The 116,126-nt window shown below is 46.7% G+C and overlaps 2 protein-coding genes across 5 annotated transcripts; one reads left to right on the top strand and one right to left on the bottom strand.

Moving 5' to 3' along the window:
• Nucleotides 1-6,969: 6,969 nt before the first annotated feature.
• SGCG (sarcoglycan gamma) lies at nt 6,970-36,868 on the top strand. The gene is made up of 8 exons (XM_037129392.2): nt 6,970-7,129; nt 11,396-11,590; nt 13,793-13,894; nt 20,160-20,247; nt 24,036-24,155; nt 26,577-26,649; nt 33,521-33,644; nt 36,096-36,868. The coding sequence occupies exons 2-8, from the start codon at nt 11,396-11,398 to the stop codon at nt 36,267-36,269; spliced, it is 876 nt and encodes a 291-aa protein (XP_036985287.2). The 5' UTR covers nt 6,970-7,129; the 3' UTR covers nt 36,270-36,868.
• A 4,263-nt stretch (nt 36,869-41,131) lies between these two features.
• Nucleotides 41,132-106,902, bottom strand: SACS (sacsin molecular chaperone). Of its 4 annotated transcripts, none has more exons than XM_053665545.1 (11): nt 106,634-106,902; nt 99,638-100,128; nt 79,973-80,123; nt 74,955-75,042; nt 74,028-74,113; nt 70,915-71,026; nt 69,717-69,863; nt 62,444-63,926; nt 61,776-61,867; nt 57,314-57,340; nt 41,132-54,031 (listed from the first exon to the last, which is right to left on the bottom strand). In XM_053665545.1, exons 2-11 carry the CDS (start codon nt 99,655-99,657, stop codon nt 42,471-42,473), a joined length of 13,767 nt encoding a protein of 4,588 aa, XP_053521520.1. In that variant the 5' UTR covers nt 99,658-100,128; nt 106,634-106,902; the 3' UTR covers nt 41,132-42,470. The 4 variants fall into 4 exon arrangements, with proteins under 4 accessions (XP_053521520.1, XP_036985327.2, XP_053521521.1 ...); XM_053665547.1 differs by having other exon boundaries at nt 53,809-54,031; nt 57,314-57,335; XM_037129432.2 differs by lacking the exon at nt 57,314-57,340.
• Nucleotides 106,903-116,126: the final 9,224 nt, after the last annotated feature.

Genomic DNA, 116,126 nt, shown 5'->3' with positions numbered 1-116,126 from the left:
GCAAAAACCAATTAAGTGGGAACCGTATAAGCTTCTGCACAGCAAGAAAAACCGTCAACAAAATAAAAAGGCATCCTGCTGAGTGGGAGAAAATATTTGTAAGTCCTATGTCTAAAAATGGGTCAATGTCCAAAATAGATAAAGAACTCATACAACTCAAGAACAAAAAGCCAAACAATTAAATTAAAAAGCGCACAAAGGATCTGAATAAATATTTGTTCCAAAGAAGACATAAATGCCCAACAGGCACATGAAGAGACACTCCACATCCCTAGTTATCGGAGACATGCAACTCAAAACCACAACGAGATACCACTTCTCACCTGTGGTGCTATGAATAGTATAGAAAAGGCCACAGATAACAAGTGCTGGTGAGGACATGGAGCAAAGAGACCCATTGAGCACTGTCGGCAGACTGTATATTGGTGCAGCCACTGTGGAAAGTAGTGTTGAGGTTCCTCCAAAAAAGATTACAATAGAATTATCAGGTGGCCCAGCAGTTCCACTCCTGATTATGTCTCCGGAGAAAATGAAAACACTAACTCTAAAAAGTGTACGCACCTCCATGTTCATTGCAACATCATTTACAGTAGCCAAGATATGGGAACAGCTGCAATGTCCCTCAACAGATGAATGGACAGAGAAAAGATGACGTATCGATTGAGCGATCTCTGTATGCAGACCACATCTATCTGCATGTAACATCGCATCTATCCCGCCACACACACACACACACACACACACGCACGCGTATCATTCAGCCATAAAAAGAGGGGGAAGTTGCCATTCGCAGCAACAGACATGGATCTTGAGGGCATTACGCTTTGTGAACCAAGTCAGACACAAGCCCCAATTAGGTATTTGGAATTTGGCCAGGACTGACTACATAATTTTGGAGGGTCCTTTATTCAAAACACAACAAAGTGGTCCATCTAAGGTACAAAGATACACAACTTTTTCTTGTCTTGGTGGTTTGTATTTGTCGTTGCATGTAGTGCTCCCTTCGACGCGGAAAAGCTGGCAGGGCACGTGTAGACCCTCACCGCTGCCAGGACCACTGCCCTTGGACTTGAGGTGTGCGCGTGCACATGCGGGTGCTGGTTTCCTTCCACCATCTTGGAAGGAAGCCCTGTGCCCCAGCAGGGTCAGGGAAGCTCATGTTCCCTTCCCAAAGGCTTAGCGCCCCACCCAGGGCAGATGGGTGACTTTCAGGGAATAGCAGCCTGTGAGCTGGGTCACCCTCAATACCTGGTTCGGGGACCGCCGAGAGGCTCGCCCCTGCCGAACTGCCTTGCAAGCAGGCGATGCTGCCGGCCCAGGCCCATCCTCCCTGTGACTGGGACCAGGATCCCTCTGCAGTCAGAGAGGGTCCGTAAAGTGTGAGCCTCCCTCCCTCAGTGGGCCCCCATTGCTACTCCAGGCAAAGAACAGCAATGGCTAGTAGGGGGCTTGAGGAACGGCAGGGCCTCGGGAGGGAAGCCGGCAGCCAAGAACTTGTCCTACACAGGTGGGGGGCCGGCGGGGTGCTCCAAGCATCCGGAGCATGCTCCATACCCCACTGGACTTAGAAAACCCATGTACAAAGATTATTAAACTAGTAAGAATTTCAAGACGACCTCACAGAGCTTTGCACCATTCCCCTGACATGCTGAGTTGGCGCATCGAATCAGCCAAGGGGTTCACGGTCCTTCTTGAACATGCTGTGTTCGCGCACTGGCTCTTAGCAGGGCCTGCAGATCTCTAGATGACTCTGGTTTTTGAAAGGCTTGATTGTTGTTATGATAAGGTGGCATTCAACCAGCAGCGTTTAACAGGAAAAGAACTCGGAGAAGAGACCATTTCCATACGCAGAAAGGCTTACCAAATGATTAATCGTCCTGAGTGTCAGACATCTCAAAAGTCCCGAGATACTTCCCTGTAGCTGAAAATCTGTTTACATTGATCTGAATTTAGATACATTTTATTTGATGTGTAAATACAAAAAATTTTTGCTTGTTAAGATACAGTACATTTTTCAAAAGTGTGACCGGCAAGCCAACTGAGGAAAAAATTATACACTTTTAATAGCTCTTTGGCAAGATTTGTTCAGAAGAGCACAATACATGAGACACTGTTATCAGATAATCATAATCCAGTATCAGCCTGCATTAACCTTGCACTCACAGATCTACTTACTACGTCACCCGACTACTTATATCACAATACGTTTTTTAGAAAGAAAACTTGACTTTCCCTTATTTCTCTTCTAGAACATAGTTGTGTATTAACTGATTTTTAAAAGTCACCGTGTAGGGAGATGATGTAATCTTTGATTTCGACTTAAAATACAAGAGGGCATTACAAAAAATATTTGAATAGTAATGAGGCTTTGGGTTTTTTAAAAACAATATTAGATTATTAAAAATGCTAGCTGGTTTGTTTTTAAGAATTGTTTCATTTCATTATAGGAATGATACCTGGGATCTAATGGGCTTGGAAAGGACTTCCTTACATTCCTCTCGAGTCCTTCACTTCACAATGACTGTCAGCCCCCGGGCTCACCGTCTGTCACCTGTTTTGCTGATCTGCCAACACACGACAGCCGGTTTCACTCCACCATCTCAGCTTTTGTGCCTTACCTCCTAGACAGGGTGTTGACTCATTCATTTATTTTTTTATTCAAGAACATATCTTACGAGTTGCAAGTTTATATGACTGGACAGCGGCTCTAGGGGACAGGGCCATACATCTCAGAGATTGTCCCCACTGAGACGCCACACAGATGTCTCTGGGCAGTGCCTGAATTCAGGAATGGCCACAGCCTCGACTCCCTCATTTGAGTTCGCAGGGCCTTGCTCTTCCCTTGCCCTTCCTCACAGATGCCTTAACCTCCTCCCCCCTCCCCCCATTCACCTGCATCAGAGCTCTCAGGGCCACAGACAGAATTCCAGCAGCTCCAGCCCCAGGACAGAACTGAATTTTCTATACATTCTCGGTTATACATGTATTCTGGACTATTATAATAAACTCATGTTCAAAAAATGCAACCTGACTACATGCAAATAGTGGATGATATTTTAAAAACATTATTATCTATTGTATATTTTATTGTACTGAGAATTAGTGCGTTTTATTTTTTTCACGCAAATACAAGAGTATTGCCACTAGAGAGCGCTGTTGTTCTTTCTGAATCTCTACACACCTGTTTGATTGATTCCTAATTTTAGGGATGATGTTAAATTATAGCAACCATAATTTAAACCGAATTTGGGAATTTCTTTTGTTCTATTTTAGGCCTTCCTCTATTAAAATATGAAAGACTTTAATAGTCTTTAGTAGAAAGACTTTTTCATTTTGTTTTTTAAAATGAGATACGAAAACATTTTAAAAGTATGTTTTTAAACAACATAAGGCAGTTTTAAAACGTTTTGCTTCATGTTAATCTTCTTTCTTTCAATATTAATTGTTTGCCTTCTTAACTGTGTTGTTACACCATCTGTTTCTTGATTCCTATGAAATGTTTGTGCTGATGATCTTTATGTCTGGTTAGTAGGAAAGTATAGGTTCACCTGTTATGAGTCTTGGGAATTGCTGATGTAACTTTGCACACCACTCTAAAATTATGCCATTTCTTTACTGAATAAATATTCATGCCTACCCTCCTCCTTTTCACCATTTTAAAACTCCATGGATAATATTGAAAGCCACTTTCAGCTGTAATGTTTCATGACTTTATACCAACACATCCAGAATGTACCGGCCAGAAAATATTGGTTCAGTGATACAAAACATGAACAATGGCTGCTATGAGCCCAATTTGGCTGTAGAATTTTGTCATAATCTTGTGATTTCATAATCCTGATGATGCTTTTATTATTTTTTATTTTTTAAATTTTTACTTATTATTTTTGGAGAGAGGGGAAGTGAGAAACACCAATCAGTTGCCTCTCATTTGTGTCCCGACTGGAACTGAGACTGAGCTGAAACCCAGGCATGTGCCCTGATTGGGAATTGAACCAGTGACCTTTTGCTTTGTGGGATGACGCCCAACCCACTAAGCCACCCTGGTCAGGGCCTGATGACGCTTTCAGCACGAAGTATGTGGGGAGGGCGGTTCCCATGAAGAGGCACTTCCTTTTTATTGTGTTCAGAAGCCAACATTTGGAACAGTGCAGTTTTGGTCTCCTGGGGGACGGTTTTAATTGCCTCTGTCATGTAACTGCCGGGCTTTCAGGACGTCCCGAGGCGCCATGTTGCCCACACAGATGCACACTAGCCTACACTCTGTGAGGCCGTGTGTGGCGACAGCTACTCAGGAGAACCAAGAGAACCGATCAGAAAGTTCTAAGAGTCGGAGGACTTCCACCAAGATGGAGGCAGAGGTGGAGACGCCGTGCTTTCTCGCACAACCAAGTTTAGAGACAATAAAATATTAGCAACAGAAAACATAGTCAGAACACAGAAAATTGAACTTTTCAGAAGTCTGATAACAACGAATGCTTCAGCCTGACCGGTAAGAGGGGTGAAACCAGCAGCTGGTGGAGCAGGGTTGCACAGGAAAACTCGGTCAGACAGACTCAGGCCGCGGATCCCAGGCGTGGGGTTGCAAAGGGCCGACCTAGTGAGCCACCCAGTGAGCGACCAGCGGATCCGGAGGGTGAAGGGCGGCCGGTTGACTGTGCTGGCGCCTTCCTGCGCAGATAGACCAGCGAGGGAGTGGGCAGTGAGATGGGACTGAGTGGGTCCCAGCGACGGGCAGCAGCAGAGAAGGCTGCCATTTCCCAGCTCTGACCCCACCCCCACATACAGGGTCACAACCCAGTGACCCCGCCCTGGAGGCCCCGCCTCGCCCCTAAGGCTCCGCTCCTCATACTTTACGGGCCTGAACAGACCAAAAATGGCTCAAGAAGATCTCAAAGCCCCAGAGCCCATAAAGCTAAGCGAAGAAGAAATAGCCAAACTTTCAGATGCACAGTTCAAAACACTGGTGATCAGGATGCTCACAGAACTGGTTGATTTTAGTCACAAATTAGAGGAGCAAATGAAGGCTAAACTAATTGAAATGAATGGCAATGCACAGGAAACCAATAGTAATGGAAAGGAAACTAGGACTCAAATCAAAGGAGTGGACCAGAAGGAGGAAAAAAAATGACCAACCAGAAAAGAATGAAAAAATAAGAATTCAAAAAAATGAGGAGAGACTTAGGAACCTCCAGGACATCTTTAAACGCTCCAACATCCAAATTATAGGGGTACCAGAAGGGGGACAGGAACAGCCATCAGTGGGAAACTTATTTGAACAAATAATAAAGGAGAATTTCCCCAATCTGGCAAAGGCAATAGACTTCCAGGAAATCCAGGAAGCTCAGAGAGTCCCAAAGAAGTTGGACCCAAGGAGAAACACACCAAGGCACATCATAATTATATTAGCCAAGATGAAAATAAAGGAGAGAATCCTAGAAGCAGCAAGACATAAGGGGATAGTCACCTACAAAGGAGTTCCCATCAGACTGTCAGCTGATTTCTCAAAAGAGACCTTACAAGGCAAGAAGGGGCTGGAAAGAGGTATTCCAAGTCATGAAATCCAAAGACCTACAACCAAGATTGCTCTATCCAGCAAAACTTTCATTTAGAATGGAAGGACAGATAAAGTGCTTCTCAGATAAGACCAAATTCAAGGAGTTCATCATCACCAAGCCCTTATTATATGAAATGTTTAAGGGACTTACCTAAGAAAAAGAAGATAAAAAATATGAACAGTGAAAGGACAGCAAACGCACAGTTATTAACAACCACATCTAAAACAAAAGCAAGCTAAAAGGACAGCTAGATCAGGAGCAGAACCATAGAAATGAAGATCTCATGGGGGGTTAGCAACAGGGGAGTGGGAAGAGAAGGAGGGAGAAGGTACAGAAAATAAGTAGCATAGACGGTAGGTAGAAAATAGATAGGGGGAGAGCAAGAATAGAAGGGGAAATATAGAATCCAAAGAACTTGAGGCACATGGTCATAAACTAAAGGGGGGAATGGTAGGGGTGGGGGTTCAGGGTGGGGGGAATAGAACAACTGTAATGGCATAATCAATAAAATAAAAAAAATTAAAAAAAATAAAGAAAGTTCTAAGAATCGGAGTCCGGGAACTTCTGTGATGAGATGGCCCTGTCCGAACAGGGTGGGGGGTCAGAAGACAGGATGACTCTGTGAACAGACCGTCCTGATGTGGGTAGTCAGGTGGGCCTCTTCTACCGGGGGACGGAGAGCTTAGAGAAAATTAATTCCTTCAACATCAAACAGGCTTTCCCCTTTATTCACTCAGAGAACTGTTTCCCTCACTCGTGAAAGGCAGACTTGAACCAGATGGAGCCTGAGGTCCATTTGTTCATTGAATTAACTAATTATATATACAATTATAAATAATTATAGTTATAAATTATAATCATATATATAATTTTATATATATGATTTAGTTTACTAGAAAAGAACACATAGTTTTAGCCTACAGGTTGTATATATTGTTTATTATGATCATTATTGAAGGTTTTCTCCTCAAATATTAGAGTTTTACACCTAAAAAGAGGCTTAAAGAAAGCGATTTTTAAAGAGGGCTGACTAGTGCTGCAGAGACCACTTGGACAAGAACAGTGCACGCGAACTCGGTGCTGATAAAGTTGTAAGTTCTAAGAGTTGCATGTTAATCCGAAGTGATTTTTCACGAGATTTTTGTAAACATTCAATTCTACTGGAAAGTATCTTGGAAGCCTTTTTGCTATTCATTTGAAGTTTAGTTTATTTTAGAAAGTTGTATAAGACTATCACGATTCAGGGTTGAGACGTCGATTTTGTAAGAATTTTTTTTTTTTTTTGGCTTACTTAGAGCTGTGTGCCGGAACCGGTGCCCAGACAATTTTAAGCTGGTATGAGCTGTTTATGTCACTGAGTAAAATTAGACACGCGCCTGTTGCTAACAGGAGGGGGTGAAACATGAGACGGCGGAGCGCTGGATGCCTTTTCTGCCCGGCCGGGCTGCTGAAGCCCCGACCGCTCCCTCTGCCCCTCCTGCCGGGGATGGGAACGGGGGAGCCGGCCAGTCGCTGCTAGAGCTTGTGCTGGTTGTAGCCGATTCACCTGCGAACTTTTCACTACGTCTAAGGTAAGCGATCATCTTGTACTCGCATTTTATACAATCACAATGAACACCTTACAGACCAAACAGAGGCAGGATGTCTTCATTTTTTCCTTCGTAGGTGACATGACAGTTAACAAAATAAATTTAGAACATTGAGTAAGTCTATCCCCAAATGATTAAGTATCAACAAAATGTAGTTTACTTCTTATTTCACCTCTTCTAAGTTGTTCCGATTACTAATATGTTATGTATTTTAGTAGAATTATATTCCTAATATTTTAATCTGTACAACACCATGATAGCATTTATATATTATCAAGTATACATTGTGTACTGTGGTAAAACCAGACAAGTTACAACCTTTAAAATCAGCGATTTTCTAATTCTACCCTTACACTTACTTCTTGGTGGAATTCTATTGGCATTACATTTTATCACCAGTTTGCTACAGACCTTAAAAAAACAGACTAGAATCAACGAGGACAAAAATCCCAGCCATCGGATGAATTGGGAATGAGCAACAGCAAAACACCAACTCGGCCCCCAACTACTCTTGCAGTGAAAAAAGGAGGACTGTTTCCCTCCCCAAATCTGGAAAGAAAGAAAGTGTTGTTCATACTGTGGGTATTTTATATATTTGGAAAAGTAAATGTAAATAGAGTAAAAGTAAACACATGCGATGCTGTGGCTCACTGCAGTTGTCTTTCTCTGTGTTTCCTAAGTTAATGTGGGGCGATCCCCAAACAAGTTTTTAAAGGAACACGTACAGAAAGATAACAAGGGAAAATATAACTCAACTGGCTGAAAGGTTTTGCCAGCAGGATGAGTAACTCACCAGTGCAAGATGAAGTACAGAATGTGCTATGTTTATCTTTCGCTTATTTTCTTGGAAACATTTTGTGGGGATGGGTACGAACCGGCACACTTAACGAAGTTTCAAAACGAATGGTTCCAGTAAGTGCTGGTTTTATAAGTTCTAGAGCTTTCTAAGGTTTTTCTTGCAAACGCAAATGAAAAGTAATACTTTAATGTATTTACATATCAAATTCCAAAGACTAACAGTTACAAGTTTCCAAAAGATGTTGGCTAAGCTTGGAGTTGAGATGCTGAAAATAAGATCTTTCCATATTGCCCTGTAAAAACTATACTTTTTAGTCATTAGGTGAAACTGCTATTATACAGGATTATGAAAGTTGTTTAATAATGGCGAGTTTCCCTGGTGGGTGTGGCTCAGTGGATTGAGAGCGGGCCTGCAGATCACAGGGTCACCTGGTTGGATTCCCACTCAGGCAGGGCACAGGCCTGGGTTGCAGGCCAGGTCCCCAGTAGGGGGCGCACCAGAGGCAACCACATATTGTTTCCCTCTCTTCCTCCCTCCCTTCCCCTCAGTCTAAAAATAAAATAAATAGCATTAAAAAAATAATAATGGCAAATTAGGACTGGGTGCCCATGTGGCTTCATCTTACACACTTTGTAGGACCCACGGGTGTCCCCTGCTCCCTCTTCTGCTTGGCTCATCGCAGCCCCTCGCTGCTTCTCAACCACGCCCTCCGATGCTTCGGCTTCCCAGCAGGCAGGAAAAACCTGCCGTCTTGAGTGGGATCCCGCTCTGCTCCTTCAGAGCCCGCCTCTGCGCTCTGAACCTGCTTCTAGGTTTCCGTCCACTCTTCCTTCCTCCCCCTCCTCTCCGCCTAGCCAGCACCTGCACCTGTCAAGCTTTATTATTCTCTCGACCAGCTGCAGGACCAGGTATTTCCATGGTGTTCCCACGGGCGTTGACAAATTCCTCACCCCTGATACTTAAAAACTTCAGACTCCAACTTCATGTTCAATTCCACGTGTTCAGCCAGAGGCAGGGCCAGGGCAGGGACTCAGGTGTGCACTGTAGGGAGGAAGCCCAGTGGTGCCCTGCAGCGTCTGCAGGTAGTTACCTGCTTAAAGCTTCCTGTTTTTAAGGCTCTTTTATTTTTGCATGAATATTTCAGGAAATAATTTTCCTCCCTTCATTGGTTTACTTCTGTAGGTAGGACCAAAATATAATCCCGTGGAACAACATTAAAAACGGTGTTCAATGGAGAATTTGTCTTTGTGCTGTATTCCTGCATTAAGTCAACAAATATTGGTAGTGTTACAGCCACGAGGGCTGGCAGAGAAATAACAAGAAAAAATGTAGAGTTGAGACAAATAATATGGGAACATAAATGCAATGTTTGTTGGATGTTGAATAAGATAGGAAAATGGGAACGGAAGATAAAGTTTTGCATTTTAGATTGATTTGGTTGGGTTCAGAAGTAGGGAAATAAGTTTAAGCTACCAGAAGAACTGCCTGTATAAATTCCACCTTAAAGAGTGGCTAAAATGAACTAAAGAATTTTCCCTTTACTCTTAATATAGGCAAATTAAAGGTCATTACTATTTTGGCAATTACTTTGATTAAATCATATTCTGTTATCAAAACATTTTGAGACAAATATATTTTTAAATGTTTGGTTTTATTCTATAATGGGGAATTGATGGTGAAAATATTTTTAACATAATGGCTCCGTTTAAAATATTTTAATATGTATCTAAATGGAAAATACATAAATAGTATATAGATAATTTATATCATAATTTCAGTAAATTGGTATTTCAGTCTTGATTGATTATACTAATGATATCATAGAGTTCTGATCTGATACAAGTTGTGCCTCTAGTTATAGCTTCTAGAACTTTGTGAGGATGTAGCATCTTCGGAGTCTGTAAATACATATTCTTTGGACTATTAACATGATCTGATTTTTAAGTCGAAAGACTGTGAACTCAGTACTGAATACACTACAGTAGTAAGCAGAGTGCGTACTCTGCGCTAACTATGGCTGTTGTTATTGGAGCTGCGCATTTTCCTTTCACAGCCATGCTGACGAGTGCCAAAGAACCAGATGCCTCCAGATATATATGATATTTAAACATCATATATATGATATTTAAACATCATACATTGGGGATGTACTGGAGCAGTTAATGTGCAGTTACTGGAATGGATTGTGAATGTTAGATGCCCAATGATGATAAAAAGGCTTTGTTGGAAAGCAAGGTAGTGCCCAGAGTTACGAGAACCTTTGTGAAACCCAGTTCTCATGACACAAAATGTATGATTCACCAATAAGACTTATATTGCGCCTGCTGTGAGAAGGCAGCCCACCGGTACAGGACGGAGGTGAACACTCACAACTCTGGGAATCCCAGTCGCATAGCATTATGGGACTTGGAAGAGAACTATTACATCACTGGTGGTATTAGGAAAATGCTCGTAAGTTGTGCTGCCAATAAATAACTCTGTGAGACTTTCCCCTGTTAAAAAAAAAAAAGGTTTCCTGAAGAACTGCATAATTGAACACTATATTGGTGAAATTTTGTTGTTGATACAGCTTTCAGAAAATACGGCTATGTGATCAAATATTCTACACATTGGCAGGTAATTTCTAAGTAATTGGACAGAACACAAAAACAAAAACAAAAAACCTTTAAAAAAGGTAACATAGTGTTTTTTCTAAAAGGCTATATAGTAAATCAATAAATGAACTCTCATTCGCTTTGGACCATCTAAATCAAAGAAGCATATATTTGAACGACAAAGAGATTGGCCAATCAAATATTATGCCTTTCTTCTCCACTTTTGCATGCATAGTTGGGTCTTTCTTGAAGTAGGTCAATACTTGGAAATTTAATTATAGGCAAAAGTTAATGTGCTAGGTATCTTACAAAGAGTCTATTTAATTCTGAGCAATTTGGTAGCTGAAGAAATATAATTTCACATAAAATTGAGTAAGTTGGATTCTATTTTTTTAGAAGACATGTAGAGAATTGGAGTACCAGCTTGATTTCCTCCCGCTGAATCTTTTAAGAACTTCATAACTCAATTATTTTAGGTTGATAATTCAAATACAGGTTTAAACATGCAGAATTTTGAAAGCAAGCTATATACATATATTAATCTATTGATTAATATCTGAAAATAAGGCCATTGGACTTGACACGGGTATGTCATATCTAAGACATTTTGCATGACAAATTAAAAACCATTCTGTGGTTAAAATACAGTGACCTGTTTCAAAGTAATACGTAATTATCTTTACTAAATCAATACTTTTGGAAATTTATTATTGCGATAGAAATATTTTGTTGGACTCAGAGTAAATCCGTGTGGACAAACACATTCTCTGCGTCGTCCCTCCCTCTCTCCCGGTCTCCCGTGCCCCCCTTCCCCTCTCCCCACTCTTCCTGCACGCTGATCCCACCCCGGGGCAGATGGTGCGTGAACAGTACGCAACAGCCACGGAAGGCACCGACGTACAGAGGCCGGAGAATCAGCACGTCTGCAAAGTCGGTATCTACGGCTGGAGAAAGCGTTGCCTCTACCTGTTTGTTCTTCTCTTACTCATCGTATTTCTGGTGAACTTTGCTCTTACCATTTGGATTCTCAGAGTGATGTGGTTTTCCCCAGTAAGTACCTTTTCTTCTCTTTTCTTTTGGTGGGTAAACATGTTCTTGTTTTGTTTGTTTTGCATCAGTTCATCCATGTTGTATCGGTAGAAGCTTCCTTCGGTGTAATTAATGTTTGTTTCAATCAGAAATTTCAGTAGCAAAAATACATATAACATTTAGCTTTTTCAGTTTTTTAAATGATTTCAGTGTGAACTATACTTTGTTGGGTTTTATTATAATTTTTATTAGTAATTATCTTTACATGGGGAAACTGTACTAATTTTGATTTTATTATGGTTGAGTCATGATTGTTTAATCATTATCTAATTTGTTAGTAAAATTTTATAATTCATTTTTAGTAAACATTTACCATTTTGATACTTCCTAATTTTTTAAAAAGCTCCATGCTGATATGCAATAAATTCATGTCCACACTTTAATATTTAGTAAATAAAATATCAGTGGCCCTAAGAAATTCATATTTTAAAAACAATCTCCCATTTCCGAGATGGCCAGGTAGCTTTATACGCTCTGACAATATTTGGGGTACTTTTTGAAGAAGTATTTATTTCACATGGAATGTAAGACACTTACGGTGAGACAAGAGTGGTGTGGACATGGAGCGAGGTGGGGCAACCTGCTCCTCACACTCGTGGTGAAGGTGGAGTGCAGGCACGGCCCCTCCCAGGAGCCACAGTTGTAGTGTTCGGTCTGCAGTGCCTTCCGTCACTCAGGGTCCCTCACTGGCTGTGCCTGTCTTTCTTTCCTGCCATAATTCTACAGTCAGTACATACATTATTTCTTTCATGGACACAATGAATAAATATATTTTCATGTATTCAGAGAGGTAAACTGCCAATCCAATCAAAGTGTAAGTTGAAATGTGTGTTAATAAATGTAATATATATAATATAAATGCATTAAAATATTTAATACCAGTATATAATATATTATAAATTATTATACTAACAAATTACATATAAATGGTACACATAAATGTATTTAAGCTGTGATTTCTTCTTTAAGATTTATGACAACAATATTTTTACAGCTTCAAGTGTTAGACCCACTGGACGGCTTTTCTTTATGAAAGTAACACAACTCGTGTTGTGCATGTTTGTACATCACCCCCTGACGCGTGCACTGGCCTGCAGCGGGTGGATAATCAAGATAAATTCACACGGACTCCCGAGTCCTGTGGAGAAAAAGGGGCAGGCCACTTTCTCTAGGGGAGAACATGCTGACCCTTCCCTAGACAGGCTTTTATTGTTTTTTTGCCCAGGAGTTCAGGTACAACTTATTAATCATTGTCAGGCAGTAAACAGTAGGTAGTATACAAAGAACCATTAGGGCTTCTTCTAAGTCAGGGTCTATCAGCTAAAAGGCGACAAACTTTGGGAAAACAAACTCATTTTCTGCTCAGGCCTTTACCACTTAACTAAGAGCATTCTTAGCAAAGCATGTGTCACAGGATTTTTACATAGAAAGATCTCAGGCCTAATCACCCAGAGACCCGCCCTTTCCTGCACTGGGCTGCACCACCCTCTGCCATTGTTTCGGACTTAAGTCAGGCAGGGGAGAAGTCAGGCAGGGGAGGCAGGTAACCAAGGAATTCTTGGAGACTTCTTGCAGACAGACTGAGGACTCAGGTCTCGTCAAAGCTGGCGAGTGAGGGTCCATCACCCTCTCTTTGCTGCAGCCCCCCAAGTCCTTCCTTGAGGGTCTCCCAAGTGATTGTGTCTGGCTTAGGTTGCCCCCTCTCTGAGGGGTCTTACCCATCATTGACTAACCGACCAAGCGTTGGGGGCCAGAGGTGGATGAAGCAGAAGCAGCGCTCCTGCCAGGGAGATAAGGTCCGAAGGTTGCTCACTCAGCCTTAGCCTGGGGAGTTACAGCTCCTGAAACCAGGCAGGGCGGTTCCCAACAACCTCCATTTTAAGTCTAAATTTAAAATATTTTCATTTAACATTCTTTGGAAACTGAGTCAAGGTTGAACCATCCCAACCACCTAAAGGCTGTTTAAGGCCCAGTTTTATCTGAGTTCAGATCAGTTCTCTCGTCAACCTTTCTCTGATGTCTCTTATTCTCTGATCCTTTGGGAAAAATACAGAAAAGAGCCGATAGGAGATGGATGAAAATACATGTGTCAGTTAAGCTGATGCTAAAAGAAAGGAAAATAAAAGCTGTAACAAAACCTCAACGGTCTCCTCTTTCTCACAGACAGGGATGGGCCACTTGCGTGTGACAGAGAACGGGCTTTACCTGGACGGGGAATCAGAATTCTTATTCCCGTTGTATGCCAAAGAAATACGCTCCAGAGTGGTAAGACAATGATGAAATATTCCAAGCATGAATGTACTGTATGAAAACAAACAATGGTTAAGCTGAAAAATTCAGTGTGGTTCAGAAGAGAGTTCTCCAAATGTCCACATAGACACAGAGGAATGCTACACTGCTTATAAAAGGCTCGGCTCTGAGGCTGTGCAATTTTTTTCTGATATTACATTCTAAAAAGGCTCCCTTTGCCCTGGATGATGTGGCTCAGTGGATCGAGCACTGGCCTGTGAACCAAAGGGTCGCCAGTTCAATTCCCAATCAGCACACATGCCTGGGTTGTGGCCAGGTCCCTGGTTGGGGGCATATGATGTTTCTCTCCCTCTCTTTCTCCTTCCCTTCCCCTCTCTCTACAAACAAATAAATACAGTCATCAAAAAAAAAAAAAAGGCTCCCTTTTCAAGTGCTTCAAATTTGAGTTTGGTAGCCTCAGTAATTTAGATCATAATAAAGTAAAGGTTTGGTCATTAAAACTTTTATCAAAAAGAATAAACTACTTTCCATTAGTGCAAGTAATTTAAATACACTTCTTTCGAGGCAGTTGAGATTATCTGAAAAACTCAGGATGAAATTCATGTCATGGTGGTATGTTCTGTAGTAATTATACTAACCATCCAGGTTGCAGTCCTTTAGGATTCTCCATTAAGAAATTAAATATCATATTAAATAATTGTGTGACTTTAAAAATAAATTGGCCTCAGTATTGTATTCATTTACCTCTATGAAATTTATAACAAGTAGTGCCCAGCACAAAATATACTCCCACAATTTTTGCAATATGTTCTATTTTTCCTTATGTGGTACTCTGGGCTTTGTGGTAGAGAGAAATATTTTGCTAAACCCCTGGTTAGGTGGCATCAGCTAAAGGAAATGATAAACTTTTGTGTGAAGAGTACACTCTTCATTTTCCTCCCACCTTTCTAGAAAGGAAAGGAGAGGTCAGCAAGTCTAACATGCAGAGGCCGTAGCAGCTGTTTCAGGGCCGTTAGGAAGGGAACAGAAGGCTGACCACCGAGGAACACGTGGTCTTGTAAGAGAGAGGAAGCACGCTGCTGCCCTACACGTCACAGCCATCCCCAAACCCCGCCGCCAACCGCAGGTGACGTGGCGTAAAGCTCACAGCGGAAATGCGCTGCCAGGGAGACGTCCTGCAGATCGGAGAAGGGGTTCCCGGGCACAGCTCTCCCGGCTGCCACGGCCCCGCGAGATCGGGGCTGCTGACCGGTGGGCTGATCCTCTGAGCTTATTCAGAGGTTACACTCACATCCGTCCCCGTGGCGTGTGGCTGCGTCAACAACCCTGTCACATGGGGGCATGCAGAATGAGTGCCAGCTTTCATAAAAACAGAGACCAGGTGTGGGCAAAACCTTTGAATATTAGAAGTTAGCCTTTCTTCCCCCGCCCCAGAGTTACGCTGGCTGATCCCCTTATCTTTTTAAAAAGTAAGACTGGTGAACTAGCCCAGGGACTGATATTAAGTGATTAGATTTAATATTTAATATCCTGGAATTTGTAATACTTTTAGTTGTACCTTTTTAGACTCTTTCAACTACAGTATACTTTTTAAAGACCAGGGAGCCAAATTGTGTAAATTATTTGAAGTCGTCACAAACTAAAGTCTCATGATGATGGGTTAACGATGCATGTCGATCAATACATAAAACCACACAAACACTTGGATGCTATTATGTGATAACAGAGCTCAAAGTGTGTTGTATCTACTGTGACTTTCAACAACTGGGTTGGCAGAACTGCATGGTGCCCTGTAATTTTCATGTGCATTGACGTAGTATTCATGTTTCATTTTTGAAGGTGGGTCTAGGGAGCAACTTTTAATGCAATTATGGAAATTAGCTTGTGAACTTGAAAAATCCATTTATTTGCATCGTTGGGCTAACTTTTTTAGTATAAATATAATTCCACAAGGTGCATGTGATGACTCAATTAACCCCGCAAAATTGTTACATGAGGTCTTGTCCAGACTGAGCTTGGAGTTTATGATTTAAACCCATTCGCCTGGCCCAAACACACGGCAAGTATATCTGATCAAACAAAAAGGTCGTATTTAAAAATATATTAGTCCAACATGAAAGGAAACAGAAACACAGAGGTAAAGCTTTACTTGAAACGATTGTCTTTCAAGTTCACAACCCTGGTGGGGTGAGGACAGTCTAAGGGAAAAAGGCTGAAATGGCATCGACAAGATGGGGCTGCCGCCAAGACCTACTGCATGAGACAGCAACTCGTGGTAGAAAGTATCTGCAACTACGGCCCAAGCGTGCATAGAGCTGAGTATCTGTGGGGAGCAACTCACAGAGGTGCCAGGCCAAGTCCTGAATATCGCTAAGGACAGAGCCCTGAGCCACTATGACAAATCCGGGGTCTGGGCAGAAAGCATGCTAAAACGTCAGACAGGCTGGGTAAGTGCAAAACTGAAATTATATCCACGTGGACAGTCTAAGACTGAAACTTCACACCATATATGGTCCACTTCATCTAAAAACAATGATGTCATAAAACATTCCAATAAAGAGAGTTAACTTCCAACTAAGGAAAAGTCATCAATCTGGAAATGGCTAGAAAAGCATGCTTAAGAATCCCAAGGAGATAAAGCTGTTTTTGAGTAGCTTTCATTAAAAGAATAAATTATGAAATTGAAGTAGGTACAATAATACAGGGCGGAAGACAAGAGCCAAGCAAGCGGCACTGTTCCCTCTCGGACCCCTCCCCCATGTACAGCGCCACAGTCCAGTGACGTAGGTTGCGCCACCCTGGTGAACACTTAAGACTCCACCTCTTACAATGTAACAAGCTTGTCAAGACCAAAAAAAAAAAAAAAATGGCCCAAATGAAAGAACAGATCGAAGCCCCCAAAATATAACTAAGCTAAGAAGAGATAGCCAAACTATCCAATTCGGAGTTCAAAACACTGCTCATCAGGACACTCACAGAAATGGTTGAATATGATCACAAAATAGAGAAAAAAAAAGGAATTCTATGCAAAGTAAGTAAAGAAAAATATACAGGGAAGGAAACAAAATTGGGTCTCACATCAATGATTTGGAACAAAAAGAAGAAATAAACATTCAACCAGAACAGAATGAAAAAACAAGAATTCAAAAAAATGAGGAGAGACTTAGAGACCTGCAGCACAACTGTAAATGTTCCAACATCTGAATCATAGGGGTTCTTCTCCAGAAGGAGAAGAGAAAGAGCAAGAAATGGAAAACTTATTGGAACAAATGATAAAGGAGAACCTTCCCCAATCTGGCAAAGGAAATAGACTTCTAGGAAGTCCAGGAAGCTCAGAGAGTCCCAAAGAAGTGTGACCCAAGGAAGCACACACCAAGGCACATTATAATTACATCAGCCAAGATTAAAGATAAGGAGGGAGTCTGAAAAGCAGCAAGAGAAAAGGAGACAGTTACTACAAAGGAGTTCCCATAAGACTGTTAGCTGATATCTCAAAAGAAACCTTACAGGCAAGAAGGGGCTGGAAAGAAGTATTCAAAGTCATGACAGGCAAGGACCTCCATCCAAGATTACTCCATCCAGCAAAGCTCTCATTTAGAATGGAAGGGCAGAGAAAGTGCTTCCCAGATAAGGTCAAGTTAAAGGAGTTCATTATCACCAAGTCCTTATTATATGAAATGTTAAAGGGACTTATCTAAGAAAAGGAAGATGATCAAAAATATCAATAGTAAAATGACAACAAACTCACAACTATCACTAACTGAACCTAGCAAAAACAAACAAAAACAAAAAGGAACTAAGCAAACAACTAGAACAGGAACAGATTCACAGAAATGGACATCACATGGAGGGTTATCAGTGGGCAGGGGAAGGGAGGAGGAAGAGGGGAAAAAGCACAGGGAATAAGAAGCATAATTGGAAGGTACAAAATAGACAGGGGGAGGTTAAGAATAGTATAAGAAATGGAGAAGCCAAAGAACTTATATGTACGACCCGTGGACATGAACTAAGGCGTGGGGGTGCTCATGGCAAGGGGTGCAGGGCAAAGGGGAGTAAAGGGGAGAAAAAAATGGGACAGCTGCCATAGCATAATCAATAAAATATATTTAAAAAAAACAAAAATAATAATACAGGGCAGAAATCACAGAGAACAGGTTTAGCCTCTCTCAATCCCAAAGGAAGCCCGCAAAGGACACAAAGCAGGTGGAATAGGAAGAAAACAAATAGCAAGTTGGTAGATTTGAACTGAGCCACATCCATAATATCACATCAAATATAAGTGGTCTAAACACTCCAGCTGAAAGCCAGATGTTATCGTATTGAATGAAAAAGCAAGACTAACTATATGCCACCTACGAAAGCCCATCTTCCCTATGAAGACACAAAGAGGTTAAGAGTAAAAGAATTTTTAGAAAGATACCCTGTACTAAAACTAATGAAAAGAAAGTTGGAGTGAAAACCTTGGAATATTTTTTAGCAATATTTTTTCCTGCTCTATCTACCTGGGCAAGGGAAGCAAAAGAAAAAGAAAAAATTGGAACTACATCAAATGAAAAAGGTTTTGCACAGCAACAGAAACCGTCAACAAAATGTAAAGACGACCTACTCTGTGGGGGAACACACCTCAGTGTGTGCGATAAGGGGTTAGTACCCAAAGGTTATAAAGAACTCTGACAGATTAACACCAGAAAAACAAACAACCCAATTAAAAAGTGGGCAGAAGACCTGGCTAGACATGTCCCCAGAGAGGACACGCAGAGGCCCCATAGACAGGTGCATGGATGCTGGACATCGCAGATCTTCAGAGCAATGGGCGTTAAACCCACAGTGAGATGTAGCCTCCCCCCGGCAGAATGGAGGGGGAAGGAAAGGGCATGAGAGCACACCTTGGATGGGACAGCCCAGCTGTTCCCAGAAGAGTGGACTTTGTGGGGGCCGGGGGGGGGGACTCTTGCCACTCCAGCCTGAGACCCACCCCCCATCCTCGGGGAGGGCAGGAAAGAGCACAGGGTTGGCATCTAAAGATGGGGTGCCGTCATGGAGCTGTCGCTTGGTGGCCGTGACTTTGAGCGAGCTCTAATTTGATCTCTTGGAACTCAATCTGGTCACCTGCGTGTTAGAAGTAGTGGCACCTGCTTCCAGTGTGGAGGATGAAGTGAGAGGGTGGATGCTGAGACTGTGGGCGAGTTTTTAACTCATTGTCCTGCTAGTCATTTTATAACAGTGCAAAAGCAAGTGGGAAGGTCACATTATTGTATAAAAGGCAAGAGGCTGGTCAATCCGTCTGCTTCCACAAAGCAAGGGGGAGAATTTCTGACCAGCTGGAGCGAGTTGCAAAGCACTCCTAAAACTTCCTTACTTCTGAAAAATCATGTCATTCCCCACAACTTTGGAAGATATTTGGTTTCCTCCCAGTGAACTATAAACCCACTTGGATCCAACAGCCAAATCACCTCACTCCTCTGGGAGAAACTGTTTTTATAAGAGCAAGCAATCTGCGGTTAAACAAAACCTGCCACTTGAAACCAATACTGCAGAAAGTATTAACATGCGTATAAAGCCTCTTTATCTTCCAACAAAAGCTAAAAAAAATGTGTAGGCATCCAACACATTTTAAAAGCTTTTTTGCAATGGTGAGAAGATTTTGCATTTTAAAAGTAACATGGTATTTATTATAGAAGAGCTAAACATTCTCTGATTTATCTTCTTAAAATAAATTATGTTCCTCGCTGGTGTGGCTCAGTGGACTGAGCATGGGCCTGGGAACCAAAGGATGGCCAGTTCGATTCCCAGTCAGGGCACATGCTGGGTTGTAGGCCAGGTCCCCAGTGGGGGACATATGAGAGTCAACCACACATTGATGTTCCTCTCTCTCTCTTTTTTCCTCCCTTCCCACTCTATAAAAATAAATAAATTATATATATATATACACATATCATGTCCTATGTATAAATAATAAGAAATAAAATGTTAATTCTTTGGAAAATTAAAAAAACACATTAAAACTTGATTGGTTTCAACCTTCACTTTGAGAATTGATTTGGCACATTGTAACCAGTATACACAAGCATAAGATTATTATATTTTATGAAAAAAGTGTATAATTTACCCCTTAACATAATTCAAGGTTTCAAAATAATTGTATAAAAGCATTGTTAGGATCACAGGATCAGTGACTATGGAGAAATTCGTTTACATAAATGTTAACCTTCTATACCAACATAAGGACATAATAATTTTAAGTAGTGCATGTTTGGCTAATCTGGTAAATCCTTTCTAGGACTCCCCTCTGCTGCTGCAGTCCACTCACAACGTGACGGTCAATGCCCGCAGCTCTGACACAGAGGTCACAGGCAGGGTCACAGTGGGTGAGTCGGGCTTTGTCATGGTGCCTTGCAGGCGGGCGGTCTGAACAGTGAGCTTGGTGGATGAGTTTGTTGTCTCTTCTGAAGAATTCAAAGTTATTCATGAACAATCAAGGAATGGATTTAAAAAATACTGTGCTGTGCGGACCACAGAGATTGTTTAGCATCCTGGGGGATAGTCTGAAGTGTTTTAATTAAAGTTATTTTGATTCCCAGAAATTGAGGACCATGCAAGGTCCTACATGAAACAATGATTATTAGCAGGATGCAAAAGAATCTCAGGGACCAAAGGAAAGCAACCGAAGAAGTTGGCCTCAAGAGAACAGCCCAGGGGCTGAGATCCAAAAGTTCTCCCTCCCTCCCTCCCTCTGTCCCCCTACTCGTCCCCTCCCCCTCTCTGCCTTGTACCCTTCCTTTCTAGAGTCATGTGCCAGGCCTTTCCCTTGGGTGTCATGGCTGCATCTGTTCCAGCTTTACAGGAGCCCCGGGACCTCTCTGGTTCCCCATCTGACTGGCTGCAGTTCTCAACACCAACTAACTCAGTCTTCAATGTCATGAATTCTAAATTCACAATGAAATATTCTAATTGGTGCAACCAATCTTCAGCCGAACGCCCCTGGGTGAGCTATGTACACCCATCCAATTGGCTAAGACCAGGAAACATCGCAGTGAAGTCACATGAAATTTTCCGCAGTGAGAAAAAGGATTGGAGCAAAGAACAGCCCTGTTTGGGGTGACTCAGTGGGTCAGAATGTTGTGCCCATTTGCCAAGGTTGCAGGTTGGTCCCTGTCAGGGCACGCAGAAGAATCATCCAATGAACGAATGAGTAAGTGGAACACGTCGATGTCTCTCCCCATCTCCTCTCTCCCTCCTTCTGTTCCTCTCTATCTCTAAAATCAATAAAAAAGAAAGAACAAAAGAGCAAACCAGCTGGTGAAAGGAATGTGTGTACATTCTCTACACTATCAACATTCCACAGCTCTGCCAAGTCTGAGAGATTGGATGGCATTTTTGATTATAGGAGAAGAAATGAGAGGTGTGCTGCCAACACAAACTGTAACTTTCAACGTTTGTCATTTATTTATTTTTTTAAAATTTTGTGTGTGAGAGAGAGAGTGGGTCTATTGCAAGAAATGGTAAGAGAAAATGGAGGGGCAGGAGGGAAGAAGGTCCAGACCCAGCGGAGAAGGATTTTCCTCCTGGGCCTACTCTCCATCCGCAGGCCTCGGCGGCCTGGGCAGCTGCCTGGTTCTTTTCCATCAAAAAGTTGATCTTGTGGGTCGTTTCCACGCTGCAGACCCTCCTCCTGCAAGTGCCATAGTTTTCCCTCTGTCGTGGGTGGCCGGGCTCCCCCAGTGTGGGCTTCACTCCAAGTCCTCAGTGAGCCCATCCACGTTGCGGATTCTGTTTAGGGTCCTGACCGCACCTTCCACCTTCTCTTCATGGACCACCACAGCCCTGTCAATGAACTTCAGGTGTTTTCTATGACCTGGCAATTAAGTCTTCACTCTACAGGACCCTGGGTCTTTGGAACACAGTCCTCACAGTGCCTGCTTGCAACTGGAAGCAGAAAAAAATCAGTCTCTCCTTTGTAATGGCTGTTTTTACAGAACAGAATAATGTTACATCGGAAACTACAGCCATACATTAACCTGATGACTCCCTTTTACGAAACTAATGCAAGAACTCCACATTTTATGTTGTCTTAATCTTTCTAACTTATTCTAAATCATTAATTGTATTTCTCTTTTACGTGCAACTTTGCTTGATTACTGAGCCCAATGAAATTCTCAGTGGATCTAGAGAAAACTGGAGTTTATCTAGCACTCATGGTCCTAAAACTTGTCTAAATCGAATCATCTGTTCTTGATTAATTATATAGGACAGTTATTTTTAAAAATTCTTTAAATGACTGTAGCTTTTAAAAGTTTGAGGGATTTTTGCCCTTTTTTGTCATTTATTCAACAAACATTTGTTGCTAGTTTCTCTATGCTGCCAAGTAATTAATAATATATAAAGGGTATGCCATTATTTCTTGGGAAGTTCCAAAAGTAAAAAACTCCTTTTATATTCTTAATGATTTAACAGAAATCCTCAGTAAAACCTCCCAAAATTGTTACATGAAACTCCAATGAGCAAAACTCTTTGAAATCTTACTGGATAAATTACTTCCACTGTCTTCCCTTTTAATTTTAATCTCAGACAACTTTACACTCATCCTGTAATGGAAATCAGTGTTTATATGTAAGGTGTGTCAGTGACCCGGAAGAGGTAAATGAGGGCACTGAGTCCCTGGGTAACTATGTCCATGAGACAGCTCGGAAGAGCAAAAACACAGGCAACTATCAAAGAAAAAAAAGGCAGGCTTCCTTAGGAGAAAGAAGACAGCACTGGCTGGTGTGGCTCAGTGGACTGAGTGCCAGCCCACGAGCCGAAAGGTCGCTGGTTCCATTCCCAATCAGGGCACATGCCTGGGTTGCAGGCCAGGTCCCCAGTAAGAGGCATGTGAGAGGCAACCACACATCGATGTCTCTCTCCTCTCTTTCTCCCTCCCTCCTCCTGTCTAAAAATAAATAAACAAAATCTTTTTAAAAAGAGAGAGAAAGAAGATAAAACAGGAAAAAGTTTCACTTTATAAGTGAGGCACACACACACTTCAATGAAGATCACTGAAGGGCTTTGGGATACAAATTAATAATGTAATGTAAGAATACACTGGAGAGCATGTCCCAAATGGACTCGTGTATGAATTTAAAAAGCTGCTGTTTAGTTTCTGGCAGGGATCCGCCAGCGTTCAGGAGCACCGTGAGGCACCCAGGGAGGGGCTCACACGCACAAACCATAAGGGATCCGTTTTCTCGGTAAACTTTCTTCTCTAGCTGAGACTATAGAGCTGACAAACAGAAAAAGCAGGGAACTCTTGAGGCTCTTTAAGCAAAGGTGGAAATCTGTGCTCTAGAGAGTTAGTCCATGATGCCACCAGAGTTGGAGGGTTGGATGCCAGAGGGAAATGACGAAACATGACATGATGAGTGCAGGGTCCCTTCCACACCAGGAAGGCACTGGCACCCCCCAAGGGCACCAGCGCCCCCCAGGGTACCAGCATCCCCGGCCCACTGCAGCGCCGGTCACACAGCTGCTGGATGCAGTAACTCAAGGGAGGCAGTGGGCCCAACGCACATGGGAAGGAATGAAACTTGCAGGAGAAAGCGATGCTTCTGCCGCTGAAAGAAGAAGAAGGAGGAGTGAAGGAGACGAAAGGCCTTAGCGAGGGCGGGACTGGGGATGCTCTTCCACTGCGAGGCCTGGTTTCTGCGTGGGATTAGAGGGGAAGACCTCTTCTGAGCACAGGGGGGAGGAAGTAACCGTAGTGGGAGCCACTTTCTGGGGTGACGATAGCCATTCAAGCGAGCCTTTCATAAGTCTCGCATTTCACAATACGAAGTCCTCATTTGGTTAGCACTCAAAAGAATGCAGATTTAAGTGATGCCTGCAAGAATTAAAGGATTGTTGGCGAGTTTCAGAAACCTGAAAAAGTGAACTTTTAAATAATTTAGGCATACATATATTTCATATAGATTAGCACAGGTTTAACATAAATTAAGTAACATCATAGATTGAGACTTGGAACTTAAAATTTTAATCATAACATTAAAAAAACTTCTTGGTAGCAAATTCTAAGTATTTCGTAACTTGCTAGTGCGGGATGTCAGGGAACATGTGAAAACAGAGACTGTAACGCTGAGTGTAGTGAACACTTTATAATAACCTGTTTTAATTGATCCTTCAGGTCCCAAAATGGTAGAAGTCCAGAGTCCACAGTTTCACATCAATTCCAAAGAAGGGAAGCCGCTGTTCACTGTGGACGAAAGCCAAGTTCTGGTCGGCACGGACAGACTGCGAGTAACAGGTATGTGGCAGCTCTTTTCATTTCATTGAGATGTGATCAACATCTAACTTTATGTTCATTTAAGCACCATGACCCCACATTTGTACAGCTCATGCCGTGATCACCACAATAAGTCCCAGTTAACAGCCATCAGCACACACACTTACAAGTTTGTTCTTGCAGTAAGAGCTTTTAAAATTCACCGAAAAGCAACTTTCCAATAGATGATAGAGTATCACAACTACAGAACTCTGGTGCAGATAGCACCCTGTGGCTTCTTTAGTTTATAGCTGGAATTTTAGACCTTTTGATTTCCTTCACCCACCCTATCCAGCCTCTGCCCCCTCACCTGCTGAACCACCAAGCTGTCCTCTCAATCTATGACTTTGGTTGTTTTGTTTTGCTTTGTTTATTTTGGCTTTGATTCTGCATATAAAGGAGATCATAATGTATGTGTCTTTCTCTGTCTGACTTATTTCACTCAGCATCATGCTCTCAGGCCTCATCCATGTTGTCACAAATAGAACGATTTTCATCTTTTTTAAGGCTCAGTAATATCCCATATCACATCTTTGTTCCCTCTTGAGGAAAACAACATCCCATGAGTACATCTCTGCAAAAGCAACGGTACTGTTCATGCATTTACTCTGGAATCTCTGGGGCAGATAAGAAAAAGTAGTTTGAATTTGTTGACTTTCTTTTTTCTTTTCTTTCTATCCTCGCCCAAGGTCATGCTTATTGATTTTAGAGAGAGGGGAAGGGAGGGAGAGAAGCATCGATGAGAAAGAGAGACACCCATCTGTTGTCCCCCCTGCACACCCTGACCAGGGACAGAACCACAGCCTAGGCATATGCCCTGACTGGGATTGAACCCACGACTTCTCAGTGCACAGGACAACACTCCAAGCACCTGAGCCATCTGCCAGGGCTCTGACTTGTCTGACAACATTTCTTTGGGGCTCTCCTAGAACAACGGCACCCTCCTCAGATCTTTTCTTCAGCCACATTGTCACCCTTTATGTCCCTCCAACTGCTGTGGCCAAAGGCTCATCGTGAATCCCTCCCCCATCTGGGGAATATTAGAGCATCTGTTTCCCACGTGACGTTTGCAAAAGAACCTTCTTCCAAGTCGCTTTTATTCCCATGGTATCCGGTACTTGGATTCCCTATATTTTTACAGAAAGCATTTCTTTCTTTGAAATAAAGATAAGGCGGGCCTCTGACAGGACTCATTTTTAGGACTGAAAAGAAGAAATTTTATTTTGGAAAATATTCAGAACGTGTTCCAAATTTACTTGCCGAGCTTCTGTAAGATGAGGAGACATGCAGAGGCAAACACTACTTTTATTCACCCCGAGTTTACATGCAACTCTGAGAGTCAGAGGAGCAGCTGGGAGGGGGCCGACTCCCAGGGATTAGAAAGTCAATTTTCAATGTTCAAAACACTTCCTTTTCTTTTTAAACCTTATTTTTATTGTTGACACTATTACAGGTGTCCCCATCCTTCCCCGCTTTGCCCTCCTCCAGCTAGCCCCTACCCTCTGGCCGTCACCACAGTGCTGTCTGTGTCCATGGGTTATGCATGTACGTTCTTTGGCTAATCCGTCCCCTTCTTTCATCCAGTCCCCTTTCCCCCTCCCTCCTGACAGCTGTTGGGCTGTTCCGTGCAACCAGGCCTCTGTTTCTGTGTTGTTCGTCAGTTTATTTTGTTCATTAGATTCCACATACAGGAGAGATCGTAGGGTGTTCGTTTTTCTCTAACTGGCTTATTTCACTTAGCATAATGCTCTCCACGTCCATCCACGCTGTTGCAAAGGGTAAGATTTCCTTCTTTATGGCCAAGTAGCATTCCACAGTGTGAATGTACCACAGCTTTTTCACCCACTCACCTACTGGTGGGCACTTGGGCTGCTTCCTATCTTGGTGATTGGAAATGATGCTGCTGCTATGGACCCATATTTTTTCAATTGGTGTTTTGGGATTGTTAGGATATATTCCCAGAAGTGAAACTTTTTTCATTTTTTTCTATAATTTCATGATGTGGTTTAAGAAACACATCACATGATGCAAATTTTACTTACAAAATCTAGAGAATGAGTCAAATCGCTATTACCTGAAACATACAGACTTACGCAGTTTTCAACTGAAATTACTTCTTTTTTCATTTTGAGGGCTAATAGTGCTTCCTAGATCTAAAATCAACCTGCATATTTTAAACTGCTTTAAAGTCATATTTTTATAGGAACTCACTGAGATCATGGTGTCCCTGGAAAAGCAAGAGAGCGATTGTGCCTACTCTTTGCGCTTCAACTCAAACATTGGCACAGACTCAGCCATGAGGACCAGAACCTACTCGTGCCATAGTATGTGGTCTAAATGTTTTCTGTTTGGTGTCATGTACTTCACTTTTGTAAAATTGGTGCCTCTTTGTTTTTCGTTTAGGGCCTGAAGGGGCTCTTTTCGAACATTCAGCGGAGACACCCCTTGTAACCGCCCACCCGTTTAAGGAGCTAAGGTAAAAATTTTGTTCAAATATAAACATACTCTTATATCACAGATACCTGCATGGTGCTAAAATAATATTTCAGCTGCTGTTACCAGATGGCTTTTTATTCCATTAGTTGCCTTCATTCTCATGACTCTTTTTTTATTCCATTAGTTGCCTCCATTCTCACGACTCTCTGCGTGTAACGTCACAACTTACTCCAATGCAAAGGTGGCAGAAAGTCCCGATTCTCCACTCCCTCTGTCTCTGGGCCCCGGGCCTCCACCCTTCCTGCTGCCTTCTTTAGTTCAGGCCCTGCGCTTGCCTATAGCCTATTGCTGCCTTCAGGTTATTCCTCTCTAATCCACCCATCACACATTTCGTTAGCAGCCACTTACCTGGGGCTCCAGCAGAGGATGGTGGCTCCGGGGAGAGAGCCGAAGGGTCAGCCACCAGGACCCCCGTGCTGCGACCCTCCCCACACTGCAGAGGCCGCCTCTCCCGGGCAGAGCACTCCCCTCCACGCAGCACCAGCCTGGGGGAAGCAGGGGCCCCACCTGCAGGAATCCCTTCGCCTCACCCCGTGGAGTGTAAGCCCAGCTGGGGAGTACAGCTGGAGGCACTTCCACTGATTAGGCCTAACAGAAAGCCTGCAGATGGGCGCTTTGAAACTTTAACAGATCCTTCCCCAGGCCTGGGGCTGGTAAAAGCTGGTCTAGGTGTGTAGCTTGATTCTTTCAGCCCTCACCCAAGGCCCAGCAGGGGGAGCTACAAGCTGTGGGTCATGGATAACTCCAAACAGGTTGTCCTGGGCCACTCACAGGCGGCATCTGACACAGGACTGAACTAGAGTCTTTGCAGACCTACCCAAAACGTGGAAACAAACACAAAGAGGCGGCCACAATGGGGAGATAAAAAAAAAAATTGGCCTCAAATGAAAGAACAAGAGAATTCTCCAGAAGAAGAACTAAGTGAAGTGGAAGCAAGCAATTTATCAGAGAGAGAGTTTAAAGTAATGATTGTCAGTATGCTCAGCAGCATGAAAAAGACAGATAAACCATTAAAAAGGGTCAGAAATGAAGAATGTGCCCTGGCTGATGTGGCTCAGCAGGTGGAGTGCTAACCTGCTAACAGAAAGGTCACTGGTTTGATTCCCAGTCAGGTCACATGCCTGGGTTGTGGGCCAGGTCCCTGGTTGCGGGCATGCAAGAAGCGACCAATCAATGTTTCTTTTACACTTCAATGTTTCTCTCCCTCTCTTTCTCCCTTCTATCTCCTCTCTCTAAAAAAACAAATAAAATATTAAGAAAGAAATAAACAACACAATATCTGAAGTAAATAATACACTGAAAAAAAAGTAGATCTTATGAAGCAGAGGACTGAATCAGCAATTTGGAAGACAAAGTAGGAGAAAAAAATAAGAGCAGCAAAAAGGAAAGAGAATCAAAAAACCCTGGGGAAAGTTTAAGTGGCCTTTGGGATAACATGAAATGTAACAAGTCTGCATAATGAAGGTACCAGAAGAAGAAGAGAGTGAGCAAGGGATCGACAACCTATTTGAAGAAATAATGACCAAGAACTTCCCTCACCTTGTGAAGGAAAAAGACACAGAAGTCCAGAAAGTGCAGAGTACCAAACAAGATGGACCCAAAGAAGCCCACATCAAGACACATCATAGTTAAAATGGCAAAGCTTGAAGACAAGGAGAGAATTTTAAAAGCCACAAGAGAAAAGCAGGTAGTTCCGTACAAGGGCGCACCAATTAGACTGCCATCTGATTACTCAAGAGAACTGTCTCAGGCCAGAAGGGAGTGGCATGAAATACTAGAGGTGATGGGAAGCAAGGACCTACAATCAAGGCTACTTTACCCAGTAAAACTAACATTTAAAATGAAGGGGAAATAAAGAGCTTCTCAGACAAGAAAATGCTATGAGTTTCTTACCACCGAACCAGTATTTCAACAAATGTTAAAGGGTTTGCTTTAAAAAGAGGAAAAAAGAAAAAGGAAAAAACCAGAAGAAAATATTGAAAAAATAAAATGGCAATAAAATTTTAAAAATCTAGCAATAATCACTTTAAATATAAATGGCTTAAGTGCTTCAATTAAAATATATAAATCTCAAAATTAAACAATTCACCCTATATTGTCCCACCAGGACAGAAATTCTGCTAACTTATATAGCAGGTCCTTGCTGAAAAAGATATGGCAAAAGAGTATTCTCTTTTTCTCTAAAAGGTGATACTAAGGGAGGGTTGCAAAACCTCAGCGTTACAACCAGAGTGAGTGAGAAAACAATGAAATTGCAAGGAATTGCTTGAGGACTGCGGTGCGGGTGGAAGGCATGAACTCAAGTGCACTGAATGCGCTCCATCGCCAGGGACCTACTGTGCTGTCATAATTTCCTCTAATCCACGCTTGACCTTAAAAGGGATCGACTTTACCTTCCTTTTATACGAGACAAAGCTGAGCTCCAGACAGTGGCCTGCTCTGAGGCCAGTGATAACCAAGTGGGCAACTTCTAACTTAAACCCAGCTCTGCCTGTGGACCCATGACCACTGCCCCCTCCCCCCCCACCCAGTGGACCCTGGAGACACTTCTTTTACCTACTTCCCGACTCCACTGATTTGTCACGTGGCAGTTACATTTCCTTCCATAGATTCTGACCACAAACTGGCTCCCACTTTTCATTGCCGGGTCTGGTAGCGTTCCTATTCTAGGCCTGAGTAAGGTGAAAATGGTTCTAGAATATCCCAACTGACCTATGAAAACACTGAATGCAGATTTTGTAGGGTTATGACCATGATGCCTTTACGTGTGTACCTCGGAAATATACATGTTTAAATGTCACAATGTCAGTTTTGATATTTGCCCAAACAGTAGTCATAGAAGGATGATGATTAATTATTTTCTTTAAGAAGAGAGACAATTACCTTGTGCTGAAACTAGAATCTATGTGCCAGAATCCATGATGGATGCTAGTTCTACAGGGACAAAAGGCATGGTCCCCGACCATGCAAACATATCACCACAATGCCACTCCTGAATGATGCCAGTACTGTACCCCAAGGGCACAGGACACAGCATAACATCCTCCCCAGGTGACTGACGTGATGTGATGGAGAAGGGAGCGTTTTAAACTGAAGCTTAAGGAATCGGCGGAAGTGACTATGGTAGGGCAAACTGGAAATTCTCTGCAACCCAGTAGGGATGTGATGCCGGTTACATGTCATTATTTGTCCCTGGACAGTGTGGCTCAGCTGGTTGGAGCATCATCCCATAACCAAAAGGGTGCCGGTTTGATTCCCGGTCAGGGCACATGCTGGGTTGTGGGTTCAAGCCCACAGTCTGGGCACATACGAGAGGCAACCAATAGATGTTTCTCACTCACATTGATATTTCTCTCTTCCTCCCTGCTTTATTCTCTTTCTAAAAAAGCAATGACAGAAAATGTCCTCAGGATGAAGATAAAAATAAGAATGATGAGTTATTATGTGTAAATTGCTGGAAACAATGCCTCGCACGTGGTCAGTAGCGTGCGTGTCTGTTCACTGAATAAGTAGAATGAGCAGACATGGAAGCATTTTCTACTTGAAACACTTGTAAACCCAGGTTTACTTACTAAAAGTTGATAAATATTGCTCAAGTAGAAACCAAGCAAAGCTAATTCGCAGGTTCTAGTAATAAAGAGCAAATGTGTGGGCGGAGTGGGAACTAAGCCAAGACACTGGCGGATAAACTGGGGTCCCGTAGAGCAGAGGCGGGGACGGTAGTAGATCGTGGGGGCTGAGGGCCCAGGCTCTGGCCTAGTGTGCATGACATGTGGGACCGAGGGTCCCTGAGGATGCATGACTCAGAAATCCTGCCCCCCACCCTGGAACAGGTATTTCAAACAATTTGCACAATAGCCCAAGGAAGCTGCAAGAAAGATTATTACCCTGGGTCATGGGTTGAAAAACTTAGAAGAAATCACAAATTACAAGCCATCACTGGCCATGGTAGGAGGACTGTCTATACGACTTCATTCTAAAGAAGTTCCACGCTGGAGAATTAACATTAAAAACTGCACCAAGTCTATTATCCTGCAGGACAGTAAAAGGAAAAGGGAACTGCATTAAAGACATTATTCTATTATCTGTGACATAAAAACACCTGTGGAAAAGTTTTTGCTGAAGATGAGCTTATCAAAGGAAGAAGAAAAGATAAAAGGATAAAGAATCAAACTGCCAGTGCCAAGAATTAGCAACCAGGACAAGTCAACCCCCAAAACTCTAGGTAGTGGGGCAAAGTGAAGAGACTTTAAAACAGGTACGAGTAGAATCTTCACACAGGAAAGGAACTTGAATACAAAGATGAGGGAAAAATGAGTTGCTTCTTCTGTGAATTGACTCATCTCCTTTTCTTCTTTAATTACTTAAAAAATTAATTTGTAGGGGTTAATATACTGTATATTATGAATATTAACCTTTTTCTACTGTTTCATTGATTGTAATGTTTATACACTCAACTTTAGCAGTCAGTTTTTTTTTTTATTACATCTAGATTTTAAGCCGTTAGTTCAAAGACTTTCCTGCAGGAGGAGGACTTGGCAGCCAGGTTTCCTGTATGGTTGCACCTTTCACATTTAGGTCCTTGATCCACTTAGAGTTTATTGTTGCACGAGGCGCGAGGTCTGGGTCGACTTTTACCTTTTCCAACTGACCAATGACGGTGCCTGCACTCAGGCGAAACTAATACAAAATAATTTTGAATGCAAAGTGTAATTTAAAAAGAGAGAATTTTATTTTATGGAAATGTATTATATTAAAAAACAAACAAGCAAAACAAAATGACAGACTCACAGAAACAAAGAATAAAGGACTGCTGCCGGAGGGAAGGGGTGGGGAGATGGGCGTGAAAGGTGACGGGGATACGGTCACAGTGTGATGACTTCGTGTGGTGACAGATGGTTCGCACGCAGTGTGGTGGGCACATCGGATGGAAATGTCAGATCACTACACTGTACACCAGGGAGTAACATTATATCGTGTGTAAATCTTTGGGGAATTAATGAACTCTATTTATCTTCATCTTGAGAGGAATGCCACTTAAAACTCACCTGCTTTAGCAACCAAATTATTGCAATTGTACTTTTTTAACATGGATTTTGTGTGTAAATGTACATATACACAGACACAGCTTATTTGTTTATTTATTCATTTGAATAGAATTCTGTGAGTGTTCAAAACTTTTTGGTCTTTATATGTCACTGGTAAGTATTTATATATGCACATATTTGAAGAAAACGGTTGATATCTAACAAGCAAACTAAAACAGAGCAGAAAGAAAAAAATAAATTACTTTCTTTCCGAGTCCTCTCCAACGTGCTTGTAGAAATGCATACTTCTAGTCACAGGCTTTTTGGTGACACGTGTCGTGAGCTGACCTAAAGTGAAATAGTTCGTCTTCAAGGCTAGAAATGATGGCAAAGGGGAAGAGATTTGCTTTTCTCGAAGCATCATATTGTAATAATAAGGTTAAAGATGAGTAATTGGCCCTGTGGAGGCCATTTTGTGGTTATCCAATCTTTGAAACAGACCCCTTTCACCAGGGGCTTCAAGTTCACAAACGGTTTGCCTGAAACAGAGCAGACCTTGACCGCTGGTTTACAAGTCTCCTTCCCTGCCTTCCTCTTGCCCTCCTCCTCCTGATCAGTCTGGGCAGGACAAAAGGAGGCAATTAGCAAAGGTCAAAATCGCAAAATGGGCCACCAGCCAGACCAAGCTCATCTGTAAATACCGGTGTTACCCCAAAACCGAAGCCCAATGTCATGTGACCAATAAATCCCACCATCAGTGTCTCTGAGTTTTCTCAAAGTCAGACTGAGATTTCAAAACATGTAAAAGACCAAAGCTTACACACTGAGATGTACATAAGAAAATGAAACTTTGTTTACTATAACCAATATCGGTAGACAAAAAACTTGCCAATTACAGGTGGTGGCCATCTGATTTGAAACTCTATCAAGTACATATTCAGTCGATTCAAAAGCAAATTCCTGATCAGGGTATTTCCCTCTTCTTAATCATTTCCTCTTCTCTCTCCTACCCACCTGCACGCTGAACTTACCCCTCAGGAAGATACAACTCTTTTTCTACCCTGCTCTTCCGCTCCTCATCTTGAAACTTTTCAGCCTATCAGCCTTCCAAACTTCTGGGCGGGGTTGGGTTGGAGTCACGGAAAAATCTTTCACGTGATCCCATGGCGCCATCTGGTGGAGATTCAGTGCTTTCCAGGCAGAGGCACATTTCCTGGCCCATATATACCTAGAATTTCTGTCACACGTTTGACTCCATCACAACGAGATTCTTTTCAAGTTTACGAAAACAAAGCCAGCTGAGCCCAATATCCATTCCGCGTGTTAACGCCACCGGTTCAGTGGTTCCCCCCCAAAAATCTTTGCACCTGCCCTGTCCTCTCCTTAAATTAATAAAAATAAATAAACACAAACAAAACCTAAAGGCCAAACGGACATTCTAGTTTATGAAGCAAATGCATATGCTGCCCTTCAATTTACCTTTTCCCCAAACAAGTCTGTGCTTCAACTAAGAAAATAGCTCCACAAGGTTTTTCGCAAAGGGCACGTCCTTCTGGTTTGGCCCGCCAGCGCGCTCCGCCCGGCGTCTGAACCTTCTGCACAGGGGTATGTTTTTAGGGGGTACTAACCACGTGCCATCTCACTGATAGAAAGCTGATTTCTGGCCTTGTCCACGAACAGTGCACACTATATTTGCACTCGAGAGCGATGCGACGGTGCCGTATGCCTCATTCATGGTTTTCTCTGGGCAAGGCTCTTCGCGGAGGGGTGCCTGGGTGGCTCCTTGTGATGCCGTCTCTCCCTGGTCTCTTGCCCTCGTTTCAGATTAGAATCTCCCACGCGAAGCCTGAGCATGGATGCCCCACAGGGCGTTCACATCCACGCTCGAGCCGGGAGCATCCAGGCCCTTTCTCAGATGGACATCGTTTTTCACGGCGGCGACGGTCGGGTGAGTCTGTGCGAGCCCGTGGGAGGCCTGTGTCCTCACGATGTGCGTGTCTGGAAGGTGCCGGCAGGTCAAATTGAAGGTCGTTTGTAAAGAAACCGCAGGAAAAGCGTAAGAGTAGAACATGTGAAACAAAGGCCAATGCTCACTGGGCATTGAACGAAGGTCCAATAAAGGTTAAAATAATTCTGTGTTCGGGGGTGTCCAGCCCGAGGCCCATGGGCCACCTGAGCATGGCTGTGAATGCGGCCCAACACAAAACTGTAAACTATTTAAAACGTGATGAGATTTTTGTGTGTGTGATTACGTGTCACCATGTATTTAATGTGTGGCCCAGGACAACTCTTCTCCTTCCAGTGTGGCCCAGAGACACCACAAGGTTGGACACCCCTGCATAGAACTGGACCCAGAGTTTCTTTGGCTGGTGTTCGTGCGCCCGGTCTCCTGTTACTTTCAGCTTTGAAAACATACCCTGGACCTGTAGCGGGTGCAGGGACTGTGAACACTGCCCTTTCCATGGTGGTTGGGCTTGTCTCCAAGCAGCCGTCACAGGGAGGAGAGACCTGGAAGTGACGGCCATTATCTGTCACTGCTCAGAGCACTGGCTTCCACGTGCCAAGTTGTGTTCGGGTGAAAACAAGATCTTCAGAAGTCAACCACAGTGGGGATAAAATCTGCAACTTCCCGTCCCGAGACAGTGCATCACTGATACCGGCCACAGTCGTGCAAGGCTGTGGAGCATGTGCTTCTCAGCCCAGAATGTTCTAGTGCTCAATCAGTGCACAGACCACCTTTCTGAGTTGAGGGGACACCATGCTTCACTATGTCGCAGGTCTATGAGACACCCATGTGGGAACAGGGGTGACGTTTTGACATTACGCTAAATTTAAGAATTTAACATTAAGAGGAAGTGTAGCTGAGGCAGCAAGCGGATGCCGTGCGAGGCAGCTCGTGAGTGCGGACAGGCCCCGTCTAGGGCCTGGGAGTGGGTGAAAGTCATGGGCGGGGCTTACTCGAGCTTCCACTGAGGGAGCCGTGATGCCAGGAGCAGATAAATGCACATGTGGAAATCAGGAATTCTGGAATCTTACTACTAGATCACAACATCATTGCATACTTAAAACCCAAAGAAACATATACTGACTGTAATTTTTAAATAATGGAACATCTTCTCCCCCTCGATTTAGGCATCAGTTCATACCCAGCCCAGCCTGACCCAGAATTGAAGTTCCCGTCCCTCATTCCTGGGGCCCGTTTAGAGGAAGGTGACCACCTGTGGCCTCCCACAGAATCCTGTCCCATAAAAGTGTAAGAGGATGAGCAGGGAAGCAGTGTGTGAACTACCAGCGACTAGAGTTTGCTGGGTAAAAAAGTAACAACTAGAAAGGAGACTGGCCAATTATTCATAAGAAAGGAGAGAGGAGCAGCAGAGAAGAGAGAGAAAAACAAGAGCATGTGGGCAAAAGCTGGCAGCTCCCATGGGACCCACAGCACAGGGCAGTGACGTGTACAGACTCTGCTTTTTTAAAGCAACACCCATGAGCCTCAGAGCACGAGGGGAGAGCTCTGCCTGCAATGTCCCTGATGCAGCTGTAGCCCCTGCTGCCCCCAGCAGCAGTCAGCCCGTGTCCAGGGCGGGAGGGCAGCCTGCACACCGCAGCTCCTTCCAGCACTGGGGTTCACGGATGGAGCCCCGCGAAGGAGGGAGGAGGCACCCTTGTGGGCGAGGAAGAACACTGGGTCCACAGCAACTCGTACCACCTTCGGTTATGGAAAGGCTTCCGAATCTCCACCCATGGCCATCTGTTTGCGTTTCAGCCGAACTGCACTGTGGCCGAAACGCACAACTCGGCCGCTTTCATTTCAGTTGGCCTTTGCCTGTCTGTCCCCTGCTTTTCCCCAGCTGATGAAAGGCAGCAGTTTCGTTATTTTAAAATTTGGGGAAATGGTGGATGGCAATTAGGATGTATTTATTTGTCTTTCACGGGAAAATAAAATTAGGGGAGATTCCAACACTTGCAGGTAAAAAAAACTACTTAGAAGAATCTAGTTCTGTGGCTTAGAATCGGTCCTAATGGGAAAGAGAACATGATTTAACAAAGTCAACATGATAAACATGAAGTGGCCCGAGAATTCTATCGCTTCTTCCGCCAGCTCATTCTGGAAGGCACTGCGGCGGGGGGAGCATCATACATTTCCCTGGCTCAGCCCGCACGTGGGCAGAACAAAGATGAGCCCCCTGCAGGCTGGAGGAGGAATCAGGAACACCCTGCCTGCGTGTAAAATGGAAATGGGCTTTACCAGATTGAGATAATACGACAACTCAAACCAGGTGCTTCCTCGTTTTCTCTACAGAGAGAAAACGAGCTTGTTCAGAGCGTGTTGGGAAGAGGGGTTTACACTTATCCTGTGCGCTCCTCCCTCACCACGTCACCTCTCTTGTCTCCCAAACAGCTCGTGCTTGATGCTGAAACTCTGTGTCTACCCGAGTTGGCTCAGGGGACTGCGGGGCCCACTGCCAGCTCACAGGGACTCTACGAGATCTGCGCGTGTCCAGATGGGAAGCTTTACCTGTCTGTGGCTGCCGCAGACACCACGTGCCACGAAAACAGCCACGTCTGTCTCTGAACCAGCCACGTTTTCCGTGGAGCTCTGCTGTGTCTCAGCGAACCTGAAATACTGACCTCAAGCGACGTGAGACCCTGGGAAGAGGAGCGGGTAGGTGGCAGAGGACACACTTCCAAAAGGCGCTCAGAAGGAAAAGCGTGCCCATGAAGGTGTTCAGACGACGTGTGTGGGTGTTAGATGCGAAAGTCAAAGCAACGCCAGTGGACTGTTTATTCCTCCAGACTGAGTGTCGTCAGAACTGTGCGAATTCCCTTTTCCTTTCTCGTACGTGTCAATCTACCAGGAGATCCTGAACGGCTGTGTGGGATTGATCTGTGGTGTTCCAGTGTGGCTGTCTGATGCCCCATAGAAGTGGCATTGGTCAGCACCCCGAGTTCTGCGAGGTGCTTCTCTTACATCACTCAAGCCTGCGAGTTCCCTCTTCATTTTAATGTAGTTATGTCTCGGTTCACAGGAAAGTCCTTCTTCGGTTTAAAAGGGACTTCAAGGTTGCGCTGATGTTCAATATGTAGTCAAAGGAGTAAATTACACAAAATTAATCACGCTTTCTGTATTGTCAATGAGCAATAAAAACCAACCTCTGCTTGTCACCAACTTCACAGTTTGAGTGCCTTACTTTCTTTAAGCCTCACAACTCTTTGAGGTAGGTACTATTTTTCTTCCAAGTTACTGGTGATGGAAAAGAATGGTTCAGGCAGAGGAAGTCACCAGGTCACGCAGTTTCTATTGGAAGTTAAACAGTGACCCTGCACCTGAACAGCGGTTGTCCCTTGGGAAGACCTGGGTATGTTGTTTCACTCCATCGCGAACCCCGGTCCACAGGGTAACTGTGCAGAGGGGATGACACCCCTTCCGCGAAGAAGCCGAAGTCCCAGTGGCGCCTCTGTCGCTGGTGGAGGTCCAACAGCGAGGTGGTGGGGCACGGGGCTGCCCGTCCCGGGGACCTGCCTCTGCCCGGGGACAGGTGCGACACTGGCTCCGACATCACGGAGTCAGACCCTGTGAAAATACATGCAGTGCCGACTGGTTGTGGAAGTTGCCGTATCACCTGTGAAACCCGCTGGCTACGTGTAAGCCTCTCGTCTCTCACGCGCCCGCCCTCCCGAGGCGTGGTGGGTTTGGGTTTGTTCTGTGTTTGACCAGCTGTCATGATTAGATCCCCCAGCAGTACAAGGTGTGGGGGCATCAACAGCATCACAGCTTTCCAATTATGGGATTTGCAACTATAATCACAAGTTCCAATCAATTTTCTAGTCTCAAAACGGGAAACAGAAAAGTGAGCTCATTCCTAATGCTGTTTTGCGGGGTGGTGTTTGTTGAGCAGTGGGTAGCCCACTTGTAACAATTCGACTTTAAATTGCAAGTGTGTGTGAAGACTTGAAATTGCAAAATAAAACCACGGAGCTTCCTAACTCAACTCCAATCTGCTTTTCCAGTTTCACAGGGGGTGGGTTCTTTTAAATCACAAATTGTTCTTTCATTTCTGTTTAAGTCTTGATTTAAATTAACGTCTACTTTCTTACTATGACATTACTATTGCCATAGTAAATAGTGTTGCCATTTTTTGGATCATATTTACTGGTTCCATGTTTGTGCAAAGGAAGTAACCTGAAGCCCAGCTGACGTAAGGCAGGATCACCGTGGAACATTCACACATTAGCTTGGTTCTCACAGTTCACGTTAGAAAATAACGGTGCTTAGCCGGGTGGCTGGGCTACCTGGAGTGTCGTCCCATAGACTGAAAGGTCGGGGTTCGATTCCTGCTCAGGGCACATGGGCAGGGTGCGTGTTCCCTTCCTGGTCAGGATGCGAACGAGAAGGCAATCAATTGATGTTTCTCTCTCTCCCTTCCTTCCTGTCTGTCTAAAAGCAATGAAAAAAAATGTCCTCGGGTGAGGGTTAAAAAAAATGGTGCTTAAATGATAAAGTGAGGTCAAGAAGAAGTATGAAGGAGAAAGTATGAAGAATAGAACCTTTTAAATAAAAGGTGTAAATTAGATTTATTTTTGCCCCTTTGCTTTACGGCATCATCGTGAAAGAAATTGTTAAGGGTATCTACATTCTCCAGAGAGACATAAGACATTTCTCCCTGGTTACAATGAAAACTTTTAGAGAGACGGTATTCTCAAATGTAGTCCATGAATCTGCCTTCTTAAATGCATTATACAATGTCATTTTAACTATTATCAAAGGTCTAAGGTCATGATTATGCATATACACTAGCAAGGTAGATAAACCGACACCCCTAATGCCAAGTAATAATAAGACCAGCAGGTGTTGACATTTTGCTCAAAATCCTTACTTTTTTTCCCATTTCCAAACCAACTGAGTAGACATAAGAAAAAAAAAATCAAAATATTAGCCTGACTACTAAAGAACTCTTGAGTAACAGCAAAAATGACTTTCTAAGACTGAACGGCTGAGTATCGCATGCTCCTGACCCGGGCAGAACCCAGGCAGAACCCGGGGCTCACTACGCAGGGCAGGGTGGGTAGGGCGGTGCCCCTGCTCCGAAGGCAGCCAAATTCAAACCAGGAGGGGGCGACCCCGACCCCACCCCCGCCCGTCCAGGTCCTCCCTGTCCACTCAATTAGTGGCTCAGCCTCCGACTCTCTAAGGAGTGGTATGAGTGGGTGGGAGTCAGTCTTCTGAAAGGGCAGAGCACCCCCCCCTCGCCGACAAGACTGACAAGACTACAAAGTAGTGCCTGTCCTCCTTTCCTTCCTACTCCGCGTTTCCAATTCCACCCCAAGTTGACTGCTGCGTGCAAACCACATAAACATTGTATCAAGTACTAAGAAGCAGGTGGAACCAGATCTAAGGGTAATGCTATGTAAAACACAATTTACAATTTTTTTAGGAAATAGACAGTGTGACTTCGGTTTTTTTCTTCAAGGGCTGGCTTTGTATTCAGAGTTCAAACGAGGACACTCCCCAAGGCACTTGTCGAGAGAGGATACACCGGAAACACGTAACTCTCCCCAGAGATTTAAAATAAAACCTCCCCCATTTTGGCTTCAGTGTGCAGTAACAAGTCCCACCACGCACACACAAGTGTCATGGCTGTGGGTAGACGGCAATGCAGGATACACGGACCTCCAAGCCCAAAGCACGCACCCCGGCAGGGTGCTCGGAAGAGCTGCTGTGGGCCACCGTGGTGAAAATGAGATAACTGGGGGGGGGGGGGGAGAGGGGTGCGGTGGTGAAACTTAGAAGCCAAAGGTCTAGGAAATCCCACCTGCAGACTGCAGCTTCAGCCCCTGCCCGCGCATTTCCAGAACGGAGCGCGGGCCTGGCCTGGGAACAGAGAACCTGGCTATCCCCTCACGCACGAGTCAGTCCCTGGAAATCCTCGTGGACCTCTCCGCACAGCTGTGTCTACTGCATCTACGGCTCTCCTCGGGCTTGCTCTGCGAGAACCGTCACTAACGTAACAGGAATCTTTCCTAATTCCTGTTTTCCACCAGCACACTACTGATTTTACTCTCTTTACATCCACAAAACACTGAAGTGCAGAAAATGCCGACTTGCACAAATAGAAGAAAACCCCACCTATCCCCAAGTCAGACCTGGTAGCAACTTTATTTTAGTAAACCCGATTGGAACAGTTTACCAACATCCTTCTTGGGCTCTCGGAGCCTGCTCCCGAACGCGGGCACCCGCTCCTGAGCGTGGGGACACCCGTTCCAGCCCCGTCTGGAATGTGCGCTCCTCCTGAGCAGCTGCCCTGCACACTGGCTGAGTTTCCACCTTCCTTTTAATAGGGAAAGCAAAACAGGGCAAAAAAGAACAAGCATAAAATAGTTAGTTCAGGTACAACATTCTTTACACTGAATTTTAAAACCTAAAAAGCTCCCCCAAATGAAAAACTTCTGAATATGTTGGCTGCAAAACATGACCTACATTTATCTAAGGCTGCTTACCAGGTCTCTATTCAACTCGATGTGAATATTCACAGACTTCCCTGCAAAAATAGCAACTTGATGGGAATGCTTACTTTCTAAAATCCAAATTCTGAAGTACATCTGAATGCAACGGTTTCATACCAGGGACTGTGAACCTGTAACTTTTTTAAAAAGAAAGTCTTTTTAAAAAGCCACCCAGGACTCCAACGGGGTCAGGTAACACAAGGGCCAGACTAAGTTTCCTGTGTCAGTTTTAACAACCCAGAGCAGTAACGTATCCTCCAAGTGCTGCAACTGAGCTCCAAAGCAGCAAGCGCTTCTTTACAAAGGCCCAGGAAGCTGCAGACCCAGAGTCTGGGCTGCCTCAGGACGCAGAACTCAGCACTGCTTGCCTACCTCCGAGGACCTCCGCCTCAGATGTGAAGGTAAAGATTTCCCACCCATTAGGGCTCAGGTGTGAATTAGCCCCCAAGCACGAAGCCTTCTCCGGAGGCACAGAAAACAGCAAGTCAGACTCTGCCTGCTGGGTGCCACATCCAGTGTCTCTTCTTCCAAACACACACATGCTCAGGGCGGGGCACAAGCAGGCTTCCAGCTGTCAACATGGAGAATGATGCAACACATAATAAGGGCTCAGGGAGAAACTGTGTGTGTGGTGTACTCACAGCTGAGCCCACTTCTGCCCCACCCTGTACACACTATGTGTGTGCATATTCCCTAAAAAGGTATGATCAGATAAATTCCTTCATCAATAAGCACCTAATAAACATAGTACTTTATATTCAATCATGAAAAAGAAATCTTCCAAAATTCCAGTATAAAAAATATGGGAAAATTCCATATTTCCAATAAACCCACATATACACGCATATGAAAACTTAATATAGGAAGACATTAAGTTTGATTGTCAATGAACTAGTTCTCAGAAAACACCAGTTGCAATGGTTTCATATGTACGTTTCACTTTATTAAAATTATGGCACTTAATATAACAGCAGAAAGTTACACGGCTCCACATCCAGAAGCAAGAGAATCACGGTGGTGCAGACATTCCTTATTACCAATAAAAGTAAAAAAGGTGTAATGTTCCATAAGCCCTTAACTGCATAAAATATTATATTTTTATGCAATTAAAAATATAATATTTTTAGCGTCAACTTTTAGCATCATTTACAGCCAGCACACGTGTGAACTACTTATCATTACCCTTTTACATTCTGTTCAAGAAGTGCGTTAGACGCCTGTGGTGGGACATTCAAACACAACGGGAGTGAACGGTCGATTCTGCTCGTTCACGGGACACACAGCTGACCATTCCTCTCTTACAAACTACTGGATGTTGTCACAATGATTCTACAGTTTTTCAAGGCTCCACCAAGTGCCATTTTGAAAGACAAGGATTTTTTTTTTTAACTGCAGCACCTTTAGACAATGAAAGACCGTATCCTGTTCAGCTACACTATATAAATTAGGACATCTGTGGAAAGTATGTACAAACGAACATGAGGCCAATGTTCTAACAGCTGATAAATGTTGTTTTGGTAAGCAGTTCCCGGAAGCAATATGGACACCTGGTGGTAAGAACTGCCACAGTTTTGAGTTTCCCATACACTATCTTCCTGAAAGAGGCAACTGTAAACATAAAGTGTAAAAAACATTTCACGTAAAGATGCAAAGTGCACCCAGCGCACCGTAACAAGCACTACCCGCCTGCTCCTAATCAAGTAACGTTCAGGAATAAAACATGGTACCACGCTTTCAATGGACTGAGGATTTAAGATGTAAAATGGCAACAAATTCATAATCAGATCCAGCTGATAAGAAAACAGCATATGGCCAAGAGGACCCACTTAAAGAAACAATAAAATTCTAGGACTTAATTCCCCTTATTTGTTTAAACCAATGGTATTCCAGTGTTTTGTTAGCTCCTTCGAAAAGACCACGTTAAAAACACAAAATTAACTCTATCCCAACCACAGGCACGAGCAGACTCCCCTCTAACAAACGGCCAAGCTTTGGTGACAAAGTGCAATTCAACACTAGGCTGTCTTAGCCATTCAAGTACATCTAGTGATTCTGCAGTCCACCACTGCTTTCAAAATAATTTCCTCTTAGAATCAGTCAAGGTCTTCTGTGGATACTCGCAGTCACAGCAACTCCAAGATCCTTTCCAGGCAGCCTGCTCTGTGTTCTGCAGTTCCTGACACGCAGCCATGAAGCTGGAGGGAGGGCAGCAGTTCCTATTTGTGCTATGACACATTCAGGACTCAGGTCTACTGTTTTTCTTCAAACACTGTCACGCTTTCTGTTGTATAAAGTTTTCAAGTTTTATGATGATACAGGCAGTACACTCCATCACCCTCATGGCCACCTCAGACGTGAACCTGTCATTGGGGATCTGTGGGAAAGGGAGCAAATCGGGGTATCTCGTTTTTAAACTGTCCACCCCGTATGCTTCCAAAGTGTGGACGTCATTGGTCAGTCCTTCCAGTTGCTGACTATATTCCTCTATTTTTTGGGCAAGTGCAGTTGGCTTCACGTCCTTATCGGACTTGCCCCTCACAGCATAGTCAGCAGCGATCAAGGCCAACTTGGTGGAAAGGTAGCACTTGAAGCACACCCACTCATTGGCATTTTTATGAAGGTCATTCCTGGCAGCTGAGAAATTCGCTCTGGCTTGTCTTAACCACCTCCGTGCTTCAACCGGGTTACCGACGGACTTGAACGTGGGAGGAACAAAGAACCGCTGGGAGTAAGTCTGTCCAGCTGAAGGCGGGCATTTGTCTTTATTTTGCTGTTGTCGTTCAGATTTATGGCTTGTCGCTTCTTGATTCCATGAAGTATAAAACCTCTGAAATGAGTATTTCTCTGACTGAAATCGGGAGGCCGAGGTGGAAAACGTCCGCCTCGAGCTTCTGTCTGCAGTTTGATCCAGAAAAGACTGTTTCTCTAATCTGTTAATTTCATTCTGCAAATGTTTAAAAACCTCATTGGCCATGTCATGGTTCTCTGGATTTTTGTCAGGGTGCCACTTCAAATATAACCGCCTAATAATCTTCTTTCTCTCAGATTCTGGAAGCTTCCAAGCTTGCTCCACCACTGCCGTCACTTCTTTTAAAACTTCTGGTAAAGAACTCACCTTGAGCTTCTTTGGGGGGTGGTGTTTGGAAGAGGAGGTCTTGTGGCCCTCTTTGCCAGAGAAGAGAGGAGGGACGCTTCGTACGCCGGGGACGAGGAACTCCGTAGGGCTGGTTGGGGTAGAAGGGGCGCTGTCTCGGCTTTGAGAGCTTTCCTCTGGCCTTGAAAACTTATAAAGATCAAGGGAGCTAACTATTTTATATTCACTGTACCCAATATCAATCTGATAGATCTTCCCTAGAAAGCTAGAGTTGTCGGCATCTTCTCTTTCAACTTCTTGTACAATGATTGCGTATGTGTACGTTGGCTGGTATGACCCGTAGATGTCACCCCCTTCGGCATCGACCAGGTACCCCACGTATTCTCCCGGGTAGAAGACATTCATCGGATCCATAAGCAGGGTGTAATGAATTTCGGCGGGTATTGGAGTGCCAGGCATTGGAAGTTCAAGCTTTGACGGTTCTGAGGAGTCATATTTCACCCCTAAACTGTCGAGTTTCTCACTGATCCTATAAATATCATTGCATCCCAGCATAGCAATTAAGTACGAAGTGTCAGAAATCAAGTTGTCAGTGGCCGATTTAAGCGTCATTGCTAATGCTAGTAGAAAATTAATGTCTTTGCTGTCTGAATGTTGTATGTACAGCAGGATAACAGCATTCCCGAATCTCTTCAGAAAAGCAAAAGTTTCACTTCTACTGTGGGGGATGGGATTAAAGCCTTTAACTCTCAATGTTGTCTGGAGTTTTTCAAAACAGGACACTTTCAGGCCTTCTCTTAGGGCTTTGCAAAGTCTTATGGCTTTTTCTTCATTGGCCAGGAAAGCGTTATCGTTTTCATGCTTCATGATTCTAATCAGTCCCGTAATGAACTGTTCAGAAGACAGGAGGAGCTGCAACCTTCCCTGGAGAGAGCACAGGGCCCCAAACTGACACACCTTGGGCATCTCCTCATCCAGCTGCTCTTCAAGTATACTGCTCAGTAAACGGGGTCTGAGTTTTTGAGGAAAAAGCATTATTAACTTAGTATGAAACCCGTGGTCTTTCCCTAAATAGCACTGGCTCAGATCAACCAACATTTGCACACCAATATTCCCCTGGATTCTACTTTTGTAATGCGGCGCATCATCAAACACTAAGATGCTGGACTTCACCAGTCTACCATCTTGGCTTGGAAGGTGAAGGGCAAGGTCGCGTACATTCTCAAGCTCACTCCTCACCTTGACTGAGTCGTTTTGTAGACTCTTGAACAAACCAGAAACTACTCTCTTAACTGTACGCATTTCATTAGGATCTAATTGCTTTCCTTCGGAACTTTTGAATATGCGGCTCAACACTTCAACATACTGCTTAGTTGAAATGACATCTTCGGTACCTAAATGTTTGAACAGCTGATGAAAGGTGCCAAGTTCCAAGGGCAGTTTGTACAAGTAAGGTTTAAAGTCAGATTCATATTCTAGATTTATCACTACCTCTTCAGGCTTCAGAAGCTTCCAACCATCCTCTACCATCACAAAAGCAACGCCCCGCAGCTGGAAACGAAATTCCCTTTTTTCTGCACTGAGAAATTCATATAAGGTCCTCAAGACCTTTGCTCTGGTTTTTACCATTTCTTCATCCAAAGTTGTAATGTTGCATATGTTCCTACAGTTATTAATGACCTTATCAAGAGGGGGATCCAGGTTAACGTTAAGCATGCTTAAGACTTGTTCAAGCTGCTCTTGTGGGCCAAGGTCACTACCTTCCTGTTCTTTGATGCTCAGGGGCGTGGCTTTCTCTGGAAGAATAGGGCAGGATGTCCATAACAGCTGCAGCACGTCACACTGCTTGAATTTTGGATTCACTTGTGCCCCGTTGAACTTTATAAGTGGAAGTGTTCCATTTACCTCTTGATACTGAGGGTGAAATCTAATGAATTCAGCAGGGGCCCGCTCAGGACATAAGAATGGTATTAAAGACAGTTCTTTCAAAAAACTTCCAGATAATAAATCTGTTCGTTCTTGGAATATATGATGGAGAAGGATATCGACTGTATTTTGCAATGTTTCTTTAGACCAGTTTTCTGTGTTAGCTCTCACACTGATTTCCTTAGCAAACTGTAACAACTGCTGCTGAGAAAGTATGTATTTTAGTCCAATATTTCTTAAGAATTCCACCCAGGAGGTCATAAATGCAACTTGATTTTTGGGTTTTATAAGTTGTTCCAATTTTTTAAAGAAGTCCTTTGGAACAAACAATTTTTCAGGAAGCATAACTTCAAAAACTCTCACAGTTCTATCATAGAAATGTTTTGCTTGCTTTAATCGATTGTTAGCATCATAGATTATCAATAAACTTTCCAGTTTTTCAAAAAGTTGTTCCTTGATCTCTGACAATTCCTCAATGTTTGATAATCTATTCTTAAGGTAGATCAAATGCTCTAATTTTGCATCATAGGAGAGATTTTCAACTTTTGGTAAGAGGTGTTTCAAATATACCTCAAGGTCATCCACAGGCACACAGCCAAGCACCTCATACAGTTCTTTTAAGTGTATTTTCTCTTCAAGAAATGCAGATAATGATGATTGTGTCCACTTTTCCACTTCTGCTGAGGGAATACTTTTTGTAAGCACATAGCATGTTCCAAATTTTGCAATGCTCATATAGCGACCACTGATGGATTTGTAGCATGGAAGTGACTTTAAAATTTTTATGTCATCTTGGGACATCAAGTGACTCAAATTGCAGTTGAAATACATCAAAAGTGCTTCAAAGTCATTTTCTACTAATTTTTCAGTTCTAAACGTTGAAGTTTGAACCATATAGTGTACAGCCCTCAAAATACTCGTGGGGCTCTCTATGTTTGCCGTGTGACATGACAACAGAGGAACAAATGCACTGTCTTTGGAACACATTTTGTTCAAAGCAAGCTGGATGCAGCCAGCTTTCATGAGAGCATGAAACACTTTATCACTCTGGGCATTTGGGAAAACTGCGATGTGCATCAGGCTCAGAGGCAGCAGAACATCCCCTTCAGGAACGACAAGCTGATTGGCTGACACGGTGAACTTTGTTCCTGGAAGCAATGCCCAGTCTTTTAGGGTATCAACAACAACGTCAAATGTTGGTTTTGTTTCTTCTTGGTCTTCTTTCACATTTGCAGATTCACTGATAAAATGCCATGTATTCTTAAGCCAGGACTCACTTGCAAAATTATCTTTCCACTTTGTACAATTTTTAGTCTTATATTCACGAGGCAATACAGAAGACAACAAATCAGCAAAGCTGGAGATGTCAAACACTTTTGCAACCTTACAGCTCAATAAAATATTACTGTATTTCAAATACAATGTATTCATGAACAAGTCTTTGCGGGATGGAATCAATTCATGGTATGTTGTTAGAAACTTGGGTCGCTTTGTATCAAAAGTTTGCAAAACACTGTCCAGTGTGATGAGAAGGGGAAGTCCCTCCACTTCTATCTCACTTTCCTCTGCATCCTTAAAACAATAATCAACTAAAAGCTTTAAACTATGAAAAAGTTTTAGGTTAGTCTGCTGGAGACGACAAGGCAGTTTCCCAATGTGGCAGTTGGTGTCTGGAGAGGAGAACGTCATTAAAAAAGCCCTGACGTCAGTGGGGGTCACATAGCTCACGGGAATATCTGCGTCAATGAGACAGTGGTACAGGTTGGCGGTTTCATCACAGTTGTAAACCAAGTTGAAGCCAATTTCCAAAAGCAGGTGTTTCAGTCTATACACGTTCTCTGCTACTGTTTTCCGTGTTGTGATATTATAATCTGCATTTTTAAGGTTTTGTAATTCATCCTGCAGTAAGTTGTCAAAAAATGGCCTCGTTTTATTTGAAGTAGACATATTAATCCAAGTAATTATAACTGCAGAATGCAGATCAGAGCCGTCAATGTTTGGAGCCCGTACAACAGGTAAAAGACGTTTCATATCCTCGTGAATGTAACTATAAAGTGCTTTCACTAGACAGTACAAATCTGGTTGCAGATCAAGCCTGTTGACTGGGAAAAATGACAAAAATTTCTTCAAAGTGTCCTTCACGACATGAATAGGTGTGTTCTGTAAAACGGATAACGTTGGGTCAGAACCAGGGAAATACCGCTTTTTTAACTGGATCAGTAATTCGACATACGCAGGGGCTATCAATGCTGTCATTAAGTTGTTATTCCAGTCACTCCGAACACCAACTCCATTGTCGTCACGCCACAGATTTCTTCTGGCCGAATCTAGAGCAAAGTGGCCGTTCACGTGGAACGGCAAGCCCGTCTCCAGGGAGAGGGGTAAGAAACAGAAGGCCCTGTGGGGTTTCTTGTAGTTGTGGGTGATGCAGGCAGCCACTCCGCCGCGCGGGAAGAGGGTAATATCCTGGTTCTTGTGAGCTGATATGACGCTCTTCGATACTTTCTCCATACTTGAGAAGCCTGACCGATTACAAATGAGCCAGGTGGTAAGGTTTCCTTCAGAGTCCTCAGTATCCATAGTATAGGTGATCTGCTGGACTGGGATGTCTTTGAGCTGTCTCTTTTTAGTAACGCTGTCAACTACAGATGCGTGAAATTGCTTCCTTTTCAATCTGTCTCCATCGGTGATTTTGCCCTTCACAGAATACAGCACATTGAGAGCCCCAGTGGTTTTATCTATTTCACAAATTGAGATTTTTTCCATGTGATTAAGAAACATTAAAAGTTCTGCTCCATCTGACCGCAATTTGTCCAAAAGGTTCTGGACCATTCTGTCTGATGACGGAACTGAAGAAATTTCTGAAACTTTTGCCATTTCTGCATTACGAAGAGGAAATCTAAACATTGTGCAATTATCCAGTTTAAAGTGGTTTCCCAAGTAAAGATCCAGAACATCTGAGAACTGTGTCCTGAAATCTGCATCCAAATCTCTAAACATGCGGCCAGGACTAATGGATGTGGCCCCTGGTGCGTACCTGGCATGAGGATCGAAAATGCACAGGATGTCATTTCCTGAAATGAAAGAAGGGCAGTCTGTTATATGGTACACAGAATTGAACCCTATTCCATACTGCCCCGTTTTGTAAGGGTTTCCTTCTTTGGTGCCTTTTCCAAGATTCTGAATCCCTCTGACATCGTCTTCTGTAAAAGGCTGGTTGTTATACACACAAAGGGCCGGCCCCTGCAGGGGCGCCCACTTGTCGTCAAATATCCTGTCCACCGGGTGCTGCCTGGGGTCAAACACAAAACAGATTTCTGTGGCCTTTGCATCATCGGCATTTTGAAGAAGTTCTTTCAACATTTCCTTTTCTGAAGGATAGGCATTAAGGATGCTCTTAATTCTGCTGGTCAGTTTCTCCTTCTGTCCGAATTCAGTGCCCAGAGTAGTGAAGCAGATGTTGGACGCGTACCTTTCCAAGGCTTTATGTCGCTTTGGCACTGCCCCCAGTTTCACAGCCACTTCCCTGGGTATGTCAGCGTGACAGTACTTCACAGAGCTGTCCTTCACTTTTATCCAGGGACAATCGTTGTAGCACAAAGACTGAGCAGGGAGAAGCTTCAGGTTAGTATCTGGCAATAATATTCTGCCATAATTTCTCTCACAAAATTCTTGTTTCTTGTCTCTAATAAGACTCCATATCCCTTCACTAATTATTCGCCGGCAAAGCTGGAAACCCTCTTCTGTTATTTGCTTTGTCCCCCTTTCTTGATCAATGGTTTCCAAAACAAGGGCAAAATCTTCAACAGTAAATGACTGCCTTACGCCCACACTTTCAAAAAGTTCACGGAAATTATTTTTATATTTATTTGGCAACTGATAAAGGTATGGTGCTGCTTCAAAATTCAAATGAAAAGAAACCTTTTCGGAGCCAACATATACATTTTCAACTAGAATGAAATTAAAGGATTTTAACTTCTCAACAATTGATAACTTAGTGTTTTCATTTTGCATCATTGCTTCATGTAGGTATTTGTAGCAAGCATTGGTGATGTTCTCCTGGTATAACGTAATTCCATCATCAACCGATTTCGCAACTTCTTTCAATTGGTTTACAACGAGATCAACTGTTGGCTTCTTCAGTAATCCCAAAAACTCCTTAACAGCCAGTGGCACTGAACCACAACCTCTAAAGGAATGTGAGTTCTCATTTAGAATTGGCTGCAAGAGACAAACTACATCCTGATGCTCAGCTGTATACAGGTCAGTTGCAGCAAACATGGTTTCAGGCTTAAAACTGTTACCTTTCCAGTCCAGAGAAAAACCTGCTGGTTTTGTCAGAAATGGAAGGAAGGGGATTGTTTGATACTTTGCAGCAAAATCCTTTGCTCTAGGATCCCTTATTTTTAGCTTTTCATCAATAAGACTCAGCAAGATACTGCTTCTCAGACAAGCAGCCGCATGGTCAGTTTTGTTAATTTCAGCCACCGACTCTGCACGTTCTAGCATGTCATCCCATAAAATGTCATCTTTTGCCATACCTAACTGAACTAATTTAACCAAAATAATAGGGTTAAGATAATCCCGAGCAGAACCATAAGGAAAGCGTCCATCTTTAGTATCAAACAACTTTGAGACTCGTCCTTCAGGGTGAATTAATCTTGAAGGCAAAACCAAAGGATGCCCCTCCAGAGAGCAAGGGATACACGGGGTGACCCGAAGAATTCCTGAGAATTCATCAACTTTTTCATTCAGAACAAAATTCATTAAAGGATCTCGGAGTTCTGCTTCAATTTCTTGAATATTTGGGAAAAACACTTCTGAGAAAAACTGTTTCTCTGAAAATGTATTTTCAAGCAGTATCTGTTTGCAGCCAGCTTCTTCAAATCCTAGTTTTACCGAAGAAGGAAGTTCCACAGCACAGAGGTTTTTTGACCCAGTCTTCTTGAGGTATTTCAAAAATATCTTGAAGGCTGCTGGACCAACATCCCTTCTTTTAAGTATAGAGTCATCTAGAAACCTCACATTCTTCATGGAAACCCACGTAGATCCATCAGAGAAGACTCTGGTCAACTCTTTCCCCTTTCCATGAGCTATATCTTCATAAAACCCTTGACAAATCACAGAAAAGTCATCGTGAACTAAATCAGGATCGGGCCACACTGCATAGTAAGTGTAATCCACCAGCTCCCCACCGATGGCCAAGTCCCGCAGGACACTGAGCGCCTCGAGGTAGGCCTTCACAACAACGTGTCTCATGAAGGTGGTGTTCCACCGTCCCTTCGTATCTGTCTTCCAGATCTCTTTTCTATTGCAAGTGACAGCAAAGCACCCATTGATGTGAACTGGCAACCCTGTTTTTATTCGTAAAGGTAAGTAGCAAAACACCTCTCCAGTGTGTGGTTTCACAGCCCACTTCTGGTCCTGGACTTCAGAGAGCAGAACTCCCACGGCCCCACAGGGAACCAGCCCCAGTCTCCTCCCACTTTCGCTCAGGGAGAACCTCAGGGCCTCCCCTGCATCCATGCAGCTGCACAGAAGCCACGTGGTGCACTCTGCTGTTTTCTGGGGCAACTCATCGGATGGCCTTTTCGATTGGCCCAATTTAGCCATTTCAAAGAGAGCAGCTGGGTCATCGTCTGGACCTCTAAACAGCGGCGACTGCAAGTCGGCAATCCTTCTGAACACGTTGTGAAATTCTTCAACGGTGATCTGAAGAATGCAAGACGACTTGGGCGCATCTGGAGGAGGCTTTTTGTTGCTGCTGCTGCTGCAAGTTTTCATGAGCTCAGCAGCTTCTTTTAAAACACTTAGGATAGGTGCATTCAGTGCTTTGGAAGAGCAGAGTTTTTTTTTAATTATTATTGTATCCTGTGCTAAGCTGGGATTGCTTTCCTCAATTTTCAAATACTTTAAATACATTGAGTTTACATTCTGAGTGAAGAGGATAAGCCTGTGTCCACAGAGACTAAATTCGTCCACAAGAGAGTAGATATCAGCTGTATTATAGCAGGTGCTACTGATTTCACTCACTTTTGCTTCCTGTTGTGTTCTAAAGGACAGCCGGAAAAGAGTTCCACTGTAGCTGTAAGGTGTTTCTATGGTCAAGGGTAACTGACAGCCAAACACATCTATGAACGGTTTGAACTGATTAGGAAATTTCCTAAGTCTCTTCTGTTGTTTACTCCAATTAATTTTGATCCCAGGATTAGATTTGTCTTTAATGTGTTTACTGATATGGTTTATGTTTGGATCGAACATGATCATGAATTCTCGACTCATAATGATGGGAATGTCAGTAATATGGTACACGGAATTAAATCCAAGACCAAACTTCCCAACTTTGTCAACTTCTCCTCTTTTTAAAGACTCTCCTAACCTAGTGATGTTCACAAAGTCGGAATCTGAGAACTCAGAATTATTGAAGGACCACAGAGCGGGCCCGTGACACGCCGCCATGCCTGGGTCCAGGAGGTTCTCTCTGATGTCCATATTTCTTCTCATGTCAATCAGGAAGCTACATTCTGTTGCGTTTGCATCATCAGCATTTTGAAGTAGTTCTTTGAAAATATCTGACACTGAAGGATATTCTTCCAGGATGTTTTTAATTCTTACAGTAAGTGGTTCCCTCTGTCCTGACTGCTCAAACCCCATGTTCTCAGGGTTGATCAGCCTGGTGCTGAGGCATGGGACTTTCAGCCACTCCGCGGTTTTCATGGGTATGTCCTCGTGCACCAGAATGATTGGTTCCACCGAATCTTCCAGTAAGTCATTCAGGTCGTCGACTTTGATGTCACAGTAGCAGCACTCGTGAATTGGCTTCATGATGAGTTTAGAAGGCTTTCTGCCATGATGTATGGGAACGGGCGTGTTGGGGCTGGCTGGGATCTGATTGCTGTACAGCCACCTGACAATGTTCAGCATCAGGTGGAGGTTTTGCTTGCTTTCTTGTTCACTGAGGTCTTGATCACTTTTCAGATACACCTTCTGGATGACCATGGAAATATGATCCGATGTCAACTCCTCTATTGAACCACAGACCTTAAACAGCTGGTGGAATTTTGCCATGGTTTTAGGCACGCTATACAAATAAGGCTGAAGGTCAAGGTCATGGAATGGCTTTATCACAGCTTGGGTGAGGGGACAAAATTTTTTGCCAGTCCAAACCCATGGAAATTTTAAGGCTCTGAAAGCATCTTTCCCTTCATTTAAATGATCATGCATGAAGCCATAGATTTCCAGCAAAATATGTTGGAATTGGTAGTAGTCTTCATCACTGAACGTTTTCGAAGTATACCAATCAACCACAATCTTGAAGTGTTTTAAGACAGCACTGATGCTAGGCTTTGTGAACACATCTAAAGCTTTTGCCAGGTCCACGTGGACACTCTCAACAAGAGGAAGTGCAGCGCCAACGAGAACCGCGTGGGCCGAGTCACACATCTCTGGTGGGGCGCACAGCCTGCACAGATCCCCCCGCCACGCCAGGGAGCCTGGGTAATTCGGGGGCCGCTCTTTGCAAGCTGGAACCCATTTCATCTTCTTCAGCATCATCCTCCCTTCTGACGACTGCAGCAGCGTGGGATTCTTATTTAAAACCTGCAGGAGTGTCCTGGCTTTCTTTGTGAGAACTTCCTGATTCGGGCAAGCACTGACCTGTAAAGCTTCAATTTTTTTCGCCACCTGCACAACATCTTTCTCTGTGAGACTGGCTTCGTTTTTCAAACCAATCTGTCTCAAAGAGTGAAGAACATCTGGTGAGGTAAAAGCTGACGGCGGGAAGCAAGCTTCCTCTTCATTATAAAAGAGATCCTTCAGGACTTCCACATCAGGATCAAAGAGCTCGCTGGCTGACACCATCCGTTCCTGGGACATCTGAATGAATTTTAATGGCTTTAACCAATCGAGCACGTTCGAATTCTCATTTTTAAGAGAGGATAGATTCTCTAGGATCCACAACATAAGGTGTGTTATTTCTTCATGTGAGTAAAATGCACTTTCAATATCTTTTAAAACAATCTTTAAGCAGCCAGTGGTCTTTAATTTCTCTATTTTCAACATATTTGCCAGGCGAATAGTAGCCTCGTCACCACTGTCTATCACTGAAACCGAGAGTCGCAGGTTTGGTGGGAGTTTGGCGGTATGGTGCAGGACTTTACAACCTTTCAGTTTTGTGTAAGAGGAAACTCCCTGGCCAGATGAGTGGTCAATTCGTTTGAATATTGGCAATTCCTGAATTATCCTTTTGTCCTTTTCACTGCTCTCAGTCAAACTGGCTAAGAACTTCCTCAGGGCGTCTTTGTGCGTTGGAAGCAGCGAGGCTACCTGATTACACAGCTTCTGAAGTGGCATCTTCTCCATTATCTGCAGAACAGCAGCTGGCAATGGCGAGTGAATGTATTTTTTAATAAGTGGATGTTGTATGCAGGCATCTAACTTTTTAAGGACGATCCCTCCAAGTTTTTGGACAACGTCAGCTAAAAATTCTGGCAGCTGCGCTTCAGACTCATCTTCCAAAATGACCGATGACGGGACCCTGAGTCTGATGAGCTCCACACATGTCTGCCCTTCCTCCAGTGCTGTCCTGGGGACAAGTGGCATCTCGTCAAACAACGTCAGGTCCTCTGAAAAATGTATGTAGAGATTCTTCCAAACCATTTTAAGCCATGAGACAGACGGATGATGCTTGTCTTCATCTAATGGGTACCAGTGAACGATCAGCTCTCTGCCAGGCCAGAGCGCGCTCATCACTTCCTTGATGAGCCGCGCAAACCGCTCGGGGTTCAGGAGCTGCAGCTGGGTGCACGGCCTCCCTGTGAATCGCAGAGACACGCATTAGACACACAAGGCTGCTGCAGGGTGCTCAGCTGCCTATTTCTGCAGATCAAAGAGTCTACCCATACATCCATATTGATAATAACCAATGGGAGATATAATTTTCTCTGGAAAGTGATTTTAAACAAATATATAAAGGGCATTTATGTGTGCTTTAAAAATTATCCTACGATGTTCCACAAATGGAATCAACATGGAAAAGAACTGTTAGTGGTTATTTGTCCACAAATAAAAGTTCCAAGAAAAGCAGGTCAAGTTTAAGGGAGCGCCACTTCGGGAGGGGTGCCCAGCACGGCTGTCTTCTCCTCAGGCCTGCAGAGGCCGGCGGCCGCACCGGACAACGGGAAGGGCCTGTGGTCAGGGCGCAGGGCGGAGCCCCTGTCCCTGCTCACCGACACTGCCTGACGCTGAGCCCCGAGGAGACTCACGGGGCTTCCTTCCCACGCTAACACCTGCCGTACAGGGAAAGGGGAAGCGTTTCAAATGCAATCCCATGGAACACCGACACCAATTTTCTCCCTAAGTATATACAATTTCTAGACGCTCCTAAAACTGATTTTGAAAAACATATAAAAGAGGGCACAGCTCAAGCCCCTTGAAATTTCCATGTATCATCATACTTTGAGCAAGGAAGCTCTCCCTCCTGTCGCAGCCCTACACGTCAGGAAGGCGACTTCATCTTTGTCCCCAAGTCATCTCTCATGTCATAATAAGACATTTTAAAATCACTGCCACACAGGTCTAAGCAAGAGCACCTGTCTGCCATGTTCGGAAACTCTCAACCCCCACACTCTGAATATTCCCAGTTTCCACATCGTGTGACTTGGGTGGGTAAATCAAGTGGAAATATCTGAGAAATCACAAGGTTTTGTCAGGAGCCTGAGTAGCACAGCCTGCTCAGTCTATGAGTTCCACTAAGATATATTTTTGTAATTAATTTTAACAACATTTTAAACAAATGCGTACTCAATTTACAATAATAGAATATCTAAATAATAGGAAACACAAAGAGACAACACCAAAGATACAAAAAAAGTTAGAAATTAAAGTTCACAACACTTAGAAAACAAAAAACTAAATATGCAGCCCAATAGGTTCCATGTTAATAATCGCCATATAACATGCAATTTTGTAGGTAATCCTATGCAAAATCCTTGCACAAAACCTGGCAATTTATAAAACACATACCTACCTTCAGGAAAATTACCCAATATGAATGTATGAAAAATGCCGACCACACACACACACATGCGGATGACGCGAGGGCCATGCTCGACTGCAGATGTGATGGAGCAGACGTGGAAGCACACAGTTCTTCCTATGTGCCCACGTCGGCTCGCTCTGATGTCCTCACTCTTTCTGTTATTGTGTAGTTAAGCCTTCATAGAGCTTTTAACCCTCAATTATAAATGTTAACTCAGAGAAAACTCTTACTGTCCTGGTTTAGAAAGTCACTGAAACTCTCAACCTCCTCCTACAGTATCAGCAAAATAATCTATAGCATCGTGACAAATGACTCGTGTTCTTGCAGCCTTTAAAATGCTCAGCACTGTCAAAAGTAGGTAACTGTATAGTACTGAAAGCGCTCCCAGGACAGAAAGCTTTTTTCTAAATGATTATTAAATGATTAGTTAATTTAGAAATAACTCAGATTCTGAGTAGTTTTTGCTTTACTGCAGATGAGTTCAAAATAACATCCACACACCGAGTGACCACTAAAAGGCTGCACTGTTCTTTATTTGCACATTTATTTGTACGTGTGTGCTCAGCACTAGCTTGGAGAAGGGTTTCCAGCGTGGATGGAAATGGAGTATTAGAGTCTACTTCAAAATTGACTTAACCAAAAACTCGCCCCCTCGCTTCCTTCATTACCTGGGAGCTGACCACAGCTGACCAGACTGATGACCCGAGGCTGGGAGTCCAGCAGCAGTTTTTACACTTTTCTCCTACAGCAAGTGGCAACGGCAGCTTTTGTAGCTGATGACTTCCTACAGTGCCCCGCTGTGAGCAGGGAGCTGAATCTCTTTGTAAACACATACGTGTGGAAGTGAAGGTCCGATTAAACGGTAAATAAGAAGTCAGTCACACCTCCACAGAAACAAAAAGGAAAAAAGGGAAAGAAAAAGGCCAAACCAAGGAAGGATGGGAAAGCCTGCCTGCCCACCAGGACGCCACCCGGCAGTCCCCCAGTGGAGCGCCAGCAAGGCGTGCACCGTGGGCCCAGCGTGAACGTCCACTCTAATGTGGACGGGGCATCCCAGGCGGCTCAAAACCAGGGCCAGGGACCAAACCTCCTGAGTCCGCCAGCACGGGCCCTGCTGCGCCTTCCCCATTTTCACCCCGAACGTGAATGGGAGACGCAGCAAGGCCTGGGGCACAGTGGCGCCCATAACCGGAGCCCCGGGTGCGGGACCTCAGCAGCCCACGTCCAGGAGGTTCTGTTTTCTTCTCTGACTGAACCTTGACAGAAGGTATATTAACTAAGGTGTAAGATATATTATAATAATAATAGAATGTAACAATGCCAAGCCACTTGGAATACAAGCCAGAAAACAAATGGAATGTTTACATGGATTATCAGTGCAACAGGCCTTTGCTTCTCAACTACCTTTAATACACGTGTAGACTGCTTCACAGGATAGACTGACGCCCAAAGTATCATTTACCAAAATTCTCTGTAAAGCAAATCTCGTCCCCTCTAATTTTCCCCAAGGGAAAATAATACAAGTTAAGTCAAACACTTTGTATTTTAAAAAGGCCAACAGGAGGGCCCGCGAGGCACTGAGAGAAGGGGGCTGGCTGGCCGCTGTCCTGGCCCCCTGCCATCCCTGCGGCAGCACAGCGAACCGCGGGTCTTCTCCCTCCACACGCCCCCAGAACCGACTGCCTGCCCACCCACCACCCTCTCACTGAGTACCCCTGTAGTTACGGGGGCCATGCAGCAGGGGTGTGTTCACTCCCACACGGCCCCACGAAAGGCCACAGCCCGAAATGCAGGTCCTGCCGGATTCTTTCCTCGGGACTAAGTGTTCTCGGAAACGTGTCTCCGAGCGGGTCAGTGTGGCTTCACCGTGGTGCATGCAGCACTCACCTGCGCACCTGCGTCAGTAGGGTCTCCTCTCTCCTTTAATAGCTGTTCCCACTAGAAAAAACTGTCGACACCATTTCTAGCTACTCAGGGGAATGAGAAACAGGACTCAAAGAACCACACGAATGAAAACATCAGGCCACACATGAACACACATTAGTCGGGCACATACCTGAGTATCCCCAGAGAAGCTGCTGTGCTAGAATAAAATGAAATCTCTTCTTAGAAAAAGACAGAATTGTCACAAGTTTCACATGACAGCTACAGGAATTACTCTGTATCTTAAAGTAACACTGTTTTGTTTAACACTGTTTGTCTCATTGCATCATTATGTAAAACAAAAGCTAGAAACAAAACCCCAAACATAGCAGATGATACATTTAAGATTTAAAGAGGCGCTGCAAGGCGAACTACAGCCACAGCACGTGAAGGCGGGCATCTCATCAGAAAGAGGGCCCAGAGGGCGGGCACGTGCAGTTCGGGCGTGGGAGTCACACCCCAGCAGCAGAAACGAAGCCGTCCCACGAGCTCCCAGCGGGCTCTTGGCCAGGCTGCTGTGGCCAGATACTGCGATACTCTGGGCAGGAACTAAGGGAAGGCAGACTTTAAAGGGTTCGGACCATGTCCACAAAGAAAGCCTACAATGACTCCATCGCTTCGGCTTTACAGTAAAGAAAGGGAGAGTGTGTCATTCGCCACCACGCACCTCTGGTGACCACCACCCTCACACTCACCAAAGGGCCGCTCCATGGGCGTCTGCCCCGTCCTCTGCCCACAGCGAGCCACTCCTGCGATGGAGCCCAGCTCCCTACAGGTCAGCGAGACACCTGTGTGTCCCGGTGCCGTTGACTACACCTGCCAGCGTGCACAGAGACCATGGGCCTCACCAAGGGAATTCCCACCCCTCATCTCAACACCCTTTCAGTCACTTCAGACGCATTTTACCAGTCACTCAATACCGACCAAGTGCTAGAGAGGTGAACTACACAGAGTGGACCCGGTCTCTGCCTGACAGTCTCATGAAAAGGCAGGTACAGACGGGCCCTGGTGACGGAGTACACAGGTGCGAGAGCGCGTGTACGGGGAGCTCAGCGCTGTCAGCACACACACGGGCTGTGTGTGGTGGGTGTGGGCAGCGAGGCGGAGGGGATGATGGCAGGGCGGCTCTCGGCGCCTTCCGGCTCTGCACCGTCACATCACCCCCGCCTGCTCCTCGGTGCCTGGCGCGTGGAGGAGATTCAAGCAGATGCTCACCGAAGAGTCCTGGCCGTGAAACAGAAGCAGCCAGGAGACCCCATGTAACAAACACGGAGGGAAGTTTTAAATGTGCACAGCGCCTGGGTACCACCTATCAGGCTTTCCTACCCTTTGTCTGATTTGACTGCTTCCTCCCTATTCACTTCCTCCGAAACCCATCTACCTGCTCTCCCAACTATTCCCCGACTCCTGCCTGTCACCCTTTACTCCGGTAACTCCATACAGAAATAATCCAGCCCCGGAAATAGGAAACAAACAAACCAGAGTCACGGTTCCCACTCCGCACCACAAGCAAGTCATTTAAGCCCTTCAAACTCCTGCAGTCGCACCGTCTCCATCTCTCAAATGGAGGAGATAAAACAGGCTCCATTACGTCATGACTGTGAAGAGCACATAAGGGAAGATACTTGAAAAAGAAACACTAAGCCCTGGCTGGTGTGGCTCAGTGGATTGATTGCCAGCCCCCAAACCAAAGAGTCTCTGGTTCAATTCCCAGTCGAGGTACATGGTCCGTAGTCAGGGGTGCGAGAGAGGTAAGCACACATTGATGTTTCTCTCTCTCCCTCCCTCCCTTCCCCTCTCTTTAAAAGGAAATAAATAAATCCTTTAAAAAGAAGGAGAAAAAGAAATACTAAACCACAGGCACGACACCAGAGATCTGCCTTTTCACCGTGTTCCTGGGCCCCCAGTGCCATCACAGAAGCACCACTGTGTGAACCAAGCTTGTCAACAGGCACGGACAGGGATACGGTAAAATGACAGACCGCCGTTCTCAGGACCACTCTCAGGACCACGCAGCCTGGCGCAGCAGAAGCAGGATCCGAACGGGGGAAGAGGATTAGGGGGCTGCGTGCTGGGCTCCTGGGGAGAAACTGCCCGCGGGGGCAGGAGGGTGGGAGGGAGGGACGGAGTGGGCTGAGGGTGAAAAGAGGGACAGAAGTCAACAAGGTGAAGTGGGGAATGGAAAGCAAAAGGAACAGCTTGTATAAAAAATACAGATTTAGAAAACTTTCATTTGGGTTTAAAAAAATTACCGAGCACCGCCCTTAGAGCAGGCCCTGAGCTCCACGGAGGGAGGGGCAAGCCCACAGGCTCCGCTCCCGCTCCCCGGAGGCTGCTGGAGCCCCGCAGGGCTCGGGACAACAGCAGAGGACAGAGAGGGGGTTGCAGCCAGGGGGTCGCAGCCAGCGGGCCCGCAAGGATGCGCCGCGGCTGGCTCTCCTCACCAACTCCGACGTAGGGAAGGGAAAGCCAGGGTCGTTGTGGGGTCCCCATCAGCCCTTACATTATAATGCTGCCAAAACATTAAAACCTTTCATGATGATCGTTTTTGTCCAGAAAAAAAATTACTTTTTCTGGAACTAAGGGTATAAAAATGGTACGGAAGATGCTTAGGAGGTGGTTACCCATCACTCAATTATAGCCAAATAAAAATACTAAAAAGGACTACTAATGGTCATTAAGAATGGTAGCTGAACATTTAAACTGAGGTAAAAATAAGTGATCGTGAACACGATTTCTGGAAGACCCAAGCCACACATTGTGGGGGACAACGAAAGCAGTGAAGACACCCGGTCTAGTGTAATGGCCCAGAGAAAATTAACCAAGCACCAAAGACAAAATGCAGCGTGTATGGTCTAATCCCCAAACTGAGAATCAGAATCCAAAGGACATGAAGGAACGAAGATGTGCAAATCGAAAAGACGCTCTGTGAAGGTGTCACATCACCTGAGCTAATGCACAAATTTGAACTCACCCTAAAAATGCAACAGGTGCCCCCGGCCACCTGAGGCTAGAAAAGCAAGGTGTGGCCACGCCCTGCGTGAGCCCTTGTGTGGAGAGTGCAATGACCAGCTGCACTCGCCGATGCTGGGAGACTTGGGCCATGGTGGCCCCTGAGTGGGTGGGACCAAAAGAAGCACGAGAGGGGTTGCTGGGTGTTGGCAAACTCCTGGCTTCGATGTAGGTGTTTTTGGTTTACCAAGCTTGGTTAAGCTTGCATTTATGATACGTACACTTTTCTGCAGGCATATTTTATTTCAGTGTGAAGCTTTTGTACCAGAATATAACAATGAGTTTGAAAAGTAAAGATTTCTAAAACTCTGGAGCAAACCATGGCAGGGTTGGACTCCCAAGGAGGCCACTCTGAAGGTGGCAGTGCCCACCAATGTCACAGCTATGACCTCACAGTTGCAGATTCCGTGTGGTCAACGGCACTCGCGTACTTGCTCTCCTTCGGACTCACTCTGGCTCTGCACTTATTTGTCTCCCCATTCCCATCCTTTCGCTAATATCTCAGTGAATTGAGATGTGCAGTTATTACTTTTCCTTCTGTCATTAACCTTGAAAAGAATATAGCATATGCCATAAAAGACACATCACAACAAATATGCTTTATAACCTCAACCAGTGGGGCAAATCCAGAATTTTTCAGGCTAATATCTAACTTAGAGAAAGTTTAGGCAATAACAGTCTTACGAGGGAAAGGATGCCAACAAAAGCTGCACGAGAATGTCCCACTTACAGCCACGTGATTTTCCCCCGAAGCATTCGGTCTTTCCCTAGAGTTCTCAGGAACACGTGCCCTTCGGTGAGACCCACGGATCCCTTTCCTGACATGGTGGTGGAGCTCATTTCACCGTCTGCATTTCCCCAAAGCGACCCAGCGCAGCCACTCAAAACCGAGGGCTGCTACGGGCAACAGAGCAAGGCTCGGGGGGACCTGAGCTGGGGGCCGGCAGGAGCTGCAGACCCCAAAGTCCACCTCGTCCTCTCCTCACCTGTGCAGCCTAAGACAGCAGCTGCCCTCTCTGCCCACTCGCTACAAGGGGGGGCCCAGGGGCTCAGAGGAGGAGACAATGAGGATGCAGGGCAGGCAAAGCCCTGTGCAGCTGTAAGAAATGGTTTCCACAAATGTGCACCGCCACACTGGGACAGGAGAGGTGCTTAAGGATCAGTGCAACTTTGGGTGCTCTTGGGTGCCAGAACCCAGGACTGAAACATCTTAAAATATAACAATTAGATTCAGCTGAACCATATGAAATTGTTGACTAACAGGTCTAAAATGGAAAACTATTGGCAATTTCAAATTGGGTTCAACTTAACAGAAAACTTTAAAAAAATTACATTTTAATAGATAGGTTTATTTTAAAAAGTTAAAAAAACCAACAAACTGCCCCAGCTGGGCAGCTTGGTTTGGCGGAGCAATGTCCAAACCGAAAAGTTGAGGGTTCGATCCCCAGTCAAGGCACATATAAAAGGCAACTAGTCAATGCTTCTCTTTCATATCAGTGTTTCTCTTTCTCTTTCTCTCCCTTCCCCTCTTTCTAAATATCATATCTTTGGGTGAAAATTAAAAAAACAAACAATTATAATACCTCGAGTTTGGGCAGCTTCCTTTAAAGCAGCTAGAAGGTGAGGCTTCAAGTTGTCCAAAATAAATCTTCCTTCCAGACCAGGGAAAAGAGACCTAAACGGTGAAAGGACAACAGCAATTACTATCTCTAACACCATTTGACACCAGTCAGGGCATGCGTCCAATCATAGGACCCAGTCAGGGCATGTGTCCAATCATAAGACACCAGTCAGGGCATGTGTCCAATCACAAGACACCAGTCAGGGCATGCGTCCAATCACAGGCAGCACTTTCTGACCAGGCATCACTGCGCCTTTGCTTTAAACCACGAGGGTACCATGCACCTCATGTGAATCCAGAAATAAGTCTAAATCTCTCAGAATAAAGTTAATCTTATTTTCTGAAATGTCAATATGCATCCTTAGTTATAAAGAATTATTTAATACTCATTTCCCCCCAAACCCGATTGCCTGGATAACTTTTTAACTGACAAACACCTGGATGTTTTTTTCATTTTAGGGTGTAAAAATGTATCCATTCACATTTTAACAGAGTATTACGCTCAGCACAAGCCTTCCTTGAGATAAAATCTACCCTGATCACCGCACGGTCCAGTACAGGGCTCGACACGTTGCCAGGGGCTGGGGCGTCCCTAAGCGTGAACGCGCATTTTGAAAGCGTGTTCCATACCTTGGGTAGTCTTCTGAGGAAATATAAACAACATCTTGATCTGATACGGAGGAGGAGAAAGGGACAAATTTTCCGTTCTGCAGCGGCAGCAGCTCCAGGCCGAGCAGCTCGCTGTAGGCCTGGTCCGAAAGCACGAATTCCAGGAGGTGGAGCCTCTCCTCCGCGCTGCCCTGGGGCGCGCACTTCCTCAGCACCTGCCGCACCCACGCGGGCGTCACCTTCTGCACGGGCTGCTCCGGGGCCGCGGCCAGCCGCAGGGCCTCCGTCAGATGCTCGGGCACCTTCACGACCTGCTGCCCCGCGCTGCAGAGGTAGCGGAGCACCGCCCCGGTGCGCTCCAATCCCTCGTCCAGGTCGGAGAAGCGCGCCTGCTCCGGCCGCACCCAGCGGCCGCCGAGGGAGTGCACCACGGGATGTGGGAGCAGCTCGCGGAACAGGGGCCCCAGCGCTGGCTGCCAGTGCGCCCTCACTCTGCCTGCGTCCGGCCAGAGCTTGTAGATGGTGTCCACCGACAGGGGCGAGCTGGCGCTCCCGCGCGACTCCAGGCGGCCGATGGAATCCAAGATCAGGGTGGCATAGGCTTTCGGGACCACGTTCACGACCAGCAGCTCGTTCCACAAGGCGGCCGGATCTCGCCACTGGTCCAGCTCTCGCCACTTGATGCTCCTGCGATTGTCCGTCAGGCCGAAGAACCCGCTGATGTGAACAGGGAGGCCGGTTTTACTCTCCTCGCCCGGTGGCAAGGGAAGAAAACAAAATGCTTTTCCTGAGAAATCAGACGTTGCTCCTGTTTCATCATCTCCGCTGGATAAACACAGCGCTATTCCAATGGTCGGGACGAACTTCAATTCGTCAGCTAAAGAATCGAGTTTACTGCTAACCCCTCGCCCGCCCACACTGTTGCACACCAGCCACGACGTCTTCTGTGTGTCCTGCGCACTCGCATCCTCCAAAGCTATGTTCATGTGATACGTCACACAGGTTATGCTGTTGTTTGGGATCTTCTTACAATAGTTACTTATAGCCGCTCCCAGCAGCTTGACCGCATCCGGCCGCTCCTGAGTCAGGGCCTCATCCTCGCTGGCCGTCACTCTGAACACCAGCCTCTCTGTCCCGTCGGCCTCGCGGACGTGCAGCGACACGTCCTGCACGCTCCGCAGGAAGAGCAGCACCGTGTCTGCGTCTGCCCGGAAGGACTCGAACAGCTCCAGGACCTTCTGCTTGTTGTAGAGGTTACTGCTCAGCTGGGAAGGCTGCAGGCGAAGGGGGAACCGGAACAGCGTCCCCGGGAAATTGCCCTTTACAAACGTGTCCTTGGTGCTTCCAAAAATGCCGATGAATGGCGCAAACTGGTCTGAAAGTTCACTGATTTCTTTGCTGTCACCTTTGAGATTCCAGCATTGACCTGATTCGTGTGGACCGAAAAGTGTCTGATGAGGGTCTAACATTCCGATCTGGTCACCACTAAAAATACAAGGAACATCTGTAAAACAAATTCAAGTCATGGTCAGTTCTGAAATTCAATGGACAAGTACAATCACAATGCATCATTATACCAAAATATTTCACATGCAAAACAGTAAGCCATGAAATGACTCCAAAACAGATTTATCTCAGAAAAACCCTAATAAATAAAAGCCCCGGTTGGAAGATATAATTCTTACGTGAGGGATAACGATTTCTCATTCGATGCAATGAGCACAAGGCATAGAGACTTTACACAATTATTGTGAAAACCTGAGACACATCTTCACTTACCAAACAATGAGAATGTGAACAGAGGAACTGGGCGTGGTCACTCAGCCCCACAGCCACGGGAACCAACTCCACGGAACAAGAGCAGGTGCCCTGAAGGCGGAGGGGCAGAGAGATGCCACCATGGGCGACGCCAGTGCTGGTCCTCTGTGTGCACCTGCCCTAGGGGAGCCTGGACCAGCTCCCATTCCCCTGCTTCTCCCAGCGGGTGCGCTGGCAGCTGGGAGCAGCTCACCTCCAGGAGACAAGGCTGGTGCGTCTGGGGGCCTGCGTTTTGTACAGCACGGGCCTGCATCCGCACCAGCCCTATGCCTGTTCTTCAGCCAAAAACCAAGTGGTATTTCAACATTTGAAGAGAAATGGGCGTGTCGGAAGTGCTGTGTTATGAGTCTTCTGCATGTGCCTTTAAGGACTTCCTGAGGGTGATTTTTTTATGTACAATTTTTATGCTAGAATGGAAAGCTCTTTTGAAGTGCCGTTGACATACAGTATTGTATTAGTGTCGGGTGTATGACATAGTGGGATTTCACATTTACATGTCTTAAAAGTGGTCACCACAAAAGTCCCCACCCATCTGCCATCGCATAGAGTTCCTGCGACATTATTCCCTACGTCGTACTTTACATCCCTGCGACTTATTTATAACTGCAAATTTATACCTCTTAATCCCTTTAACCTTTTTGCCCATACTCTCCCCACCACCCAACTTTCCAGCAATTAACAGTTTTTCTGTGTCTGTGGGTAGTTTGTTTTGCTTGTTCACTTCTTTACATTTGTAGATTCCACCCCTAAGTGAAATGACAAAGTACTTGTCTCTCTCTGACTCGTTTCACTGAGCATAATACCCTCCAGGTCCATCCATGTTGTCACAAATGGCATGGTTTGTTTTTCACGGCTGAGTAATATTCCAGGCTGCACGCACACGGTTCAATAACCTGGCTACTGCACATGACGCTGCAAGCAAGCACAGGGGTGCAGGTATCTTTTGGAATTGTCTCATTTTCTTCAGACACACCCCCAAGAGTGGAATTGCTGGGTTTGTATCCTGTTATAGCCTTTGTTCTGAAGTCTATTTTGTCTGATGTAAGTACTGCTACCCCTGACTCTCTCCTTTTTTCCATTTCCGTTTTCATGAAATATCTTTCCGCCCTTCCGCTTTCAGTATCTGTGTGTCTTTCGGTCTGGAGTCTGTCGCAGGCTCTCTATGCAGGGCTCTCTCTCTCTCTCTAATCCATTCAGTCACCCTGTGTTTTCAGTGGAGCACTGAGTGTATTCACATTTGAAGTGATTACTGACAGGTATGTGCTTATTGCCATTTTAATTGTTTTCATACTAGATTTGTAAGTGGTTGGTCTACCACCTTTCTATATGTTTGCCTTTACCAGTGAGATTTTTCACATACTTTCTTATTTCTAGTTTTTACATTTTCTTTTCCACTTAAAGAATTCCCATTAACATTTCTTGTAAGGCTGGTTTAGTGGTGATGAACTCCTTTAGCTTTTGCTTGTGTGAGAAAATCTTGATCTCTCCTTCCATTCTGAATGGTAACCTTGCTGGGGACAGCATTCTTGATTGTATGTTTTTTTTTCCCTTTCATCACGTTGAATATATCATGCCACTCCCTTCTGGCCTGCAAGTTCCTGTTGAAAAGTCCATTGGTAGTCTTATGGGCATACCCGTGTACGTAGCTAGTGGTTTATTTACTGGTGCCCTTAAGATTCCCTATTTATCTTTAAATGACTTGATCATACTGTGTCTTGGTGTGGGTCTCTTTGGGTTCATGCTGTTTGGGACGCTCTGCTTCCCAGACTTGGGTGTGTTTCCTTTGCCAGGTTAGGAGTTTTCAGCCAATACGTCTTCAAATGGGCCTCCCGCCCCTCTCTCTTTCTCCTCCTCTGGGACTCCTCTATCTGAACATTAGTACGTTTGATGTTGTCCCAAAGGCCCCTTGCGCTGTCTTTAGTCTTTTGCATTCTTCTTTCTGATTTTCCAACTGGGTGATTTCCACTGTTCTGTTTTCCTGACTGGCGATCAATTCTTCTGTGTCACCTGATTGGCTGTTGACTCCCTCCAGTGGCTTTTTTTCAATTGTTATATTCTTCTGTTCTGATAGATCCTTTTCTATCGTTTCTATCTTTGTTGAAGTTCTCACTGGGTCTATCCACTGTCTGGAGAGTAGAATGAGCATCTTTGTGACTGTTACTTTGAACGCTTCATCTAGCAGACAGCTTACCTCAGTTTCATTGAGTTCTTTTTCTGGGGTTTTGTCCTGTTTTTTTGTTTGTTTGTTTGTTTGTTTGGAACATGTTCTTTTCTATCCTCATATTGCCTGTTTGTTTCTATGTATTGTATTAGGTAGGTCAGCTAAATCTCCTGGTCTCAAAAAAGTGGCCTTATTTGGAAGTTTAAAAAGTGTCCTGTGGGGTCCTTATTTAGGTGGCCCCCTTGTCACCAGAGCCAGGTGCTCTGGGGGGTGGACTAGTGTGGCCTCCTGTTGTGGCTGGACCACAACTTTATGGACACACTGGCTGTGAGTCCAGGCCACAACTGCTGCGGGCTCGCCTGTGTGCAGGGCAAGCCTGGGAGGCAGCTGGCTGCAAGGCCCAGCCCCGCAGCGGCGACCCTCTGCTGTGCGCTGGTGCCGACTGAGGCCGTCCACTTGGTGGCCACTTGGTGTGGCAGGAAAGAAGCACTTTGGAGGGGTGCTGCCCTGGGTATGTCCTCAGGGAAATGCCAGCATGGGGTGAACAGTGTCACCAAGAATAACACGGTGTCAGGTATGGCGCCCGCCGGTATCAGACCAGCCAGGTTATGGAAGGGGGGGAAAGATGGCACCCACCACCACATCTGACACAAGAGCAAGTTCCGAAATCCCTGTCCCTCCAGCCCACATCCTAAAATCAGTCAATGCATCACCTTCACCGTGGCAGAACTCAGAGAGAGCATAGCCTGGGCTTCCTAGAGCCCTTTGGTTCTTCTCCCAGATGTAAGCCTCGCTGGTTTTCAAAGCCCGATGTTATGAGGGCCCCAGTTCCTGCTTCAGGTCAAGCAGGCTGGGGCTCAGACCCTTCGCTCTGTGGGGGTAACCGCTGCAGCTGTGACATCCCTCCCACTCGTGAGTCACTGCAGAGAAGTGGGGAGTAGGGAGGACCTGGCCAGGCTTAGTCTCTACCCCTCCTACCCGTTTCAATGTGGCTTTTACTTTGTATCTGCAGTTGTCGCAGATCTGTTCTGCTAGTACTCAGGTGGCTCGGAGACAGCTGTTCTGGACGTAGTTGCAGTTTTGGAGTCCATGAGACGAGGTGAGCTCAGGACCTTCCTACTCCGCCACCTTGAGCCCAAAGCCAGCAGCCTTGCTCTTGAATGCCGACTTAGCTTTTGTGAAAAGTCATCCCTCATGGTGGGTGCACTGTGCCTGTAGGCAACATGTCCCAGGGTGGGACGGGGGGGGGTGATCCTCGAGCGCTGACCACAGCACCTAACCTGTGCAGATGCAGCTCTGGTCATCCCACCTTTCACACTGTTTGTGGGCGTCCACTGCGGCCCCACGAGCCCGACCACCGGCTCCGAGGCTCTCAGGTAATTTAAGCAGAAAAGGTTCCATTCGCCAAGCCCGCTGCGACCCCGATCACAAACGTGGTTTGTGGCGCTCCCACCACAGACTGTGCACACCTCCCATCACTAAGACGACACCAGGGAGATGCCCGATGGATGTAAAGCATGCGCCTCAACCCACACGAACCCTCAGATCAGAGAACGGCGCTCGCATGGCCACCAGCTGGACACTGCCGAGCACTGCCCTCCGCCTTGCACAGCTGTCTCCAGCTCGGGCCAGTCACCAAGGTGCCCCCAGGACTTTAAAACGGCCCTGAGGTGTACTTTGCAAACAGTTGAATACATGAATGTCAATATTCATGTACAATAGTTATATATCATAATTTATAAGTTAATAATTTGTTATATAAATAATCTTACTTAATACAACATTATACAATATATCATCGTGTAACTGCAATACGGAAAAACAGGCTTACTAAACTGGGCTACCAGGAGGGTGACCCTACTCCCACGCACCCAGGGCAGTCCCAATTTAGGCCACTTGTCCGAGGAGAACAGAGTCCCTGCGTGTCCCAGTTCGGATGACACGTTACATCACCCCCCGGGTATGGCTACGGCTCTGCCGCTCAACCTCTCCTTCTCCTGCAAGTGCAAAATGCAGAACAGTTTGAACCTGAACTCTAACAAAGGCCAATTCCATAACAACTTTTAATCACAAAGTGTGGTAAATACTAAGGGCTTTGATTCGGAAAGAACAGCATGCATGTGCTTCCCGAGATGTCCACACCGAGTCACACATATTTCCTACTTCAGCTCTGAAATGGAAACCTCATATTCTTCCTGATTCAAAACATGATTTCAAAGTGATCTTTAAAATACTCGTCAGTTTAAGAGCAAATCTGTATGAGAAAAATGTGGAGAAACCAGAATCACCTCAAAGATCTTCACTTTGTCACTTACTTGATGCCACTGGTGTTATACTTCCCTCTTTAACCTCCTGATATTTAAAAAATATGTACAAGAAAATGAGAATAAGTCTTCCCGACTCAGATGTTTTCAGTGTAAAACATCTTAGAGTAACAGTTTCATGGCATTTCAAGAGCTATATTTCACAACCCATGTAAAGTGACTTAACACAAGGGGGGACCCCCCCAAAACCTGGAATGTACTTATAAAAACCGAGTGTTCACTCTCACATGTTTGAACCTCAGCCACCTCCAAAGTCCTCTCCACAGGACACGGTGCACCTCCCGAGATGTTTTCCCCACTGCTCAGTGTTTGAACTTGTCGATTTAGATGCCTTTTAGTGCTTCTGCCATTTTTTGTTTCACCGCTTCCAAATTGGCGAAATGTTTCCCTTTGAGGACTTTTTTCATCCAGGGAAACAAACAAACAAACAAAAGTCACTCCAGGCAAGATTGGGTAAATAGAGAGGGTGGGGCATGGGGGGGGTCATGTAGTGTTTGGTCGAAAACTTCTGAACACTCAGCACGGAATGGCCACTGCACTCCTAAATCACCCATCGTGAAATGGGCAAACACACTGAGAGTCTTCACAAAACATTCACCGAAGCCAAATGCAACCTCTCACAACAACACCAGCTGGTAACTGATACAAATGGGTTCCTGGAACTCACCTGGGGGGGAAGCCTGCAGTACAAGGGTCCGCTCTCCAGAAGATGATTCCTGTTTTGGGGGACCCCCCATATATTACACTGATTACACTGCATCATAATGACATTAACTTTTAGCGTCACATGATGCAACTTTAGTGTAGCTACCATGGTAACTTCTGAACACTCAAGGCACACCAATATTTCATTGACATACTTCTTGCCACTGACAAAACAATTTGGAAAAGATGCCTTTTAAAACAATATCACCTCTGATATTAACCAAATAAATTATAAACTACAGGCTAAAATAATTTGCAGTATCATGAATGAAAGCAAATACTGTACCTGTTATGTGATAGACAGAATTGAACCCGATTCCAAATCTTCCCACCTTCAGAGGGTCGTCCTTCTTCCTGCTTCTCGCTATCTCCTGGATGCCGTGCCAGTCCTCGGGCGTGAACACCGCGTTGTTGTACACGTACAGAGCGGCGCCTGCGGGCGGGGACGCGCATGCACAGGAGGCACTCTAAGGGGTTCCGTCCTTACGAGCACCTGCTCCGCAGACAGTGGCTTATTGGATGGGAAAATGTAAAGAAGGGGGTGGAATGACCAAATCCTGCACTATAATTCCAATTGTTTTCACACTAAAAGTAAAAGTCAGATTAATAGTAAAAACTACCAGCAGAAGAAAGAGAGCACTGTTGGCCATTTGAAAAGGAAAAGCTAAGGTTATTATGGTGTTTAAACACCCAAAACGTGGAGCAAATGAGGAAATCAATCACAGTGGCCCACTACACAACTTGTTTCTAAACAGCACATTAAAATTTTTTGCAAATGAGATCACCTGTAAATATACTAAGGAGACTTTCTATGTGAAGAAATCTTGTTAACATATTACTTCAAAAGGTGTACAATAATCCTTTAAATAAATTTAATAATCACTTTATAAGGCATTGCTTATATAATTTAAAAGATCCTGTCTCCAAAGTAGTTCCTTTAAAAAGTGATGACTCTGCTCTGAATATTTTTGGAAGTCTACTTTATGAAATACATCCTCAGAGTCCCAATATTCCTTCAATATGTTCAGCTATAGTAACTCACCATACTTTAAAAGACCTAACACTTTTGTTTGAAAGCAGTCCTGAAATGTAACACACAGGGTGGGGGAAAAGTAGATTTACAGTTGTGAGGACATGAAACACAATTATTCTTGTATCATTATTAATTATTGTATTATTTTCCATACAGACAACTGTAAACCTACTTTTACCACATCTTGTATTTACAACAGAGTACCAAGTTTTAAGTGTACAGCTTGATGAATTCTTACAAAACGAACAGACCTGTGTAACATCCAGCCAAATGAATGGAGAACATTCCAGAACCCTAGAAGTCTCTTCTCATGTGCCTACATTTGAAGAAGTGGAATGACATATGCCAAGAAGTGAAGTATAAGTGGTAATTAGACTATTCGTTAAACAGAATATTGTAAATCACTAAAACCACCTGTTAGTGCATATTGTTCCTGAAGATTGAGTCTTACCCTGAAACTGTGCCATATCTTTCGACCAAAGAGTCTCTGTTCCGTACTGAGTCTCGTCATACACGAACTTAACTGTAGTGGCCCCAGCATCTTCTGCATTCTGAATTAACTCCTAGAAATACACAAAAAATAATGTTTCATAATACAGGAACCTACTGCCCACTTTATATTTACCTGTAATATTTAAAAGGCAATTCCATTTCAGTGAAGGAAACCCACTACTCACATCATGACCGTTAGGACCTGCTGCGGGCATCAATGGAAGTGAGTGTCACGTACGCTGTGCGTGCGGTTGAGAGGAGGAGTCCTGCCGCGATTATACATGCCTGTGATGCGTTTTTTTAAATGTGCTACTCCTGCCTATAATACAAATGCTGGGAGTATCTACAACTCTGCCCCTGATTTACAATCTACCCAAGGCCTTCTTCCTACAAAGGAAATTGCTCCTGTTCCAAACGCTGTACAGAGTGCTCTGTCGTCTGGGACAAGCACCATTCTCAAGCAGTTACCAAAAAAGACCTTTATTTATCATTTGCTTACCATTCTCTTAGAAAAAAATTTATCAGTCTTCATGTACAGTATGCTGCATTCCTGCGAACTTGAGATATGAACATGTCTGTCCTAAGATGAAAATTTCTTGAAGGTCAGCACTTCCTCCTTTCACTGAGAGGGTAGTGATACTGTCTGGTGGGTGAGTGAGTGGACAGGTGAATGACAGGTGAATGACAGGTGAACGGGCAGTCAAAGCTCTGCACGTGGGAAGGGAAGGACAAACTACAAGGCTGACACCCATCAGCAGCCTCAAACCAATGCCCAGTCTCAACAGCCCCTAGCACGTTGGCACTTCCGCACACCTATCGAGATCAGGCCGGGAGCCCCAAACTCTGCAATAGGAGTCCACCTCCTAGGGCCAACCCCATAATCTCAGAACCTGACACACTCCAGAGGCATCATCCCTGGTTCATCCCAGACCTTGTCTAAAGCACAGACATGCCGACACATGACAAGGGGCTGGATGAGCTGAGACTTGGGTCAAACCCGAGCAGGCGGTCCTATGGTAAGTGGATAGGTCTTTAGAAACACAACAATTCACCCCGTATCATTACACTCAGGAACCTCTAACCTTGGGGAGAACTGTATCTTAACTTTTCCAGCATCTTGGTATCACTCAACCTGGGGGAGGGGTTGGGGGTAGGAATGGGCAAGGACTGAAGAGGGCAAAGCCACAGCAAAGCCTTGATCAGAGCGAAGGTGACACAGTGCCCACCAGGAATGAGACGACTCTAAGACTGAGTAAGGGGACAGCACCGAAGCGAAGAGCCAGTTCTGAGACCAGGTGAGGCAGTTAGTTCACTGGGTGCACCCCGCAAGGTTGGGGACCTGCTGTCCAACCCCAGACAGCCCTTCTCTGTGGTCCTCATGGACGACAGGTTCCTCCCGTTCACACAGCTGCCTGTTCCTCATAGGATTTTTGAGACCTAGTTCCTACTGTGTTTATTCTAACAGAATCCCCTAAAAATTAGCAACCTTATTTACATTAGGTTATTATGACATAAAAGATAGGAATAAGAATTAACGGAGCAAAATACAGCATTAACTCAAATGAGAGCACTTTATAGGCTGGGTCTTTTTCCATTTGGATATCTATTTTTATGTATGTGTGTTTAAGGGGACAGAGATGAAGAGAACTGAAGATGAAGTCCCGAGTCGCAGGCTCCCACTATCAGTCTCAAGTGGAACAAAAAAGAGAATGGGGTCTCTTTTGGACCGAGTCCGAGAGGAAGCAGTAAGTGTGCCAGTTTGCGCGAGATCTTGGGCAAGTCATTCGAGCGTCTCTGGCTCTAAGTCTGGGCGATTCCTGAGAGTCCTGTCAAGTCTAACACGATCGGATCCTACTAAGACATCCAAGGAGCAAAGACTGTGCTCAGCTGGCCTGCACTTAAATGCACACAGTGAGCAAGGACGAAGCCTCAGCAGCCCGCTAACTGTGAGGACGTGAGAGAGCCTGTCGTACCCTCTGCCTGGTTCACGGTCGGGGCCTCTCTCACCTGTGAATAGGTAACACCCTGCTCCTGGCACCACCAACCCAATCTTCATTTTTGAATGTATCTGTTCACCTTTCTACCCTCTTACAACCCAATAGCCACACTCTTCCATTCTTCACATTCCTAACGTCTCAATGTAAAAACGTTTTGCAAATTAACCTGCTGTGAATCACCGATGCCTGTTCTGGAAGGGCATGCTGTCATCACTAAAATCACAGAAGATGCCGCAAGCCTCACCCAGCGCCCGTCTGAACATGACTATTTAAGACCAGTCAAATAAACTTAGTCCTTATTTTCTAAAAATGTACCATCTAAACTAGAAAATATAACGAGTAAGATAGTGGACGTAATAAACACTAAATAAATTAATGAGAAGGAAACTGCATAACTGATCTACTTTTACAAGTAAGGAGGTTTCTTATTGAGCTTACACACAAAATCTAATCTTTGCAGTATCTTCCATAATTGCTTCTTTATGGTTGTCTAGCTTTTTAACATGTGCATTTGAACTAAAAGAATACAGCTACTTATGGTAAAACACTATCACAAACAGCTTTAAATAACTAAGCACTTGTCCTCCCCCACAGCAGCCCTCTACATCCGGGGGCCAAGCGAGCACACGTTCGCAGCTCCCTCCATGTGGGTTTGCGTCACTTCATCCGTGTGGCTGGCCAGCAGGTCTGCAATGCCACTGCACCATGTTCTCCATGAAGTCGCATCACAGAGAGTAATGTGACTTCATGGAAAACACGGAGTATGGAACACGGAGAGGGGTCCAGAAAAAGAGTACGGAACAGAGAGTGCTCCAGAGCAGCCCTGCTTGACGGCCGCAGTGGGCGGGTTCCTGGGCCTCCGGAACCTCACGTGCAGGTACTGGCCGCATTCTCCACCCGCGCTGGCCAGTGACCGTGCTGCAGGTGCACGGGGACACACACAGCCATTCCAGTCTAGACAGGAGCTCACAGATGTAAACACTAATCGCACTTCTAAGTTGTTTTCCTCCGCCTTGTTTTTACCAAAGCAAACTCACACACAAACTCACAAACTCGCACACGGCACATGCCCTACCTTAAGAATCTGTCCTCCTTCTGGGTATCTTCTTAAAATGTCCTTGAGAAAATCCACAAGTGGTGGAGTTGTTTGACCAAATCGACCTAAAATAAAAATGCCATGGCTTGTGACCGGTATTTCTTGGTTCCCAGACATGGTAAAATTCTATCAGTGAAAACTCCACGTCCCACCGCAGCTCTTGGAGATGAACCTCTGCCGACTAAAGACGCAGTGGAAAGGGCCACAGATGCAGTGGGATCGAACCTCAACATTTCTCATTAAGCTACAAATTCTGCTTTAAAAGTATGTTAAAAATATACTAAATGTCACAAAAGACTCTTAATTCAGAAGTAAAGAGCATGGGGTAGGGGGGTGTTGCTATTTTCCAAAAAAGTAAAATAAATAAATGGTGTTTTGCCGCTCACTGCCAAGCCAGAGAACGGTGCTGTGACATTGTGAACACTCCCAAACTCAGCCGATGTCCCGGCTGTTTGGACATCTGGCACAGTCCCAGGCTCCTTGGCTGTCTGGTTCAAAGAGCCTTGAGCTTTTCCAAACTAGAGATTCTTAGACCAGACTGACCAAGTCACCTTCAGACAGGAAACAGGAATGTATAGGGAGAACAGGGGAAGGGAAATAATTGTTCAGATGCACAGAATAAAAAAAAATCTGGATATGAAGAAAAACAAATCTGTGCTTAACAAACAAAATCATCACCATACATTTATTCACATCATTTTGGCATAACTACACCCAAGCCCACCCCCGCTGTCCCACAAACTAGCACACCCCCTTCTGTAACTCAGCAGCTCCCCCCGCCCACACTCTGCTCCGGCCCCCAGAGCCCCCATCACACCCCGGCATCACAGACTTTCGTTTCACTTTAAACCGTGGTCTCTGTTCAACTCAGAATAGCCCAATCTGCCAGTAAAGTCAAGGTTATACCTCCCCCTTTTAAGCCTTTTGATTGAAGGTTTACAAATAGATGACGATTTTTGGAAGTCAGATCTCCAATCTTGATCCAGTCAGGTAACTGAAAAAATAAACAAGTAAAATGTATGAAAAACAATGTAGTTCCTAATACTGCAAGTACAAAACATCACCATAGTTTTTTTTTTTTTTTCACTTAGGATGTAATGCTTTTTAACCTTTCTAATCAAGAAATAAGCTGCTAGGGGAAGTGAATATTTCTAAGAAAAGAAACTCGGTCAAGAATTTTATTTGAAAATGTAAAAGATTCCCCCTTAAATAATTATGAAGAAGGCACGCACATTCCCACTGACAACAATTTAGGTTGTGTGTGCCGGCTGGGGGCCACCGACAGAGGCAGACTCATCTTGGGTCGGCACCCCCAAGGCGCACCGCTCACAGATCGGCTCCACACGATGATGACAGTTAGTCAAGGGAAAAGAAGTTTAAATTAATTGGATACGCAGTGGAAAGGACCACAGATGCAGTGGGATCGAACCTCAACATTTCTCATTAAGCTACAAATTCTGCTTTAAAAGTATGTTAAAAATATACTAAATGTCACAAAAGACTCTTAATTCAGAAGTAAAGAGCATGGGGTAGGGGGGTGTTGCTATTTTCCAAAAAACTAAAATAAATAAATGGTGTTTTGCTTCCTTCGTTCACTTGTCAAGGACACAAGGAGGTTTTCAAGATTCAGGAGGTGACAGGAAGGGCCTCTTTGATCAAATGAAAGATGAGAAAGTGAGGTGATGCTTCAGGCCTGGCTTGCTTTGGAACGGGTTAGAAAAAGGATAAAAAACACGCGTGGCTGTCATGAACAGCTTCGGTCAGGAGGTCAGGATATATATATATATATATATATATATATATCCCCACTGAATCTTACAGGAAGCCTGCAAAAATTCTTTGCACAGGAAACATGAATAAGAAAAATCATGCCCTGGCCGGTGTGGCTCAGTTGGTTGGAGCATTGGCCCACACACCAAAAGGTTGTGGGTTCAATTCCTGGTCAGGGCATATATGGGAGGCAACAAACTGATGTTTCTCACATTGATGTTTCTCTCTATTTCCCTTCCTTACTCTTCAAAATCAATAAACATATATTTTTTAGTGTTTTTAAAAGACTAGCCAGAGCAATACTGTTTTAACAACAAAAACTTAGGAACAATCGAAATGCGATGACATATTGATATGATGGAATATTATACAGCACTAAAAAACAAATAAGCTAAGTAAACCGCACATATATTTAGGTGAATATTCATAACATATATTGTGTGTGAAGAGCTAAGTCCAGGTTACCACATAGGGAATACACACCTTACAAAGGTCATTAATAACTAAAAGTAAACAACATACTGTCCAGGTTGTATATTTAGGTTATACAAACAGACACACACACATACACACGATAAAACTATTAAAACAACTACAAACAAGGCACCAGAACAGTAAACACAGAGGGTAAGGGGAGAGATACTGGTGTACAGTCTGGGAAGGAGAAGCAAAGAGGTAAATACAAACTATCCACCGTGTTTAATTCTCTGGTTGGATGATGTTATTATGGTTGTTCCTTATATTGTTAGCTAATTAATTAACTACTGAAAGAGAGCCATGTAGGAACCCAGGATTACCAGTCTAATTCCATACAGCCGAGGTACACTTAAAGGAAGAAAGGCAGAAGGGGAGGAAGGAAGAAAAACTATGATGCACGAAGTTTCCAGGTCTCCGAGGGGACTTGGAGGGGACTTGGAGAGGAGGAAGCCGTGGAGCAGAACCACGTTAATGAAAACAGACGGGGCCGCTGGGTGAGCCTGACAATGACCGCCTGTGGTAGATTGTTATCAGTGACCTACTTGCGGACACATGGCTCTCCCGAAGAGTGAGCGAGCAGCACAGGTGACCTGAGCAGTGCGGCCTGCGGAGATTGGAGGATTCTGCCTGGGCCTCATTCCTTCCTGGACCTTAAATCCCTCCAACCAGGCAAAGTGACATGGGTCCTATCAACCTCCAGAGGCAATGAAATCGTAAATATTGTCCGTTTCAGTCTTTATATTTCGTTTTTAAAACAAAGTGATTAAAAATAATTTGAACATATGGATTTCCGTCCATGCCCACGACAGCTTCCCTTCAACACCTCAGTTAGCTCATTTTCATTTCCCATGAAACAGTAACTCCAAATTCTCAAGCAAAGACTACAATATTAATTGCAATCTGGATCTCCCAACACGTCTTCCTTCGTTCACTTGTCAAGGACACAAGGAGGTTTTCAAGATTCAGGAGGTGACAGGAAGGGCCTCTTTGATCAAATGAAAGATGAGAAAGTGAGGTGATGCTTCAGGCCTGGCTTGCTTTGGAACGGGTTAGAAAAAGGATAAAAAACACGCGTGGCTGTCATGAACAGCTTCGGTCAGGAGGTCAGGAGCTTACAGATGCCACCTCCGGGCCAAGAAAAGCAAAAGAGCAACAGGCAGAAAGAGGATGGTAGGTGCCCCAGAAGATGGAGGACTTGGTGCCTGCTGCTGTGTCCAACCAAACCGGGGAGTGACAAGGAGTTGCCAATGGCTTTTGTTCCCTCCCTGCCCCAAAATATTCAGAACTCCTGACAGCAGTTCGACTCTACACGGAAAAGACAACCACCTCTGGGGAAGACTGGCTCACACGAAGGTGTCCCTGTGGTGGCTCGGGTAGGCACCACGACCTTCGCCCGTGCAGTGGAAGTCGCTACCTGCCTTCTCTGAGTCAGCAGAGTGGTGCCCTCTGTGGGTTTTTCTGGGGAGTTCCACCCTGGACTTGAAAGGTCATGTTTACTGGCTTAAGTTCTTCTCCTGTTTTAAACAACTTTACTTTTTTTCTTTTTTTTTAATTGACACCCCAGCAGATTCTCTGGTGTGGAACAGTAGAAAGCCCAGGAACCTTAAAACCAGACAGACCTGGGTTCCGGCCCTGATCAGACACTTCTCTGGGGTATGGAGTAGTAACGACGAATTCATGAGGCTGTTCTCAGTGGTAAATGAGATGATATATACACACAAGGTACCTAGAACAGTGTGTGCACTGGCGAGTGGCTCAATAAATGTGAATACTCTTCCTCATGCATTTGCAAAACATGGCAGGAGAAATGTGTGGGAAGAGCGGCTTCCCAAAAGTGCGTCTGCGGCCCTGACATCCCTCCCTTGAGCTTCAGTCACAGGCCTGTCTGCTGTCGACCACCCCCTAGTCTAGACCCCTGCCCAGCAGGGACCTTGGAGCTGGCTGGAATCCACTGATCCGTTCCTACCAGAAACAGAGTGCAGATTCCCACACGGTAGTGAACGCGGCCTGTTACTCGGGCAGTGCTGGAAGTAGGATCTGGGTCACCTACCTCTGCATGCATTTTCCTAGAGGTTTCTTTTATGCCCTGCACCAGCTGAGCCACATCCTAGAGCAAACTGGTCACCCACCACCATTCCTCCAACGGGAGGAGGTCCCCTCTGTACGTGTTTATCTCTGCTAACAGAGCCAGTATTTTCCTGACCTCACTCAAGGCTTCTGAGCATCCTTAGTGAGACCTTCTGCCTTATTCTTCTTCTCACCCCCCGATCTGCGTCCCCATCCATTTGGTACCAAACTGCCATAATTTTATATTTTTCCAGGTCTCCTGCGCATCCTTCCCTTTCAGTGTACCTGCATAGACATAGTCCAGAGCCTCGCTACCTCCTCTTAGCGTAAGCTTCCTAACTAGACCCCTGAGAGACCACCCACGCAGTCTGACCACTCAGCGCCCCACTGCCATGTGCACCATACCACGTCTCCAATGGCACTTCTAATGGCAGGACCCACCACATTGAGCCTTTGGGGACAACCACACCTGAGGGACATGTGGACAAAGCAGACTCAAGGGGTAACCAAAGAAGTGGGTACTGAACCAGGAGTATACATGGGAAGTTCAAAAGTAGGAGGAGGTACAGAAAAAGAATACAGATGATGAGCTTTGCCCTTCAGTTCTGGCCAAAGCTCTGTCACCGTCTGGGCGCCACCGAACACCCTGGGGAACTGGCACAGAGGACTGACCCGCTGGGGAACAAAGAGCAGATTAATGGGAAATCTGGGCCTAAATGGGCAAGTGACCAGAGAGTAGACCCCGGTACACTGAGGGTCAAGATTACACTGAGGGATTAAAAATCACAGGTACCAAGTCCTTCACCAACATCTGCACTGGACAGTAATGAAATCTTGTACTACAGGTGCCATTCTGTATGGCTCAAGTGTTCCTTGTGTATCAGTTCAACTCTTTTTTGCCTCTTTTTAAATCCTGGAAATGAGGTTCTTTTATCACATAAAAAGTAAATATATTTATTAGGATAAAATAGGTTAATTTTCAATGATATGTCTCCTGTAACTCCTCTCTTAAGTATTTTCACCCATCTTAAAGGATACATACAACAATATGAAATACCCACTCTTTTCCAAAGTTTTGATCTGCTAAGTCATTCACTTCCACCTTAGAAGTTTTAATATAAATGTACTCCTCAAATTAATAGTTTCTTCATTAAATTACGTCTGAAGATCCTTTCAGTCTAAATTTCTGATTCAAAACTGTGGGTGGGGCTACTTCCAAGACATCAAAAAGTTAGGATATTTATCAGTGTTCAATGTATAACCATTAGAAAAATATGAGTAATGATTAAGTCACTTTAATGCCTCTAAACAAAGAAACAAAACAAAGCAAAACACCCTCTGGTTATAAAGCACATCAGAAAAAAGTATCTTAGTTTCAGGAAGTGAAGATTCAGACAAAATGGGGCCGGGGGGGATTCCAAAGTTGAATGGTAAATCAGTAAAACTTACAATGATAGGAACGCACCCGTGTCCCGCTTACGTTACGTGCAAAGCATTATTTTCAGGGTGCCTACTTAATGACACAGGAGTAAACCCATGCCGCCTCCCTGCCGGCAAGCCTACCGACCGCAGACCCACCCTCCCGCTAGGACGAGGGGACGGGGCCATACCTCCCTGTCGCCGAGCCACAGCCGCTGCTCGGACGCCGGGAAGCCCGTCTCCGCCCGGATGCGCTCCTTGATGTCCCGCACTGTCCATGACTCCAGGACGGCCACGGTCCTGCAGCCCACGCAGCCGGGGAGGACGGTCACCCGCAGCCACCTGCGCAAAAGGCAAAGGGATCCTCAGTGGGGACCACGCGGGGGGGCCGCGCCCATCCAACACGCGCCCCACCCCCCAGGGTCTCGGTGGCGGCCACCCTCGCGGCGCGGGGCCCGGCCCGGGGTACCTGTCCCCCATCGCCTGACTCCTCGCCGCGGGCCGGCGTCCGCCCCAGCGCGCGGACGCCGGGTCACTGCCGGCCCTGCGGCACCGAGAGACTCGGCGCGGGCCCGGAGGGCGGGATCCTCATGGCGCGCATAGGCGCCGCCCCGCCGCAGCCCCCGGAGCAGCCTCCGGCGCCGCCGAGGAAACGCGAGAGGAAGCCGTGACCGCGCGCGGGAGGAGCAGACGGAGGCGGCGGCGGCGCGCTCCAGGCCGCCAAGGGCCTCGGAAGCGGAGAGCGCGGGCACGCGCCCGCCTGCAAAGACCGTTAGCAGAGCGCCCGCCCCGCCCACTATGCCCCGCCCCGCCAGGCCCCGCCCTGCCTGGACCAGTGGCCTGGAATCCGCCCGGCCTTCCTGGCCCCGCCCCACCCGCCTCGCCCCGCCCACTCCCGCAGTGCCTGCACATCCTCGAACGCTTAATAACCTTAGGTGCGGAACTGTGCGTTTGGAGACGTGTATTTCCCCTGATGGCGTTCAACATGCACTAGGGCCTACGGCTCCTTCAGCTCTAATGACTTCTAATCTCTGGAAGCATCTCTAAACAAGATTTAGCCTCTTAGGTACAGGAGGGGCACGTGGGGATTGCAAAACCCCAGTGTCATCCGCGGTTTCATTTCCTGTAGTTTTTTAAGGCACAAAAGTAGGCTCAGTGATTCAGTTTGCTGGAAGAAGGCGTGCCAGTAGTAAAGTTACAGATGAGAACACACGTAAAAATATCCTATGACAGGTTAAAATACACACGTGATTTATTTTAGCAATATTATATGGTTGGTACCCTAAGTTTTTCCATCACGCCTCCAAGCTCCTTGAAATCAGAAACTTGAGCCATAGAGTTTATGAGATCGCCCCAGCATAACTAGTGTTGCCTTGTAATTTGAAAGTGTGTGTGGTTTGATGAAGCTTCAGAGTGTCCTTTCCTGTGGTTTATTTCTCATAGGTATGAATGAGACACACAGCAAAAAAAAAGGCAGCGTCTACTAAAAACAACTCAAAGGTTATGTTCTTAATAAGTAAACATGCGTGCTTATTGTTTAAGTGCCCTGAATAGAATTAAACTTTAGTGTTGACACTCGCAAAATTGTATTCATTACTGTTTTTCAATGACCTCTCCTCCCCCTCCTCCATAAAAAAAATATCATCGGTAATAAGCACACAGAATTGCCCTCACAGTGGTTCCATCCCTTTCTCATAAACCACATTGAAAAGAGAGGGTGCTTTACATCATGCAGGTCTTTCTGACTTAGAACAAGGAAGCATGTTTCATCAGTTAGAAGAGAATGTGCTATTTCAATATAAACATCAGGCCAGAAAACCCTCAATCAGATGAGACTGCTCAAGCAAATGCATTGGAATATCAACAAGTAGAGACAATATGAGCTGCCACTCCTTGCTACCGTGCCATGACACACCAGCCCCAGGACAGTCTTTCCCACCTAACTCCTTTGACATCCCCCATCACCTGCTTCCTCGTGCACTCTCCTAGAAGTGGTGCTGAAGGAACCTGTGCATTGAGTTGAAGACTTGAGAGACAAATAAATGATCGGGATGGAGAGGATGTCACAAGAACCAGATTTGGTTGGGAAAGGAGGCCTATCATAAGAAGCTTCGAACATATGGAATTCAGAGATGCTCAGGACTCACTTTGAAGTGAATCCTTAAAAGGTCCCTTAGTTGGCATGGGACCTGCAAATCTGGAGCTCAGGAGAGATGTCCAAGTTAAAAATATAGATTCAGCAATTGTTTGTTTAAGCATTTGGATAACATTTATTAAAGCTTGCCTATGTCCCAAATGGACACATGTCTAAGTGATAGGAATACAACAACAAAAAAAGCAGAGTCCCTGTGGCATGCTTATATTCTAGGGAAGAAAGACAACTATAAGCAAATAGACCAATAAGACATTGGTTCCTACATCAGACCTATGGCGTCAGCTGGGTAGGGATAAGCTCTATTTACAAGAGGGGGTAGGAGTCAGGCAGGACAAAGTAAGAGAGTTAAGGAGCTAGAACTCCTTTGGAAGAAGTTACACTTGAGCAGAAGCCTGAAGCAGGAAGATGAAATTATCCAGAAAGAGCTTCTGTGAGAAGCAGCAGGGCAGAGCAACTGGTATGATTTGTGCTTCCATCACCTGTGGCTGGACTTGGTACCATCACTTCCAACTTGTTCTCCATCCTCACTTATCCCCAATCCAATCCATCCCCCAACCTGCCACAAAATCAAAGGTGGAATTGGTGGGGGGGGGGGGGGTTGGGTTTACTATGGCTTCCCACAGCCAAGAAGAGGCTCTAACATAGAATAGGATCTCAGTAAATGGGAGGAAGGAAGGAAGAAAGGAAGGAAGGAAAAGGAAAAAGGAGAGGAGGAGAAAAGAGGAACGAATATCTGAAAAATACAAAAATCTAGAAAGAAGCTCAAACATGATTCATAGTTCCAAGACCCCAATACAAGAAACACTTTAATATATTACCATTAATTTAAAAGTTTTTTATAGGATGCAAGTACTTGTATAGTGTGGGTACATAGTATTTTCAACATTGTTGTAACTGTAGAAATCTCATTTCTGATAAATGCTTAATTTTACACTGAGAAGACATATCTTAGGCTGTTTAACTTACATGGGTATTTTAATTTTCCAGAAGTTCACAAACTTCAGCCAATAGCTTTGTTCATGAACTTTTACCACTCTTTAGGACGAGAAGAAAGTTTGCAAAAATTGTGAGAAATGTGTAGCTGAGCCTGGATCCTGTCTTTGGAACCGTATCATCAAATGCATGAAGCCATGACTCCATCCCTGCTTTTAGAGGGTGTCCAAGTTCGGGAAGAAATGGGGGGTCACCCAATCATCCTTGGAGCCCATTTCAGCTGTCGACGGGCAAAGAAAACTTTTATCACACAAGTTGGACTCAGCACAATAGAAGCAGAAAACAACATTATTCCTTCTGGTGACCCCTGTTTTAACTTGCCCGAGTGTTTCTTTCCTTTTTTAAGAAAATATATAGATTTTATTCATTTATTTTTAGAGAGGAGGGAAGCAAGAAAGAGAGAGGGGGGAAGAAACATCATTTGGTTCGTACACACCCTGTCTGGGGACTGAACCCGCAACCCAGACCTGAGCCCTGGCCAGGAATCAAACCAATGACCTTTCGCTTTGTGGAATGGCGCCCAACCAACTGAGCCACACAAGCCAAGGCATATTTCTTTCTGTCCATTTTCCTGGATGACATATTTGACATGGCATGGGCCCTAGCTTTCCCATCACTCCTAAGAGCTAAAAATCATCCAATCCCTTCAAATCCCTAAAATGGACTCATTTTTGCAATTGAAAATCCTATCTAGGGAAATAATCCAAACACTGATCCAACCCAATATAAAAATTCTTAACTCATAATTGGTCTCCATTCCGGTCCATTCTTAGCCCCGCACGCCGTACCAACTGCAGTTTGGAAGCACCTGTGCAGGCGGCGAGTTAACCGCCCCTGAAACAACGCGTCACGATTTTAGGAAACAGAATGTGCGTGGTAGCACGGCCTGGCCACAGAGCGACAATCAGGGGTCCCTTCCAGAGAACGTTCCCCGGTGCAGCAGAGACAAAACCTAACAAGTTGTTATTCCTTTGTTCAATGAGTCGGCACAGGGCTCTTTAACCTGAAAATAAAAAGATGAGGATATTGTGAACATGGCATTGGGTGAAGTGCCAAAGAATGCCTTAGAATACCAAGCCCAGTAGAGAAAGGAAAAAGATCTCCCAGGGAGGGCACACGGCCCTTGCAAATTGATGGAGTCAAACAATTGCAATAGAGCTCAGGACTTCCTGGCAGTTCTGTACGATAGGAAAGAGCTCATGCAAAGGCACAGAAAACGTGAGTGGAGAGGAGTCTGCAGGAGTGGAGTCCTGAAGTCTCCTTCACACCGTGTGCAGAGTTACCTGAAGTGGGTGGGCAGCCCAAGTTTGATCAGGTCAGGTGACCACAGTTACATGGCACAGAGACTCCTCAGGCAGCCAGACTGAGGATGACTCGGACAGAGACAAGACTCAAAAGAGGGACGGAACCAAGAAAAAAAAAATGGTACATGTGAGACTAAGTAAAAATCTCCAAGAAGGAAATTGGCAGTGCTAAGGGTCACGTAGGTAAAGGGCCCCTAGGATTGGCCAACGAGGCCATTGTTGAGTCAGTGGGGTGCCCCAGACCCTACAAGAATTTTCCAAAATGACTCTAGGGTCAAGTCCGAGTTATTCTGCGTGGCGCACGAGGCCCATCACAATTTAGCCCCAGTCAGCCTTGTCGGAGTCCCCTGAGGCCGCCCCTCATCCGTCACACAGTGCGTCTCCATGGCCAGCTGATCCTGTGTAACCTGCACGGTGCCATCGCCTACTAGAAGCCTTTTGTGATTTTGCCCACTTTGTCTTCCCCGAACCCCTAGAAGTAGATAAAACCTCTATTTTCCGGCAGGGACCATGAAACTCAACACCGTACTCGTACTTCCACAGCTATGACTGGGAGATCTGAACGCCAGGGCCCGAGCACCATTAAACGCTACACTACAAGGCCTACAGAAGACAACCACTCCACAGGGCCCAGCTGTCCCGTGTGCCCTACCTGCCTTGTCCCCATCGTCCCCACCTACCAGCAGTCCTCTTCTCATCACTGTCCACTGGACACGTCCCTAAGTCCTGGTCCCCTCTGTCACCACCTCCGCAGGTCTCCTCCGCTCTTCCGGGTGCTCCTCACCATTCAACTGGTACCTCGTAGACTCACGTCAGTGTTACAGCGTGGATCACATGTTACTAATTGTAATGAATTTGTAGTCATTGAAGGGCAGTACTTTGCATTGCTCTTTGTACCTTTTTTTTTTGCAGTCTTTATTCTAGGTGATTAGGTGCCCAGAGACAGTCACAGCCCAATGAGGAGGAGGAAGGGAATAGAGGGGGAGCAAGTGGCCATCTCTGCCACGGGGTGTGGGGTCCCAATTCCTGCCCCTGTGTGTTACAGCAGGTGTAGGTGGGGTGTGTCAGTGTCTCCCTGGAAAGCTCTGCTGGGTCACAGGCCCACGTGAGGGGCTGTCCTGGGAGCCAGCAGCTCCCTTCCCCGTTAAGAACGGTTCACAAGGGTTTTCCCTCCTCCCGAAAGCAGCCGCAATCACCCTCGCCCGTCTTCTGAGTGCAACGGGGATGTTTTCTCCCTTTATTTCACTCCTTGACCCGTTTTCCTCTGAGATTAGATGTGAAACTAGGCTTAGGTACCTGGTAAACATGTATCTTGGGCAAGTTATTGGGTAACAGTGAATAAATAAATGTAACTATGGTGTTGGAGAGTTGAACAAATGGCCGCACGTAGGTAAATATCAACTTTGCTCTTAACATCGGTCAACAAGGTTTGGCTTGGATTTGGGCTCTGATTTCCTGCCTCGCAGCAGCTAAGCTGGTAAGGGTTTGCTTTTCTCACGTGTCAGACGAGGAAGGTCTTTTCTCAACTCTGAGAACGCCAGTGAGGTTTTGGAACCTGTTATAAAATGGCCAATATAGCTGGAATATACCCACAGTTAAGGGAGGGAGAAGAAGGGCGAGGAACAGTACCATCCACTTTATCGAGAAAACAAGAATTTCCCCCAGGCTTCTGTTTCCCTCCCATTGGCCAGAACTTGACCACGTGCAACCCCAAGCAGCCGCGAGGAAGGCAGGGAAAAGGACCAGGTGGCTTTTCAAGCCTCGGTCTCAGCAGGTTGCGGCAGGAGAGCAGGGATGTGTGAGTGACGCCCGGGTCTGCATGCAACACCCTCTCCAACATGGCTCTCACCTTGGACGTGGCAAATTATTTGTAAAGTGTCTGCAGAAATGTTAGAAGACAATGTAACGGGTGAGATTTTCGAAGCCTAATTCGTGGCATGTCAAGACACATTTTTTGAAAGAATCATGGGTAGGGGGCACTATTTCATGCAAGGAATCGCCTTTCATGGCTTTGGGATGGGAATTCGGGTAACTCCCACAGTTGTTCTGCTCACTCTTCCATAACCACAGCCCTCAGGTCACTTTATGGTACAGAACATAATTGCAGTTCTAAAATTGGACTAAGAGCATCCCAAATCATTGAATAAATTCCAATCATTGGAAGGTCAGCTTCCTCCTTGCTGCGGCCATGTCCCTGCCCCCACCCCTGCCCCCAACTAAGGCCTGGAGTCAGAGGCTCCCTGCCTCTCAGGAGGGAGGAGTGGGCCGCTTCTGCTCCCTCCCTACTTCCCCAAACAGGAGCTGAGATCTGACCCACGCAGCCCCAAACCACGGAGAGAGAAAGGCAGGAGGGTGGGCTGTTCCTACCTGGCAGGGTGGCTTGGAGCCCTGCGGGTCTGGCGGGTGGGTAAGCTCACTCTTTCTCCCGTGGGGCTCTTTGAAAAGTCCCATCACAGCGGACCCTGCGAAGGCCCTCCTAAGCTGGCTACATGCATTTCTGTACGGAGTGGCCCATCACGCCTCCTCCCACAGCCTCCAGGAGTCCCTCATTCCCCCCACTCCTCGAGGCTCTGGGCCCAGGCCCCTGGAGTGGACCCCACGGAAGAGGTGCCAGTTCAACCCTAACCTGACGTCCTGCCACTTTGTTCAGTTGTGTTTTCCGGAACATTCTCTCCAGTCCCTCACCCACCCAGTGTGACCAGCCCAAGCCGATGTTACAGCCATGTCCCTGCTGCTACGAGGGGGCGATGTAGACACTGTTCTGCGAACCCAGGCTTCAAGGGCTCTGAGCACCTCCCCAGGCTGGGTGGGAGGGCCGTGAGCCTGCTACCCCCTGTCATCTCCCTCCGGAGAAATCTCTACCAAACCTCTCTCCCCTCCCCACTCGGCCCCAGACCGTCTCAGTCAGGGGACAGGGTCTCAGCCAGGGGACTGGCTCTCAGGCCCTGAGTGACTGTGTCCCTGAGGGTGGGGCTGTGTCCCAAACACTCTGGCGCATAAAGCCCCTGTCAAAGCTGTGATGGGACGCACTTTATTTAATCACTATTTTGTTTTTATCTTAGACCTACATTAGCATCAGAACAATTCAAATAGCGTTTCACGGAGCCCAAGAGAAGAAATAACATAAATAACATGCAAAGCAACAAAAATATATGCGAGAGATGTATAATACATTTATTAATTCAAGTTTCAGACACTGTAGTATGCCAGAACCATAGCCGTTAGCTGGCTCCTATGAGACTGCTATTTTCATGATGGGGAGGCAGGAAAAATGCACAGATTAACAATATGCAAAGTAGAAGTAAGCCCTGTGATGGGACACGGTGGGAAGGAACAGAAAGTGACAGGGTTGGGGCGCTGGATTCCACGGGGGGTCATCTGGGGAGGGGACCAGCCACGGAAAGTGAGAGAGCGGACGGAGGAGCTGCGGGGTGATCTGGCGTTTGAGAACACACAACCCTCACCGGAGTGTAAATTGTAAGGATGTGATTTCTGCTCCACACAAGAGAAAGTGAGTGACCCTAGTGCATTCTCCTTGCCTCCTCTCATGTTCTTACTGCTACTCTGCATACGGTGTGTGCACTGAGCTGTTACTCAAGTCGGAATCCTATGTACTCTGCCCACTTCCCCGGTTTCTAAAGAGTAGCTCTTGTAGAGTCAATCCAACTACCTCCAAACGGAAGCTTCCTTCCTGTTGACAAGTGTTTTGTTTGATATCAGTTTTGTTTTGCTGCTGCTTTAAGGGGATGCACTTCATTTGTTGCCCCTCTTCCCAGCAGGTGGCTGGTGTGCATGCCCACGACTACACGTGTGCCGGGAGCGCAGAAGGCGGTCAGCACCATTCTTTCTGCACACTGGGCGCCTTTGTGACTCGGAGTTGGAATGAACTGTTATCACAGATGGGAGCAGCCGCAGGACGGTCAGCTGTCCCCGCCTGGACATACTCCGCACAGCTGTCTGCTGTCACGCCCTGAAACATTCCCTGTCACTATGCACGGCAATCAGGGGACAGGGGCGGACCCAGGACAGTCCTGCAGGATGGCGTGTTAGGTGACACCATTGTCACCGCAACTTGCAGACAACCTTCTCCTCCTTACCCCTAGTTACTTATCTTGCTATGTTTGATAAAACCCTCCATCGCAACTTTCTATCAGAGGCACTTGACCTTGAAAGAACATGATAATACATTTTCCTACATCGGCTTGCTGGGTCTCTGCCCTCTTTCTCTTTGGGCGTTCCTAGGTCATCCCCTCCCCTTCCTTCCACCCTGCCCAACCCTCCCACCACCCACCTTCCCTCGCATCTCCTCTTCCCTCTTCTAGGCCTTTCTGAGAATAACTATTCAGAGACAAATGCTGTTTTCACAAACAATTGCGCGTTCACACGTGACTACGTGTGAAAAGAAGTGGTGACCCAATGTCTGATTAAAACGAGGAGAGAAGACCAGGTGGCACTCAGGGTCTTGAAGAATGTGTGGCTACAGAAATTGGGGCAAATCAAGGTGAAACGGGAAGCCGAAGATGAGACATGGTGTCCTGGTAGCTCCCAAAGGCACTCAGAGAAAAAGGTGGGACCCCCCCCCTCTCACTCACTGTCCATTGGGTCCTGCCTCTTCCTCCCCAGGCTCATTCCACCCAATGGCACTGGGCGACCTGTGGCTCTCGAACACCAAGCCACTCCCCTGCCCCAGGGCCTTTGCACTCGCTCTTTCCTTTGTTTGGCACCATCTTATCCAATGGCAGTCCTTACTCCCTCCCTTGTTTACGGCTGCACTCAAACGTCTTCTTCAGGAGGGCTTCCCAACCACCCTTTAAAACATGGCAACACCCCACAGCCATCCCCAGCACTTCCATCCCCCTTAAATGCCCCCGTCCCTGTCCACCGCACCTACCACCTTCCGTCAATGGTTTATCTGTGCAGTGTTCGTCTGGACCCGCTGTCCTGTTCATCCAGGACAGCGCAGCTGCTGCCTGTTCAGTTCGCAGTGAGCACTCCGGAAGTGGGGTTGAACACACGAACGTGTGAGTGCGGGCTCTGCTCCCACCCCTCTGCCCCCTGCTCCAGTCCCGTTTCCTGGTCCTCTGACGGCCCTGCCTGCCGCCCCACCTCCCACTGGCTGTCCCCCAGCTCCGGCCCTCTGGCCAGTGGCCACTGTCTTGCCCCCGGGAGCCTGCATCCTGCATCCCATGCTCCATCTGCCAGGCCCCTAATCGCCAAGAGGTTTAGCAAACAGGTCCTGACCCCTTGGTTTCCTTCCAAGGGCAAGTGACCGCCTGCAGAGTGGGCGAACCAGGTCACCGTCACATTGTATTTCTTTAACAAAGACACCTAAAATCGGAGTGAGAACCCAGAGCTGACGCCCTCCGGGAACTGACATAGGGGCTCCCAGATACACAGAGACAAGACAGGACGCACACTTCCTAAGAGACCATCAGGTTCTGCTCTTCACTCTCCGCTCTCTCTAGTCCCCCCCCAACTGCCTCTCCCCACCGGCAGTCCACCTTCCCAGCGGGACTCCAGCAGCCCACGAGCTCCCCCAGGTGGCCGGGGCAGCCACAGGCGGCCCCTGTGCCCCCAGGCTCAGCGCTCGTGTTCCGGTTGGAGGCTGGTTGAATGTGCGGATGTGAGGACTGAGAGGTGTGGGCACAAGAGGGCTGTGCCATCAGAGGGTGCCCTGACACCAGATGCGGGGGGCAAGGGGGAAAGGTGGCACCCTCCCCCGCCCTCCTCCTTCAGATTCCAGCTTTGTCTGGGTGACCAGATGCTCCCCAAGGCCGCCTCCCAGATGTGTGTCCCATGGTGTCTCCTGCCTCCTGCTGGCTGAGGACAGAACACACGGGTCCGCAGCTCCACCTGCAAAGCCTGATACAAAATAATCCGGGAAGAGATGACCAGCTCTTCCACTGGCAACGCCGGTGGCCCCGGCAGAATTCACCCACAGGCCACATTCAGTGAACAATCAGACAGATCGACACAGCTTCCCTTCCTTTACCCTAATGTAGACCAAAACTGCTTCGCGTTTATTTTTAGTTGCGTGGAGCGTGCTTTGGGGGATGATGTCATGTTTCTGAAATAGCCTGCCTGCCTTTCCCCCCAAAGAGGGCGTCCCAAATTCCCCAAAGCACTGTGGGAGTTGTCAGGGACCAGGATGGCACAAAACTGACACCACGCTCTGGGATCTGTTGTTAATTTTAACGAGAGCTCGCTGTCTGGTTGCCAAAAACCCCAGATTATCCAAAAACAGCTTCGCCGAAGCAAAGTGAACCAGCAAGGCCCTTGTGCAGTCACACTCCCAGACACCAACTGAGTAATCCAAAAGGACTTTGGGTCGGGAAGGGAAAAAAATGACTCAGGCCTGTGCCTGCTCTCAAGGCGGCACATCCTGAGCTGGGTCACCCATTTCGGGGAACAGTAAAGCCACATGTGCTTTTCGAATTCCTTTCCCATTTGTCGTGACCGTGGACTAAGCATTAGCTCGTGGAACATGCTGGAGAACATATGGAGACAGAGCGGGCCAGCCAGAGTGGTGTGCCCGTTGAAAGAAACTCATCCCATGGCCACCATGACAACGCTCGGACAGAGTCTCAGGCCCAGACACCACGGCAGGGCACTTATGACACAAACCCATAAAACTGACTATACTGAACGTGAAAGGGGAATAGTATAAGCAACAAGTCCTATAATGCACTTTGGTTTTGTGTTTTGTTTCTTTAGACTTTTGCTACTAGTCCGGTCAGTTAATTTGTCTGCTTTGTCCTTTACTTTCCCGAGTTCCTCCCTTCCTGCCCTTCTCCGTCCCCTGCCCCTGTGCGGTAGTGAACCGAGAATATGACCCCATCCCACCCTTGCCACCTCCCCCCCCACCCCCCCCTCACGTCTGCCAGCTGGGTGGGCTCTCACTGCTCCGAGCTCTCGAGTCCTCACCTGTTCACCTGGACTGATAACACCTCCCTCCTCGGGTCACTGTCAGGTCCAGCTGGGCTGTCACTGACCAAGAAAGTGCCTGTCTATTCATAGGACAAAAAATGTCTCACACTGGCTGGGGTGTTACAAGAATTGCAAGATAGCAAGAATACTCTTTTGTTCTCACCCTCAAATTCTGTCTTCACCCCTCTGTCTTGCTTTGCCATCTGAACAGTCAAGATCAAGGCCAGAAAAAAAAAGACATGGGAATCAGGCGCAGGGTCTGTTGGACTCTTGAACCCCTTCATCTGAACTTCCCCCTTCCTCCACAGCTTCCCCAGCTCTGCTGAGTTCACTATCGCTCACTGTGCACACTCTGCTCACAGGTGCTCAGAAATCAGACAGTGTGATAATAACAACCCCACTGTCCATCAGGAGCTCCAGGAGTGGAGCACTACACACACAGAATTTTACCGTGAGAAGGGAAGTGCTGGAAATAAAGGAAACCTTCCTAAGTCAGCAGTTACCGCCGTGCCCAACGATTGTCTTCCCTCCCCCGGCTTTCCTGGGCCAGCACCGTGGCCTCACGTCCCCGTCAGGAGAGAACCTGCATCCCCGCTTGACTTTGTCTCTGGAAAGAACTCTGGGCTTTCCTGTCTGCATCCCCAAGCAGATGCAGCCAGACTGTCATGTTGTTACCCATTCCACCCCCCAGCCGGGCCCCACTTCGGTCTCCCTACACCCTTGAAAAGAAGCCCCGGTGCCCCTTCCTGGTGCGTCTTCACGGGTCTGTCTGTATTTACACTTAGAACTTCATTTTCTCTTCACCTCTTTGTGCCTTCACCAACCACACGTCCAACCCTCCATGTCCACTACTCTTTTTAATGCCCCGATAAATCTGCAGAGGAGACATCACCAGCCTCGGTGTTAAGTCAGGATTCAGATCCAGAGAGAAAAACAATTTGTCAGAGATTTTCTTGCAAATGCAAGTGTCAAAATTGGCCTCCAGGTTTTCGCTCAATGTTACTTTGCTTGAGCTTCTGAAAAGTATGCCCGCTCAGCCTGCCTGGGGACAACAGTGCCCTGTGTTCTCACCTAAGAGCTCATCATCAGCTTGTATTTTCAAGCGTGTGGCAATGTAACAGTCTGGCTGGATGCAGGCAGCAGGCAAGCCCCCCCCCATACCGGAAAATGCTTCTAAATGGATACAATAGATATGCAAGTATGGACTACAGAATAGAAATACAGACATTCAACAGGAAAGAGGAGATTCTACAATTAACTACTTCTAGTAAGTTCATCAGGGCGACTGACTGACTGTAAAAAGCCCTCTCCTTTGTTTAGCTTTGAAACAATGTCTCAGAGAGGATCCCTAGACCATAATTTGATTAAACAAACACCCTCAGGTTAAAAGCGTCTGTGAAAGATGAGCTTATGTGTAAAAAGCAAAGCAAATGGAATCTTCCTTATTCTGTCAAATTTTATTTTTAAAATGTCTTGCTTATATTCAGTAAATATTTTTTCAAATAAAATGGCCCACTCATACGTTTCCGGTTTCTAAATGCCTGAACCTGGAGAGGCCGTGTCAGTGAACAGTTCAAAGGCGGACCCTCGTTTCATCTCTGGGCAGGGACATTGCCTCACTACCTTGGAGATATGAACCCTAGAGACCACATCCACAAGCTCACAGGCCTGTGAATTTCTGAAAAGTAATACTTTTTATTTGTTTTTTTAAAAGAATTTATTTATTTATTTATTTTTAGAGAGGGGGAAGGGAAGGAGAGAGAAAGAGAAACATCAATGTGTGGTTGCCTCTCCCACGCCCCCTCCTGGGGACCCGGCCTGCAACCCAGGCATGTGCCCTGACTGGGAATCGAACAGGAGACCCTGGTTTACAGGCCTGCACTCAATTCACTGAACCACACCAGCCAGAGCAAAAGTAACACCTTTTAAATTTTACTTTACAGTAAAGAGGAGCCTGGGACAGCCTTCCTTAGGTGCAAGGGTGTGTGAATGGCTGGATGCAGTGGCTGTCTGGGAGAGCAATGACAGCAGCTGGCAGGCCACCTCTGCTGCAGGGGACACCAAGGACACGCTGGTCAGTAATAGGTCAAGCCAGTTTTTTATGGAAAGCTGGGAATGAATCCATAAAAAGAAAGCAAAACTGGATTTTACATGAGTGCTACCATTCAATACAAACTTTCTCTGTTAAAATCCTACATTTTGCTAATTTCCTAAACCATTTTAAATCTTCTCTTGATAGGATTTCATTGGATAGGTTAGTTATAAAATGTAAAAAGAAGATGTCTATTTACTCACTGTTTATAAGAATGAGTATTTATGAAGCTCCAAGGTTAAAATTCTTAAGTAAAGAAAGCATGTAATATGCCAATGTACATGTTTTTCAGAATTCGCTCAAATTTACTCACTATTTCTATAATCTTTATAAATATAATGGGTAAGCAAGGCACATTAAAAACTCAAGAACTGGGAAGCGATTTAGGGCGAATGAGTATAGTTCAGAAAACATTTTTATTTTCATTGGTAATTCAACTTAACATGTGTGTTTGTCTTTTAACACTTTGGTTTCTTTCCTGTTTTCTAAATATTTTCCATTTTTGGCTAAATAGCCTGCAGATTTTATAGCTACAAAACAACTATTTCAAGAAAGAAAAGCTGGGTTGAATGTGGGAGGTGGGGTGGGTAGGGTGGAGGAGAGCAGTGGGGGGTAATGGGGACCACCGTCACTGAACAACAAGAAAAAGAAAGAAAGAAATGCTGGTTACTCTCAGGAAGCCCTCTACTCGCACATCCAATCAACCACGCTAAGATCCCCCGACTCCATCCTGTGCCCTCCCCGTGTTCTTACCGGGTCAGCCCCCCCCCTCGGACCCCTGGGTCGGGCACCCTCCTCTCCTCCCGCCCCAGACCCTTCCCCTCCAATCGGCCCTTCATTTGCCACCGAGTCATAACACAATGGAGTACGCCTGGACCGCTCTCTGTCACAACATTCAGTCCCCCGAGTCCCCCGCATGCCCAGGACCAAACACTGCACAGTTAGGCTCGTCTTTCCAGCCCCGCCTGGCCCCCCCTTCCTGGACACCCCCCCCCCACACACACACACCCCCAGCTCTGCAGACAGTTCATGTCTGGGCACTTAGTTTTGCACATTCTGCCTCCTCCCGCCTGTTGAGGCCTTTACCCATTTCTGTTGGTCCAGCTCAAATGTCACTTCAGTTGGGAAGCCTTCCCTTTCTACCCAACGCGGTTTAAGAAAAATGGGAATGGGTCCATGACAAAGAGGGTTGTGTGTCCTTTCTTCCTGTCTCATAATACTCTGTACGTCCATCGAAGCCAGGTCCTTCCGCATCACATAAAACGTGTATCACGTGGTCGCCCCCTCAGGAGACGGGGACATCTGAGAACAGCAAACGGGTTCCAGTACCCCTCCTCCGCACCCCAGCGCCTGGCAGAACCCAGCAAGTACTTCGGGAGCGAGCAAGGGCTGAGGGAAGGAGCAAGATGATTACAAGGGCTCTTTCCCTGATGAGGACCCCAGAAACACCCCCAGCTCCCAGCCACCCCCGTCAGCGCCCAGCCAGGGCCCCAGAGAGCGCCCCCTGGTGGAGCCCCAGGGGGAAGGAGGGACAGGAGGGGAGTGAGGCCGGGGACTTCCCTCCCCCAACAGCCCGGGAGCAGCCTCACCAGGGCCTGGCTGCGTCCTGCAGCCAGAGGTCACGGCCTTTTCCAGGTCTTGCTCCCCAGTATTGCTCTTTGCCCGCCAAGTCCCCTGCAGTTTCTCGCATCCCTAGTCCCTTGGGTCTTGAGAAGTTGTAACAAAGCCACTGGTGCTGCCCCCAGGTTCCTCGGGGTTTCTCCTCGTTCCCTGTCACCCGTTGCATGAGGCCTTGCTTGGGTTTATCCTGAGCTGACCACGGGGACCCCAGCTGACAGACCCCTCCGCCAGGCGTGGTCGCCCACCCCCGACAGACGGACAGGGCAAATCAACGAGCTGTTGTAAAAGCAGCAGCGGGCCGGGTGGGCAGGAAAACGCTGCAAAGCGCCCATCCACGTGTTTCCCCTCCTCCCTCGCCCAGCCCCTCACCTCGCACATCGTGGATGGACCCCTCGCCCCCGTGACCCTGACAGCACCGGCGTGGGTCACCTGCTGCAGACCAGGCACAGGGCCGCGAACACTCCACGGGAGGGCTGAGCCTGCACGCGCGGGCTGGGCTGGCTCGCCCTTTCCCAGAGGCCCGTGCTGGGGGCGTGGGGGCTACGGGGCAACCGCGCTGGCCTTTTCACTGTCGCTGGCGGAGCACCACCGGCGGCCGGGAGTCGCCCTGGCTGGCAGCGTGGGATGATTCGCTTTGTGAAGATGCTGGGCGGGGCTCAGCATGTTCAGGATTCTGCCTGACCCTTCTCTGCCTCTGGCATCTCCTGGGGGGCGGCCAAGGCCACTATGTAAGCTCCTCCCCCAGACAGACCGGGGCACACTGGACAAGTTGAGGGGATAACAGTGGGGGGAAGAAACCCCCTCAACCAACCAACGGGGATAAGACAGACGGGTTTGCACCTGTGCATCAGGGAGACTGGCGGGTGGCACCCGTCCTGTGACAACCACGTGGTGACTGACACTTCGTGGGGGCAGTGAAAGTTATCGAAGCCAGCCTTTGTGCCAGTTTCCGAAGAATGGGGTGATAACCCTGGTTGCCTCTGGGGGGCGGTGTTCCGCGTGGGTGCTGTGATAGTGTACACACCCAGGATCCTACATAACGAAAGGCATGATTTTCTCCGTATTATGAAAAAAGTAATCTGTTCAAGGCCGCAGAGCAAAGCTGAGATTCAGACAAGTACGTCAGACTCAAAAGTTCATACGCTTTCCATTACACAATTTGTTTGTCTCGAAGCGGGTGGGAGACTGTTGTTGAGAGTTTTCTTTTGTTTGCATGCAGAGGCATCGAAGGAGAAGAGGAGGGAGAAGTCACAGAAGGGACAGGACGGGACAGGACCCATCCTGCCCACTCTGGCCACACACGGCGGATGGGTTTTGAGCCCATGGGTACAGCAGCGGAAGCCCCACTGGTCGTGAAGTACTGGACAGGGTCAGTCGATGCAATGGCACTTCTGTCCTACAAAACCACAGCAGCGCAGGCTTGGGGAGGGGCCATTCTTCCGCCCTCGCCACCCCATCCCCAGGCTGCAGAGTCGCCTTGGGTTCAAGGGGCCTGCTGGCTGCAGGGGACAATGCAGGACAGAGCCACGGGCTGCAGGCAGCACGACCAATGCCCTTGACTGAGAGGCTTGAGGAGAAAGAACACAAGCAAATTCATTCCTGAGCCCACATAAGACATCACTGCCCTGCAGATGCCCAGAAATGGAGGGCTGGGGAGGGGGACTGAAGCAGAAGGGAGGAGTGTGGAGGTGAAGGTCAACTCCACAGGTGAGGGCTTGGAGGAGCCTCGGAGCTCCGGGTGCGAATACCGACCGACCTTGTGAACTGCTGACGGCCGGGAGGTGTGGAGGAATTTCTGACTCGTGGGTTCTTTCTCTGGAGCCCTGTCCCTCTGCCTCTCTTTCTGGGTCACCGCCCGCAGACTCCTGGCCCCGGGACGAAGGCCAGTCCCGGCCCTCCTCAGAAGGGCACGGCGGCCTGGTGCACTTGGCCCCCACTGTCACCCGCTTGCTCTCTCCTCTGTCTGGGCTTCTCTTTCCCACACCTGCACTTGGCCTCTCTGCCTGTTCTCCAGGCAACTGGACTCTGCTCTCTCATCTGATTTGTGTTACTCCCCACGCACAACAGTGAAAAGACACACGTGTGTGGTCTTCGTCTGTGGGTCCCAGCAGAGTTCTTAAAACTCTTGGAATTTTTTGCCCGGTGTGGGTGGCTTACGTACGTGAACGTTGGAACTGATGGAAGAGAGGCGAGCTGGGGCCTGGTCAGCAGAGGGCCCTGCCGGGAGGTGAGAGGGTTAGATCTTTCAGGCCCGCTCCCGGAGACTGAGCTCAGTCACCAACGGTTTTATCAATTCAGTCCGGCATGCCTACACAAGGAACCTTCGAGAAGACCCTGAAACGAGGCTGAGGGAGCTTGTAGGGGGGTGGACACGCTGAGGTGCTGGGAGGGCAGGATACCTGGAGTGTGCACGGAAGCTCCGTGCAGGCCCCGCCCCTAGGTCTTTAAAAAAATTACTGATTGATTTTGAGGAGAGAGAGAGAGAGAGAGAAAGAGACATCAATTTGTTGTTCTACTTACTTATGCATTCATTGGTTGATTCTCATATGTGCCCTGACTGGGGATTGAACCTGCAACCTTGGTGTATCAGGAAAACTCTTCAACCAACTCTGCTCACTGGCTCTAACTCTGGCCATTCCGACTGTCTCTGGAGTTAGGTCTGCCCCTTCCCTCCTATTGCGGGGGCCCCCACGCCTGCTGTACTGGTCCCAAATAAAGTCTTCATGATGTTGACAAGGGTCAGAGCAACGGTTTTCCGTAGCCGGCCCTGTGAGTTTGAGCAAGTCACGCAGGTGTGGTTTTCTCGGCTACCGAATGAGACCCGTAAGGGAGTCTCTCAGGTGCCACCGCTGGCTTGCGTCCCTCCCACAGGTGCCAAGCCCCTAGCACACTACACCTAGAACTGTTTTCTTGGTGCCCCAAGGGCAATTTCCCCAAATCGGACCCACCCTCCATAGCCTGGAGTCTGATCTGTGTGCCCCATCACACACTGATGTTCCAGAACCTTCCTGAAGGCAACGGACAGGGAGCCACGCCCAGAATGGCCTTGGACAAGTGAGACTGTCTCGACTGTCACTAGAATAACCAGATGGTATGCTCAACAATATATCTGCTTTTACTTTAGCGACATTCTATAGTATTTATCCGATATATAATCCTTTTTCTCCCACACACTGACGGGAAGCCACAGCCCTGGGAAAGCCCTGCAGGTTAATGCTGAGACTCTCAGCAAACCGTCACCACCCCACGCCTGCCCCTGAGGACTCAGGACGCAGCACCCCAGAAATCGGGAAGCACACGCTTTTTAATTTTGAAACTGACCACCTCGCCCCAGGAATGCCGCAGCCACCAGGAGACCAGGCAGTCGGGTTTCACATGGTTATGGTCTTAAAAAGACACGTTTTAAATGGCTTAATAAAGGCATGTTTATCCAAATGATCGTAGGTTGATGGTTTGATTCTCAACCCACGAACTTTATTCTAAGTGTCCATAAATACTGCTATACCCAGTCACTGACATTTTAGCTTTAAGTAAATTATAAGTTTTAAGGAAATTATAAACACCCAATCTATGTAATGTAAATCTCTGTAAAGATGCTTTCAGTCAATTTACTTTTTTTTCTAGCTGTAAATCAAATTTATCGCCCAGCAATCACAAAGACAATTGAATCTGTTCATCTCAGATGACTTTTCATAACACTAGAAAATGCAGAAAACAACCCAATATTCCAATTTGTCAGTAAAAATGGAGCATGTTAAGTGATCTCAGTCCCGGCGTGCAGTCATGTAGTTCAATAACAGTCACAAAATTAATTCTGATTTGTTAAGAGGCAAGGTCTACTTTTCAAACATTAAGAGATGAACAGATACTGAGTTTCTTTTTAATGTTTCAAAGTTGGAAAGAAAAGTCTGTCCTGTTGCTCTCACTGGGTTATGAGATGGGAAGCCGTACCCTGTGTCTACGGCACCAAGACTTCAACTATTGGACCTTCCGCTTCAATATGGCGGACAAAAGCAACGGGAAAGCTTTCTGTCACATGCTTAAGGAAACAGAGACGAGCACATCGACGCTTAAGAGGTAATTATAAATATGTTATATTTATATATAATTTGATTGGAATTTGTTATATGTAATTTGATTGTAATGTACGTTGATATATAATTTGATGTATATGTATTTGATTATAAATATGTCATATTTATCATCAAAATTAATTAATATTTATATTCACAAATATATTTGTATCGTGTGTAAATCCTCAAACTTGCAAAAAAGGAATATGTTCCTATAAAGTAGCAGTGAAATTTGAGGAAAGGAGCAAGCACGGCCTTTCCCATCGCCGTTTACAAGGAAAAGCGGGCGCTCCCTCTCCCCTTTCCCAGGTTCCCCGATGCAGTTCTAAGCACTTCCTCCCGTGTTTATTTAATCCTCACCAGGTCATCACAGGCCCAGTAAGAGGTGCTAACACACACGTGCGGTGAACACGGGAGGGGGTGACGTGCCTAGCCGACCACCCGCGACTCCAAGCTTCACTGGGACAGAGAAATCCCCAACCACCTGGACACAGGTAAGGCATGATCTCCGGGCCGAAGCCTGAAATGTTACTGGCACGCTTTCAGTTAGAACGAAAGCATCCATTGTTGGTGCGCTTCCTCCCCCAGAAGCCTCCCTTTGTTTTAGGCCACGTACGCCTCCTTTGGGAAACCCCACGGTCGGTACCACCTCAGCGCGACTTGCTCTCATGCAAAGACGTTAACTCGTTTACCGGTTATCCTCGGTCTCCATGCTCACTTCTCCTGGAGGACTGGTCGCTGAACACCATGAAAATACTTTTCTCCCTTCTGTTTGCCTCCTGTTGGTGTTGCCTTTAAACGCGTGCCAAGTTCAGCCCCGCCAGGTCAGCGAAGAGCCCACTGGCCCCCTCGGTGCCTGTCCATCATCTGGTGTCCGAAAACGTGGCTGCCTTTTGTCTTGGTGTTCCCCAAAGTGTGACTCCCAGTCTGAAAGAGGTCGCCTCCTTGAGTCAAGTCTCCTGACGCAGCCAAGTTCTTCAGGCTAACGACTGCTGGCTTTTCTCCCACACGGAGATAAGCTGCCTTCACCTGAGAATGTCCCGCGCCTCTTCTTGGAGGTGTCGGGGGACGACGCTGTAGATGTCCTTGGGGGAGGGGTTTCCAGCCCTCATCTCAGCAGGGGTGAGCTCCTCCTGGGCGGGCACCCTCCGTGATTCTGGCACGCCGGCATCACTCGGTTTTTCTGAAAGAAAAATCAAGAGAGGGTAAAGGGAGGTGCAGGGGAAGTGCCGGAAGTACTCGCACTGAGGCTGGAGGACATCCTGGGGACAGCAGCCATGGTTCTGGCTCCAGCGACCTAATTACCACGGCTCTTTGCACCACGGCCCTGCCAGACAGCGGGGCGCTGGCCCCTCACCTCACCACCAGGGGGCGCTGTGGATACCGGGACACCGTGGCCTCCGTCAAAAAACACAAATGACTTAATTTAGGTTTAAGTTCTCCCTCCCTATGCACTTCTTCTCAAGGGCTTCCTCCAGGTGGAAATACGTGCTTCCCACAATGTGCCTTTTTCAAGAACAACACCCTAAAATCCAAACCTACAACTTTATACATAATGTAGCTCACGTTTGAAAGTGCAACATCTATGGCAGAAAAAGAAGAGAAAATACCTCTGTTGGAAAGCCTTTCTTTTTCTGGTAAGGGTCTCAGAAACCATCGGTGCCTGCTACAGCCTAACATTTTAAGAAATAAGCTGGAAAAAATGACAAATGTACAATGAGAAACCAGAGGGACAAGTACAATGGAATTTTCTGCCTGTTCCTACAAATATCGTAATTATAAATATGCCATAATTTCCAAGGAGCCCGCGATCCCCCGGATAAACCTCTCACGCAGAGGTTACAATGTTACAATGAGTTACAATGTCAGGGACGATACGCCCTGCGCTGGCTTCCCAGCCCTGTGACTGGTCAAGGTGCCCATTTCTGAGTATCACATTTCTGAGTAGCCCATTTCAATGTATCACACAGGTGCCCTGCCACATCCCTGACAATGCCATCGCCCGAAAGATCAGAGCTGGGAGCCTTCCTCACTGCATCTAACATGCATGAACAGCAGTCTAGTCCAGTTTAAGACAGCGCCTGACAAAACAATCATATTAATCATGTGTGACAAACCTGACATTACTCTCCGACTTTCATGATAATTTTGTATTTAGGTAGTTTATTAACTATGTACATAAGTTGCATGCACAGTTGGAATGCTACTGACGGTAAAATTAAAATGCAGTATAGTAAGATTTGATAGAGCTGCGGTATTTTTAATTTGCCAAAGTGATTTATTTCATAGGTGGCACGACAGCCTGGTGAATGGGAACTGCCCATTCCGTTTGACAGGTGAGAAACTGGTGTCCAGAAAAGTCGAGCACCATCGTCCTGTGCTGGGACTTACACACAGGGGCTCTGACTTTCAGTTCTCACCTTACTCCCCGCTGTTGAGTGCCTGGCGCAACTGAGTCATCGAATATGGTCTCCTTGTCTCCCCATTCCTTCTCCAAGGGGCAGGAGAGCTGCCTCCACACATTGTACAATTTGGGGGTGGCACAGTGTGGTGGGGACCACAAGGTGAGAATCACAGAAATGCTCTGTGCTCAATGTTCCCCGTCAGTAAAGTGGGGCCAACCTGCCGTCCCCCCGTGCAGGACCTTCCTGGAGACCCACCACCTGAACTATGTCCGGAAGGGCCTAGAAAGCTACAGACAGTGTTTGCAAATATTCGAAGCACACCTTTTGCTCATGTACTGTTCCTGAACTTGTGTGGGGACAGAAAAGGTGTTCCCGGCGTCCTCCGCCCGCAGCTCTGTGTCCTCCTCGTGCGCATCATGGGCCCAAACAACAGAAGCTCTGGACTTGCTGTCCAGCAGCAGGGCTTGGACAGCCGTCCTCACCGGCTGGGGCAGCTGATCCTTTGGCTCTGAAGCCTGAAGCCACTGCCCACGGCTAAGAGCAGCACAGTGACCTCTTCACTTTCCCAGCAAAAATATCCTATTTTGGCAACCTGGGCTTTTCCCAGAGTCGGGATGGCACAGGGTGCGATCTCGGCTAAGGAGCGGCGGAGAAACAGGCCGGCTTCGCTGCTCACTCCAGTGAGCATCTCTTTGAGCTGCTGTACTTGAAGCAGAAAGAGTCCGGAGACTCGGGGCCTAAATCACAACTTATATAAGTAACTGCCAGTGAGCCTTTAACCCAAAGCCTTTCCTGGGAGAGGCAGGCAGGGGGAAGGGCCTGGGGCGAGGAAGGGGCTCCTAAGGGGGAAGACAGTGGAGCCCACCAGGCAGGAGGGGAACGCAGCAGACATAGGTGTGACATGTGACGATGTCCTTGCTCTTTGTTGACGGGCGTCTGTCAAGTTCCAGAACTGCATCCTTTCTGTGTAGACTTAGAGCTGGGAAAACGCCCTCCTCGTGGGGCGGGGCAGGGCAGGAAGGAGCCCGCTCCTGGGGGGAGCAAGGAAGTCCCGGGCGACCCCCCTCTCTTTCACCACACCGAGGGCCTCACCCTTTGCAGCTCTGCCTTATCACCACAGCTTCCCTAGAACAGTCTGTTAACCCACAGATAGTAAACCTGTGGCCACAACCTCTTTATCAATCCCCTGAGGACGGGCCACACATCCATCCAAATGCAGGAACTAAAAATCAGTGTTACTTCTTCCCATGTTTGGCCAGACAGGTTCACAGATGGCTACATCCTCTGAGATGTGGTGAAAGTTTACCTGCAAATGGGCCTAATGTCACCCAAACAATTGGTAATAATGTGTATTACCAATTGGTAACAATGCCTGCGCACAGGCGTCCTTCGGTCCCAGGGGACCTCCCTGGAAGTGGCCTCAGGATAACCATCTTGCCTTCCAGAATGAAACGAGAACCAGCCAGGGCCTTAAAAAAACACCCTTGCGAGATGGAGACCTGAGATGCATTCACCCCGTCAATCAAGGGCCCGAAGGTCAGACTCAGCAAGACCTGCGTGTGTCATTCACGACCAAACCGAATGGGCACAAACTGTGGTCAAAAAGGTCTCGGTTGCGGCGGCCGCTCTTAGACCTCCAGTCATTAAATATGTACCTAGACACACTTCACAGAGCGTCAGGGTGAAGCTAAAGGTGTGTGTGTGGGTAGCTAAATATTTCAAATTTAATTTTTAAAATGTGTAACTTGCTCCCTTGGCGTTCCGAATGGCACCTGCCTTTCGTACCCGTCTTCCCCGTGTACTCAAGGACGTCCTGTTCATCTTCGATGCTGCGGCTTGGTCAGACTCAGAGCCATGGATTGAGAATGCATTCGATAAAGAGTGAATAATTTAGTCCCTTTGGCCAATGACCAAGCGATAAAAATACATATCTGCTTCTGTGGCATATCCTGAGTGGCGCTGGCCCAGCCTCGGCTTGGGCAGAGCTAATGGTGCGAGGCAGGGGTTTGGGGGCAGCGAGCCCTGCAACAGAAGCTCCTCAGTCTTGGGCTTGCCTTTGAAAGCTCAATTTACAGCTTCAAAGATAAAATTTTACATAACAGTAACATCCCATAGGGGCAGGTTGCATGGGACGTCAATTATATCCGAATTCATCTTTGTAAAAATAACATTTTAAAAATAGACCATGAGATTGAAATCTACCTCATTTGATAATACCTGACTAATATGACTCTCTGGCTTTTTGAAGGGAAAAAGAATGTTCTTTCACTCACTTAAAAACCGACATTTCTTGGGGGAGTCGGGTGCCAAGCCAAGCCAGGGGCTTTTCTTCTGGTTCTCTGACCTCTGCATGGGTTTACTAACCCTTTGTCAGTCTAATTCGAGGAGGAGGAGACTGACCTTCCATGAGGTGAAGTATCTGAGCTAGTATGACAGAGAGCCAGCTGCAAAACCAAGTTTATCTGACCCTCACAATATATATTTAAATCCTAGTTATCTCTTTCATCTAGTAGCAGGGCCTCTGGGAAATACGAGAGTAAGTTGGACACACTACTTTATTCTTCAGGACCAGAATTTCTTAGGATAGTCACTTAGCTTTTACTAGAATAAACAAAAATATTAGTAAATAAAATTAGTGAGGTATTTAGCATATCATGGAAAACTGATGAAGATTGAATGTAATTCATGTTTTAAACTTAAAAACCCAACAAATTAATATCCTTATGCTGAAAGTAACTATGATTTAATTCATTAAATGAAGTTCTATTTATACTGAGCTGCTAGATTCAACAAAAATATACTTAGTAATATTTGAGTTTTATTTCATTTCTTTTTTATTATTGTTTTATCATTTTATTGTATTTTCCCATGTAAATAAATAACAAACTACATTTTTTTAGTATGTGCATGCTTCCTGCAGTATTTCCTGTGTTTTACCTGACCACCCTCAGGAAACCCTTTTTTAATGGTTAAATGCATCGCTGCATTACAAACAAGGAGAAAGAATAAGTGTCTACCACTGTGTAAAACTGCACACAGATTTCAGCTACGTAGGTGAACCATGTTTTTCCCAAGGAATGAGTGTTACAAAGGAAGTTTGCCCCAAAGAGAGTGCATGCATTGTGTGCCTGGACTGGAAGGAAATGGAAAGATTTCTAGCCCGTGTCTTATCCTAGAGATGAGGTTCAATGACCTTCCCACTGGCAGAGAGGCCAAGGCAAAGCCAAGTCCCCCCCCTGGATTCCCGATCCAGGGATCCTTCCCCGTCCTGATGGTCCCCATAGGTCCTGACCACTGCTCCACCCAGGACGTTGAAATCTGACCCAGCGCGCTGCATGGAGAGTTTAAGGACAGCCAAGGCAGCAAGGGAGAAAGGCAGATTAAAAAATAAAAACCACAATAGTAACAGAACAGGCGATACAAAGAGCATGGTGCCACCCAGGTTGTCCACAATGACAAGAGCCATGGGACTCGTCCTGATTTCCAATCTGGCGCCCTCTGCACGGTCACAGTGAGGGTCCTCACGTGGACTCACGGCAGGATGGTCGCCGCCCTCATCCCACTGCCATCGTTGTAAAGGGTCTCCAAGGAGCCCTACAAGGGAAGCCGGCCTCCCATTCCCCGTTCCTCGAGAGAGGCTCTGACGCAGGGTGGGGACAGCAGCATTGCTTGGGGAGAGGAGAGACTTTAGCGAGTACTGACTATACTTTTTGTGCTTGGCCAGCTCAGCCAGAGCTGATTATTTGGTCCAACAGCACTTCAAGATCCATTCCCTGAGGGAAATGGCATGAGGAGCCCTGGTGGCCTGCTTTGCTCCGGATGGGTAGCGAGGCAGTGAGTGGACTGGAGGGGAAATGACAAACTCCTGCGGAGCAGGTTACCCTGTGCCAGGTGAGCACCAGCAAGTACACGCTGGGCGCCTGGCCTTCACGTGCATCCCCTCATTCCCGCCACAGGACAGCGGTGCGAACACTGACCACCGTCACCTCTCACATAGGAAGGGACTGAGGCTTACAGGAGTGAAGTGACTTTTCAGTGGCTACGGAGCTGGGGTGTGGCAGCGCAGAGATTGGAACCTAGGGCTTCTTTCTGAGAGTAAACCCAGCTGAAGGCAACAGTACGCGAGAGGCTCCTGGTGCCTGGTGCAAGCTAACCCTGGCCTGACAAAGCTGTGACCGGCCGGGCTTTTCTCCCTACCAGGCGAAGAATAGGAAGCACCGCGTTTCATCATGGCAGAGATCTTACAACCCCAGCGAGGTACAAGGGCAAAGTGGGAAGACAAAACAATCTAGCTGGGTCTGCGGGAAAGGGAGAATGAAGGGGTCTTGATCTAGAGAGAAAAGGTGGACGTCAGCCAGCTGGAAGCTAAGAAAGGCGAGGAGAGGAGGCAGGGACAGCCACAGAGGAAAAAGGAAGAGAAATGGGATGTCATCGGTCCCTGGCAGGTAGTAAGACTTCCAAGCAGGATGAGGGAGAGAAAGGTGCTTAGTCCTAATATCTTAGTCCTATTAAGTAAACTCCTTAGTCCTAAGGAGCTTAATAACCACGCAGGAACCTACTGTGCGTCTGGTTATCATCAGGTAGCTTAACAACACAGTGTGAACAACTTACTTTTCATGTGACAAATAAGATGCAACTAAGTGTCAACTACTTTTATCTGCATTGGTGAAGAATAAAGAGCTCCCCTTCGCTAGAACTTCCTGCAGGTGGGCTGGGGCACCTCCAGGAATTAAACTGCTTTTGCCTTTTACTTAAACGGAGCAGGTGTTTCGTTCCATGGAAAGGGTAAAATTAAGGCCAAACGCACCTAGCCCTGTTCACTGAGGCATCAACTTTGTTTTAAGGGGGCGGGGGTGAGGGTAACAGCAAGAGATTGTTGTTGTTAAAACTGGAATACTCTTTCTAAGAATTTACTGATCCCTGATTAGAATAAGTTAAATAAGCAAAATGAGTTCACCTAAAAGCAGGATTTTCAAATAAAAATATTACATAAGATAACTATAAGCGATGGAATCTCCTGCTATTTAAAACCAGAGCGACTGCCTTACGTTCAACTATCAGCTACTTTGGAGAATCCGCTTTCTTATTCAGCAGGGCTCTGGACCCCGCCCGCCCAGTCACAGCAGGGGACCCCCGTGAGCCAGCAGGGCGACCTGGGGCGGAGGTGAACACGATAAAGCCGGGCGTCTGAGCATCTGGGCTCACTAGTGTCACTGTCGCTGACGCCTCACCCACCAACCCGCCCGCCCGGACTGCAAACGTCCCAGAGAACCCACTACTCACAGACGCACACAGCACGGTCGAGAAGAGTCCCTCGCCTTTCACAAAGGACGGCGCTCGCTCGCCGTCTCCTCCAGCACCTGCAGTGACCCGCTGACCCCGCGGCAGAAGCCGGCGCGGGGCTGAGCGCAGCCGCTCAGATCTCTCCGAGCCTCCCCGTCCCCCGTCTCCCCGGCGCTCCCGCTGGACCCCCGCACACTCTCCGGAGCGGTCTCCTGGCTTTTGTCCCCCTTTGTCCCATCCGCAGGTCCCGGCAGGCAGCGTGACTGCCACCGCACTGCACTGGGTCTGGGGCGGACTGATGCGCCCGCTGCCGCAGTCAGCAGCACCGCCCCCCACCCCCCACCCCCGTGGCCCCTTTTTTTCTTTTTAAAGAGACAGGACGACGCTCAACCTTCAGTTTCAATAATGCTGCGAAACGCAACACGGTTGCTCAAAGCCGATGCTGTGAAATAGCAGTGAGCGCGTTTATCGGTTCTCTTCACATTGCAGATAAATTTTAGGAGGTGCATGGCCAGCAGAGCCCGGCGCCACGACACACCAGCTGTGTGACCTCAGGCAAGTCATGCAGGGTCTCATTCACCTCGTGGAAAAGGAAGAGTCGTGACCAGGTCATGCCCAGTCTGGAGATCACTTAGTTTACCAAAGTTAAATTCAAATACACCAGCCACACACTCCTTGTTTGCAGCACAGGTTCCACCTCCGAAGCGCTTTTTGTGTTTTGTTGGGATTTGAGTACCGGGTTCCGAAGGTTTTACAAAAGGCCTTCTTTCAAAGTGCCGTGTCACCTGTGAAGTGCCAGGCGGCTAGAATGTTGTTCTAATTTGTCCTTATTACTGTCAGTTTCATAATAAAAAATACTGTCACATTAATTCAAATAGAACTCTACCTCCTTATTTCCGACAAGCGGGGGTGTGAAATACCAAGCGAGCCTGTTCTTGCACACGGCCTGCCCCCTCCTCCCCTTGGGGGCCCTGTATCCTCGGGAGCGTCCCCTGCACAAGGCGGGCCTCACGGGCAGAGGCCCAGAACTGAGGCTTCCCCGGAACCCTAACAGCACAGGTAGCTCTGCTGCTTTACCTCTGGTTGAAAAACTAACTCAGCTCAGCCCACTCCAGACCTGGAGAAGCTCAGCCTATCTTTCCTGGGGAGATGAAAGCGGGTCCCCGATGTGATCATTCACTTCAGAGGCAGAGTCACCTGCCTTTTCGAGGTCCCACGCAGACACCGAATCCAATGCTGTCTCCTTCCCATTCTTGACTCACAGATTCAGGTATATATAACATAAAACATAACATAACATATTATATCATATATCCGGATATATGTTACATATTATTTATACATTATGTGCAATATATCTGAATCTTAACACTTTTCTGTGATGCCCCAGAATACCTGGCTTTCCAAGGCCTCCTCCGGCAGACGTGCGGACGGAGGCTGTCGCTGCACAGCTTCCTTGGAGCCGCTAGGGGCGCACACCCGACACCGCGCCCCCCAGTGACCCTGTCTCACAGCATAGCAACCCCACAATGAGGAACTGCGGACTTTGTTCATCCGAAGTGCCAGGCACCCAGGTCTGCCACCTGATGCAGGCTCGGCGAAGTCATAATCGATTTCTAAGGTGAGGCATGAAGCCACCCCGATCACCTAAGACAAACAAAACAAAACAAAACAAAACAAAACAAAACAAAAAACAAAAAACACTTTCACAGGACCATCCTCTCACTATTGGCCATGACCCTGCTGGGTTCCCGAGGCCACCGAACGACAGAGCATGTACACAGCCCGGAGTGGTCTCATAGGAGCCTCCCAGCTCCATGTCTACCAAAAAAATACTTGAAAAAGGGTTTATTTAAAATATATAAAAATCTGCCGCGATCATACCGCCCACTGAAACTGTTGGTATTTTAGTGCGTGTAACTGATCCCAGGTTGTTCCCTAGGAATGTGTGTGCAGTCAACAACTGTTTATTCGCTTATTGGGTGTCCTCCGCGGGTTAGGCCTCATCCCGCACGCTGCAGCCAACCAGCAGGGGGCGCTCTGCCAAATGGTGCTTCCACTCCAGTGGGGCCACCAAGCACCTACAAACAGACACGTGTGCCAGGTGAGAAAACATATGTTCTTAAGGCACTGAAGCGGTGTAAGAAGATACTATGGCTTTGGGGAGGTCCTATTTTAGACAGAGACATTCAGTCAAAATTTATTTCCTGGACACTTATTGTATGCAAGGATAATCAAATACAGAATTTTAGAACCACAGCTACAGTTCTTAATTTAGTGACAGTGAAGCCAATATAATCAAAAGGAAAAAATCAAATACTAAGGCAGCCATTCAAAGTTTTCATATTTTTTCTTTTCTTTAATACTCAGAGCGTTAGTTTACTGTTGATTATACAAGGATTATATTATTGCAGTCTTCTCATAAATAACTCAAGGGCTTCAGTTAAGAGAAACCTTCCTTTATAACCAGCACACCCGCCATTTCTCATCTCGGATAAGCAGCCACTGTTATTTGTGTCTCCTCTGGACTGACTCTGGGTCTTCCCGATGATGCCCACACACACAAACAAAGCCGTAGGTTGTGCCGAATCTCCCAGAGATGGTAAGTTATACTTTCCTTTCCACAGCTTGCTTTCTCCACCTAATAATCGCTCAATAAATATTCTTATACTTCCGTGCCAGCTACATAATTCACAGACCCAGGTGCCAAATGAAAATGTCAGGCGTCCTGTTGCCACTAAAAACTTCGAGGCGACAACAGAGTGTTAAACCAGGCGTGGGGCCCTTCTGAGTGTGGAGCTGGGTGGGGTTTCATGGGAGCCAATCCTGGTACAAACGTGGAAAATGTTCACTGTATGTTAAATGGGACATAGAACACATGATGTGAATGCACCGTGATTGTAATCACATAGAACCTATATGCAGATGCTGAGAGTCTGGGAATGAACCCAGATAGTCAAACAGGGGTTGAAGTGGCAAGGTCACCGAGTTTCAGTAAAGTCTCCTGTAGAGTTTTGATTATATAATTTGGGGGACAGGTACCCCTGTCTGTAGAAACAGGAAAATGCACGATGAGGTAGGTGCAGGATCTCTGCCAGGCTGAGGGTCCCTGCCAATCCCCCTGGGGGGACCCCAGTATGGCCAGCAGTGACAGGAAGAGACCGTGTCTGGGAGCCACCCTCCTGTGCTATTTGGTCATCAAGAGCCTGCCTGGCCTGGGTACTTGCCCAGAAGAGTCCCCTACGGGGTAGCTCCCAGTCGGGCCCAGTAAAATAAAGGAAAGGACTGATGGGGAATGGTAAGGCAGGAACTATGAGATCAACTATATCATTAGTATGAGATGTAAACTCAGTAGTTCAAGAAAAGTGTCTCTGTCAGGGTGCTAAGCCTCGGTCCTGGCTTGGTGCTGTCCGGCGGTCCTCTCTGGCTGTCACACAGTCTGCCTGTATCACCTGTACCCCGGCTTCCCTGGGCCTTTCTCGTCACCAGAGGGCGCCGGCCCTCGTGGTGTCTACAGCTGCACAGAGCTGACGGTGTGAGGTACAGTGATGGGCCCAGGCTGGGCAGCTGGGGGAGCACGAACCAGGCCTGGGAGCCGGCCAGGCCTCCCACCTGGAACGTTCTCCAAGAATGAGCAAAGCCGCGGCGAGGGGAAGACAAACGCACAGTCTGTTGGGGAGGTGGCAGAGTAGGACCAACAAGTGCTTGAAGCTGGGGCAGCTAGTGTTTTGCCAGGTACCAAGGCCAGGGGTGGGGTTCGTTTAACCAGCGCGCGGCACGAGGCGAGTAAAGCGAGACCGCCCTTCCCCAGAGCATTCTGCACATCCGTCCTCCTCGGCCAGGCGCCTCCCCCACTCGGGGGGGGGGGACCTGCGAGCACAGCGACCGCTCACAGCTCCCCAGAGGTACCGTGTTTGGACGTTGTAGGTGATGTGATTTTTATCACACTGTCACTTCCCAAGGTGAACGGAACACACCCGCGGGGACCCAGCCAGCCACTTCCCCACAGCAGACAGTGTGCGCCCTGCCCTGCTCGCTCTGAAGGAGAAAGAAGCCTGGCCAAGGTCGCGCGGACAGCTCGCAGGGCCAGAGTTTCGACCCCGAGCAGTGTGCGCGGCGTCCATTGGAGTCCCGTCTTTGCCTGTTGCCCGGTGGACGCTGTCTCATCGGTCAGGGCACGGCCTCGGGTCCTTCCCCAGCGACTGTTTATGGAACATTCCCATTCTCTCTCCCTGCCGAGGGCACCCCGCTTAAGTGATACATTCGGGATCTGTTTGGGGACCTGGCCTTCCTCCTGCCAACACAGGTCCGCGGAGGGAGCCGAGTCCCCGCCAGCTGAACCGGACTCTGGCCCCCAGCGTCCTCTCGTGTCGCCCGTGGATGCCTCCCCCCCCCCCCCCGGTCAAACTGGTCGACTGTTCACGGGAACCACTTCCACTTTCCACAGCCACATCGTAAACACTTTCTACCTCATTCTCAGTTGGGTCTAAAGTCACATAAACTGGATTTTCCGTCTTTCATGAAGAAACTGGGGAAGCAGAGACAGGGTGATTTTCTATTGTACGATTCTGGAAAATCTCTGTAAGTCTCACTTGAGGTCCTCCGGGCACACTCTTGGAGAGAGAGTCCCAGGACCACACATCTCCTGATGTGATAGAAGGGAGGCGCCCCAGCGAGGCCGAGCGACCCCTAGCGGCAATGCAGTTAGTCAGAGTCGACTAATAAGTCTCCCCAAAGCTCTAACCGGAATCTACATATCACGATTCCCAGCCCGGGACGTTTTTCTTTCACTCCACAGGATGCGCCCCCTCCCACCCACAGCCCTGCCGTAAGACAGGCAATGTCAGGCATTAATCGTCACGTCAGTGGGAAGGCAGAGAAAGAGGCCCACAAGGAAGGAGCCCCTGGGCCCCGCAGAGGGCTCCCAGGGCCTGCGGGGCAGTGTCTCTGCCAACCCGCAGAAGTCACGCTTGCGGCCTCCAAATCTGTGAGAAAAGAACGGCTTTGTCCTTTAAGCTGTCACGTTTGCTGTCACTTGTATTGGCAGCCCCAGGACACTAACAACTGTATGAGAACAAAGAGGGGCAGGTTTGCAAATGAGGGGTGGGGCAGCCTCCAAGACGCTGAGCAGCACCGTCTCCATCAGTGGGGGGGCCACCAGGAGGCGAGGGCGCTAAGAGAGGTGTGGGAAGGGGCTGGTTCATGGCCGGCAGGGCTGGCCGAGCAGTCTGCCAGCAGGGGGCAGGCCAGAGCCCTCCGCGCCCACAGGTGTTCCGGCTTCTTCCTTAGGGAAGGCCCACCTCAGCTGGTAAGGCCTTTCGACTGCAGTCCAGCACAGGGAATGCAGCCAGCCACTTGGTAATAACCGTGTGCGGGACCCAGGGGGCGCTGGACCTATGGGGGGGTCACTTAGTAAAGTGTGCGACTGTCTACCCACTATGCTGTCTGCCTGAAACTAACACAAAACTACATTGAAAGTCGACTGTAATCTAAAAACACTTAAGGAATAAAAAAATGCAAAAAGTAAATTAAATAAGTAAACAAATGAAGAGAATTTAGAAAAGGAAAGGAAAAAAAGGCTTTCTGTTGTCTGAATCAGGCCCACCCAGATTTCCTTTAGGACAACCTGCCTTATTTAAAGTCAACCAGCTTGGCACTTGAATCACATCTGCAAAGTACCTTCCCAGTGTCCCCTAGATTAGTGTTTGACTGAGTGACTGCGGACAGAAGTCTCACAGAGTTGACACATGATAAAAAAATAACGCCGCCCCACCCCCAAGCTGCAGATTCTGGGCCCCGGTCTGGGCCCCTGGGCTGTGTCTGGCTTTCTGTCCAGAGGCCACTGTGTCCAACAAAAGTTCTGACTGTAACTCATCACGCGCTGTCCCCACTGAATGCGATCCAGAACAAGCCTCGGTCAAGAACAGAGATGGCCGTGCCCCGAGAGGACTCTAACGAATAGGTGAACTGAAAAGCAAATGTGGAACTAACCCTGCTGTTCCTCCACCCCCCACAAGAGCTGACCTTTCAACTATAGGAGAAGCCCATTGGCCCTCCCTCTCTCCCTCCAGGACTGGGAGCCTGCGTCAGGGTGCCCTGGGGTCACGGACAACATCGCATTTTTATTTCAGGGCTAAAAATAAAGGTTGTTGCCCAAGAGGCAGGGGTCAGACAGAGTTGCTGCCTGCCAGGGTTCTCGGTGGAGCATTTGGATGAGCTGGTGGCAATAAGCCTGGGGACCAGGGCTAACCCACTCGGGAAAGAAGAGCAAAACCATGTCACGGAGCCGCGGACCAATTGCCACCTGCCGTTCAGACTCCGCTGAGGTGGGGAAAACAAGGAGATAGCTTTTGTGAGGTTTCCATTACTTGCAGAATAAGGAGGGTGATTAGACGAAAACAGCACCTACCGCAATCCGACTGACCAGTCTCAGCAAGTTGTTCTGTGAATTAAATGAGCCAAGGCCTCTATAAACAAGACACTAAAATCAGGTGGACTGATACACTGGCCTGCATGTAACAGCTACCCTGGGAAGGCGTGCTCAACTGCACTGAATTGGACCCAACACACATTCAGCAAATGGCTTCCTTGTAAGTGGTCGTCTGCCTTTGCCTTACACGAGGGCAAATAGAAACAGTATTTGAAATCAAATAGTTGCAGGTGTTGATTCAGGAAAACAGTGATAAATCTGATTTTTTTTTTTGCCGTAAAGATAGAACATTGCTATTGGTTGTGAATCTACAATTCTCATTGAAACATGTGCACTTCACAACAGTCTTTGAAAGAGAAATGAAGCAAGTTGTAGCAATATTCACAATGCCGTGCTTGTCCATCTAATTTGAAAAAAGCAGGGGCTGCTTTGTGCAGTTTGTTTGCCTGTTGTGTAAACCAGGAGGGGAGGGTGGAACCACGGGGCATGGAAGCAAGAAGAATCCTGTGTGCCCCTAGCGCACTTTGGAAGGTCATCAAAGACCATCCCTGCTCCAGGCCTAAACCTAAACCCCCCACGGGAGACAAGAGCTCGCCCAGCCTGACATACCACCTGCTCCTCATTCGTCAGGATGACATTCAGCGTCAAATGTGCCCTCTTGAATTCTGGAAGGCATTCTGGGGCAGGGTGACGGCATTTTTTCCTTGGATCGTGGAAGTGAAATGTGTTTACTCAAGTGGCCATAGCACACAGGACTTCGTGTGCCCCTTGGAAAGGTGCTTCCGTGCTCTGTTAGGCCATTAAATAAGCGTTACTGGTTTGTAAGGAATTGTTTGACCAGCAAACTGAATGGTGTGAGCGAGATCAACATGAACCAGAGGCTGTGATTCAGCACAGAAACTGTTCCTTGATTGAATGTTGAATGTCAATCAATGTCATCACTTGGCTCTGTGGCCTCTTGAGAGTTCGTGACCCATTCTGGGTCAGAGTTCCCTCATTTGTTAAGGGGTCGTATTAATTATGTTTTTTATTGTCTATAGTGCACGATGCCTTGGCCAGCGGGGGCCTCACTGGTTGGCTGGGGAGAGACTGCTCTCCCAGGGTTGGGTAGTGCCTATAAACAGCAAAGAGCTTGCCTGAGAGCGTGCCTTTGCCATGTGAGCCGACCTGCCAGACTCACTCCCCAGCTGCCTCTTTGGCTCACCCAGCAAGTCGACTTTTCCCCTCCCTAACCACCCACGGCCCAGGTCCTGGACAACCAGAGACCACCTTTACAGCACAGAGCCCACCAAAATGATTCACAGTGTCCGATCCTTTCTCTTAATAGTTTATTTTTTACTGTATCCTCCCATCACCATTCATCCCCCTTCCACCCCGCTCCACCTCCGCCCACCCCCCTGCGCCCACTGCCCTCGCCGCACTGCTGTCCGTGCCTGTGAGTATTTTCTTCCTTTTTGCTAGATCCCTCGAAAAACCATCCTTCTTTCCTTTCACTAATAGCTCCTTTGCCCCGCCCTCCCTCCTATAAAAACCTTCTGATTTGCACAGCCCCTCAGAGTGCCCTTCCAGTAGCCACAGGGGCTGCTGCCCAAAAATTCAGGGTGCAGCACAAATAACGCCCCCTTTTAGTACAAAGTCCCAGGCATGTCATTCTGTACATGACAACATCACACTCAAATGCACTGTATGACATTCCCGGTGACATGTTCAAATTAAAATTATGGATTACGACACCTCTATTATTGCCTCACCAACCACACTCAAGGAGGCCTTACTTCTGCCAGACCCTGTATGAATCCATTAGTCAAGCCAACTGGGTCTCCAGATTTACTGTTAGATTTAGTTTTTTAACATAAGAAATATTTTAAAATTTTCTTCCTTTTATAAGACAGAGGAGATGGTGGTTGCGAGGGTCTGCAGGTGTTGCAGCAAAACGGGGCCAGGATGTTACTGGCGATGGGACCTCAGCACTTGAGCTCTGGCTGAGAAAGAATTCAGAGCCAAGACTCCAATGAAAGCTTATGTACTAAGTCACAGAGGCAGAAGAAGTGAGCCCGCTGGTCTGCGTGGGCCCAGGAAACAAGTACAGAGGAGAAAGCAGGGCCCCTGGAGCTTAGGGGGGGACAGGCAGAGGACAGGCTTGGAGGAAGTAGAACCGGGAAGGCTCCAGAGAGAGAGCTCACACCGCGTCCTTCACCCGAGGGGCTTTATCCACTCTCTAATCCGAGGGGCCTCAGGGGAGGTCCCCATCTGCTTTTGCTGCTTCCCTGGGCCTGGAGCGGAAGCCCAGCTGAGGCCCAGATGTCGTCTCTATCTGGACCAAAACTCTGTCTCTGTGGTCAGCAGCCCCGAGGCTTTGTCCCTGAGATTATTGGACATGGGTCGGAACCTCGCTGTCCTGAGGGCCCCGTGTTTAAGGGGATGGTCGTGCTCGGGCGTGTGTGGGAGTCACGGCGGCCACTCTCCAGACCCCTCGCTCCTCCTCTGAGGGTGTTGAAAACCACAGGACTAGCAACATGCGGGAGGGAAGGTCAGGGGAGGGTCCGAACCACGTGGCCAGCGACGTGAAAGGTCAGGGGCCTAAATGGCAAGACCAGCAATCCAGTGGGGAAGGAAGGTCCCCCTGGGGGCAAGGCCCTTGTTTTCCCCGTTTTGCCTGTTGCCAGGCCCCTGGGGCTGTCCACCCTGGTGACCTGCCGTCCCTGGCCCACCCTTCCTACTCTGTTCCTGTCTGACTGCCCACTTCAGAGCGAGAGGGAATGAGGGGCTGTAATGTAGCAAACACGGAGTTTCTGTGTTTTGAGACGAAAAGTGTTCTGGGCATTGATTGCACAGCCATGGAAATGTTCTTTCTTTTAAAATATATTTTATTGATTATGCTATTACAGTTGTCCCATTTCCCCCCTTCATTCCCCTCCACTCTGCACACACTCCTCCCCCCCCATTCTCCCCTTTAGTTCATGTCCATGTGTCATAAGTTCATTAGCTTCTGCATTTCCCACACTATTCTTACCCTCCCCCTATCCATTTTCTATCTACCGTCTATGCTACTTATTCTCTGTA

This window comes from Artibeus jamaicensis, unplaced genomic scaffold, assembly GCF_021234435.1.
Source record: "Artibeus jamaicensis isolate MK-2021 breed Jamaican fruit bat unplaced genomic scaffold, CSHL_Jam_final contig_415, whole genome shotgun sequence".
Taxonomy (NCBI): domain Eukaryota; kingdom Metazoa; phylum Chordata; class Mammalia; order Chiroptera; family Phyllostomidae; genus Artibeus; species Artibeus jamaicensis.
Note: the sequence above shows the minus strand (reverse complement) of the source record. Positions and strands in the feature narration are given on the sequence as shown.

Coding starts and splice junctions, on each gene's coding strand:
- SGCG (XM_037129392.2), top strand. CDS start 11,396: ATGGTGCGTGAACAGTACGCAACAGCCACGGAAGGCACCGACGTACAG. Junction 20,248..24,035: donor CACAGGCAGGGTCACAGTGG/GTGAGTCGGGCT, acceptor TTGATCCTTCAG/GTCCCAAAATGGTAGAAGTC. Junction 26,650..33,520: donor CACCCGTTTAAGGAGCTAAG/GTAAAAATTTTG, acceptor CCCTCGTTTCAG/ATTAGAATCTCCCACGCGAA.
- SACS (XM_053665545.1), bottom strand. CDS start 99,657: ATGGAGACCGAGGATAACCG. Junction 75,043..79,972: donor TGTGGCTCGGCGACAGGGAG/GTATGGCCCCGT, acceptor TTATTTTTTCAG/TTACCTGACTGGATCAAGAT. Junction 54,032..57,313: donor GCTTCTCTGGGGATACTCAG/GTATGTGCCCGA, acceptor TGCGATTCACAG/GGAGGCCGTGCACCCAGCTG.